The 113,557-nt window shown below is 39.7% G+C and overlaps 8 protein-coding genes, 2 non-coding genes and 1 pseudogene across 13 annotated transcripts; 8 read left to right on the forward strand and 3 right to left on the reverse strand.

Annotated features, from left to right (window-relative positions):
* Positions 1-23,906: 23,906 nt before the first annotated feature.
* Positions 23,907-25,684, forward strand: LOC148869142 (uncharacterized). Its single transcript, XM_088973755.1, has 3 exons — positions 23,907-25,096; positions 25,260-25,337; positions 25,489-25,684. Exons 1-3 carry the CDS (start codon positions 24,365-24,367, stop codon positions 25,492-25,494), a joined length of 816 nt encoding a protein of 271 aa, XP_088829881.1. The 5' UTR covers positions 23,907-24,364; the 3' UTR covers positions 25,495-25,684.
* A 1,583-nt stretch (positions 25,685-27,267) lies between these two features.
* Positions 27,268-34,506, forward strand: LOC148869143 (protein CONTINUOUS VASCULAR RING 1-like). Its single transcript, XM_088973757.1, has 7 exons — positions 27,268-28,426; positions 29,740-29,792; positions 31,410-31,519; positions 31,998-32,165; positions 32,249-32,346; positions 33,318-33,444; positions 34,080-34,506. The coding sequence occupies exons 1-7, from the start codon at positions 28,274-28,276 to the stop codon at positions 34,172-34,174; spliced, it is 804 nt and encodes a 267-aa protein (XP_088829883.1). The 5' UTR covers positions 27,268-28,273; the 3' UTR covers positions 34,175-34,506.
* Positions 34,507-34,928: 422 nt separating this feature from the next.
* LOC148869144 (syntaxin-related protein KNOLLE pseudogene) lies at positions 34,929-38,145 on the forward strand (annotated as a pseudogene).
* A 178-nt stretch (positions 38,146-38,323) lies between these two features.
* LOC148869145 (NDR1/HIN1-like protein 10) lies at positions 38,324-42,095 on the forward strand. The gene is made up of 3 exons (XM_088973756.1): positions 38,324-39,755; positions 40,775-40,960; positions 41,527-42,095. Exons 1-3 carry the CDS (start codon positions 39,291-39,293, stop codon positions 41,803-41,805), a joined length of 930 nt encoding a protein of 309 aa, XP_088829882.1. The 5' UTR covers positions 38,324-39,290; the 3' UTR covers positions 41,806-42,095.
* A 17,658-nt stretch (positions 42,096-59,753) lies between these two features.
* LOC148869146 (uncharacterized) lies at positions 59,754-61,398 on the forward strand. The gene has a single exon (XM_088973758.1). It carries the CDS (start codon positions 59,923-59,925, stop codon positions 60,559-60,561), a length of 639 nt encoding a protein of 212 aa, XP_088829884.1. The 5' UTR covers positions 59,754-59,922; the 3' UTR covers positions 60,562-61,398.
* On the forward strand, positions 60,721-60,804 carry LOC148869147 (small nucleolar RNA Z43). Its single transcript, XR_016108385.1, has one exon. It is a non-coding gene; the product is annotated as a small nucleolar RNA Z43 (small nucleolar RNA).
* LOC148869148 (small nucleolar RNA snR60/Z15/Z230/Z193/J17) lies at positions 61,334-61,425 on the forward strand. Its single transcript, XR_016108388.1, has one exon. It is a non-coding gene; the product is annotated as a small nucleolar RNA snR60/Z15/Z230/Z193/J17 (small nucleolar RNA).
* Positions 61,426-65,902: 4,477 nt separating this feature from the next.
* LOC148869149 (protein disulfide isomerase-like 1-6) lies at positions 65,903-71,761 on the forward strand. Its single transcript, XM_088973759.1, has 12 exons — positions 65,903-66,771; positions 66,868-66,997; positions 67,123-67,288; positions 67,709-67,827; positions 68,798-68,878; positions 68,972-69,061; positions 69,174-69,245; positions 69,323-69,391; positions 69,926-70,006; positions 70,100-70,234; positions 71,298-71,351; positions 71,427-71,761. The coding sequence occupies exons 1-12, from the start codon at positions 66,263-66,265 to the stop codon at positions 71,544-71,546; spliced, it is 1,626 nt and encodes a 541-aa protein (XP_088829885.1). The 5' UTR covers positions 65,903-66,262; the 3' UTR covers positions 71,547-71,761.
* Positions 71,762-72,287: 526 nt separating this feature from the next.
* On the reverse strand, positions 72,288-76,341 carry LOC148869150 (chloroplast processing peptidase-like). 3 transcript variants are annotated; one of them, XM_088973760.1, is made up of 6 exons: positions 75,710-76,341; positions 74,457-74,525; positions 74,308-74,376; positions 73,036-73,122; positions 72,784-72,851; positions 72,288-72,677 (listed from the first exon to the last, which is right to left on the reverse strand). In XM_088973760.1, the coding sequence occupies exons 1-6, from the start codon at positions 76,238-76,240 to the stop codon at positions 72,536-72,538; spliced, it is 966 nt and encodes a 321-aa protein (XP_088829886.1). In that variant the 5' UTR covers positions 76,241-76,341; the 3' UTR covers positions 72,288-72,535. The 3 variants fall into 3 exon arrangements, with proteins under 3 accessions (XP_088829886.1, XP_088829887.1, XP_088829888.1); XM_088973761.1 differs by lacking the exon at positions 74,308-74,376 and having other exon boundaries at positions 75,710-76,331; XM_088973762.1 differs by lacking the exons at positions 74,308-74,376; positions 74,457-74,525 and having other exon boundaries at positions 75,710-76,332.
* A 3,066-nt stretch (positions 76,342-79,407) lies between these two features.
* LOC148869151 (sulfite exporter TauE/SafE family protein 3-like) lies at positions 79,408-88,632 on the reverse strand. Its single transcript, XM_088973763.1, has 9 exons — positions 88,462-88,632; positions 88,295-88,359; positions 88,139-88,166; positions 87,929-88,056; positions 87,764-87,850; positions 87,576-87,626; positions 86,353-86,560; positions 79,980-80,120; positions 79,408-79,565 (listed from the first exon to the last, which is right to left on the reverse strand). The coding sequence occupies exons 1-9, from the start codon at positions 88,592-88,594 to the stop codon at positions 79,489-79,491; spliced, it is 918 nt and encodes a 305-aa protein (XP_088829889.1). The 5' UTR covers positions 88,595-88,632; the 3' UTR covers positions 79,408-79,488.
* Positions 88,633-103,066: 14,434 nt separating this feature from the next.
* Positions 103,067-107,967, reverse strand: LOC148869152 (sulfite exporter TauE/SafE family protein 3-like). 2 transcript variants are annotated; one of them, XR_016108176.1, is made up of 13 exons: positions 106,962-107,920; positions 106,626-106,785; positions 106,052-106,252; positions 105,880-105,944; positions 105,743-105,770; positions 105,561-105,652; positions 105,404-105,490; positions 105,247-105,297; positions 104,826-105,047; positions 104,582-104,661; positions 104,254-104,347; positions 103,935-104,075; positions 103,067-103,334 (listed from the first exon to the last, which is right to left on the reverse strand). XR_016108176.1 is itself a non-coding variant. In XM_088973765.1 (12 exons), exons 1-12 carry the CDS (start codon positions 107,178-107,180, stop codon positions 103,249-103,251), a joined length of 1,446 nt encoding a protein of 481 aa, XP_088829891.1. In that variant the 5' UTR covers positions 107,181-107,967; the 3' UTR covers positions 103,067-103,248. The 2 variants fall into 2 exon arrangements, 1 of the variants encoding a protein (XP_088829891.1); XM_088973765.1 differs by lacking the exon at positions 104,582-104,661 and having other exon boundaries at positions 106,962-107,967.
* Between the last annotated feature and the right edge of the window lie 5,590 nt (positions 107,968-113,557).

The raw sequence follows: 113,557 nt of genomic DNA on the forward strand, positions 1-113,557 counted from the left end.
TTCTTTCTCCTTTGGGAATGAAAGCTCATTCCCGTTTATTTCAATTTCGATTCTAATTCTTGTTTGAACCAAATATACTATGGGTATAGATCATTCAGATTCTGATTCTAAGGCTGTGTTTGGTTCAATTGCATTGATGCAAAACTATGGCAGTACAAATGATTTGAGTGTAAATTCTGACCTATTTTTGTTTCAAATTGTAGCTTAGTTTGTTTGACTGCATTACAAATGAAGTAAATTAAGGCATGAAACAAAATAAAGTAAAATCCAAAACAGAATTAAACAAGAATTTGCACTCCCATGCATTTATACTAATACAAATAAATTTGCACTGCAACCAAACACAGCCTAAGGAATTTTGATTTGAATTTCAAATTGCAAACCAAATGGACCCTAAGGCCTCATTTGGGATGGCTACTTGTTTTGGACAAGCTGCTTTAGCCGATCCACTTTGGTTGAGTATTTGCGATTGATGAACTATTCTGAGTAGCTTTTAGGTCACCATTCTGATATTTCATGTTGGTTTTCTAGATTTTTACCAAATGCAACTTCAGGGGTTAACATCATAGTCAAATTAAAAAACAATCAATTGGTAATAGAAGTAGAAACAATCAATTGAAAGTTGAAACTCATAAATTCATGAGTTTCCACTTATTAGATTGTGGGGCTTGTGAACTGGTTTGGACACCACTTTAACCCAAGCTTGAGGTATTAAATTGAGACTCATACACAAAATAAGGCAGAAGTTTAAGGTATTTGATTGTGGGTTAATCCTTATATATCATTCCCTTACATTTCTTCTTTCTTTCCAATTATGGGACTTGTATATTTGTACGACATATTTGAATATGAGGTTGGCAAAAATGAAATAAATAAATAACTGTTAAAAATTAAAACCATATCCACTCTGTCTGGTGTCATTATTGTGTTCGGTTCAAAGTCCATTCGAACAGCTATTATAGCCTTGTATTGAAAATATCTTTTCATGAAATAAAGCATAAAAGTATGAAGATGTTCCCAATGCAAGGATATGATGGCTATTCCAATAATGTTCCAATGGGCTTTGAACTGACTGAAGCCGATCTCCTTTTTGAAGGCTGAAAACATGCCCCAAGGAACCAATTATGCAACATGTAATGTAGATAACTATGCCATGAGCATATGCCCTAATTAGACAATCATGGAACAAGCAATTAACTGAAAAATGAGAGAAATGATTTACTGCCTAAAATGGTTTCTAGTTTCTGTGCTCCTGATGCAAAGTTAGATTGGTATAGTCCTTCATGTATGCAAATGTGATCATTGAAAATGGCAACAAATTTCCATTACAATGTTAGAAATGTGGTTCCTAAAACAAGTTTTGATTTCAATTTGTGGAGACCTACGGCTAGGAGGGAATGTTACATGTTTTCAAAATATATTAGGACAGGGCATTGCCTACACTATTAAGGTTTCATTCACTTTTCGGTAAATTATTTCTCCAGGTGGATGCACTTACCTCGTTCTTTTATATTTCACGTAAATAAGGCAATGACCATTTTATTCATAAAAATCTATTATTAAGAGGGACATTTTTGTCCCACTCAAATGTTGATAAATTTTCCCCCGGGTGGAAAAGTTATTTACCTACTTAGGAAATGAGTATCACTTATCGGGGTAATTGATACCTCAAAAATTAAACTTTTCCTGATCCCCACAAAAATCTTTAAAAATAAAGAACATTGATTTCTTGATCAATAAAAATCAAAATTTCATTGACCAATTTTCTCCCTTTCAAAATTAAAAAAAAAAACTCCCTAAATCTTTATATTTCTTTTAACAAAAAATATGTTTATATTTCGGACTTTAAGGCAGACATTACCGAATCCCAGCAACGATGCCAGTCTTAGAAGTGTCGACCTTTTGTCTATTTGACTACCTTCTCCGCATTCAATTTAATTATGAGATCAATCACTACAAAAACATATTTAATTAGGTGGGGTCCATTTTCGTGGGAAAAACCCACCTTAAGAAAACAACCGCATTAGAAAGCAGGCACCATGTACCACCTCATCCATGGGTAGGGGTGAGCACTATTTGGTTAATTTTGGTTTAGTTTTTTCATCGGTTTTCAGAATTTGAAATTTAGTTAATCGAATTAATCAAACTTTCTATTATATATAATAAAATTAAATTTGATTTCATAATATATAATATATATTATATTGTAATATATAATAGAGTATATATTATTAAACTTCGGTTTTAACCATAATAAGTTAAATAACCGAAAACCGAATTGAAAATTTTGATTTTGATTATTTTGGTTTTTCTATAATTCAGTTTTGGTTTGTTTTTTATTTTTTTAATTTTAATTTATTCAATTCAAATTTTAACTGAATAAATTGAATGTTCACACCCCTATCCATGGGTGGGAAACTGGGGATTTGTAACCAACAAAACAAAATGCTTTGAACAAAATCAACACTGTCCCAATTAGGCCTTTGTAGCTGCACATGAGAATATCTCTCTCGTCATTCTTAGGGAGATGTTGCTATTGTAAATTCAGATTGGTGACTCATAGAGTGGCTCCATATGCATATATCAGGGTGCATTGAAAATATCTCATACTTGTCATGAAATGATGTTCTTAATACATGGTTGGAATGTATCATGGAGTGCATTCTATGGGGCATTCATACAAATTCTCCTATTGTAAATTGTAACAATGTTTTTAAATCCATTGTTGACCCAACTGGTTGAACCGTTTGAACTGTCACTCGATTAAGATTTTGGGTCCGGTTTTAGTAAAACCCGAAAGATGGTCAAAAATCGGTCGAGCCAAATGATTGGACTATTGATATATGACTTGGTGATCATGTCACGGTTTGCACAGTAAATGTATATGCAAACTTTGGGAGGCCATAACTTTGCACTCCGAAGTCTAATTGAGGTGATTTGTTCTTTGCATTAGAAAGCAGGCACCATGTACCACCTCATCCATGGGTAGGGGTGAGCACTATTTGGTTAATTTTGGTTTAGTTTTTTCATCGGTTTTCAGAATTTGAAATTTAGTTAATCGAATTAATCAAACTTTCTATTATATATAATAAAATTAAATTTGATTTCATAATATATAATATATATTATATTGTAATATATAATAGAGTATATATTATTAAACTTCGGTTTTAACCATAATAAGTTAAATAACCGAAAACCGAATCGAAAATTTTGATTTTGATTATTTTGGTTTTTCTATAATTCAGTTTTGGTTTGTTTTTTATTTTTTTAATTTTAATTTATTCAATTCAAATTTTAACTGAATAAATTGAATGTTCACACCCCTATCCATGGGTGGGAAACTGGGGATTTGTAACCAACAAAACAAAATGCTTTGAACAAAATCAACACTGTCCCAATTAGGCCTTTGTAGCTGCACATGAGAATATCTCTCTCGTCATTCTTAGGGAGATGTTGCTATTGTAAATTCAGATTGGTGACTCATAGAGTGGCTCCATATGCATATATCAGGGTGCATTGAAAATACATGAAATGATGTTCTTAATACATGGTTGGAATGTATCATGGAGTGCATTCTATGGGGCATTCATACAAATTCTCCTATTGTAAATTGTAACAATGTTTTTAAATCCATTGTTGACCCAACTGGTTGAACCGTTTGAACTGTCACTCGATTAAGATTTTGGGTCCGGTTTTAGTAAAACCCGAAAGATGGTCAAAAATCGGTCGAGCCAAATGATTGGACTATTGATATATGACTTGGTGATCATGTCACGGTTTGCACAGTAAATGTATATGCAAACTTTGGGAGGCCATAACTTTGCACTCCGAAGTCTAATTGAGGTGATTTGTTCTTTGCTTTTGGGTAACTTTTCAAGATTTATGCATCCTAAGGTGCCATGCTCCGCTATTTTCGCCAAAAAAAAACTTTTTTAGCCTCAAATTACAATTTTTTAATATTTTTTACAAATAAAAAATTTAAAATAGCATTAAAAACATAAATTAAATATAAAATAATATGTTTATTACATGTAGAACATAATTATACATTACTTAATGATAAAATACATGTTTACACACACATATGTATGTATGTATGTTCGTAATGGCTTGTTGTGAAAGAGTTGGGAGTGTTTGTTGAAGGTAGATCTGAACAATCCATCAGTCAGTTTTGATCCACAACTTCGAGACATTGGGATGGCACTCCAATTCATATAGGCATATTATTATTATTGTTATTATTATTATTATTATTATTATTATTATTTTGCATTTATATTTTTTAGGGGAAATTACATATAGGCATCATGTACTTTTGGGGTAGTGACACTTAAAAGGGCATCATCTTTTAAGTTAGACAATTAAGTGAGTCCAGATATGCTCCTCACAACATGTCTCTGTTGTACATCGGGAACATCTCCCATAGTTGTATTTTCATGGGGAGATGTAGCTATGAAGTTGGTGTGAGGAGCATTCTATGAGGAGCAGATCCCAATTCCAAAAATCAACATTTAAGTTTAATTGTTGGCATTCCATTAGTTTTTTGCATCATGTGATGTCACATGTGCCTTGAAACATTTCAAAATCTCAAAACTACCCTTCACATAATTTATTAGATTGTTTCATGAGGATCTCTCTCAACTTCTACCAAAGTGACCTTGCATCAACATATAGCCATTCTTTAAAACTTGCTCAACAAATTCATTATCAGAAACACATAAAAGGAATTTAAAATGGGCAGCTTGATAATTTTATCACTCACTGTAATGTCAATTTATAGTTGTATACTAAATTGTTGATATTTGAAAGTTCAGGATGTTTAGTTGTTGCACTTAAAAGTTGAGGCCCTTAAGTGTCCTTACTCACAAAGTACAAGGTACCTATTTGTAATTTTTCTTTTTTTTAAGCTGCATTCATTACTTAAAATCAAGGTTTTAAAAATTGACCCGGAAATGGAACCGTTCTGGCCACCAATTTCTGGGTCAGAAGTTCGACCGTCCAAGTCAAACGGTTTGGACGGTTTGAGTATTTTATCAATGATATGTCATCTTACCCATTAGATTGGAATATTAGGGTAAGATGCATATAAATATAAAGAGAAAATATAGATGGAATGAGAGGCATTTGAGAAGTTTTGGCTGAAGAAGAAGAAGAAAAAGAAGAAGGAAGAAGAGGGCTTGAAGGTTGTAGTGGTGATAGCAACGGCAACAGCGACGACAATGGTGAAAAATGGGAGTAGATCAGAGATTTCTCAATCATATCTCTCTCTCTCTCTCTCTCTCTCTCTCTCTCTCTCTCATAGACGGCAGATCTGTCATCTAGAGTCTAAAGTCTAAACTTCTCTCTCAAATCTCTAAATGTGAGATCTCTCTCACTCTCTCACACTTCTCTCTGAGAGTCTCAGTATATCTCAGATCTCATATTTGAGAGGTCTCAGATCTCATATCTCAAATATCGAATCTGAGCTTTCCTTTTGACAAGTTAATAAACCACAAACCGTTCTCCAAGTCAAACAGTTCAACAGTTAAATCGTTCGGATCAATGGATCGTTGACTAATTCAACGATTTTTTACTAGAGACAGGATTTGGGGTAAAACGGAACCGATCGCCTGAATGGTTTCTAGTCCGAACAATCCACCGTTTGGGTCAATGATGGTTCGAAAACATTGCTTAAAATAGATTGTGTTTGTAAACTAATGGAGGACCATGGTTAATGAACTACATCCACCTAGTACTATATCATCCATAGGAAGGGTAGGCATTTTGCTAATTTTGATTTATTTATTTATTCAATGTGTGTACATGCATTTGTGTGTGATGTGGTTTTGGTCCCCATAGGGGTGGGGTGTATACTAACTAGGGCCTCGTTTGGCAAGTCTTTTTGAGAAGATCTTCTTGTAGCTCTAACAGTCAATAGATGCATTGAGCTTTTGACATAAGATCTGGGCAGCCCGAAGACCGTTTGGCAAACACGCATCTTTCTGTGCATCATTTCGGGTCTTTCTGTGCAAGATTAAAACGCGGAAGACGCGGGAAGCTTCATTTGGAGCTTCCCGAAATCAGCCCAAAATGGGCTTTCCGTGTATTTTTGGCACCCCGTCTTTTAGCGGCAAGATCTTTCATGTGCCAAACGGGAATAGACTGATTTTTTATCTTCTCAGCTTGTAAGTAGCCGAAAGACCGCATGGAAAGATGTGCCAAATGGGGCCTAGATCAAGGGGGTGTTATCTACCATGGACACAATAAGTGGAGACCGGATCTGCTCCTCATAGAGGGTGCCTCACACGCACATCCAACCATGCATTGGAAACATCTCCCATACTTTTAAGTTATTATTCACAGGAGACGTTCCCAATGCATGGTGGATGTGCATGTGAGGCGCCCAAGTGTGAGGAGCATATCCCGTCTCCAACAAGTGTAGTATGCTCTAAGCTATAGGTTTTGGAATTCACCACACCTTTGGTAATAGAGCCTTCATCTTCTCCAAGAAAATCTTTTGCACACATAACATCCAACTATACATTGAGAATATCTCTTATACATGCATATTAAATTCATAGGGGATGTTCCCAATGTGTGGTGCCGTGTTTTTCAGAGTGTGTGTAGAGTTTTTGACTGCAAAAGATCCTATTGATTTGTAGTGTTCTATACTGTGGTGGTATAGTGTGTTCTAAAGCAAATTCCTTCTCCATCCAAATCTGATTTAATTATTGAAAACTGAAATATAAATCTGATCCAAATTCCAATAGGATCTAGCAAGGTTCAAAATATCAATACATCGGTATGGGTGTATCGGGCGAATTGATACAGCTTTTTATTGTTTTTTTTTTTCGCAACTGGTTCATGGGAGCCAGTTTAGGCCTCCTCCACACCTTGAACTGATTAGACCCCCGATACACCCATTGTAGGGGCGTATCGGAGGGGTCCCGGATCAACCGATATGTGTTGATACTTTCAACCTTGGGATGTAGGGATCTTGTATTGGTCAAACTCCTATTAGATTCAGATCAGATTCACATTTAATCCAAGCCCACTTTTTTTTTACAAAAACATAATAAAGCTAAAAATTGAAAAAAGATAATTACTTTTTAACCTGTATATTTTTTAGCCTATATATGAATATCAAAATTAAATTAAATAATTATACCTTGTAAAACTTAATTAGACTCAGATCTTAATCAAATGAAATATGAGATTAGGTTTCAAACTTTGAGAATCCATTGACAACCCCTTAAAAAGTAATCAGTAGTATTAGGAAAGTTATTCAGTTCAACAACTTCAGCCCTTCGCGTTAGAGTGAAGATTCAATGAACTCACTTTCTTTCTTTCTTTCTTTCTTTCTTTTTTTTTTTTTTTTGCTTCAAAACATAACTTGTAAGTTAGACAATGTGACCTAACTGCCACTTAAACATCATTTGATGAGATGGGAGATGTATTAAAATTGACCTTAGCTAAGAATTTAATGTTAGATAGAGGGGTCATTTACTAGAATACTCTAATAGTTTCACAAATTTACTTAAACCTATACTATAGTTTACATTTTACTAATACACCCTTTATAGTTTGTAACCTATTTACTTAATCCACCTTTCATTGAGAACTATTTTCTTTGCACTCTGAAAATAGTAACATGATCAACTAAACTAAGTGGAAAATGTTCAAGGGCATGGACCCGTGGTTGTTTCTTCCAAAAATACCCCTAAACAGAGTGGAAAATGTTCAAGGGTATGGATCCATAGTTGTTTATTCCAAAAGTACCCTTAACACTTTTTTGCATAAAGAACAAAATTGACCAAATAGAGAAAAATAGAGTGGTTGTCTATGTTTTAATAGGGGCAAAAATGGCCTTTTTGTTTTTAGTTTATTTTGATTAAATTTATTTCAATGGATGTTAGGGTTAAAACTGTTATTTTCCACTTTCATCAAATAAAAGGTTGATTAAGTAAATTCATTGTAAATTATAGGAGACGTTTTAGATATTTTTAGTAAATTAATGAGACAATAGGGGTGGGTGTTTTAGTAAATGACCCTAGATACAAACCAGAAAGACTGTTTTTAAGTCTCTTAATAAAGGATATTTATCTCAGAGGAGCTTACCCCTCAACGTCCAGATTAGGACCAAGTATGATTACTGGTTATCACAGATAATCCCTCGCCTTACCCTTTGGTGAATGATCAATCTTAGTGCAAAGAATATGTGGGCAATAACGCAAATGGATGATATATGGAAATTCAGTGGTGGATCTAAGACCTTTGATCAGTAGGGGCAAGGCATCTAATGGGGAGGATAGGTACCCAAGGGGGACAAGGAAGATTGTTATCTCTAGGTTTGAGGAGATAAAGTAGAAAGATGAGATTGAACTGTTGAGTGGTGTGAAATGAAAAGAAACAGAAGAACAGAAGTGAAAACCCTAAATCCCATGCCTCATAACTTGGTCAATATGGAATAGGATGGAATAGGGACATGTGTCATTTTATTATATTTTTCTTTATTTTTATGTGCTCATCTCTAAAACATGACCCCATTTAATAAGTCAAATTTTATTTGACCCATTACTCTTTTTATTTGAGTGGGGGCAATTATTAAAATAAATAAATTTCTTTAGAATTTTCATAACTATATAAAACTTTTTTCAAATGTCAATGGAGCAATTGCCCACACCGACTTCTACATAGATCCGCAACCCCATGGGATCCACACTTATTGTGTTGAAAATACTAGTATATTCATTTTTAGTAAGACGTGGTAGCGTGGATGACTTTGGTTGTATTTGATATAGTGGTGTTATATAGATATTGTGTTGACAAAAGCATATGAAATCATGGTTTTTTAATTGTCATTGACCCAGACGGTCAGACCTTGGTGTTTTACCCCAAATTCAGTCCCTGGCCAAAAACCATTGAATCGGTCAATGATCCGTTGACTTGAGCGGTCGAATCATCGATACATCAACACATTTAACAGTTTTTGACTATTTTTATTTTTAATTATTTTTTTAATTTTTATTATCAGAATGAGTCATCCATTCGAACCAGATGGTTAAACCGTTGATCCGAAAACAGGTGACTAAAACGATTCCATTTCTGAATCATTTTTTAAAACTTTGTACGAAATTACAAAGAGAATGAATTAGGTACAAAAGTGCGAAATAAAATTTGTTTATTGACGTTTACTAAAGGCAAGAGCCACACCACCCCATGATGAAAATCTAAAATGGTGCTTCCTCTAAAAAGTGACTTTCACTTTCACATATTGTACTTAATGTGCCCAACCCAATAGGATTATGTTTTGGTGAACTCTAATCACCTATGTGGCTGATGTAACAAAAAAAAAAAAGGTCATGTAGCACAACGAAATCAAATACACCCTTTGTTCGAAGACCATTTGTCCTTGGCAAGAGACCCCTACATTATATAATAGAAAAGAAGGAAGGCATTTCCTTTCCAAGTTTAAATAAATGCATTTCAAACATTTGCTGCATATTATATAAAAAGTTTAATCAATAATATCAATGATGTTATATGATTTATTTACTTTTCATTGGTTCACATGATTTATTTTCATTAAAGACACTATATATTTTGACTTTTTAAAAAAGAATAGCAACTTTTATACTTTATGTTTAGGGATGCAAATTGATCGGATTGGATTTGAATCAGGGTATATCTAAATCTGATTCGATATTGTTTATATTGGATCTGATCTGATCTGAAGATATGATCGGATTTGATAGGCCTCGATTTGAATTTGAATCCTATCAGTAAGACGGATCTTCGGATTTAATCCGATTTGACTTGTTTTCTTTAAAAGTTAATAAATCATTAAAAGAAAAATAAAATATACCAATTTAAATAAAGAAAAAAAAAAACAAAAAATGCAAGTATTTTTAATTATTTTTTTCATATATATGCATGTTCTTATAAAAATAAATAAATAATATAACAAATTTATAAAAATAATATATAAATAATATATTTATAAATAAATAAATAACATATATATATATATATATTTATTTTTATAAATATATAAGATATATCAAATCGAATTTTCTCAGATCAGATAGGGTGATCCAAATCCAATATAATCCAAAGATCCGAATAGAGGTGGTTTAAATTCGATCAAATAAATTGGATTCGGATTGGATCCGATCCATTTGCACCCCTCTATAATGAGGTAAACACAACATAACACACAACATAAACAATTTTTTTTAATTTGGTTTTGTCGTCCAGCCAAATAGAACCTCTAGTTACAACATTGAATTTTTTTTTTTAATTACATGTAAGCCACGAGTGCACCTTTGGTAAATGAAAAGCTTATGTGGGGGGAACCTCAAAAAGTAATTATGTAACACCATTCAAATCCATAAAGCAAAAAAAAACAAAAAGGAAAAAAGGAAAAGTACGGATAGACCTAATGCAGATTTCTGAATTCTCTTATAAATCTATAAACATTCAAAATGTCAAAAACCCACACTTTATGCACCTTCACCTCCGTAAATCGCCATCAATTCCGAGTTGGCACCTACTCCAATTGTACTTTGGGCTTATGAATTATGACCCTGGGTTGAACAGTCATTCTCCCAAAAAATTAATAGATTTATGACAAAGAATGATTAATTACCAAATTCCATTTGTCCGCATCTTCTTCTATTCATTTGGACGGTGGGGAATAAAACCTATTAATTATAATTATAAAAAAACTCAGGGTAAAATACAAAAATCTCTCCTGAAGTTTCTAACAATCATAAAAGCTTCCTCTATAGTTTCATTTTAACAAATATCTCCCTTGAACTTTTAAGAAACTCAGTAAAACCCTCCCTTTCGTCATTGTCCCATATGGAAAATGTTAGATTGATGCACCTATTTTTTCTAAATATCCATTCTACCCTTTTATAAATTATCTTACATACAAAATTACTGAAATAATCCCATTTTAACTCAACAAAAAAACATATTTCAATAATTTTGTATGTAAAGTTACTGAAATGATCATTAAAAGAGGTTTTTGTTGAGTTAAAATGGGGTCATTTCAGTAATTTTATATATAAAATAATTTATAAAAAGGTAGAATGGTATTTAGAAAAAAATCGGTGTATCAATTTAACGTTTTCTGTTTGAGACGGTATCTAATGAAGGAAGATTTGGCCCGACCTCGTAACCACTCAACACGTGGCAGAGGCAACAGCTCGGCACGACAGTACACCAAAGGCGTGAGCTCCGAAAGGAGGAACCAGTGGTCTGAGCTCCCCATAAGGAGCCCGAACTCTCCCTTTGACCTCGAGCCTTACGAGGAGCACAAAGGGCAACAACCCGAACTGGCCTGCCCCAGGGCAGTTCGAGCCACACCTCTATCTGAACTCAAGACTTCACCTCGCACACCACTCCAGCACTTTGCCTCCAGGACACCGAACTAAACAACCGCACCTAACCTGACACCAAAGGAGTCAGTATCCAGAGGCAGCGCACCTAACTGACTTAGGATCTGACACTTAACAGCCGCACTTCAACAACCACCTGCCACCGCCACCTCCAGTCACAGAGACGGCTCCGACAAAGAGAGCAGTGGCGGTTGTCTGCCCCAGTAGAGGTGATGACACCCGAACTGGCAGAAGTGCAAAGGTAATGATACCCAACCTGACAGGAGCTTGGGAGTGAGTGCGCGAAGTGGTTATAAAAGGCTCCCTTCCCCCCCAAGAAGGAGGTATGTGATAACTTTGCGCCATCTGGTTTTTTATCTTGCCTTAGGGGAAATACTAACTTGAGCTTCGGAGCACTCTCACCGGGTTCTTCCCCGGAGATTACTCGCTTTCTCCTCCGTTTCAGGCACCTTTTGCTCCATCTCGAGCCAAGATCGTTGACAGCTAGGACCGGCCGGACTGCCCACCATCAATCCTCCCTCTAAAACTCTTATAACCCCTTTTTTCCAAGAAACCCCAACACTCATGGCTTCTTCCAACAATGCCAGACGTGGCATGGAGATGAACACCACTAGGGAACAACTTCAAGTCCCCGTGGTGTGCATCGGACAATTCACCATCTCCCTTCCGGTGGATGGGATCCCCAGCCTAAGTATGCCATGAACATTGGCGCCCGTGAACCTTCCCGTCATGAACGTCCCCCTTCCTCCTCTACCTGTCGAGACAACCTTTACCGAACCAACTATTGTTCCCCTGGCGACTAGCCAGAACCAGTTTGATGACTTGATGCAGTGCATGCGGGCAATGCAAGCCCAAATACAGCAGTTCCAGCAGCATCGCTCCAGCAGCACCAAGTACTGCACCACATCTCTCAGTATCACTATCAGCAGCAGTTCCCCTAACTGCCTCTAAACCAACCACAGCTTCCACCTCGGCACCCTGCTCCAAAGACGGTTAAGCCCTCCCCTTAGGGCGGACGCCAACACCGAGGAGAAGCCTCCCAACTTCAGAAACTCCCCAAGATTCAGGCCTCATCCCCAGGCTGGGGGGAAAGAAAAATCACCCCCGCCTCGCAGCTCGCCGGCGGGTTGGGAACCTCGCTCGCCAATTCAGCACCTCGGCACTCCAAGTCTGAGCTCCCGCCCACAGAGAACCGATTCAGCGTCCTAGTGGCAGACTACTAACAGTCCGGGCCCATCGAGCTCGGCAACACAGAGAACAGCAGCGCCAGTACCAGGCCCACTCAGCAACGAAGACGTCGGCGAAGTCGCCGAACTGCCACCCGTGTCCTGCCCGAGCTCCAAGGTAAAGAAGAGACAAGCTCGAACGAGGTAAAAGCTGCCCCTATTCTCTCAGTTCCTTCCCCCTTTCATCAGAACTCCTTGCAATCCCCATGCCTAGAGATTTCAAACTCCCCCCTTTAGACAAGTATGATGGGTCCTTCGACCCCAACAACCACGTCGATGCCTTCCAGTCCCAAATGCACCTAGCAAGGGCCAGTGAATCATGCATGTGTGTGGCCTTCACCACCACCTTCAGGGGGGTGGCTCGCACTTGGTATAGGAACCTGGCCCCCGGGTTAATAAGAAGCTGGACCCAGTTCGTGCAGGTCTTCACCACACACTTCATTACCAGCAAACGGTGCCCCAGAACCGAGGAAAACATCTTCGGAGTAGTCCAGAGGGAAGGAGAGTCCATCCAGGGCTACATCAAGTGGTTCAATGATGCGTGCTTGCAGATACCGCGACTGGACCCCGCGGTGCAGCTCGCGGGGGCCAAGAGAGGAGTGACACACAAGGAGTTCAAATGGCACATGGTAGCTAGCTAGCCCGTGACCGTAGCCGAATTCCTCAAGCTCGCGGATAAGTTCATGAGAACAAAGGAGGAGATCAACCAAAGGATCGAAAGCGGGATCGAGAAAAGGAAGAGGGAAGGCGAGCCCTCCAACCTAGATGATAGAAGGATAAACCCAGCTCGGGAGACGAAGCCGAGCCAGCTGTTCCGAGCTCCCTTAGCAGCTCGGACGGACTATACACCCTTAAACATGATGCGGGCCGAGATCTTGATGACGATCAAAGATGCCCCGTACGTAAAATGGCCACCTCGCTTAAAAGGGAACCCAAACGAGAGAAATAAAAACTTGTATTGCAATTTCCATAGAGATCACGGTCATAGTACCGAATATTGTAATAATCTCAGGGACGAGATAGAGGGACTCATCCGTCGTGGGTACTTGAGAAAATTTGTACAGCATAATAATAATAACAATAATAATAAGACAGGTTGGCAAGGGGAGCACGGTAGGGATGCCCCTGAATCCAGCAGCAAGCCAGCCGAACCATCGCAAAGACAGCCTCCAGAAGAGAGGCCAGTTCGGGGAACCATCCACGTGATAGTGGGAGGTTCGGTGGTAGCAGATTGTACTTCGGCAGCGGCCTGGGCGTCAGTTCGTGAAGCTGCCTGAGAAGAACAGAACCCTCCAAAGAGGTCGAAGACGGAGGAACCGATTTTCTTCATAGAAGATGATGCGCGAGGGGTCCAGTACCCCCATGATGATGCGCTTGTCATAAAACTAAGGATCAGCGACTTCGAAGTCAGGCGCGTACTTGTTGATTCAAGCAGCTCAGCGGACATTCTCTTCAAGTCGGCGTTTGACCAGCTTCAGTTGCAAAGAAGCGAGTTGAAGCCCGCAAACACTCCTCGGGTGGGAATCAGCGGAGAGGATGTCAGGCCCCTCGGGAAAATAACAATACCTGTGGAATTCGGCACATGGCCCTATGCGGTCAGACTCAACCACGATTTCCTGGTGGTCGCGACCCCCTCCCCATACAATGCCATAATAGGGTGGCCAATTACTCATGTCCTACGGGCAATGGTCTCCACCTACTACTTGGCAATGAAGTTTCCTATAGACTTCGGTGTGGGGGTAGCGCGGGGCGACCAGCTTGAGTCCCGCAAGTGCTATGTTGCCGCCCCAAAGGGAAAAACCAAGGTGACCGACAACCTCGAACTGGAGCGGCCTATGGAGCAAGGCGAGGAACGAGCTTCGCCCATAGAGGAAATGGTCACAATCCCAACTCCAGCTGCTGACCCGGCTCGGACGCTACAGATCGGTGCTTCCATCTAGGAACCTCTACGAACCGAACTGGTGAGTTTCTTACTTCAAAACTTAGATATTTTTGCATGGTCCATGGCTGATATGCCCGGTATTGACCCCAACCTTATAACTCACAAACTTAATACTCACCCTGTAGTTAGACCCATTGGACAGAAGAAACGCAACTTAGCCCTAGAGCGCTGGAGGGTGGTCGACAAGGAGGTCAAAAAGCTCCTCGTAGCAGACTTCACAAGGGAAGTTCATTACCCGAGCAGGGAGGCCGACCCAGTGCTAGTAAAAAGGCAAACGACAAGTGGCGCGTGTGCGTCGACTACACCGACCTGAACTGAGCTTGCCCGAAAGATTGCTTCCCCCTCCACAGAATTGACCGCCTAGTGGACGCGACCACGGGACATGAGTTGCTAAGCTTCTTGGATGCCTACTCAGGCTACAACTAAATCAGGATGGACCAGTCTGATGAGGAAAAAACCACCTTCATAACTGAGTTTGGCCTGTACTGCTACAAGGTCATGCCCTTCGGACTGAAGAATGCTGGAGCGACCTTCCAAAGACTTGTGAATAAACTGTTTCAACCCTTAATTGGCACGAAGATAGAATGTTATGTAGACGACATGGTCGTCAAGACATAGTTCTCGCATGAATTAATACAATACTTAGATTTTGTCTTCCAAATTTTGCGTCAATTTAGCATGAAACTGAACCCAAACAAGTGTGTCTTCGGTGTCACCTCGAGTAAGTTCCTAGGGTACATCGTCAACCAGCACGGTATTGAGGCCAACCCGGGCAAGATAAAGGCCATCCCAAATATGAGACCACCCCAAAAAGTAAAAGAGGTTCAGAGGCTAAATGGTCGCATAGCCGCTCTGAGCCGCTTCATGTCCAAGTCGGCAGACCGCTACCTGCCTTTCTTTAAAGCAATCAAAGGCAAAGGGTTCGAATGGACCCGAGACCGCTAGCTCGTGTTCAACGAGCTAAAAAACTATCTCGCTAGTGTGTTGATCTTAACCAGGCCCGAGGAGGGTGAGGTCTTAGAACTGTACCTCTCGGCAAGCGACAAGGTGGTCAATTCGGTACTAATAAAAGAAGTAGATCGGGTCCAATAACCCATCTATTATGTTAGTAAAATTCTGTAGGGAGCTGAGATGAGATACCCATAGATAGAAAAACTGGCATGCGCACTGATAATTGCAGCTCGGAAACTCCGCCCATATTTCCAGGCTCACACTGTCATCGTCTTGATTGACAAACCTCTGAGGCAAGTCTTACTCAAGCCCGAGGTTTCCGGTTGGCTGACGAAGTGGGCCATCGAGCTCAGCGAGTACGACCTCTAATATAAGCCACGAACTGCTATTAAGGCCCAAGCCTTAGCAGATTTTATTGTCGAGTGCACGTTCAGCCTCAAAATCCCTAGGCCATTTGAGCCCGAGATCCCCAGTTCGGGTGAGCCTGGAGCTCCCAAGCCAATAGAGTCCGAACCCCGTGAAGTACCAGCCAGGGTGGCATCTCTCCTAGTTAGGCCAAATGTGAATTGGGATGAGGAGCCCTGGATCCTTCACGTAGATGGCTCCTCAAACCAACAGGGCAGCGGGGCTGGAATAGTCCTACGCGGCCCGGGTGGCACGAAATTAGAATATACGCTATGCTTTGAGTTCGCGACATCCAACAATGAGGCGGAGTATGAAGCATTGATAGTCGGGCTGAACCTAGCGTAAAAGGTAAGAGCAAAACACATAGTTATCTATAGCGATTCCCAGCTTGTGGTCAACCAGGTTACGGGCGAAGATGAAGCACGCGATCTAACTATGATCGCCTACTTGGCAAAGGTAAAGGAGGCTCTGCTCTACTTCCAGTCACACTTCATCAAGCAAATCCCGAGGTCAGAGAACACTGAGGCCGACGCCCTGTCCCAGTTAGCCAGCATCAGTCACAATGCCATGAGAACCGTGTACATAAAGGACTTGCCTTGGCCTAGCATTCTCGGTGGGGCAGAGGAGGTCGCTCCCGTCCTTGAAGCAGAGCCGAGCTGGATCGACCCACTCGCGAGCTTCTTGCTAGATGGGACCCTCCCTGTAGACCGCAATGCATCCAGAAGGGTGCAACGCTAGGCAGCCAAATATGTCATAATAGACGAACGGCTGTACCGACGGTCCTATATGCTCCTCTACCTGCGTTGCTTGTGACCTGCCAAAGCCGAGCTCGTACTCCACGACACTCATGAAGGTCTGTGCGGCGGACACTTGGGGGGAAGAGCCCTCACCCAAAAGGCTCTTCGACAAGGGTACTACTGACCAACGATGAAGGCAAAGGCCATTGAGCTCGTCAAAAAATGCGACAAATGTCAGAAGCATGCCAATATCCACCATCAGCCTTCCGCCGACCTCAAGTATCTCACCAGCCCATGGCCCTTTGCACAATGGGGCATCAACCTCCTGGGGCCATTCCCGCCAACAACAGGTGGGAGGAAGTTCCTAGTGGTGGCGGTAGATTACTTCACAAAGTGGATAGAAGTTGAACCTCTTGCAACAGTTACAGCTCAAAACGTACAAAACTTCTTTTGGAAGAACATAGTATGTCGCTTCGGGTTACCTCGAGTACTGATCTCCGACAATGGCAAGTAGTTCGAGGACATCAAGTTTCAGGAATGGTGCCAAGATATGGGGATTTGGCAGAACTTCACATCGGCCGCGGACCCGCAGGCAAACGGTCAAACAGAAGTAATGAACAGAGTTATCCTCCGTAGACTGAAAGCACGACTAGACCGAGCTAAAGGGTTGTGGGCGGACGAGCTACCAAGTGTTCTATGGGCTCACTGAACTACGAAAAAAACTACCACGGGAGAGACCCCCTTTAACCTCACCTACAGCACTGAAGCAGTAATCCCGGCGGAGATCGAAATACCTACACTGCAACTAGAAGCATATGATGATCAGACAAACGGAGACGAGTTAGTACCAACCTCGACCTACTGAACGAGGTAAGAGACCTTGCGTACATCCGGACTACAGCTTACCAACAAAGAGTAGCTCGGTACTACAATGCCAGAGTAAAAAAGTGGAACTTCCGCATCGACGACCTGGTTCTTTGTAAGATCATGGCACCCGAGCCCGGCATGGGCAAACATGGACCGAATTGGGAAGGGCCTTACCGAGTAAAGAGAGCGCTCGGGGGAGCATATGAGCTCGAAACTTTAGAGGGCAAACAAGTACCCCAAGCATGGAACATCGTTAACTTGAGATGATACTACCTATGGATCACCAAGCGAAGTGGACTAAGTCGCTACCAGAGCCTAAGGGATAGAATGCCGAGCTAACAAGGACCTCGGCATGGGCAAGCAAAGGCAAAAAAATGCCAACCAAAAGCTCAGGCATAATGCTAACAACGAATTAATAGGGTCATCGACAATACGGTCAGTTCGGAAGAAAGAGTGACCAACACTTAACCAAAAGAAAATCATTCCATTGCAAAATACTTTCTTTACATTTCCAAAAAAAAACAACAACAACAAAAGCGATCTCACAGGCCCGAAGGTACTTCTTCACCATCAGAAGGCACTTCAACGATACCCGAAGGTCCTGCCTCATCCTCAGAATCTGACTCACCGTCAGCAGCGTTGGCCATCTCCTGAGTAATGCGTGAAGTGGTTATGGTGCTAATATCGAGTTCGGGGTACGTATTCCGGATCATCCACCGGCTCAGTTTAAAGCCCCTTCTGTATGAGCCCACCATCAGGTCTTCAAAGCGTGACGAGGCGATATAGTCATCGACGCCCTCTTCTTGGCATCCTCGATACCCTGAGAAAAGATCTTTGTCCTCTCCCTAATATCCTCTCGAAGGTATTCGACCTGATGCTGCAAGTCAAGCCTCAAGTCCGCCATATGCATCACTACCGCTCCCATGGCCTCGGTGTCTCTCTGAGACCTCGCTAGCCTGGCCTGTGCAGCGCGAGAAGCCGTTTCAGCAGGCCAAGAAGCCGCCTCGGCAGCGCAGGAAGCCTCTTCGGCAGCTCGTGCCCGCCTCGAGCTCCTTTCCACTTGGGCCGCTAAGGCATGGATGGAGGAGTTCACCTACCAAAAGGAAAAATAACAAGTATTCAAAAGAGCAATAGCAAGAAAGGTAATGACAAGAAGTCCGACAAGAAAGTCGCTAACTTACAACCATGACATGAGAGGCAACACGCCCGACTACATGGTTCAAAGGAAGTTTGGTCCACGCCGCGACCTCCTCAAGGTAAATAGCCTCCCTACTTTTTTGAAGAGCGTAGTTCGGCGACAACACACTCTGAAAGGATGAGAGATCCATCACAAGGACGCCCAAAGATTGCGGAATAATGGGCGAATTTCAAAAATTTTTCCTCTCCCTTCAACTGGGAATCACATTCCCTATTTAGAAAATCATATTTTCAAGGATAAAACTTGAACATTAAACTGAACCAGATCTGAACCAAAAGGAATGGGAGAGAATAATACCTGATACGGAGAAGTAATATCTCCCAACGAAGGTGTTCACGCCCAAGGAATGATCCAAAGACTACTCCCACTGAAAATGGCGCAGTGCAGGATGGAGCAGAATCAGCAATGTTCTTCCCCAAGAACTCTGTCCTTCGCAAGAATCAGTAGAATGGTACGTGAACACAGCTTCCTTTTCAATCCTGTCTCAAAGAACTAATGTCAAGATCCAATCTTGACTTCTCCCACAACTGGAGATCGAACTGGCAAACAGGGAGACAAGAGCAGGGAGGCTGCAAGAGAGTATTCGCAGGCTGCAGAATTCTCTCTTCTTGATTTCAGCACTAAAGAGGATCTGATGTGTTTCTTGTTAGTCTCTCTCAAAGCTGCCGCCCCCTCCTTCTTTTTGCTAACTTGAAAGATCAGCTCCTAAGCCCATTAGGAGGTGCTTATCCAAATCATATTTAGATCAGCCTTCTCTTCTAGTGATAAGGATAAACCCTTATCTTATCTGCATATTAGATTAGCTTTATCCTAATCCCATTAGGAGGTTTCTAGATCTGAATCACATTCAGATCTGGACTCTCTGAGTGGATAGGATTAAGACCCTATCCTATCTGCTAATCCATCTCAGAATTCGCCCCTTTAATTAACTAAATAAATAGCCCAGTTCGAAATGGGCTTTAGGCCCATCAAGCTTATGTGCTCACTTAACCTTCCTATCTGCTGCCCAGTTGGGCTTCCTTGTATGGCGTGGGACCCAAGCATTGATCTACACATCAGTCACATGGGTTCGGCCCAGCCTTTGTTACAAGGCCTGGTCGAATACACTGTTAAAGACAGTGAACCCCCTGAAACCCATCGAATGGGCTCTATGGGCCCAACACTTACCCTAAGTGGTCCCTGGGCCAAGCCACCTTGTAACACCCAGGGACTGTGGGCAGATGCAAGATTAGCCCATCAGGTATTATCCTCAATGGTCTTACACTTAACCTCTCAGCCCTTAATGATCATACACTGCCCGACAAGAGAGGACCTCTCCCTCGGCTACAAGGAACAGTGTTGCACTCTCCACTTATATGGATCCCGGGAATTGAAACCTTTTGCAAACATTTTAGAAACCATAATATATATACTTTTATATCTCATATAAAATATACTTTGCAAAACAAATCTCAACGGTTGAAATCGACTATCGGCAGTCTTGGTTTCCAACAGTGAGAGCGCATCCCCGATCATTACCTTTGTCCGACAAAGGGGCTGATCCTGTCACTATGATCACCCACTCAGATGAATTCTCGGATTGTCCCAACATACCCAGGTTTTGACCCTCGCTAAGGATCTCACTGATTGGTACATCAAAGACACCCCGATCCGACACCTAGTGCAGTATCATAATCGAGTCTAGGGATCGGGTGTAACTTTCCAGTTTTTGCCCATCAATCTCCAAGGTCCAGGGCAATACTGGAAATCTGGTCCAGTTCAAAGATTCAATTAATCCCACACTGTATGTGCCTAGGGTCTCACCCCGGTAGCTGAGACAAACCACCTCAACCGACTTGATGGCACCACAGTGTCAGCCTTGTCAGGATAGGTCTCCCCAGACCGACCCATTGGCTGTGAACATTCTAAACTAACACAAGTCTCAATAAGTGTCCAGTTTAAGGGTATTACACAGAAACATACCAAGGGAACATGAATCAAATATGCACTTTTATTCATTTACAATAAACTCATAAAGTACATCAATTTTGATTGAAGCTAAGGGCATACAAAACCGTCTAACACACTCATGAACTCGCCTTGGCCTCCCAAGCCTGAAGGCCCAGCTCGCATATAAGCAGACTCAATGTAAGCAGGAGCCCCCATATAAGCAGCCTCGACGTAAGGGGCCCCTGTCGCTTCTTGTACCGGAGGGGCCATCTTGGGCTCCCTGGGCTGGTCCACTGACGGGTAGCCTGGTACTTTGGGCTCTGCATCCCGGGGCAGTTCGGCACGAGTCCGTTTGGCGACTCGCTTCCTCCTCTTCCTGACATGAAATAGGTTCCCACCGTGAGTCTTCTCTGCGTCCATCGCACCTGCAAAAAGAGCTCGGCGTCAGGAAAACAACAGAACGGAAAGCAAAACAAAAGGCAAGCCTCTGAGCAAGGAACCTACCCGAACTCGGACCGACCTCGATGAGCTTGGCCTCCGTCAGATAATGGTGGCATTTTAGCCCAAGTCGTGCCCGTTCCCGGAGGCCTTTCGCTGTCTCCCTATCAAGCGTAACACCGGCATCGGGGGCAGCTGTCCCCCACCCGATTTGGAACGGCCACCCCATTGCACTTCGCACCCCAAAGTAGTCCCATTTCCACGCCGGGACCTTGTTGGGTAGATCGTGTAAAAGCTTAAACCCCGGGTGAGGAGACAGGTAGTACGCCCGCCTATGCCCGGGAAGGGACCCGCTTGCTTCTTAAGCATTAGAATGGAAGAAAAGATCTCCAGGTCTAAAGGCAAGATCTGTTCGCAAAAGAGGGAGATAGTCCCCACCATGTTACGAATAGAATTTGGCTGAAGCTGGCCGACGGTAACGCCGAAGTGGTTCATAACCTCTACGATAAGGGGGTGGAAAGGTAGGCGCAATCCAGCGGCAAGCTGCTCCTGGAATATCACGATCTCATCGGGACCGTGTTCCCAAGGGAAGTCGCCCGAGGGTATAAAGTAAGTGTACTCCCTAGGCAAGTTGAGCTGGGTGATAAGGGAGTAAAGCCCCTCAAGTGTCATGGTCGAGGGCCCAAACTTGTCTAACGTCCGGCCTCGACAGGAGGAGGACGCTAAACTACCCGAGGCGATTCGGCCTACGGGTTCAAACTCTTCCTCGAGCTCGAGCTCTACCTCGGGTTCACTAAGGTTGTCGGGGGATCCAGCTCGGTTCGTAGAACCTGCATCAGACCCCCTCGAAGAACTGTCTGAGCTATTCAAGCTAGACATCGGGAGGAAAAGGATACCAGGAAGAAAGTAGACTCACCCGGAAAAAAGGCACGGACTACGGAAACTTGGACACGAGCTAAAAACTTGGATGCGAGCTCAAGAAGCAAAACGCAGGAGAATGGCAATGAAAAGCGACTGGGGTCCCCCACTATTTATACCCACAAGTGACCAAAAACCGACGGTTCTGATCGAGGCGAATCCAACGGCCCACGATCGCACTGACCGCACGTCTCCTAAGATCGAGACGTGACTGGCCACACGTCTTTTGAAACTGAGGCAGCGCCGGTGCACGCCTCCCAGTGGCGCATTTTTTAAATTTTGAAATAAATGCGTGCTGTCACATCTTCCAGCATTGATAAACGGATTGGCGTGCATCCTGGCTTTTTGGCGCTCGAAAAACCCAGAAATCTCCTGACAAGCACACACTTCGCGCTATCAGTCAAACCAATCCGAAGTACGGGTCAAATCCACCCGCCACCTCGTGAACTCCCTACTCCAGGGCAAGCCCCTTAGCGCGAGGAGTGGGGGGCAATTGATGAAGGAAGATTCGGCCCGACCTCGTAACCACTCAACACGTGGTAGAGGCAACAGCTTGGCACGACAGTACGCCAAAGGCGCGAGCTCCGAAAGGAGGAACCAGCGGTCTGAGCTCCCCACAAGGAGCCCGAACTCTCCCTTTGACCCCGAGCCTTACGAGGAGCACAAAGGGCAACAACCCGAATTGGCCCGCCCCAGGGCAGTTCGGGCCACACCTCTATCCGAACTCAAGACTTCACCTCGCACACCACTCTAGCACTTCGCTTCTAGGACACCGATCTGAACAACCGCACCTGACTAACTTAGGATTTGATACTTAACAGCCACACTTCAACGACCACCTGCCACCGCCACCTCCAGTCACAGAGACGGCTCCGACAAAGAGAGCAGTGGCAGTTGTCTACCCCAGCAGAGGTGATGACACCCGAACTGGCAAAAGTGCAGAGGTAATGATACCCAACCTGACAAGAGCTTGGGAGTGAGTGCGCGAAGTGGTTATAAAAGGCTCCCTTCCCCCCCAAGAAGGAGGTATGTGATAACTTTGCGCCATTTGGTTTTTTATCTTTCCTTTGTGGAAATACTAACTTGAGTTTCAGAGCATTCTCATCGGGTTCTTCCCCGGAGATTACTTGCTTTCTCCTCCGTTTCAGGCACCTTTTGCTCTAACCTGAGGCAAGATCATTAACAGCTAGGACCGGCCGGATTATGCACCATCAATATCGGAAGGAAGATTTTTGTTGAATTTCACAAAAATTTAAGAGATTTTTTAAAATGAAACAATAGGGGAGATTACCCAAAAGCTCAGCAAATGATGCACAAATCAGACGGTTAATAGTTGACCTGATCATGCTCGGGCAAATTTTTTAAACCGAACCTCTATCACCCGTTTTTGCAAATTTGCCAATCAATTAATCGATTGATCGATTTTTCCATTTTCTTGATTTTTACGTGTTTTGTCTTTGATTCTGTGGACACTCATGTACCCAAGGAGTTCGGTTCTGCTGATGACACCACCGAGATTCTCAAACTGCGGTTGGATGAGCGTGGCCAGCAGATTCGGACCCGGGGAATCTCTTACTAGCCGTACAAGGGCATCAGGCACCACAAATATGGAACAATGTCTCAGTCGAAGTGGGTCCTGGGCCTGGTTCCAGCTAGGTGATGACTGATGAGTGCAAATGGAACCATTGATATTCTGCTTTGTGTGGTCAAACATCTACAGAAACTCCCAATCGGTTCGGTTGATATTCGGTATTCCTTTTGAAGCTTTTGACAAGTCTCCTATCCATGTTATATGCTCCGGATTTGTTCATAGGAATCAGCACTTCAGATCATCTAGATACTTCGTATCCAACGGACACACTTGGTTCATTTACCCGATATAAATCTCTCTTTTTGTAGCTTTTATGCACGGTAATACTTCCCGTCTAGTCCTCGACGACACCAGTGGCCAGAACTCAGAAGGAAGGGCCCAAGCCCAGTTAGGCGGGCGCATCTCGCTCTGCTGCGTATTTTAGGAAAAGGCTTTCCTCTGAACTTCGTAAAAAGAACAGCCAAAATTAAAACACGAGCTCAATTGCCGAACGTTAAATTCGCTCTCCTCTCTCTCTCTCTCGCTCGCTCGCTCAGGAGACGAGGAAATGTTCTTCCTTTCTCGGCTCTGAACTCTGAAGACTCTCTCAAACCCCAATATCTTCGTCTTTGGAATCTACAAGAGAAGTCGGAGATCACTGTAATTGTCAACCGGAAAATTGACAACAAGGGGGAAACAGGGAAGCTTCGATCAGAGCTCGCTCTCTCTCTCTCTCTCTCTCTGTAGATTAGTGGTGTTTGTGGGAGTTGCAGAAGGAGAAAGACTATATAAATTTATGGCCATGGGTCCTGAGAGGTCAAAGCCTCTGCACAATTTTTCGATGCCTCGCTTGAAATGGGGGAATCAGAGGCTTCTCAGATGCATGAAGGTGGATTCAAATGGAGAAATTACCTCCTTCCAACGGAGGTTTTCGGCTTCTGGTGGCCAATCCGAAGGTTCGGTCACCCAACGCAGGGAATTCGCGTCATTGAAGCGAAGATATCCGAACGGCTTGGAAAGCCTCAAGAAGTCACAGCTGCCGCCGATTGGAGCTTCTGCTGGGAAATCCAAGACTGACAAGGATGTAGACGATGGGCTAGAAGAAATTAGGGCAAAGCTCGAGCTTCATCTCCGAACCGCCGCTGATAAGCTAAATGCCGCGATGCAAGAGGTGGGTGAACAAAATGAAGCACCGGCCGCGGCGGCGAGGCCCTGGAATCTCAGAACGAGAAGAGCGGCTTGTAAAGCTCCCGTTGAGACTACTGCTTCAGGAGGGGGAAGAGGTTCGAGAAATGAAGAGCGTCAGCAGAATTCTTCTCCTCTTCGGACTGGTAATTCGATCATGAAACCGAATCGGATGCAAGGTGTAGCTGCGGCGCAGGGTGTCGAGAAGGAAAAGAAGGAGCGCCCAAAGTTCTCAATCTCTCTTTCTCGAGAGGAGATAGAAGAGGATTTTTTTACCATGACAAGGACGAGGCCGCCTCGAAGGCCAAAGAAACGGCCTAAGATCATACAGAACCAGCTGGACGTAAGAAAATCTGAAAATATTCTCTACTTAAATTCTTCTCGCACTTTCTAAAATTACTTCTTTTTCTTCGCCATGAATACTGACAGTCTGACAAGCTTTTGAGAATTACGAATATTTGTTTTCCCTGGATGAAATCCTAAAGCGGCCATGGTGGGTTTTGCAGGCAAATTTCCCCGGTTTGTGGTTGACAGAAGTAACACCGGATTCGTACAAAGTTCCTGATCTTCCTGAACCTGGAAAGGTAACATCTTTGTTTTACTCCGACTTCTTTTCCGATCATTTAGAAACTTGTTTACTAGATTATTTTCTCCCCTCCTTTCTTTCCCCTTACTTCCAGCTAGTTCTGATCTGATAAAACTAATATCTTGATCATGGTTTCTGGCTTTCTGCAGAGGTAGAGATGAATCCAGAAATGGTATCTGGAAATTTAAGAATTTCTGCTTGCTGACCATGGAAACGTTGTAACCTCAACTAGTGGTATATCAAACAATCCATCTGTAAATAATAAAATGTTCAGATTTCTTGTTTACATGATTTGCAACTTCGATTCAAATTTTAATTTCATTTACTAAATCCATTTCAATTTCATTTATCCGTCTTTCTACTAACAACAATAAAAGAATATTTTCTTTGGGCTTGATTTGATGAATATCTGCTAACATGTATTCATGGTAATAAACATTGATACCAGTTTTGTATCTTGCCCACTAAACTAGTTTCTTTGCCTTTTGAATATGAGAACAGCATTAAAGCTGGGCAAGTTCATCTCTTTCTTTCTTTCTTTTTAACTGGATTGTTTATTTAACCATAAATATAAATGATCCAGATCAGAAATGCAAAGTAGCTTGTCATACAAATATTCACATGTCCATAGAGTAAACGTGTAAGGCTTGATCATTGAAATACTTGAGCAAAAATTCAATGGCCATTACTAGAGCAGTTGCATCATGAAGCTGGGGACAATATTGTATGGATGAGATAGGCAAATCCATACAAAGTTTCTAACTTTTTTGGTAGGACTGATCAGAACTCAGAAGGCACGACTGGATTCCAAGGGGCCAAAACTGTGTCTGCCATTTACACACATTCATGCATCTAAGCAGACCGCATTCTCATATGGGATCCTCTATGAGTATTAACAGAAGCTTTAAAATTAATTGAATATCAAACTAATATTGGGTTCAGTTGAGACTGTAATCTGATGGCTATTTATAGTATACAGGTAATTGGATTTAGCTACTAGAATCTGTTTGAGCTCAATTCTTCCATCAAATTTTAGAGAGCAAGATTGTTTTGCATGCTTAGGATAGTTTCGACTTCAAGTATGTTGAGTATTCCCATGTGTAGAGTAGGATAACAAAGAAGAAACAGTGTCTTTATCCATGTACCATGAACTGGACGAACTGAATGAGTTATTGTCTTTCAGTGAATATGGGCTCTGTACAGTCTCTGTTTTAAACTTTATGCAATGAACTTTTGCATCATAAAAAAAGCTTCAACTTAATGCTGTAATGCAGAATCATAATCTCTCCGTCAATGTGGTTTAAGGGTTCCACTGCAATTGTACTTCAGAAACCTTACCTTACCACCGGTGGGTTGCCAACGTTGATGGTGCAGGCCCCTGCTTTCTCCAAGATCAGCACCAGAGCGTGCAATGATCCAAACCGTATACTAATGCCCAATTGGATGGCGTTCATATTTTTGGTTGGGCATGGTTAAAATTGTCTGATCCCATTCCCATCATGAGATTGGCTCTATACAATTGATGAGCACATATACATGCTCCGGCATTTACATGAGCCTCCAGGTCTTCTGTTCTCTGGACTGCATTTAGCTTGTTACGACTCCAGAATCCAGATTGAAATGCCTATGTGTTGGAAAGAGATTGCAATTGCAACAGTGAATTGGCCGAGATTCCCTATCCGAAATTGTTGCAGGAATCCGAATCAGAAATGAGGTTAATTAATTGTGCTTGGGGTTGGTTAATACTTAATATTTAATAGCGGTCGTTGGTTTGGAATCTTATTACGTTGACCCCACCCACCCCACACACATTCTTTCTTGACGCCGCATATCTTCTTTCCTTTTCTTTCTCCCCACACAAAGAAAACCTGGTGCACGCAAGCGTCCCATATTGTTTAGTACTAAACACCAAAGAGAGAGAAGGCCACATTAGAAAGAGAAGGAAACAACAAACAACTAACTTCTCCTTCTCCTACCTCCAATTCACGGCCACCAATGGTTCATCAGTCATCACAACGTTTTAACTTTTAAATACAAGGAACATAAAGCAGCTCCTTCAAATTGGTCTCGAGTAAAATCTCAATTTAATTCCAAGGTCTGCAAATTGAACCAAAATCTGGGTCACTGGAATTTTGTTTCCTGCAGCTGAAGCAACGTTCCCTGCAGCCAGAACCCAGAAGTCGATATAATCCGCCATGGAATGTAAAGAATGCCCCCGAGACATAGAGACCTGAGTAAGTAACAAGAGAATGTTGCTCTGAGCAATGATGCTTATGTTAGTATAATTTAATCCTAGAATTCAGTTAGCTGTCCAAATGAGAATTGACCAGCCCACCCACCCCCCCTCTGACAGGAATTAGTTTTCCCAATTTTTTAACTGTTACGGCTCAACACAACCTGGCCAAGTTGTAGTTCTGGCTGTACTTCCTCTCATGGGCGTGGCGTGGTGCGGCAGAGAGCAGAGTGGCTCCGACGCTCAGCCTAATCCGCACGGCACACCCTTATCGCGTACCGTATAACAATTGACCATCGTAGTTTTTTTTTTTTTTGTTTTTTGTAAAGAAAGCTTCAAGCTTTCAACAATTCAAGTTAATGATGTGGGTCCCAAGTTTAACATAGGTAAGGGCAATTGAGATTTGAGACTTTTGAGGTTATATTTGCTGATTGTTTCATCTGTTCCTTCCTGGTTTAGTTATAAAAAGATTTCCCTAGGCTAGTGATTATAGTCCGTTAAAGAAGTGGTGGAAAGACAGATTGTCTTCTCTATTTTCTAAACAAATCAACAGTCTTTATGTCTTCACATGTACTTGTGTTCCCATACTGTAAGACCCGTATAAAACACGATAATAGAAAGGAAGAAAGGCGGCGAGGTTCAGCTCCTCTTGATTTCCCCAAGAGGTGCCGTCGGAGCTGTTGCTGCTTGCTGTGTTGTTGATGGGCGATGACAAATTATCGATTGTAATGGCGAGCAGAGACAGAGAGAGATCTCGAGAGCCTCTCATACCAGTCGCTGGAGCTCCCGACGATGACGCTTCCTCAAAACCTTCTTCCTCATCTGCTCCATCGTCTCATCATTCCGGTCGAGAGGTCAGCTCTCTATCTCCCCCTCCCTCTTTTTCTGGTGCAGTTACTCCTTCGTTATTGGGTTTCTTTTACTGGTTTAGCGGTGACCAATATTTTTCTTTCATTTTCTTTATATTTGTTTTTTTTTTCTTTGTGAGGGTCAAATTACTCGATTTTGGGGAAACCCATCTGCATCTTTTTTGTTTATATCTTGTTTTTATGTGGCGTTTTTTTTTTCCTTCATTAGGTTTTAGTAGAAACATCTATTTTAGTTCCAGAGTTACATCAATAATTTCTTTTAATTCAACCACAATTAAATTTTTGGTCATCTTCTAAAGTGTTTTGCGGTTGCTTTCAGTATTCAAATTAGTACTGTTTGGTGTAGTGAGCTTTTCTGGAATTCGTTTCTCTCGGTTGTGTTTTTTGTGATCTGCTGTTATTCTTTGTCTTTGTTTTGCTTTCAGAATTTTGTTCACATCTTGTTCTTTTCTCCATACTGCCTATAATGGGCATTCACAAAGGACTGAGTTAATTCGGTTCACTTGACGATATCTCCGTAGAACCATATTTCCTCCCTCTTTAACTTAGTTCACTTAAAAAAGTTAATTCGGTTCACTTGACGGAATTTCAGCAGAACCATATTTTCTCCCTCGTTAACTCCGTTCACTTAATAGTTCCCCCCCCCCCCCTTTTTTTTTTGAAGCCTACGCTTGATAGTTTAGCTTTGATGGCTAGATGTTTGTTGATTTTTAATTCTTCTTCATAGCATAAGAGTTGGAAGGCCTCATATATTATGAAAATTTCTATCAATGAAATGCTTTCTATGTTTTTACCGATAAAAAGAAAATGAAAACGAACACTCTCTTTTGTCCCTCGTAAACTTGTTTCTGTGGGTGTAAGAACACCCGTTACCTTCATCTTCACTGTTTTGTGAAAACCTTAATAACTGCAAATTTCAGTTCTGATTGTAGTCTTTCTCCAGTACATGTTTTGATACCAATCAACTACTACAGAATCAATTTTTCCATATCATTTTTTTTATTCACTCTGATGGGCTTATTTACAAATTATATCCTTTTGTTGTTTCTTTTTTGCATTATTCTCCTGAAATATCAGAAATGTTGTATTTTCCATTCACTGATCCAAACTGTATTTCCATAATTCTTATAGTGGATGCTCTTCTGCTTACTGGTAGAACACCAAACATTATTATTTTGACATTTACATGCTACTGACTTGAACTATTCATGCTTATTATTGTAGTTATACAAATTCTGTGTAAACTTCATGGAAGAAAGAGGTATTAAGTTAAATTGCATACTGTCATTGCCCTGCAGGCTTTTTACAAAGTTGTTCGAAGTTGGGCTTCAAAAAAGTTCATAACTGGATGGTAAGGATATACATATTATAATTGAATCCTTGTGATAGGCACTCCTTTTTTTGTAGTTGTTCCTATATGTTGGATATCAGAGTGTGCATTATTTATTTTTGTTAAATTCCTAATTGCTTATTATCTTGATTTTAGAATTCAAGGTTTTTGTGGTCAAATATTTATAGCTATTATATAGTTTTGCACTGGAAACTTATGTACAGGTTTTCATGTATTGTACAATCACAAAATCTGTTGGGCATAGTGAAAATGAACATATCCTTCATCATTACTTGCATTTGGGGGATAATTCCCAAATTATTTGATGATCATGGATTCATGATTATACTAAAAGGACGTGATAAAACTAAAATGCCTGATAAGTGTTCTATAGATACAAGAGTTAGGAGTAGCTAACTTTATCAAGTGGAAGGTATTATATACATGATTGTATTTCACTTAAAAGATTCAGTTAATTGTATTTAATAATCCAAATGGAATTAAGTGGCATGGCCACCAAAGTTCTATATTATCCTAAAATTTCAAGAAACAGCAGTTCCCCTCTTCCTCCCCCCATGGGTCAATAGATTCATGGATTCTGTTTGAGGATGCCAAATATATTGAGCTAACTGTTCGTTTGGAGGGCACCCTTCATCATGAGCATTGTCATTGTCTTCTTTTCTTCTTCTTCTTCTGAAGAAGATGAAACTCCCCTTACTCATCCTTTTCCTTTTGGTATATAAGCATTACTTAAGTTGATTTATGCTAAATCATGTGGGGGAATTGGGATGTCATGGAAAATGGGAGCTGTAAGTATGTATGAATATATGGAGTCATAATCATACATTATGGGCCATGTAATCAAGGCAGGGGTGCAAATTGGGTGGTCTGGACCAGGTTTAAGCTCAATCCAGGCCCAACCCTATGAATTAGGCTTAAGGCCTGAGCCTGAGGTCAAGCCTGATTATCCAACCTGAGCCCAGCCCACACTAAAATTTGATGCACTCAAGTTGGGCTCAGGCCCGGGCTGGGAGTGGGTTAGTCAATCAGCCTATGCTAAAATTTAACATAAATGTATGTGTTTATGCATACATGCATGTATGTATCGGATTTCATTCCCGAGGGAGGGGGAGGGAATGACCATTCCCTCAAATGGGGAAATGCCATTCCACCAGGAATGGGAATGGTTTTCCTATTCCACTCAACCAAACAGTTGGATTTGGAATGGCCCATTCCGATTCCAATCCCAGACCCCTTATTCCCATGAACCAAAAGGGCCCTAGTCTCTTCCAGGAATTTAGCAGTTCCCATCCCTTGGACTGCATAAAATCTACATTAGTAACAGAAAAATGCTGAATTCTATTTATTTATCTAGAATCTACAAGGTTCTTTTTATAAACACACGTAGCAACTAGTGTAAATTAATGAACCTTGTGATGATTTTGGCAGGTGTATAGGGCCTATAGGCTTTTATTTCTCTAAATCTTATAAAGCCATCATTGAATATGTGGTTGCATGAGGAGAACCTTATTATTTTCACACTTTATTGATTTTATTAACATTACTTGTCATGCTCTGTATTTTTTGGTAAGAATTTTCTGTAATCAAAGGTGTTGGTTGTTGTTTTTTACTCTGCAGTGTCATTCTACTTCCGATAGCAATTACATTCTATATCACATGGTGGTTTATACATTTTGTGGATGGATTTTTCTCTCCAATCTATGCCCAACTTGGAATCAACATCTTTGGTATGTGATCATTTTCCTGCTTTACCTCTATATTTTGTTTATTTTGGTGAATGCAAGGGGCTGGGTGTTTTTTGTGGTTTTCGTTTCTTGGGTTGAGAAATTTCCTACTTTGCATGCGAGTTACATCAATGTTTTGATAATTTAGAATAGGTGGAGATCTCTAACTATGGATCATCTGCATACCATAGTTTGAACTTTAATCTTGAAGTTAGAAATCTATTTCATTGCAGATGATGTGTAGCTTCTTCACAACCATATATTCTATATTTATTATGGTTGTACCTTTTCTTTTCACTACTGATTTATGATGGATGTACTTATATCCATGACTATCTAGCACAAAAATTCTGTAAATTATTGAATGTCCTAGTTATAGAGGTTTATTTTTCTTGAATTTTTTGGCTGTCCCTGATCCCCTTTCTGGTAATAATATCCTGTCTTTCTTGGGTAATTATACTCACTTGTCCCTCACAATTAGGTCTTGGGTTTGTGACTTCAATAACTTTCATTTTCCTGGTCGGCGTTTTCATGTCATCGTGGCTGGGAGCATCTGTTCTAAGCCTTGGAGAGTGGTTTATCAAAAGGATGCCATTTATTCGTCATATCTACAATGCTTCCAAACAGATTAGCACTGCCATATCACCAGGTAATCCCAGTAATTCTGTTTCATTTGTTTTCCAAATGAATCTGGGTAGGCATTGAGTAAGTCCTCTTTATATATTAATACAGATCAGAACACACAAGCCTTCAAGGAAGTGGCCATCATAAGGCATCCACGTGTTGGAGAATATGCTTTTGGGTTCATCACTTCTACTGTCACCCTTCAGGTCTTAATTTATTTTTTCTGCAGTTGTGTTGAATATGTGCTCTTCTAAATCATGGTGTTTAAGTTTTTTTTTTTTTTTTGGTCATATTAAATGAATTTTACAAATAATTGCACCCCTACTGAATATCATCCTAGATTGGTCGTTTTAATAATTTTCCTGCAAGGTTATAAACTTGTGATATTGTAGAAGAATATCAAGTGAAAACATCTTCTATCTTCCATTCTTTTTTATCTTCTAGTGACAAGCATAATTTGACCTTGTCAAGTAGGGCATTGCATGTTCACAACTTTTCTCATGCTCCTTCTTGACATTCGATTATACTGTTGTTTTTCAATTCAAATCTAAGGTTATCAATTTGATATTGTGGCAAACTTTGGTCCAACAGAATTAGAAATTTCATAAGAGAAAACTAGTACTATTTAAGGAGTCGTAAGAGAAACATAGAGTTTTTAGCTTACAACTTTAGGAGTCGTTAGAAGACATGATTAGCTTACTGGAAAAAAAAAAACCATGTGTAAAAGAATATGATAAATTCATGGAGGGGGAAAATGTTGCATGTTAAGTGTGGGTATTCAAAACTACATCTATTAATGAGTTCTAGTTGTCAGACTTCTACGGTCATACAAAGTTACAAACATGACATCCAACTGATAAGTTGGATCATGGCGCTTGTTGGGGTGAGGAGATTGTCGTCCAAGAGAAGAGTTCTTGTTCCAAGCTATAGAACTGGTCCCCTTGAATCTTGAGCAGGTCTCTCTCACATTAGTTGGAAGGATATGAGCAGATGATCAGAGATATTTGCTTTGCTATTATCACAGTGTTACACTTGTTGGCTGTGTTCTTGATAATTTTTGTGCACTAATCTTGGATTTTTGTGTGGAGGCCTGCTTGTATTTAATATTGGAAGTTATTGCAATTTCTATTTTGTGACTAACATTGTCAAATTTCAAATGTTTGATTCATTCATATAGAATTATTCTGGGGAAGAGGAATTATGCTGTGTGTACATTCCTACAAACCATCTTTACATTGGTGATATATTCCTCATCAACTCCAAAGATGTCATTAGACCCAACTTGTCAGTGCGTGAAGGAATTGGTAAGTACTGTGTGTCACATTGCTACTTTATTAGCATGTGTCTGTATGGACAATAGGAAGATGATCGATATAAAGTCTTCTACCTGTTTCTGCTATTGTCATGTTTTATATATAGGAAGTCCAGTGTATGGACTAACTCATCCCACAGAGTAGTACTATGCATTTCTGAACTATCTTTTTTTTTTTTTTTTGATTGTTACACCTTTGGAATCAATTCTAACTCCTTATCACTTAACTCATGTTTGGTGAGAAATGGAAGCTCTAAACCGTTTGTTATCTGTAGTAGACAACTTTATTTCATTAAAAAAAAAGGTCCATGTAGTACAACAGTTCCAACTGGTTGACTTACTGTTTGACTTGAGGGCCTTTATCACTGAGCATTTGTTATACTGAAGAATGTAAGAATGTGGGAGATAAATAGATGGTCTTTTGGAGTTAGCTACATCTAGCCCCTTCAACTTGTAACAAAACAGAATGGCAATGTTACCCATTTATATCGCACTGTCAAGAAAGATAACTACTGGTTCATTATTTTGTGTTTCTGCTCCATTACTATTTTTTGTATGTTTTCTGTCTTATCACTCCATCATCTTTGGCTGGGAATTTGACTTGTACTGAATGTGCCATGATTGCAGAGATTGTTGTCTCTGGGGGCATGTCAATGCCTCAAATCCTGTCAACAGTGGACTCCCAGATGATCCAGATGGACAGAAGATCTGGTAGAAGCTGAGGACAAAGAGCCGATATGACAGAGATCCATGTATGATGTATTCCGGTTTGAGATGTGCTATCAGACTGACCATTTATCAACTTCTGTGGAGATTCAGGTGGATCCAATGTGGATGTTTGTTTACCGGCTGTAATTGAATTCTGATAGCATGTGTAACATTCCTTTTACTGGGGTTTCAAAGCAGACCCCATGTACATTATAGATGAAGTGACAGAGAAGATAGAGGTTGATAATACAAGCTGTGGATCATCTGGCTTTAGACCCTTACATTTTTCCTAGAAGAAGAGCTCCTTTAGAGCTCCAATCAATTCAACCTTCAGCTTCAAATTTCAGACTACTCTGTGCCATGGATGGTTTTGACTGCATCTTTTTCTTAAATCTCCATTTCTTCTGTCAATTGGGAAAAGAAAATGAAACGACCTTGTATGTACTTGCACATCTGCTAGAAATCATTTGATCTCACTCAGAATCCACCTAACACCTTTACACGATCTTTTGGTATAAAAAAGTGAACAGAATTTCAAGAATCCCATTTTGATAAACGCAGATATAATTCAATCTGTCAGGTGGAACTCACTTGAAATTATGTGATGTAACCCAAAACTACCAAACAGTTATCAAATGTATAATATGAGTCTATGACAAACTTGAATCCTAACCCACGAGTACTAAAGGTGTGCTGTGGCAGTATGATACTGAGATGTGGACGACTTTTTTCATTGGAATGTGTTTCTTGATAGCATGCTATGTTAAAATGAGAAGCAGCGATTCCTCTAAATGGTTCTCAAAGTTTTTTGTTTCAGAGAGGGTCTCGGCCTTCGTAATCAGAATCCAAGAACAGAGAACCTGGTCAGACACAGACTACAAATTTTGGCATGGAGTTTGGGTATTCCTCTACAATGTCTCCTACTACACCTGTCTGTGTGGGCGCTTCACTGTAGAGAGCTCTGAGTCTGGAGAGAGGAAGACCCATATGGCCTTCTTCGTGGCTTTGTTGGTCCTGAGGATGGAGTCCTACGCTTGGGCTTGAATGTCCTTTTGCTGGTTCACAGACTTGATTTTTAATGCCCTAAACAATGCTGCCAGGAATATGTTGATCAACTTTGTTTTTTGCTAGCTCATCTCATCAACAAGTCATCATCTGATCCGACTTTGCCTATCCATTGCATCTCTGCCTGATTCTTTGATTATTTCCATTCAATGCTATAAATATGTAAAGAGAAAACTCAATCTAATGTTGGAAACCAAGGGGATGATTGGAACCGTGGCCATTTAAAAAAAAAAATGGTTATACGTCAGATCCACATAGGTGTTTCAACAAATGCTCATGTATCTCATTGTTTGGTTCAGTCGATTATTAAAAAATCGGGTATGACTCGAAAATTGGGACCCCACCAATGCATGAAACGCCAAATTGGTGAACTGTTGCACCCAACGGTTGACTGATGTGTATCCTATGTGGTGCCTACCTGTCAGCACATACATGAAAAACGGTGATGAAAATCACCTTACCAAACAGCATAGTGTTGCTCACTGCCTACGTGGCAGAAATGTTTTTTTTGTGAAAAACGGGTCTTGGAAGCATGGGCAATTTTTCTTAAAAATCAGTGCCAAAAAGCGCCTATGCTTCCAAACACCGTGCAAGTTATGAGGTTGGAAAAACTTCTGTTTGGGTTCTTGTTTTCTCATTACAGTTTTTGAAGCAATGATATAGAAACCTCAGTTTGAGTTCAAAACATCGTCACGTATTGGAGCCTTTTTAATACACCCCTATAGGGAGTGTTTCGAGTTGGCGAGTGGTTCAAGGGTAGACTGGCCCCTCTGAACCAGATTAAAAAAATATATATATACCGATACAGGCCATCGTACCAGTGTATCGCCATGGGAGCACCCACTTACCACTTATGAGATGTTTCTTGAAAAATTAGGTTGCTAAGTGTTTGGAGGAAAAGTTCTCTATTATGACCACATTCCTTTAATATATTATATATGTCTCTTCTGTTTATTATCTGACCCGAATGGATCTATGCAAAACTACATAAAAACTGAATTGTTCCCTTATTTGTGTGTACCTTTTTTTCAATGCAGTAGCAGAAAATCTTTCTTTGTTTTGATAAGTAACCGAATTGTAATAGATTAGATTATATAAAAAAAGAACCAAACCCCAAAACAAAATCCTGTTTTAGATTATACAAGTAACACGAAACTTTGTAAATTGTAATCATGTGAATTAAAAGTTAAAACAATAAGGGTCGTTTTGGTTCTTGGGAATAGAGATCTGGTGTTTCAGAGTGATCCATTTTAATTCCAACCGATTGGTTTCCAGCCGGAGAAGCACTCGGTCATTGATCGTTTTTCAAGAAGTGGGGGGAGTAGAGTAAATTGGTGGGTTTCATGGAAAAGAAATAAACCTATATTGGTATTTTAGTATTAGTGGGTCTTGCGGAAAAAAAAAAATGATTAAAGAGTAATTTATTTATCTGCGCAAGTAATATTTGGATAAATTACTTATTCACCAATGTCGAAAATTACATGAGACAATATTATTATTTTTTCTTATAAAACAGTTGTTCCAAAATTTTATGATTTTATCTAAGGAATAAAAGAATACTGATAAATATTTTATCGAATAAATGTTTTCCAAAAATTACTTGTGAATAAATGCATTTAATTATGTAAATAACTTAACAAAATGTGAATGAGGACTTAGTTATACCAATTGAATGAAGCATTTAACCCATCTAACAAGCGGAAACAATTTTTTTTTTTTTGTTAAATAGAAAACAAAGCAAAAGTAACAAAGAGAATATAATATTCTTTTGGCAAAAAGGACAAATAATAATGAGTGAAGTAATGTATGATGTCAAAAATAAATAAATAAATAATTAATTAATTAAATAGTTAAAATACCCCTATGGTTTAAACATGTATTTACATAATTATTTAAAATGCCCCTATAGTTTTCGACAATGGACAAAATCTTCCCCTATGTTAGCACATCGTTAAAATGCGGATGTCACATAATTTATATAATTTTTTTAATTTCAAATTTACTTTTTTTGTGGTCGACTTTACCCTTCATTGTTCTTTAAATTTTCAAAATAAAACGAAGGGAGAAGAGGTGAATTCTTAAACGTTCCTCACGGAAGATCGAGTCAGATCGATTGGGAAAAAGAAATCGAGCTGATGATTATCACCACTACCACTGTCTCTCAGTTTTCTCCCTGCCAATAGGAGGCTCTCTGGCTTTAGAGAAGGGACGTCGGTAGACCGCACAAGAACTTCGGTCGGGTCACCGACGGGCTGCGGAAGAAGTTGAAGGATTTGATATGGACTTCCAGGAGCTGAGGCAGCAGACGATGGCAGATTATAAAGAGATGGTGAGCTGCCAATACTTCACGGTAACAAGGGAGTAACCGGAGGAAGAGGTGATAGAGAAAATTATATCGAGTGGGGGAGGAACGAGAGGGGAGGAGCTGCTGCAAAGGGCGGTGCAGGAGAACATGAGGGGGAAGGTTCTTGACATGGTGTTAGAGATACAAACAGGCACAACGCGGAGATTGAGAAGAGCCTTCTTAAGCTGCACCAGGTGTTCCTGGACATTGTGGTGATGGTGGAACCTCGGGGGAGCAGTTGGACAACATCCAACACTATGTCATGAATGGTACCGAGTATGTGAAGGACGGGATGTGCGACCTCAGAACTGCTAAGAACTATCAGAAGAGCAGTAGGAAGTGGATGTGTGTGGGGTTGATTCTAGTCCTAATTCTCATCGTATTTTGGTGGTCATTCCCATCGCCACCGGTTTCAGTCATTCCTAATATGTTAAACTCTTGATTTTAAGGCTGTTGTTTCTTTTGATTTATTGACTTGTAGTTCTTTTTCAGGTGGGGAATGGGGGAGGAAGGCTCTAGTAAAGAACAGTTGCCGGAAAAATAGAAGGAATATTCTGAAAAAATGGGAATAGCGTCGCTGCGACAACAAATGTGAATAAGATGCACGATTGAGGGCAAATAAAGTATTTTACAAATTCATCGAATGACGTTTCAAAGGTAATTTCGTAAATGCTGACTTTTTCCGTGTGGGTCGTTGACGGAAGGGAGGTTTTATCGATTTATTTTTAAATAGAAGGGATCCTTTTGCTAGAATGAAACTACATGGGAGATTTTTTATGATTGTCAGAAAATGTAGAGGATTTTTTTGTATTTTACCCGCATAACAGCAAATTAGTATCAGCTGCCGACACTTGTTCCCGATATCTCCTGCTTCCAGTCAGTGGCCTCATCCTGTCATCCACCTCCACCTCTTGCTTTCTGTTCCCATGCACAGTAGGGAGAGAGAGAGAGACAGAGAGGGAGCTTCAGATTTGGACGATTTCTACATATTCCGGCACATGGCGGACTTAATTGGACTTTCGAATTGCCGTTTCTGGTGAAGATTTGGAGAATCAATTCCAGCTTCCCCTCTTTCCTGGGTTTCAGTTGTCTACAGTGATTGGAACCGTAATCTTTTTTCTTTTGTGCTCTGCAATCCGCGCTCTGGCTGAAATTTCTACTGCAATTAATCTGTTTAAACCATGAGGTGTTTCTCCGGTAAATTCGCCAATCTTCGTGAAAGCAATCTCCCTTTTGCTTTTCTCTTGGTGAGAAGTTACCGAAATTGATCTCTTTCTCAACCTTTTGAATATAGTATCTCGTTTTCCGACTTTCTGTTACTCTACTTGTGGATGTTGGCTTTGAATTAGGAGCCTGAAAACGTTCCTTGAAAGCGCTTCGAGTCTGTTATTCGGTTTGAATTTGCAGGAATTTCAGTTATTGAAGTAATTCTTTCGTGTTTGTCTCTCACGTTAATTTCCTTTCTCCTGGACAGCCGTTTCCAGTTTGTTGAAACTCATCAGCCTCTCTGTTTTGTCCATTTCTGCGGTAGTCTAGAAATTTGCTTCTCTTGTTGCATCCTTTGTAATTTGAAATTAATTGAATGAATAATCATTGATTTGCTGCTTATTATGAGGAGAGAAACAGAGCGGAATTTGATTCTGCGTTAATGAGTTGAGCATTTCAATTCTTCGAAATAAAACCAGTCTCCTTTTGTGGAAATTAATAATCAAACTTCAAAGATGATGCACGCGAAATCCGACTCCGATGTTACGAGTTTAGCCCCTTCGTCGCCATCAAGGTCTCCGAAGAGGCCTGTTTACTATGTACAGAGCCCTTCGCGGGACTCTCACGATGGAGACAAGTCCTCTTCCATGCAAGCGACTCCCATTTACAACAGTCCAATGGAATCTCCCTCGCACCCGTCCTTCGGACGGCACTCGAGGGCTTCTTCTTCGAGTCGGTTCTCGGGGATGTTTAGATCTTCTTCTGGGCGGAAGGCAAACCGGAAAAGGAACGATAAGGGTTGGCCGGAGTGCAACGTGATCCAAGAAGAAGGATCTTACGATGATATTGATGGTGAAAAGGGTCTTTCTCGTCGTTGCCAAGTCTTGATAGCTCTCTTGGTCTTCGTTCTGTTGTTCACTGTGTTTTCTCTTATTATCTGGGGTGCCAGTCGGCCTTACAGAGCAAAGATTGTTGTGAAGGTATGACAAATTACTTAATTATTTATATGCCTTCATCTTTACTCGTTCAACTTAATCTTAATTATTTAATATTTATTATGTTAAGTTGTCATCATCTGCATTAGTGCCTCAAATAAGCTTATCTAACTATGTTCTACTTCCAGTGTTTTAATTTTACTGGAGTTCAGAAAAATAAACAAATGCTTAGCAAGCAAAACAAGAAAACTTTGGTGAAAACAGAAAATTGTGGTTTCTTTTCAATCATGTTGCCAACTTTTCATCACCTTGCTTAGCATTCTCTTTTAAGAATTGATGATTGATCTCTTTCTTTAAGAAATCAACAAGAGAAAGAACCTAATATGATGGATGCTGGGCTTGTTTGGGTAGAATATTTTCTACTACAAATCTATATGAACTTTGGTCTTATACTGTGCTTTTTCATTAGCTTCTCGTTGTAAATTTGGCTTTCCTCTTTTTTGCTTAACCTCTGTTCATTATAACAATAGTAGGGAGTTGCCTTGAACAGTTGGGAATTAAGCCTTTTTTTTATATTTTTATATGTAAATTTGTCTGGTTGGCTTGGCAATTTCCCAATATTATTTGGTCTTTTTCTTTTCTATAAACCCATGATTGATGTCAGAACAGTTGACTTAGTCCTGTTTGAATACATGGATGTGTATCCGAAATTGGCCTTTGGTCTCTGTGACGTCATGTAACCCTTTTATAGTAGTCTGGCTCCTTATGCAGTAGAATGCTTGTGGAGTTGGAACCAGTAGACTGGCCAAGTGCCTAAGCCAACTCAAGGTTTTGGCAATAGGATTTCCAGCTTTACATTTGGCGTTTATTAGGTGCCTTGAGTTATAAAACACTTTGCTTCTTTCTCTGATTCTGCATTGATTTCCACAGGTTTGTAAAGTTGAGTACATTTCTTTGACTTCAATATTGCATCCTTTTTATCCCTTTGTCCTCTATAATAGAATTCTTTGTACACAGATTACATCTTTCTATGTTTATTGCATTAACAAGATTTATCATCACAGAGCATGGCTGTAAACAATTTCTATTCTGGTGAGGGATCAGACTCCACAGGTGTCCCGACCAAGTTGTTGACAATGAACTGTTCCTTGAAACTAAGCATATATAACCCTGCTACAATGTTTGGCATTCATGTTAGCTCTACACCCGTCAACCTCATCTTTTCAGAAATTACAGTTGCAACTGGCCAGGTAAGAACATTGTTCAACTTAATTAGTAACTAATAGATGTAAAGTTGTCAAAATGATAGGCCTCTTTTCTTTATTGGGTCAGATGTTGTAGGTTTATGCAGTATTTGGAAACTAGAAGATTTTAAGCACACAAAGTCGATATTTGTGTGTGTTTCCAAATTCCTTGGGATGGGGGTAGAAATGGAATTGAATTCTAATTCTGCCTATTTGAAACTGAAAAAGATGAAAAAGAAGGTCAATACCCAGTACAGGTCCTGGATATCAGGGCTCTTGGGACAAGATGAGTGAACACAGACCTTATTACCAGATGAAAAAGAAGGTCAATACCCAGTACAGGTCCTGGATCTCAGGTAATGGGTTGAAATCGCAATGGCTTCAATACGTTAAGGGAGTACTTATAAAAATGTCTGGGAGCTTGATTTGGTTCTTTGTAACTATAGAAGAAGCTTATTCTATTCTTTATCTCAATTAAGTTCTTGTGATGCTATTGAAGGATTACCCATAATCTATTAGGACAAATTTGATTACAGTTTAATAATATCTGCATTTTCAAATTGTCATTGCAGTTGAAGAAATACTATCAGCCTAGAAAAAGTCATCGTATTGTATCTGTGACACTGGAAGGAAATAAGGTTCCTCTCTATGGGGCTGGAGCAAGCTTGGCAATCTCTGATAACAGCGGTGCAGTTCCGTTGACGTTGGAGTTGGAAATCCGAACACGGGGAGATGTGGTGGGGAAGCTGGTGAAGACAAAACACAGGAGGCATATCTCTTGCCCTGCAGTCATCGATCCTAGTAGCACCAAACCCATCAAGTTCAAAGAGTATTCATGTACATACGATTGAACTCAACTTCATCCCAGGGTTGAGCTCATGACTTGATTGGGATGGCATTGGCTTGAACCTTAAAATTGTTGATTATAGGCAGTGACAGCGGTCCTGCTTCCCAAGGGGCGAAATTCTTCTACTCTAGGACGTTTCAGTTGTTTGACTGAGATGATGGTTGTAAGAGCTTCATGTATTAATGCCTTTATTGGAAGGTTTGTTCAATACATATGTCTGATATGCATTTGTTCTGTACCTGGTGCTTCTATCCTGGAAATGATAATAATGCAGTAAATTCTTCTTCTTCTTCCCTTTTCTGTATTTCTCTCCCTGAACAAACGAAATATAATAATCACAGAATTTGGTATCTATTTGCCCATAAATTAACAACGGATACAGCATTAAATAGAATGGAATGGTGAAACAGCTAGCATTCATATGGTCGACTCCATGTAGTTAAGTTGGAAAAAGCTTTGACGATGATTGTGATGATAATGAGAATTTTGGTAGCTCTTGTTTAAAATCTCTCACTTTTGATTTCTGTTGAGTTGTGATGACATCCCACGCCACCCATGATAAAATACATGGTCTATGGTGGGTGGGAGGTTGAATGGTTGTGGGTTCCACGTATTAAAAAAGACTGGTGTGTGGATCATTATCGTTGATCCCACGGTCCGCGGAACAGAACAGCTATTGTGTTCAGTTATTCCTATTTACTACCACACACCTGGTTTAGTGCATCCGGTTTGGCGGTTTGGTCAAGTCTGAATTCTAATCATCATTCCTGGAAAAATCACACATAGCCTATCGTCATTCCACGAAAACACGCATATGGCTGACAACTGACTACTCGTGATGGCTTGATATAATTATATAGGGTAAATTGCATATTAATACTGTACTTTAGGGTTAGTTTCACTTTAGTATAAGAATAATGTGCCATTACAATACCTGACTATTAACCGTGGGTATTAAATTGGAATTTTAAGGAGTTCAGGTATTGAATGTAAGTAGGTTTTGAAGTTTGAGTACTAAAGTGAGATTAACTCTAAGTATAGAATACCAAATCTTTAATTTATACTAATTATTAAAAGGTCTTATAAACATTTTATTAAAAAAATATAAATAGTTTTTTGTATAATTATAAAAGGCTTCTATTATCACCATTAAAAGAGAATATAGGTGGGGCTGGAAAATTTGACCCCAACCCACCCATACTCACCCAATTCGACACTGGGTCAAGATGGATCGAATGACCCATTCTTTAGGTAGGGGTGTAAGTCGGGCAGGCTCAGTCCGAGCCTGAACTGGCCCAATTTGAAATTTTACATAGATTGGGCTTGGATTTTTGATCTTCAAACTGGGTTCGGCCCTAGCCCTTAGGTAGTTTGAACTTAATTCGAGCATGACCCATATATATATATATATATTTGCATAAATACATTTATACAATTTTAGAGTGGATTCATTGACCAACCTAAGCCTAATCTGGGCCCGAGCAGCCGAGCCCAACCCGAATGCATCAAATTACAGGACAGGCTAGGGTCGGGTTGGGAAAATTGGGCTTGACCTCGGGCTCGGACCTTAAATCCAAATTTTAGGGAAGGGCCTGAGTTGACTAAAAACACAGCCCAATCTTTAGGGAAGTTAGGTTATTCTCCCGACGTTCTCTCTCTCTCTCTCTCATTCCTCCTATCAACCATCACTGTCTTTCACTCAAACCTTCTGGTTGTTGTAGTCTCTTCTTTCAGAAGCCTCACATATACTCACATATACAGAAGTAAACACCAGACCGACTCACTCTCTCTCTCTCGCTTTGCTTAGATCTACCGTAGGTGGATGCTACACCGCGCCTTTCTCGCTCAGATTGCCACATCACCACCACTCTCCCTCTCTCTCACTTCATTTTCAAATCTTGGGTAGGTGGATGCTGAACCACACCTCTGTCGTGCTCAGATCTTGAAGCTCGCCACCACACCACCACCCTCTCTCTCTGCCGCTTAGATCTACCTTTGAAGGTTGTCATCGCACCATTGCTCTCCCTCTCTCCCTGACTCAGATCTCTCGTTTGAAGATTTGAAAGAATGAAGAGTTGAAGACTATGATAAGAAATTTTAGCATTTTTTTTTGTGTTTTGAAATGTAAATTCTTATAACTTGAAATGTAAATCCCATCAAGGGTGCTACAAATTTATGCGAAATTATTTTTGTAAATTTTTATCTCTGAAATATTTTTTGAAAATTTGCTTCAATATTTGGTGGGTGCAATGTCCATTTTTATTTTATTTTTTTGAAAAAATTTATCATTTTATTAGTTTGTCTGCATTTTTTTACTTTTTTTTGCTATAATATATAATTTTTGAATTTTATCATTTTATGTATTTTTGCAATTTCTACTTTTATCCCATCTTTATATTTATTTGATTTTTTGTCTTTTTCAATTTTCTTGTATTTTTTCTTTTTTAGTGTTTTGCTATAATTTCCAATGTTTTTTATAATTTTTTTTTTCATTTTCTATTTTCTACAATCTATATATTTTCTGTGTTTTTTTGTTATTTATTTGCAATTTCTTTTTTTTTATAACTTTTGGTGGTTTCTACAAATTTTATTTTCTGTTTTTTTATTTTATGCAATTTCTATAGTTTATACAATTTAGGGGTTTTTTTTGTTTTTGAAATTTTTATTATGTTTGCAACTCTATACTTTTCGGTATTTTTTGCCATTTCTTTGTTTTTATGTATTTTATATTTGAAAATATTTTTTGAACTTGTTTTCCTTTTTCTTGTTTTTTAGTTAAAACATATATGTGTATATTTTACATTTTTCTGTAATTCTCTTCACATTTTTGCATTTTCTCAATTTTCTTACAACTTTCTTATATTTTTCTGCAATTTTCAGTGTTTTTTACATGAACTTTTATATTTTGTGTATTTTTATAATTTTTATTTATATAAAAAAATTGAAACCTTCTATTTTTTAATTGAAGTATATAGTTCTATATGTTTATGTAATAAAACATAGAAAAACTAAAAGGTTATGGTTTTGCTTTGAATTAGAGGATCAAATGGATGTGTTAGGATGGGTAAGGGTGAGAGTGGCTCATTAGCCACCCCTAAATATAGGAGTAGAGGAGTCTATGTTTAACATTCGAAGAGCAGCTTGGCCAAACAAACGCCCAAGGAGTTCCAAATTCTATGAACATGAAAGAAATGAAAATTCTCTAAAGTGTAAACTGGTCTATATAACTTGTAAAGTTGGGTTAGTTTTGCACTAACAAATTTACCTTCTTACCAAAATAACTTTTAGTTGTAATGTATTTAAACAGGAACTCCAATAAAGCATATGCCTTTTTTATAAAGTATATGTTTGGCATTGGTGCGGCTGATGTATGGGATGGAAGCACCATTTTACGAGAAAATGATGCCTTTTTTCTGTTTGGAAACATTGTTGACAGGTAGGACATTTCCTAGAACAATAGTAACACCTGTTTGGTACCAGTGCTCCATGTTTGTTTTCAGCATTGGTACCCATTATAGGAAGTCCATGTCACTGCCACATCACACACTCATTGGCAGCAATGAGCTGCAATTTGATAAAGGGCCAAAATTGGCGTTGCTCCAAACCATGCCTTCTCGATTTCCAAGGCATGGCTTGGAGCACTGTTTTTTATGGAAAAAATGGTTCCAAACAAACAGGCGTTTCTTGGAGCACCGTTTTTTCCAACGTGACACTGATGTATCACTGTTTTCTGGAGCAACAACATTGATGCCAAATAGACACCAAAAGTCCACTTGGATGCAAATTTATTTCTTTTTTATTGATGTACTTTTACAACTTATTATCAATGTAAATATGCACTAAAAAATATTTTTCTATCATTTATCGATCCATAAATGTAATATTGCCAAATACAGGCAAAAGTGAAAACAGAGTACAAATTTACCCTAAACTGGGCATTTGCATCGTTTCCAGATTACATCAAACGGGGAAAAAGAAGCCAATGCATAAGAGGTAAAGGAAGCATGAAGCTCAGAAACTGTCACCTTCGAGCAAAGCCAAAGCTTTCGCCATTTTTACTAATGAGGGCAGATTTGGCCCTCTAGTGAAATTGCGACACGTGGCACCTCGTGACAACTAGGCAAACACCCAAGCAACAACTTACCAAGTTGGTGTCCCACCAAGGCACCGGCCTGGTCGGCCTGGAGCGGCCTGGAGAAACCTGCACGCGGCCTACGGGCAGCCTGCACGTTGCTTGGCGCGGCCTGCACGCGGCCTGCATGGCCTGGAGCGACCAGTGCGCGGCCTACGGGACCTGCGTGCGGCCTGGCACGCAGCCTGCGCGATCTGGTCGACCTGGATCAGCCTGGCACATGATCTGACCTGGCCGACCTAGCCGCCCATAAGATGCCCACCGATAAACTCGGCCTGCATAACCCGCGAGCTCGATAGCTCACCAAGGAGCTCGGTATCTCACCAAACAGCTTCCCAAGGAGCCAGGCAGCTCGGCAGAGCTCGCCACAAGCAGCTCGGCATAGCTCCCTCGGGAAGTTCACCACTTGTAGGGTATCTTGGTACAGGAGTAGTTTGGCGTATCGCAGGAAGATCTCCTGCCTGATAACCTGGCCTAGACATCGACCTGCCAATTGACACAGGCGCCAACCTGACAAAGAGGAGAGTTCTCGCCAGGAAAATACCCCTGGGTCCTCTGATTCAGTTCTCGTAGGTCCCTCAGCTCCCGCCGCCTACAAAGAGGAGGAAAAGGTGGAGTTCTCGCAAATCCCTCAGCTCCCGCCGCCTACAAAGAAGAGGAAAAGATGGAGTTCTCGCAGGTCCCTCAGCTTCCACTACCTACAAAGGAAAAAAGATCACCTCATGCAGAGGGCAGTCGGGTTGCGTTGCACCAGGGAGCTCCACCATTCACTGAGTCATAGCCCGCCTAGTAGGGAGCTCACCACCAGGTAGCTCTCCACCAAGGAGTTCGCCACCAGATAGTACACCAGGGATCTTGCCACCAGGCAGTTCTCCACCAGAGAGTTCGCCACCAAGTAGTTCTCCACCAGGGAGCTCGCTACCAGGCAGTTCGCCACCAGGCAATTCTCCACCAGGGAGTTCGCCACCAAATAGTTTTCCACCAGGCAGTTCGCCACCAAGCAGTTTGCCAACAGGGAGCTCGCTACCACGCAGTTTGCCACCAGGCAGTTCTCCACCAAGGAGTTCGCCACCAAGTAGCTCATCACCAAGGCACGTCACCATCGGGTCAAATAACGAGGTAGTTAGCCAAAAAAATTATACATTACAAAAAATGGTACATGACCAGAAATGGTTACATTAATTGGCATCGTCTGTGGGAACACGCTACAAAAAGCTAAGTTCTCATCTTACCAAAGCTAAGTCCTCACCTTTTACAAAATTGAAGCTATCGCTTTATGGTTTACATTTTTTATGAACTCGAAGACTATGCAGGGAAATAACAGACTAAATAACTCTACCAACCTTACTTTCAATTCAGATAAAGCCTCATCAGTCCTCTCCGCAAAGTCCCCCTACAAAGATGAGCTCTTTGTGGCTTCCGCGGGAGTTGGCGGCCAACAGACTACATAGGCGCCCTTACCGGTCGAGCCTTCCAAGGCTCCCATGTGAGCTGGAGACCTAAAGTTAGTAGTGTTGCCCCCGAAGGTCGAGCTCCTAATGGCTTCTTGTAGGAGTGGGTGACTGGCATTTCAAAGTTGATGCAGCGCAATCACAACTCGTCACCTCACTAGTAGTATGGGACCTGGTCAACTCGGCACTTGGTCAGCTCGGCACCTAGCAAGCAGCTTGGCACCTCACAGGTAGCTCAGCACCTGGTCAGCTTGGCACCTCACAGGCAAAGCCTACGGGCCACATTACTACTTAAGACCCAATTGCCTCTTCGACACGGGAAAAGTCAAAGAAGAGTGGACTACGAGTCGCTCCCAAAGCCTACAGGCCACATTACTGCTTAAGACCCAGTTGCCTCTTTGGCATGGGCAAAGTCAAGAAGAGTGGACTACGAGTCGCTCCCAAAGCCTGTGGGCCACACTATTGCTAAATACCCAGTCGCTTCCTCAGCATGAGCAAAATCAGCAAAAGTGAACTATAAGTTGCCCCCAGAGCCTAAGGGCTACATTGCTGAACTGGCGGAGACCTCCTCAATTTACTTGCAGCTCGCCACCTACAGGCAGCTCCCAAAGCCTAAGGAATTGGATCAGCACTTACTAGCTCGTCGACTTAGGGGCCAAAATAAGAAATTTACTCCCTTCGCTCAGTTACTCTCAGCTCGGGAGTGGGGGGGCAAATGATGAGGGAAGATTTGGCCCTCCAATGAAATTGTGACACGTGGCACCTCGTGTCCCACCCAAGCACCGGTCTGGCCGACCTGGAGCATCCTGGCGTGACGTGCACACGGCCTACGGGCGGCCTGCACACAGCCTATGCGCTGCCTGGCGCGGCCTGCCGTGTCCTACGCGGCCTGGAGCAACCTGCGCGCGGCCTAGCGTAGCCAACACGGCCTGGCACGGCCTGCACGACCTGGCCGACCTGGATCAGCCTGGCACATGATCCGACCTAGCCGACCTAGCCGCCCATAAGACGTCCATTGATAAACTCGACATGCATAACCCGCGAGCTCGGTAGCTCACCAAGGAGCTCGGTAGCTCACCAAAGAGCTTGCCAAGGAGCCAGGCAGCTCGGCAGAGGTCGCCACAAGCAGCTCGGCATAGCTCCCCCGGGCAACTCACCTCTTGTAGGATAGCTCAGTACAAGAGTTATTTGGCGTATCGTAGGAAGATCTCATGCCTAACAACCTGGCCTAGACACCGACCCACCGACTGACACAGGCGCTGACCTGACAACCAGGCCCAGACACCGACACGCCAACTGACGCAGGCGCTGACCTGGCTCAGGTGACCACCGTACCCCGGTTCTGACGGGATGTGACGAGTCTTACCATTTGGAGGCTTTTCACCCACTTAACCCGTGAGGACTCCGGTATATAAAGACCTCAACCCCCAAAAGGGGGGGAGGATGGAAAAAATGGAGGTAATCCCTGCTCTCTAGTTCTCCCGTTTCTCCAATATCATCTTCAAAGCTCTCTACAATCAGAGTGCTAACTTAAGCGTCGGAGAGTCCCCGCCAGGAAAATACCCCTGAGTCCTCTGATTCAGTTCTCGCAAGTCCCTCAACTCCCGCCACCTACAAAGAGGAGGAAAAGGTGGGGTTCTCGCAAGTCCCTCAGCTACCGCCGCCTACAAAGAGGAAGAAAGTGTGGTGTTCTCGCAGGTCCCTCAGCTCCCATCGCCTACAAAGAGGAAGAAACGATGGAGTTCTCATAGGTCCCTTAGCTCCCACTGCCTACAAAGGAAGGAATATCACCTCATGCAGAGGGCAATCGGGCTGCGCTGCACCAAGGAGCTCTACCATTCTCTGAGTCACAGGCCGCCTAGTAGGGAGCTCGCCACCAGGTAGCTCTCCACCAGGGAGTTCGTCACCAGACAGTTCTCCACCAGGGATCTTGCCACCAGACAGTTCTCCACCAGGGAGTTTGCCACCAAGTAGTTCTCCACCAGGGAGCTCGATACCAGGCAGTTCGCCACCAAGCAGTTCTCTAGTAGGGAGTTCGCCACCAAGTAGTTCTCCACCAGGCAGTTCACCACCAGGCAGTTCACCACCAGGCAATTCGCCACCAGGGAGCTCGTCACCAGGCAGTTCGCCACCAGACAGTTCACCACCAGGCAGTTCGCCACCAGGCAATTTGCCACCAGGTAGTTCACCACCAGGCAGTTCGCTACCAGGTAGCTCGCCACCAGGCAGTTCTCCACCAGGGAGTTCGCCACTAAGTAGCTGATCACCAAGGCACATCACCACCGGGTCAAATAACGAGGTAGTTAGCCAAAAAAATTTATACAATACAAAAAATGGTACGTGACCAGAAACGGTTACATTAATTGGCGCCGTCTATGGGAACACGCTACAAAAACTAAGTTCACATTTGACCAAAGCTAAGTCCTCACTTTTTAGAAATTGAAGCTATCGCTTTATAGTTTACATTTTTTATAAACTCGAAGATTATGCAGGGAGCTAACAGACTAAGTAGCTCTACCAACCTTACTTTCAATTCAGATAAAGCTCATCAGTCCTCTCCGCAAGGTCCCCCCTACAAAGATGAGCTCTTTGTGGCTTTCGCGGGAGTTGGCGACCAACAGACTACATAGGCGCCCTTACCGGTCGAGCCTTCCAAGGCTCCCGTGTGAGCTGGCGACCTAAAGTTAGTAGTGCTGCCCCCGAAGGTCGAGATCCTAGTAGCTTCTTGTAGGGGTGGGTGCTGGCAATTCGAAATTGATGCAGCACAATCACAGCTCGGCACCTCACTGATAGTTCGGGACCTGGTCAGCTCGGCACCTTGCAGGTAGCTCGGCACCTCACTAATAGCTCGACACCTAGTAGGCTGCTCGGCACCACACATGTAGCTCAACACCTGGTCAGCCAGACACCTCACAGGTAGCTCAGCACCTGGTCAGCTTGGCACCTCACAAGCAAAGCCTACGGGCCATATTACTACTTAAGACCCAATCGCCTCTTCGGCATGGGCAAAGTCAAAGAAGAGTGGACTACGAGTCACTCCCAAAGCCTACGGACCACATTACCGCTTAAGACCCAGTCGCCTTTTTGGCATGAGCAAAGTCAAGAAGAGTGGTCTACGAATCGCTCCCAAAGCCTACGGGCCACACTATTGCTAAATACCCAGTCGCCTCTTCAGCATGAGCAAAATCAGGAAAAGTGAATTATAAGTTGCCCCCAGAGCCTAAGGGCTACACTACTGAACTGGCGGAGACCTCCTCACCTTAGTGGCAGCTCGCCACATACAGCCAGCTCCCAAAGCCTAAGGAATTGGATCAGCACTTACTAGCTCGTCGACTTACGGGCCAAAAGAAGAAATCTACTCCCTTCGTTGAATTACTCTCAGCTCGGGAGTGAGGGGCAAATGATGAGGGCATATATTGTCCCTCCAGTGAAATTGTGACATGTGGCACCTCGTGACAAGTAGACAAACACCCAGGCAACAACTTACCAAGTTGGTGTCCCACCCGGGCACCGGTCTGGCCGGCCTGGAGCAGCTTGGCGCGACCTGCAAGCGACCTACGGGCGGCGGCCTGGCGCGGCCTGGAGTGACCTGCGCGGCTTGGCGCGACCTGGCCGACCTAGATCAGCCTGACTCATGATCCGACCTGGCTGACCTTGCCGCCCATAAGACGCCCACCCATAAACACGGCATGCATACCCCGCAAGCTCGGTAGCTCACCAAAGAGCTCGCCAAGGAGTCAGGCAGCTCGGTAGAGGTCGCCACAAGCAGCTCGGCATAGCTCCCCCGGGCAGCTCGCCACGTGTAGGGTAGCTCGGTACAGAAGTAGTTTGGCGTATCGCAGGAAGATCTCATGCCTGACAACCTAGCCTAGACACCGACCCGCCGACTGACACAAGCGCCGACCTGACAACCTGGCCCAGACACCAACCCGCCAACTAACGCAGGCGCCGCCCTGACAACCTGGCCCAGGCACCGACCTGGTCGCCTGAGACAAGCGCCAGCCTGACGACCTCGAGGATTCACCATCGTACCCCGGTTCTGACGGCATGTGGTGAGTCTTACCGTTTGGAGGCTTTTCACCCACCTAACCCGCAAGGACTCCGGTATATAAAGACCTCACCCCCCAAAGGGGGGGAGGATGGAAAAAATGGAGGTAATCCCTGCTCTCTAGCTCTCTCGTTTCTCCAATATCATCTTCAAAGCTCTCTACAATCAGAGTGCTAACTTAAGCATCGGAGAGTTCCCACTGAGAAAATACCCCTGAGTCCTCTAATTCAGTTATCGCATGTCCTTCAGCTCCCGCTGCCTACAAAGAGGAGGAAAAGGTGGAATTCTCGCAGGCCCCTCAGCTCCCGCCGGATACAAAGAGGAGGAAAAGGTGGTGTTCTCGCAGGTCCCTCAGCTCCCGCCGCCTACAAAGAGGAGGAAACGATGGAGTTCTTGCAGGTCCCTCAACTCCCACTGCCTACAAAGGAAAGAAGATCACCTCATGCAGAGAGCAGTTAGGTTGTACTGCACCAGGAAGCTACACCATTCTCTGAGTCATATGCCGCCTAGTAGGGTGCTTGCCACCAGGTAGCTCTCCACCAGGGAGTTCGCCACCAAGTAGTTCTCCACCAGGGAGCTCACTACCAGGCAGTTCGCCACCAAGCAATTCGCCACCAGGCAGTTCACCACCAGGGAGTTCGCCACCAAGTAGCTCATCACCAAGGCACGTCACCACCGAGTCAAATAATGAGGTAGTTTGCCAAAAAAAATTATACATTACAAAAAATGGTACGTGACCAGAAACGGTTACATTAATTGGCGCCGTCTATGGGAACACGCTACAAAAAGCTAAGTTCTCATCTTACCAAAGCTAAGTCCTCACTTTTTAGAAATTGAAACTATCGCTTTATAGTTTACATTTTTTATGAACTTGAAGATTATGCAAAGAGCTAACAGACTAAGTAGCTCTACCAACCTTACTTTCAATTCAGATAAAGCCTCATCAGTCCTCTCCGCAAGGTCCCCCCTACAAAGATGGGCTCTTCGTGGCTTTCGCGGGAGTTGGCGGCCAACAGACTACATAGGCGCCCTTACTGGTCGAGCCTTCCAAGGCTCCTGTGTGAGCTGGCGACCTAAAGTTAGTAGTGTTGCCCCTGAAGGTTGAGCTCCTAGTAGCTTCTTGTAGGGGTGGGTGATTGGCATTTCGAAGTTGATGCAACGCAATCACATCTCGGCACTTGAATGGTAGTTTGGGACCTGGTCAGCTCGGCACCTCACTGGTAGCTCGGCACCTGGTCAGCTCGGCACCTCACTGGTAGCTCAGCACCATGTCAGCCCGACACCTCACAGGTAGCTCAGCACCTGGTCAGCTCAGCACCTCGCAGGTAAAGCCTACAAGCCACATTACTACTTAAGACCCAATCGCCTCTTTGGCACGGGCAAAGTCAAAGAAGAACGGACTACGAGTCGCTCCCAAAGCCTTCGGGCCAAATTACTACTTAAGACCCAGTTGCCTCTTCGGCATGGACAAAGTCAAGAAGAGTGGACTGCGAGTCACTCCCAAAGCCTATGGGCCACACTATTGCTAAATACCCAATCACTTCCTCAGCATGAGCAAAATCAACAAAAGTGAACTATAAGTTGCCCCCATAGCCTAAGGGCTACACTACTGAACTGGCGGAGACCATCTCACCTTACTGGTAGTTCGCCACGTATAGGCAGCTCGCAAAGCCTAAGGAAGTAGATCAGCACTTACTAGTTCGTCGACTTACAGGCCGAAAGAAGAAATCTATTCCCTTAGCTGAGTTACTCTCAGCTCAGGAGTGGGAGGCAAATGATGAGGGCAGATTTGGCCCTCTAGTGAAATTGCGACATGTGGCACCTCGTGACAACTTACCAAGTTGGTGTCCCACCCGGGCACCGGTCTGGCCGGCCTAGAGCGGCCTGGCGCAACCTGCACGTGGCCTACGGGCGGCCTGCGCGCTGCCTGCGCGGCCGGGAGCGACCTGCGAGCGGCCTGCGCGACCTGCGCCACCTACGCGGCTTGGCGCGGCCCGACGCGCGACCTGCACGGCCTGGCTCGGCCTACGCGACCTAGCCGACCTAGATCAGCCGGGCATATGATCCGACCTGGCCGACCTAGCCGCCCATAAGACGCCCACCGATAAACTCGGCATGCATACCCCGCGAGCTCGGTAGCTCACCAAAGAGCTCGCCAAGGAGCCAAGCAGCTCGGTAGAGCTCGCCACATGCAACTCAGCATAGCTCCCCCGGGCAGCTCACCCCTTATAGGGTAGTTCGGTACAGGAGTAGTTTGGCGTATCGCAAGAAGATCTCCTGCCTGACAACCTGGCCTAGACATCGACCCGTCGACTGACTCAGGTGCCGACTTGACAACCTGGCTCAAACACCGACCCGCTGACTGACACAGTTGCCGCCTTGACAACCTGGCCCAGGCGCCGACCTGGCCGCCTGACACAAGCGCCAGCTTGACGACCTCGAGGAATTCACCACCGTACCTCGGTTCTGACGAGATGTGATGAGTCTTACCATTTGGAGGCTTTTCAGCCACCTAACCAGTGAGGATTCTAGTATATAAAGACCTCACCCCCAAAGGGGGGGAGGATGGAAAAAATGAAGGTAATCCCTGCTCTCTAGCACTCTAGTTTCTCCAATATCTTCTTCAAAGCTCTCTACCATCAGAGTGCTAACTTAAGCGTCAGAGAGTCCCCGCCAGGAAAATACCCCCGAGTCCTCTGATTCAGTTCTCGTAGGTCCCTCAGCTCCCATCGCCTACAAGGAGGAGGAAAAGGTGGTGTTCTTGCAGGTCCCTTAGCTCCCGCTGCCTACAAAGAGGAGGAAAATGTGGTGTTCTCGCAGGTCCCTCAACTCCCGCCGCCTGCAAAGAGGAGGAAACGATGGAGTTCTCGTAGGTCCCTCAGCTCCCACTGCCTCCAAAGGAAAAAAGATCACCTCATGCAGAGGGCAGTCGGGTTGCGCTGCACCAGGGAGTTCCATCATTATCTGAGTCACAGGCCGCCTAGTAGGGAGCTCGCCACCAGGTAGCTCTCCACCAGTGACTTCACCACCAAACAGTTCTCCACTAGGGATCTTGCCACTAGGCAGTTCTCCACCAGGGAGTTCGCCACCAAGTTGTTCTCCACCAGGGAGCTCGCTACTTGGCAGTTTTCCACCAAGCAGTTCTCCACTAGGGAGCTCGCCACCAAGGAGTTCTCCACCAGGCAGTTCGCCACCAGGGAGCTCGCCACCAGGCAGTTCGCCCCCAGGGAGCTCGCTACCATGCAGTTCGCCACCAAGCAGTTCACCACCAGAGAGCTCGCCACCAGGCAGTTCTCCACCAGGTAGTTCGCCACCAATTAGCTCATCACCAAGGCACGTCACCACCGGGTCAAATAACGAGGTAGTTAGCCACAAAAATTTATAAATTACAAAAAATGGTATGTGACCAGAAACAGTTACATCAATTGGCACCGTCTGTGGGAACACGCTGCAAAAAGCTAAGTTCTCATCTTACCAAAGCTAAGTCCTCACTTTTTAGAAATTGAAGCTATTGCTTTATAGTTTACATTTTTTTTATGAACTCAAAGACTATGCAGGGAGCTAACAGAGTAAGTAGCTCTACCAACCTTACTTTCAATTCAGATAAAGCCTCATCAGTCCTCTCCACAAGGTCCTCCCTACAAAGATGAGCTCTTTGTGGCTTCCGCGGGAGTTGAAGGCCAACAGACTACATAGGTGCCCTTACTAGTCAAGCCTTCCAAGGCTCCCGTGTGAGCTGGCGACCTAAAGTTAGTAGTGTTGCCCCCGAAGGTCGAGCTCCTAGTAGCTTCTTGTAGGGGTGGGTGACTGGCATTTCGAAGTTGATGTAGCGCAATCACAGCTTGGCACCTCACTGGTATTTCGGGACTTGATCATCTCGGCACCTTGCAGGTAGCTCGGCACCTCACTGGTAGCTTGACACCTGGTCAGCTCGACACCTCACTGTTAGCTCGACACCTGGTCAGCTCGGCACCTAGAAGGCTGCTCGGCACCTCACAGGTAGCTCAGCACCAGGTCAGCCTGACACCTCACAGGTAGCTCAGCACCTCATAGGCAAAGCCTACGGGCCACGTTACTACTTAAGACCCAATCGCCTCTTCAGCACGGGCAAAGTCAAAGAAGAGTGGACTACGAGTCGCTCCCAAAGCCTACGGGCCACATTACTACTTAAGACCTAGTCGCCTCTTCGGCATGGGCAAAGTCAAGAAGAGTGGACTACGAGCCGCTCCTAAAGCCAATGGGCCATACTATTGCCAAATACCCAGTCGCTTCCTCCGCATGAGCAAAATCAACAATAGTGAACTATAAGTTGCCCCCAGATCCTAAGGGCTACACTACTGAATTGGCGAAGACCTCCTCACCTTACTGGCGGCTCGCCACGTACAGGTAGCTCCCAAAGCCTAAGGAATTGGATAAGCACTTACTAGCTCGTCGACTTATGGGCCAAAAGAAGAAATCTACTCCCTTTGCTGAGTTACTCTCAGCTCAGGAGTGGGGTGCATATGATGAAGGCAGATTTGGCCCTCCAATGAAATTGTGACACATGGCACCTCGTGACAAGTAGGCAAACACCCAGGCAACAACTTACCAAGTTGGTGTCCCACCCGGGCACTGGTCTGGCTGGCCTGGAGTGGCCTGGCGCGACCTGCACATGGCCTGCGCGCTGCCTGCTGCGGCCTGGAGCGACCTGCACGCGGTCTGGCGCGGCCTGCACACGGCCTGGCGTGGCCTGTGTGACTTGGCCAACCTGGATCAGCCTGGCACATGATCCGACCTAGCCGACCTAGCTGCCCATGACGGCCACTAATAAACTCGGCATGCATACCCCGCGAGCTCAAAAGCTCACCCAGGAGCTCGCCAAGGAGCTCGGTAGCTCACCAAAGAGCTCGCCAAGGAGCCAGGCAGCTCGGAAGAGCACACCATAAGTAGCTCAGCATAGCTCCCCCGGGCAGCTCTCCACTTGTAGGGTAGCTCGGTACAGGAGTAGTTTGGTGTATCGCAGGAAGATCTCCTGCCTGACAACCTGGCCTAGACACCGACCCGCTGACTGACGTAGGAGTCACCTTGACAACCTGGCTGCCTGACACAAGCACCAGCCTGACGACCTCGAGGAGTTCACCATCGTACCCCGGTTCTGATGGGATGTGACGAGTCTTATCGTTTGGAGGCTTTTCACCCACCTAACCTATGAGGTATCCTGTATATAAAGACCTCACCCCCCAAAGGGAGGGAGGATGGAAAAAATGGAGGTAATCCCCGCTCTCTAGCTCTCTCGTTTCTCTAGTATCATCTTCAAAGCTCTCTACAATCAGAGTGCTAACTTAAGCGTCGGAGAGTCCCCGCCGGGAAAATACCCCCGGGTCCTCTGATTCAGTTCTCGCAGGTCCCTCAGCTCCCGCCGCCTACAAAGAGGAGGAAAAGGTGGAGTTCTCGCAGGTCCCTCAGCTCCTACCGCCTGCAAAGAGGTGGAAAAGGTGGAGTTCTCGCAGGTCCCTCAACTCCCACTGCCTACAAAGGAAAGAAGATCACCTCATGCAGAGGGCAGTCGGGTTGCGCTGCACTAGGGAGCTCCACCGTTCTCTGAGTCACAGGCCGCCTAGTAGGGAGCTCGCCACCAGGTAGCTCTCCACCAGGGAGTTCGCCACTAGACAGTTCTCCACTAGGGATCTTGCCACCAGGCAGTTCTCCACCAGGGATTTCGCCACCAAGTAGTTCTCCACCTGGGATCTCGCTACTAGGCAGTTCGCCACCAAGTTGTTCTCCACTAGGCTGTTCGCTACTAGGCAGTTCGCCACCAGGCAGCTCGCTACCAAGTAGTTTGCCACCAGACAGTTCGCCACCAGGCAGTTCTCCACCAGGGAGCTCGCCACCAGGCAGTTCTCCACTAGGGAGTTCGCCACCAAGTAGCTCATCACCAAGGCACATTACCACCGGGGCAAATAACTAGTTAGTTAGCCAAACAAATTTATACATTACAAAAAATGGTACATGACCAGAAACGGTTACATCATTCATCGAAGCACAAAGGCATTTTGACACCTTCCATGATCGTGGGTCAGGAAGTCATGCACTATCTCTCCTGTTCTAATTGCCAAATTATTAGCAAGATAAGTAGCTCTAGCAAAACTGCACTTGGGCAACACATGAATTACGTACTGATTCTTCCTCCTCACCACATCTAGGACACAAAGCCGGAATCCTAAGCCCATTCTGAGCCCAAAAGATGATGAAGTGCAAGAGCGTTGGAGATAGCTCACTAGAGGAAATTTTTAAGCTTTGGGGGAGTTTGAATAAACCAAACTTTCTTCTAGCCTCGAGGCGGTATTTGAGGATAATTGTTACGCCTCAATGAGGGTTCAACACGAGAATTCACTTGATTTAAATTAGGGGTTTTTATAGTTCAGTCCACCCCTAGGGTGTAACTAAGATTTGTAGGGGTGGACCGAATTCTGACCGTGGATTGATGCCAAATCTACGAACATAATGCAGTTTATAGGGAGGGTCTACTAATAGACTAGGAGGGGGCTGTAATTTCGATTAATTAATTATTTTAGATAATTAATAAATATATAAAATAAATATTTTATTGATATAAAATATATAAATATATAAATTATTTATATAACTTAATTATTATATACAATTTATATAAAATATTTATATATTATATAGGAATTAAATAATCAATCAAATTTAAATATTTATCGAATCGAATTAGGTTATATCCGAATTCGAATCCGATTAACCATTCAGTATGAGTAGGATATCTGAATTCGATTCAATTATATCGAATATCGAATTTGAAATCAGATTTTTGAATACCGTTTACACCCCTAGTCTCGTCTGCACCCCAATTTCTCATCCACGACAAAAACTCGTGGTTAGGGCCCGTCCATAGTCTATTTTTGATCCCCTACTTTACACTCTCCTTGAAAGGCTGAAACCCTATTGTTTGTTTCACATTTTAATATTTTTTTCAATAAAATAGTAATTATTTTACTTAGTTTTTTTTTTTAATTTTAATGTTTTTATCAACAAAATAATATTTTTAAATATTTAAAATATATTTTTTAAAATTTAAATTTTTACTATTTTTTTATAAAATATAATATTTATTGATTAATATTAATTCATTGATGCATTTTTTAATATATTTATCGTATAAAATGCAATAATTAGATATTTATGATTAACTATATAAGTCATTCATAAAATGTATATGAGATACATGGAATCAAAAAGTGTGGTGTGGATTGGTACACACCATTCCTATAGAATGCCACTAGTTGAAAAATCGGATTAAGGTGTGGTGTGGACTGGTTCACACCCACCAATTTGTCATCCAGACTACAAAATACCCTTAAATTATTTGGCAATGAAATGCCCACTCTTGCTTGAGTGAGAGTAGTACTAACTTTCCAACCTTGCACCTTACCCTATATTTTGTTCACCATATCCACAAAAAATTTTGATTTCTTTATTCCAATAGAGTTTCAAAGTCCTAGATATTAGGTATCTTGGATGCCCCTCGCTCTCCTTGATACCCAACCTCCTAGAAACTCACATCAGACTTATGCAAATTAATTAATTGCCTTAGAGTAATTTTGTAGATCTTTTTAATATGGAGGGTGTTTCGAATATTAGCTCTCAGGAAAAGAAGACAATCATCCGCATAGAAAATAATCTAGGGGGGTTGAAGATCCAATACACGACTATCTTTTCTATTTGAGACCCTTTCTCTCAGATTTTCGCTCTCCCACTTTGATAAGGAGGGTAAAGGGATGAAATTTGAATCAAATAAGGTAATATGAATTCGATTAAAAATTTTAACATTTAACTTGATTCAAATTTAAATGATCAATTATTTTAGGTAATTTAATTATTATATATAATATTTATAAAAATAAATAATTGATGATTATATCCGAAGTTGATTTGATTATTTTAAATATTAAATTCAAAATCGAATTTTTGGGTATGAACACTTCAATTAAACCCTCTTGATTTCCTTTCTAACTTTACAAGATTCGACCGTCTCATCCTTTCACATAACATCCATCAATCTCTCCAATAACTTATCTAAGAAATTTTGGAGTATAGTCCTAATGGACTAGAAACTTGCGCACACATACACAGCACACGCTATGCATGGATTTGCTATCAAATCGGCTTGAACCGCCTGATCCGGACATCGGTGAAACCGGACCGGCCTAAATAGGTCCATAGTAGGAGAACCGGGTTGCACCGACTCTAATGCCAAGTGAAACCCTAAACCCTAGAAGAGATCTATAAATACCAGTCTATGATAGAACACACATAACTCGTCCTCTTTGCTATGTTCCTCTTGAGCCATAGCCGTCTGGTTCTTCCGCAGTAGCACAGGATTTCTCTCCGCACCAACGGGAGGTCGTCGTTCTTCCGAGTTGCAGCTTTAGAGGAGGTCGCTTCGCCGATTCTCATTGGAAACCTTGGAGTTGTTGAGAATTTACCATGCAATCCAGCGAAACCTCTTCCATGGAAGTCGAGAAACTCCCACCCAAACCAAAGTTCGAACCATTGAAGGCTCATGAGATATCAGATGGACGAGTTCAATTTCGAAAGGTTTCTGTTCCCCCGCATCGGTTCACACCGCTCAAGAAGGCATGGATGGAAATCTACACTCCAATCTATGAGCAGATGAAAATTGACATCCGCATGAATCTCAAGGCTCGAAAGGTTGAGTTGAAGACAAGATCAGACACGCCCGATATAAGCAACCTACAGAAATGTGCCGATTTCGTTCATGCCTTCATGCTCGGTTTTGAAGTCAATGATGCGCTTGCGTTGCTGCGTGTGGACGAGCTCTATGTCGATTCTTTTGAGATCAAGGATGTCAAGACACTGCGTGGCGAACACTTGTCTCGTGCAATCGGTAGGTTATCTGGTAAAGGGGGTAAGACGAAGTTCACAATCGAGAATGCTACAACCACACGGATTGTGATTGCTGATACCAAGATTCACATACTGGGATCTTTCTCCAATATAAAGGTTGCCAGGGATTCTCTTTGTAGTCTTATTTTAGGGTCTCCAGCAGGTAAGGTCTATTCAAAACTTAGGGCAGTTTCTGCTCGACTGGCAGAGAGGTTTTGATGCTTCAATTCTAAATTTTGTTCTCATTTTTGGCTTCTGTAATATTATTATATGAAAATTATTTGAGGTTTTTTCTCAATTCAAAATTTTGTTCTCGTTTGCTCGATTCCTCACATTAGGTTTGATGATGTAGACTTGATTTGTTAGTAGTAAAACATGGGGCGATGACGATAGTTTCAGTGAAAGGTCTCGTTCGTCGTAAGGGCGAATTCGCCTTGCCGACCATCCTGATATTCTGAGCCCCTCATCCGAAATATAATATATTTTCCCTCTATTTTCTTTTTGTCTATCTATTCATGCTTGTTTAAGTTTTTTCATGAAAACCGGTCGGCCGATGATTAAAAGATAATTGAAAGACAAGCATATGTCTGAAATAATGGGTGTTGACAGAAGTAATCTTTGTCTATGAGGCCACGGTACCATCTCTTGTTTTCTGAGGTTTTTGTTTGATTATTGAAGTCTACGAAAGTATGAATCGTTGTTGTTTGTATTAAGTCCTAGCTGGAAGGTTCGATGATGATAAGTGTAATTTCTGAAATTACATATCAGCGAGTACAGCGATTACGTAACTACAGCCTTCCTTCACAAACTGATGATGGTTTCTTAGTTGGATTTCTGATTCGTTGTAGCAGAGGACTGGTATTAAATATCGCTGCCACCAGGGGGTTAAGTTCAAGGGGATGAGGTCAAAGAAAAGCTTTCACTTCTGAAATCTTTTCTTTAAAATTTTTTCTTGTTTTTCTATTTGCATCGAATGGAGACAAACGATAGAGAGAGTTGTGTGATGATGTCAAAATGCATGGTTCAGATGATAAAACATTGATTAACATTTGAAAAGTCTTTCGCTCCTACCCGATGACTCTCTCTCTCACTCCTCTGTCCATAAAACCCATTACTGCTGCTAAGCCTTCTAAGTTCTAACCAGTTGCCAGTCTGTAGAGAAAAGTATGAAATTTGTCAATCTCTCTTTCCCTTTACCTCTAGAATGTAAAGACTTATTCCATATCTAGACGGATTAGCATTAACTAAAGAACTATCCGAGTTGGTACTTGATTCTACTGAACAAGAGAGATACGTATTTTGCTGGTTGAGTTTGAGGGGTTGTTTGGAACCGGTGCACTTTCTTCAATGCCACGGTACTGTAAATGTATGTCTGATTTTTTGTTTGTAAAGATTGTTGCCACATAGGCGTTTCAATACCACATAAGCATAATGTTGCTAGTACAAAAACAAGAAAATGTTAAACCACTGTTAGGAACTGATACAATTTTCTTGAAAAAATGGTGCTACATCAGTTCTGTCTGAAGTCTGATTTTTTTTAACCTTTTTGGTTAAACGTTACCACAATTTGGAAGCTGAGAGTCATGAGACAGGTGTTGTTATGACAAAATGTTCCTTTGGGTGTTTTCTTGGTGCTATCAATAATTCGTCTTGCAGGCTTGCAGCAACTAGCAATGGCTCTACACAAATGCATCACTGCAGTCTAAAAAACATCTCAATAAATGGTTTTACCAATGCATTAGTACCATTTTTCTCATAAAAACACCTTTCCAGACATTGGTAATGGTTTTACCAATGCCTAAAATAGCTGTTCTCGTCGACCTTTACATTTCGACTTTCGAGATTGGGTTTGAGTAAATATTTTTAGGAAAAAAATGCCCAACCATTCAGAAAGCAGACTTTAAATTTGGTGCGTATGTGATGTTATATTTTTGAATAAAATGGCATTGGTTTCCAACACCTAGTGAGCAAAGTGATTGGTCGAAGTAGCATAGAGAGGTGCTCGGGATAAACTCTCTATTCTCCATGGTCTTATTATGATTTTTTTTCTCTTCACAGAGAAGGCTGCTTCCTAGCAATGAGAAAAGGAAATTTTCATTAGAGTGCTGCCTGGTGCTAATACTGTGATTTGAGATTTACACGCTAAATAAGCCAAAATGTGAGCTGCCTGATTCTTGTCCCTTCAGACTCTTGATTGAATATCCTTGTTAGCTTGATTATCTTTTCTGCAAAAAGATTTGAATCACTGAGCATGCTACTAGCTCGTCTGTGTTTATGCTGAAGTTGCTTCCAAACCAACAACCAATGCTCTCTTAATCCTGCATCGTATGGATAGATGGTCCAGCAACGATTTTCAAAGAGGTGTAAAACCGTACCAAGTGCTTCCTTGTCGTGTTGCCCACTCTGGGATAACTTGGTGGTTTTTAACTATGGTTTACAGTCCACGCCTGTGTGAACCAGTGCTGTGTTGTGTTATGTGTTGGGTTGGTCTGTGGGTCAAGTCTTGGATTAGACTGTGCTGCGAATTGGGTGAAAGTAATTTATTTAAAAATATTTGAAAATTTAATTTTATATGAATTTTGATGTATACAATTGCTTATATATATTAATTAAATAAATTAGTATAATAAAATTGAATACAATTTTTTTTATTAACATATATATATATGGACTGTGTTGGATTGGGTTGTGGGCTGGGCCGTGCCTTGCTTGGGTAACTGTGCTGGGTTGGCCTGTGGACCTAAAATGGCTCAAGATTGTTCTGGGCTTGGCATGGCCCATGGACCATGGACCATTGTGTTGGGCTGTGTTGGTCTATTTGCGGCATAGTCCTAGTTACACCCACGTTTTCTTTTGCAAATAATATAGTGACCGGTTCGTTAGTGGCATTTGAAATTTCGGAAGGGGTACTGTGAATTCAGTTCTCCAATTCCTAATATGTAGGTCAAGGGCTGTTCGTAAGAAGAACCAACCTGACCAAACCAACCAACTTGAGTCGGTTGGGTTTTCTTCAGCACCGGTTGGTTTTGTGTTGTAAAAAATCATAAATCGATGGTTTGAGTCAAACCAATCTAACTTAATATAGTCTTTTATTTAGGAATGACAAGTAAAAGAATCAAAGGATTCTAGTTTCTATGGCCTTTTACACCAAATAGATAACCAATTACAATTAGAAGTAGGTGTCCCTTTTAATTAGATTAAAAGGTTTCATGAAATATATAAATTTCAGTCTGTTTTCTCTAATACAGTTTGACTTTCTATTTTTTTTGATAACTTCTATTCTAACTTGGACTGCCCCTTTTACTCCCTCAACTCAAGCACAATTTTTAATACAATTTGACTTTCAAGAATCAAAATTTTGAAATTTCAATTTATTGCCATGGTTTTATTTAGAGTTGAAACCGACCCAAATTGATTCAACCTGACTCAAATTTATCATGTCGGTTTTACTTAATACATGGTTGGTTTCGGTTTCAATTTTAGATAACTCGATTAGGTCGGGTTGGTTGGAAAAATCTCAGTAAGCCGATTCAGCCCGACCCATGAATAGCCCTACTAATGTGTTTGTACAACTCGGGTCATGGGGAAAGATTACCTTATTCAAAGGGGGATTGATCGCTAAGGTCTTATTTGAAAGCAAATGTATTCTAACTAGTTGGAGTTCAGATTTGCCTTTTACGGAGCGTGCTTCACACCACCTTTATAGGATGTTTCAGCTGTGCATCTGGAACATCTCTTTAATTATAATTTTTTATTCATTGGATATCTCAAGCTCTTCTCTTGTGAGGGAATTTCAAGCTCTCTATGGATTCAAGTTGGCCATGTCGCTTGGTCTCCAAAAAATCATCTTATAAGGAAATTCTATGAATCCATCTAGTGTCTGTTAGAGGAATCTTCCCTCTCACCATGACACATTATGGACTGCCGGCAGTTTCTCCTCTGCTTTGATTGAGTCTTGGTTTATCATGTCAAGAGAAACTTTAACCATGTTGCTCATAAATTCACTAAAATTGGTGTCAATGGACATTACTTTTGAGTGGTTGACACTCCCTCTTGAACCCTATTCATTTGTTTTAAAAATTAAGAAGCTTACCATCCATCCACCATATGTAAGTACATTAAAAGTTGTAAAATATATTATATATAGTATTTACATGATTCATAGTATATATATTTTTATGCTACATCATCATGGTTTGACCCTGGTTGAATCTCTGACCCATGAACCTGTATCCCTTCTTCGGTTCTATGCCTGGTCTGATTCTCAGAACATTGATGTTAACACGTTATAAATCATACCTACTGACAAATGGAGATATCAATAAGATGAGAATAGATGAGTACGGATAAGTTAACCTTGATTTGCCAATCTTAATCTAATAAGTGAGTGTTTTTCAGTATAATGTGGTACTTACCTTGGCTTCGTGTCTAGGCTACCAAGGTTTCTTCTTTTTTTCTTTTTTTCTTTCTTTTTTTAAGTAAAAAAAAGTTAAATAAATTGATTCCTGCGTCCAATCCAACCCTATAATCCAAATGTTATTGGATTATTGGATTAATGTTAATAATGGAGTTCAACCTCTGTCCTTATCTAGGATTTACAAAGAGTAGGAAGTGTTGTCAATTTCTTGTGTTTTATGTCTAAAAGGTTAAGTTTCATAACATAAATAAGACAATTTTGGTTAAAATCACGTATTTTATCAACATATAAACAATTTACTATTTTACTGCTATTTTTATTAAGTTTATATTATAAAAAAATGAAGTACAAAATTATTATTATCATCAATAATTTTATATATTAGGTATAATCAGGCGTAATTGGGGTAGAACTGATTAATAATTCTTGAGACTGGTAGACCTTGTCTCCGACCAAATCCAACCCATTGATAGATCTATCTAAAGATGTCAATGGGTCAAGTTTTGTATGAATTTGCTTCAGACCTAATCCGATCGTCCAACGTTTCCAACCGAATTGACCCAACATCATGGAAATCCCAAGCCCACCTCTGTTCTATAGGGTTCAACCCAACTCCAACTCAACCTTATCCACACCCGTTTTAAGTACTTTTTATAACACATTTTAAAAACCTAAAAGCCATTCTTGGAAGTTTGAATTTGGGTTAAAGGTTCCAACGTATCACTTGTACAAAGAAAAGAAAAGAAAAAAACCAGAATCAACGTGAAAAGAAATCATAAACCATTATGTAGTTAGAAGTCATAGAAAATTACTTGTATAGATACAGGGCAGGTCAGCCAAAACCCTAGCTTGACCCTATAGGGTCGGGTCAAACCGGATTTACTGTTCAACCCGACCCAGTGGCATGAAAATTGAGTCCGAATCATCTACGGTTCTATTCGTAATACTGGGCCAATCAGGATTTACAACGTCAGTATTCTACACGTGGCAAGTGGCAATTTGGAGGACTTATTTGGACTAGTTAGCTGCCACGTACATCGTATGAGCACAGACTTCCTTTGGAATGGTTTTAACTGCCACGAATTGTTAAGCATGGAAACGTGACTTCAAATAGTCAAAATTTCCATGGAGACAAAAAATCTCATAATTATCAATCTATGGAATGGCGGAACATGCCCGGCCAATCCGTGCAAAAGGGACCACCTTTCTCTTTTCTGCGTTTAATTTTGACTCTGTCGGAGCTCATTTGTACTTGGATGATGTTGGCTCCTGCTTCAGTTTCTGCTTGATCTTCTCAGCAGACCACTCCTCTCCTTTTCTCATCTCACCATAGCCACCTTTTTTAATGTCTTAATCGGATCTTATTCAATTCCTGAAGTTCCGAATAAGAAGTTCGACAATCCTTCTAACCCATTACGCCTTTAGTCCAAAACGAAACTCGATTGGTTGAGCTTCTTCCAGACCCAGAGACCTCGTTAGCATTTTGGGGTGCTTATTGCCTCAATGTTTAGAGCAAAACCCTTTTCCAGATTCATCTGCTGTTCTGTTACTCTTTTGCTTTTATTACGTTGCTTCGTCTCTGCCGCGGCTTCTGATACTATTGTGGATGATGAAGATGATTTGAAAGGTTATGAAGAGCTATTAGCGTTGGATGAAGAAGAAGAACGGGAAGGTCCTCAAGTGAGATCATCTGAGGCTGGGGCTGAGGTTCTTAGCAAGGCTCAGAGAATTGTTCTTGAGCTCAACAATGATAACACTAAGCGTGTTATCGATGATAACGAGTTTGTTCTGCTTCTGGGTTATGCTCCTTGGTGCCCTAGAAGTGCGGAGCTGATGCCCCAATTCGCAGAGGCGGCAACGACTCTCAAGGAGATGGGTAGTCCTCTATTGTTGGCGAAGCTTGATGCGGAACGCTACCCAAGAGCGGCATCCCTTCTTGGGATCAGGGGCTTTCCCACCCTGCTTCTCTTTGTCAATGGGTCCTCACAGGTGTACACTGGTGGATTTTCTGCGTAAGATTCCTTCTTTGTCAAATTATGCTTTTGTTCTAATTGCAGCAGTAGATTGTAACTGAGTTTTGTTCGTTTTTTGTGCCAATTTTTAACCAGGGAGGATATAGTGATCTGGGCAAAGAAAAAAACAGGGGCGCCTGTTATTAGACTTTCTTCAGTGACTGAAGCAGAGAAATTCCTTGAGAATAACACCATGTTTGTTATTGGTCTGTTTGAAAGATTTGAGGTATGTGAAATGTGGGCCTCTTGCTGAAGTACACAAACACATTCGAACACATATATACGTACAGAAGAGCCTGTATTTTTAGTTGAGAAATCAGTTAGGTAACCAGCAATTTAGATTATTTTCAGGGACATGATTATGAAGAATTCGTGAAAGCAGCAAATGCTGACAATGAAACCCAGTTTTCTGAAGCTTGCAGTATTGAGGTTGCTAAGGTTCTTTTTCCAGACATTAAGCCTAAAAATCTTTTCCTTGGTCTGGTCAAAAGTGAGCCTGAGAAATATACTACATTTGGTATGTTAGTGATTTTATAACAGTAGCTCCAACATTGTTCATCTTATTTTCCAGATTTTGCAAGTAAACTAGGGAGTTTTAGATGTTATTTGCTAGTTTGATAAGGTGACAGTAGGCACAAATTTGTTTTCTTTGACTGTCTCTAAAATCAAATCTTGTATTCAACTTGTTCACTGGACAACAATTTCAAGTTATTTAAGGTTTTCATATTTGGTTCATCTTATTATCAAGTTGTATGAATATCATTTTTTTTTTATTATAAACGGTAGGGGCTACACAAGTAAACACGTTATTTGTATGAAACTATGAATATCTTTTTTCAATCATAATTATAACCACTTAAGAATAGTTGTTTTTGTAAATGTAGAGTTAGCAACACTTCAGGATTCCTAATGTTTAACCATGTCTTTGGCTGTGCAGAAGACACTTTTGTAAAGGAGAAAATATTGCAATTTTTGGAAAATAACAAATTTCCATTGGTTACTATGCTGACTGAACTTAATTCTGTGAAAGTCTACTCCAGCTCTATCAAACTCCAGGTTCCTCTTACTCTTAATCTTGCTTTTGGCTTTATACCTTATCTTGGTTCCTTAGACTAGTCTAATGTTAGGTTTCATGCTTATTGAACAGTAGAGATCCTTTTGCTTTTTATTATTGTATGGGACATTTTTTTTTCTGTTTTTATGATTCCTTTTTTCCTCTTCTGATTATGTAACGTGAGTTGTTTAAAAATTAGACAAGTTGCAGTTATCATTCTGAGCAGAGAGTTAGCAATGTTGTCGCGACCGTGAACATAGTTTCAGCCCATAGTAAATCATGTTATTCATTTATATGATTTATGTGCCAGTTGCCCTTCAGTGTCTCGAGGCCCAAAGTGAGCTAGGATTGTTGTGGACTTCTAGAAATCAGATTGCTTGGATCTAGAAGTTACAAGTAAACCCATGTTTGATGTGGAACAACAAACTTAGTTGTCTGACTGAACTTTTGGATAAACTTGTAACATGAGAGAGGCCTTAAAGCAGAAATCTTCTAGAAGTAAATGAACTTTGAAGTATAAAATGGGGGTCTTGAATGGATTTAGAAATTGAGAAGTTTGAAGGAGAAATGGTTTAAGGCTAAGGTAGTCATGTTGGCTAAGAAAAGCGGAAATAACAAAGCAAAAGTAGAAGATTTCAGATTCTAATGAAATGACAAAATTACTATACCACTAGTATATTCAACTAAGGAATCAGTTCTCTTAGATGAGATTATTGTACTATATATCCAAACAAATTTTTATCCCCAATGAAATCACTTGCAGAATTCCTTGGACTTTCCATATTCATCAACAAAAAAAAAAAACAGAAAAGAAAAGAAAAGAATAAGTTATAAGACTTTTTTTGTGACATTTTGCAGGTCTGTTATTCCTTTCACTGGCTAAGCCACTTTTACTAAATTACAAATTATAGATGTTGAAATTGAAATATTGGTATGAGATAAATCTTGTAATGCCCTTCCGATATTTTCTAGGTATACATCTTTGCTGGGGCTAATGACTTGAAGAACTTCCTTCTGCTTCTTCAAGATGTTGCGAGAAAGTTCAAATCAAAGGTGCTCATCTTGACAGAAATCAGAAAGCATTTTATTTGTTCCTCACCATGTGGTAGCCTTTACTGAAATTGTTAAATTTTCTTTTGGCTGCAGATAATGTTTGTATGTGTAGACATTGCAGAGGGTAACCTTGCAAAACCCTTTTTAACACTATTTGGGCTTGAAGAATTGGAACAAACTGTTGTAAGTCTTCCTGACAAGCATCTTAATTCTTTTATATGCAAGTTTCAGTTGTTAATAACTACCATTGAAGCAACTAACTGATGTGAATTATTTCTTACTTGTGGCTGAATAGGTGACTGCTTTTGATTACAGAATTAACTCAAAGTACCTTTTAGAGTCAGATTTGACACCAAGCAATTTGGAGGTAAATTTCTTGTGCCATATATGAATATGAAATGTTGTTCAAGGAAACTAAACTGGTTTTTGGATTGGCTGTTGCAGGAGTTCTGTTCAGGGCTTCTAAGTGGTACTCTATCACCTTACTTCAAATCACAGCCCATGCCAAATAATGTAAGTAACTGGTTTATTTATTTTGTCTAGTTTTGGTAACATGAGTGCCTGAAAGGCTGTCTTAGGGAATCCCACAACTTCGCTCTGATATCCTTGTTATGTGCGATAAATTCATGTTTAAAAAGAATACAACTCATATGTGAGGCTCAGTTGGGTTAATAATCTTGGGTTGGATCCAGTTGTTAAAACATAGTTATTATTAATGTCTTATGCTTGATGAGATGTTGAAAGTATCTTGTTAAATCCTTCTTGGTAGCTACGTGAAATTAACCTTGATATAATGGGGGAAGGGAAACCATACAACAGCCTTTTTTTTGTCTCGTCTCTCTCTCTCTCTCTCTGATGAATTTTCATTTCTGCTTTTGCTTAAAATTGCAACTGGCTTTGCCTGCTTTTCCCCTTAACACCCCTCTACACCTCACCCCAGTGTGACCAAATCATTAGAGTTGACAATCTGTTTTCTGACTGAGACATCAATTTTCAAATGTATTTGTGATGTTGAAAATGAAAGTTGTGGTTTTTGTGCAATTGCAGAAAGGGGAAACTATCCAAACCATTGTAGGGAGGACTTTTGATGACCTAGTTTTGAGCAGTCTCCAGTATGTTCTTCTTGAGGTTAGTACTTAGTATATTATACCGAAAGATCTGTTCATGAACTTTCTTATTGATTGTTTAAAATATTATTTAACTATTTTTGTCACATTGAAGGTTCATACACCATGGTGCATCAAATGTGAGACCACAAGCAAGCAAATTGAGAAGCTGGCTAAGCATTTCAGGAGATTCGATAATCTAATTTTTGGAAGGATAGATGCTTCTTCAAATGAACATCCAAAATTACAGGTATGCATTCCAGTTGTTTAGGTAAACATATAGACTGATATATCAGAAAACAGTGTTGCATGGGCACAGACACGAATCAGAATCTGATGCATGTCCAAGAGTTTGACATGGCAAGACAAGAAAACATGGACTTGCAGACACGTCCAGATATACTCTCACTTTGTACATTAAAAGGAATTATTATGTGGAAATGTCTCTCAAGAATCTGTGGAGTGTTGGAATCTGACATAGCATGCAATACTGTCAGAAAGGCAAAAAAGTTAAAACTTTATAATGATTGCAATATTGATGTTCATGTCAACATGCCAAGACTTAAGTATCCAAAAACTGAACAAGAAATCTTTTGGCAGTTCAGTCAGCATGAGGATAAATTTCTAATGCTGGGTTTAAAAGTTGAAAATAAAACAAACTTTGGGAGTGATGCTTATGCTTCCAAGTGGGTACAGGGTGCCTGTCATACACAACAAACTTCCAGAATCTAGAAATAGGAACATTTGCATAAATATGCATATTCATACACAATAATGGTGGGTTGCAAAAGTAAATTGGACAAGGCATGTCTTTATGTATAGCATTAAGGAGGTGGGAAGGATTATCCCAAAGTTTAAACTTATTTCTGTGTATCCATGCATATCTGGGTGCACTGTATTGATATTTTGATCCTTGGCTTCAAGTGGCATCTTGGAATCAAGGTTCAAAATAATGATATGCCCGATACACCAGCGTATCGGGCGACATCGATACTGTTTTTTAAACTTTTTTAAAATTTTTTTTTGAAACCGGTTCAGGGGGGCCGGTTTAAGGCTCCTCCACCCACTGTAGGGGCGTATCGGGGAGGTCCCGGAATGATACGTATTGGCCGATATGGGCTGATACGTGTTGATACTTTGAACCTTGCTTGGAATACACAAATGTGCTTTTAAGTGTTAGGGAATGATGATCATTTCTCAGGAACTGCTGATGAGGAAAATGACTGACATTGTTTTAATACAGAGACAAGGGTAACTGTAATACCCATAATAATCATTTTGATGATTGGATCGTGTTTTTGTTGGTTTTGCAGATAACCGATTACCCAACTCTACTGTTTTACCCATCTGGGGACAAGTTAAATCCGGTAATTATGTCGTGACAGCCATATCTTCCTTTCTTTTTAATCTGCATAAGCGTCTAAGGTGCCTTCGTTTTGCAGATCAAACTGGCGACCAAGTCAAGCTTAAAGGAACTGGCTGCATTCATCAACAAAAATGTAAAAGGAACTGAGGATAGACGACAACTATCTGAAGAGGAGGCAACCAAAGACGAATTATAGGAATAGGATAATACAATGTGAGAACACTCCACCTCTAAAACATCTAAAAAGCCATATAGGAATGGGTTTTAGTTGAGAGAAGCTCAGAAAAAAATGTCATTATTTTTCAAGTGTTAATATTTTATGACCTCTTACCCATTTCATTCTTACAGAGACATGGTTGAGAGGGACAAGCAATATTTTCTCCAATAAGAGCAATATTTATTATAGTTTCACATATTTTTCTTGGGTAGATAAAGAACAAAGCTATAAAATTTGGAGTCAATGATACCATTAAGTGAACTGGTTAAATATGGCTCGATGGTCATTGATAGACATATATGCATCATTTGATAGTTTGGGACTACGGACATCAATATAGGTAGATTATCAGTGCAATCACAAGTCATAACCCTATCAAACCATGTATGTCTGGCCTGGACTAAGATTTGATGGGGAACTTCCTAAGAAAATTCTGTTCAATGGCCATGTGCACAAGTAACTTGGGCTGGTTGAGCCACGATTAGGGCAAATGTGGACTGAGTCAAGCAACCAAATAAGCTCGATTTGGATAACTTCAATCTCAACAGGGTTTCTCTTGAGCATTCCTCAAAAAACAAGATACTTCAGGTTGAGTGGGATGCAACAGTTACTTGCAAAGTTGCAATTTGCCTGTGGTCATGTGCACAGTCAAAAAGATGTTTACTATTGTACATATACATGTGAGTGAGAGAATCAGTAACAATACAAGGAGAGTCGATGTCTAGAAATAAATAGAAGCCTTTGCTTAAACAATGACATACATCAATGAAGATACAAGGATTGTCCAAATCATGATAACAGGAAGGTCTTGGAAGAAGTCTGTTTCAAAAAGATGGCTTCTTTGCTTCAACTTTCACCTTCCCAATTTATAACATAGCTATACAAGGCAAAAAAATAGTAGTCCCTACCTCCAAACTGATGAACACAGCACCAATTGTCTAGAAAATCCACTGCTGCACTGTATGTATCTAAGGTGAGTCCTGATTTAGTGCAGGACCAGTTTCCTGCTTGTCAGCGCACCCTCGCTCAAGAACTGTGCTTCCAATCCTTGTCAACGGCCAATATCTAAATACTGATCTTCCTATAATGTTTTTGGTGGGAAGAGGTCCCCTAAATAAAGGATGGTTCAATTAAATGAAGGGAAAATGCATACAAAAGAAATTTCGGGATCAAGAAAGCTTGCAAGTTTGAAATTAAGATAGCCAGAATTTATTACCATATATGTGAATCATAGCTATTATTGCGGTTGTCACCCACTACAAAGACAAAATTTTCAGGTATCCGCTGCAGCATAACAAAAACATGGCAATTGTAAATCAGTAATGTTTTTGCAGAACTTTAGACCTTGTTGTACCTATTTTATTTTGTAGAGGAACATAAAGATCTGGAAGAAGTTCAACATGATAAAGAATTTGAAAGGCAATTTGCAGACTAGATACACGAAATAAATGCAGTATAAGAGTCGCACAATTGGAGTCATCTCATATGAAGGTGGCTCAAGAATAAACTCTTCGTTCCTCATGACCCCATTTACTAATAATTTTCCATCACGAACCTGCAAGAGAAAAATTAGATCTGATTAGTTTGCAACTTGATCTTCTTACCAAAGATAAAATGCCTTTGCTAAGTGGAGAATCCTTGTTCCATAAATTCACAAGTATTGAAATCGTGTGCCATGCTGGGCAATCATAGACAAAGTGAAAAGAAGGCACATCATTTCCTCAGTGAATTATTGGATATAACATCTAGGCTTTGTTCCATTGGACAACAAAGTTGGGTTAGAAAAATAAATATTAGAAATTTAGAATATGGTAAAAGGAAAATAAAATGCTGTGGGGCTCACAAGACTTGAAAGAAGATTAATCCTATCTATTAGAAAATCTAATTTCCTAGGGGTGCAACTTGGGCAGGCTTGGGTTGGGATTTTGTCAAGTTAAAAATCCAATGAGCCTGGCCTGAAAGTCCAGGCCTGATGCACTGTAAAATCTTCAAGTCGGGTACCCAACTTGCATCCTTATAATTTCCTGAGTAAATTAGCGAGACACACAAATCATGGCATTGCAAATTGACAAGCTAGAAAACTTTGGTTCATCAGGAAATTCTATTTCTAGAACAAAGAATTTCTATGCATCCAAATTCCTGAAAAGACGAATGCGACCTTTTGCTAACAAAACAATTCTTATTATAGGTAACAAAAAGAGTTGAACATAATAACACAAATACCATGTAAGAAATCATATATACATGGCCACAAAGCACTGATATAAGAAGGTTGTAAGTAAGTAACTGCTGCTAGGACTATAAAGGTTGTAAGTAAATAACTTTTACTGCTTCATCAGACTGCAAATAGAGGTAAACAAACCAAATAACAAAATTGATATTAGAAAATTAATTATGTGATCAGAAAACCAAGAGGAAAGAAAAGCAACTTAAAACTAGGTGTTTTATAGCTTCTTTTTTTTTTTTTTGATAAATGGGGTGTTTTATAGCTATTATCTGCATAATTTATTTCCTTATTACACAAAACTTGAAAATGGAACACAGTAAAATACAGAACCGTTTGATTCTGGGGGAAATACCACAATGAATGTAATTCTTTTACTTATACATTATGAATTGAATTCCCTTAAGCCAGCTACAAATTTTATTCAGGCCATATTGCAAATATATGTCGAAAGGAAAAGCTGATGAAGGTTACTGTCTACTTGTTCATATAAATGCTTTTATCTGGTAAATTCACCTCCACAACATCACCTTCCTCGGCAACAACTCGTTTAATAAAAACATCCTGATCTGTGTAACCAACTTCCTGTGGAACAAAAAAATTACTGATAATATATTGGATTTACACCAAAGAGTTCTTGATCACTTTTAAATCACTGTGCTTACCTGTAATACTGGTGGGCTTTTGAAAATTACTACATCATTTGCACAAGGCTTTCTGAAATAGTAGGATACCTAACAATGTCCAAATAAAATACTAGTTAAGGATGACTTATTCAATTTTCACAACCTATAAGATGTAAGAGTAGATACCAATTTATCTTCCTTTGTATTAGTTATACTATGGTCTATACAAACTAATGCTATACCTCTGGCATAAAGAAGGCAGAACCCATGTGCTAGATGCATTGTTAACTTTGTCTCTGTCTTTTCTTGTATAATCCTCCTATTGCGTATTGAATTCTTTTCATAACTAATGAAAAGAAAGTTATGGGGCTGATGTTAAATACTGTCTTCACTTACATACTCATACTAGATTCAAATGAAGGAATAAAATGGGGCACAGAGATGTCTTTTTGTGCAAGCAAGGTGGTATTTTTTTCTTGCTTACTAGCAACCAAAATTTTAAAAGAAACTGCTGCTAAAGAAAAATATCACTAGAAAGTTAATTTGGAGAGGTAATCAGCCATTCTGAATTGCAAATGCACCTTAGTTATACTTGGAATTAAGATTACCTTCACTTGGAATCTTTTATCCCCAGCCTAAGCTCACCTTTTTTAACCTTGCCTTATCCTTTTGGAGCAATAAAAGGATAAGGCAAGGTTAAAAAAGGTGAGCTTAGGCTGGGGATATTTTGAGAAAAAAATATCCTTTTGGAGTATTCAATTTCTTTGAATCAGCCTTTCTCATTAGCATCATGATTGCTCGTCATTACACAAATGAAAAACATTTCAATAAACTTTCTCTTATGCAAAAAAACCAACAGGGTTACCGGTAAGTTCACCCTCACAAGGCCCCTCAGATGAAAATTTTACTAATTTTTTCCTTCCAAATCTTTCTTACCCATCCACTTCAAAATGCTAATCTAGCCATGCTATTTTACCGACTGCATCCTGTTCTGTAAATCATGCTTGTATTGTATCTCTTATTTTTTTTTTCTCTTAACCTCATTGGTCTGCACAAATCACCCAGCATTCCAGAAGCAGGTCTCCTATCAGCAAATAACACATTATTCCAAGTGTCAAGTGTTACATCTACACATCCATTTTTGCATTTCCCAATAAATGTTACTTTATACTTTAAAGAAAGAAATCGAGACTCCAGTTCCATATTCACCACAACCAGGCGGAGAAGAAGCGAAAGAACTCAAGCTTATCACCAGAGAAAACAATCAATTAATCAAAAGGAAACGCAGTTACCTTTTCGGCAACAATTCGGTCTCCGACGTTGAACGTCGGGTACATGGACAAGGACGGAATGTATCGAGGCTCGGCAATGAAAGACCGGAAAGCAAGGGAGACAGCAAATGCTGCAATAACAGTTTTTGCATCGTCTGATGTCAAATTCAGCCATTCGGGTAACAACCCACTCTTACTTTCAGCCTGACTATCATCGTCGCCACCTTCTCCATCCCCGCTCCCATCGCCGCCGCCGCCACCGCCGCTCTCCAAGTCCAAAACTGGTTTTGTGGCCTCGTCACTAGACTCTTTAAATCCATTGCATCTGAGACTCTTCGAGCGGGTTTCTGGATAAAAGCGCTTAAACCCTATAGAAATAGAGGTTTTCAAGAAAGAATCAAGTTGGGTCTGCTTAAGATATCGATTTCTTGTTACAGGAGCGAATCCGGCGAAAGCGAAGTTAGGGGTTTTAGAGGAAGGGAGGAATTGAGTGGAATTGAGGTAAGGGTTTATGAGAGAAGAAGTAGGAGGGAAGAACTGCAGGGATGTCATATCTTCTTCTCCGCCTTCCCTCCAAATATCATTATTATATGTACTGTGCAGAGATAAAAGCTGTTATATGAAATTGCGGGAAAAGCTATGATGCCGGAAAGGTATGATAACCGTAAGAAACCAGTAATTAAGTAGCTATGTTTGGTTTGAAAGAAAAGGTAGGAAAATAAAGAAAAATACAAAAAAAATTAATACAAAATTTGTAAAAGTTTACTTACTTTTCCTTCCTCTCCCTACATTTTCCTTCAAATGAAAGATAGCCTTAAAATATGCAGGTTGGAAATTAGGTCCAGCCCACTTTGAAAGGGCCTTCATTCTGGGGCTTTGGACATGCGCAATGCAGTTTTCCTGGCCCATATTGGGAAGTGCTTACAAAAAAAAGTGTTTATTGGGTAACTGCTTATTTGACTCTTTCACTCTTTGGTGAGAAGTGCTTTTTTTTCCCAGATTGGGTAGTAGCATAAAGTGCTTAAAAATAACCACTTTCTTAAGTATTTATTCAAAATGGACTTATTTTCATGAATAAGCACTTATTGGGGCTGACTAAGTGTTTATTGTTGTCGACTCGGCCTCAAATAAGTGCTTAGATGTCCAAGCTTTTTGAGCTATTGGCTCACAGCCATTTATGTCACTCTCTGTTTGGCTGTCTGGGCTTTTTGGGAATGCTGAGCTGATCATTCAGCTGCTTTGAGATTCTGCAGATAAACTATCTAAAACGGCTGAGCCAACAACCCAAAAAATGAATATTGGAGTTTCGACCTCTCCAGTCCTTTCACCAAAACACAGCTTAAAGGATGTCCATGTCCATGTAGGGCGGATCTCAGAAGGCGAGAAGCTGTTGCGTTTCAGCCCTCCCACACAGACAGCTTATAAGCTACGTTTGCTGAAAAATTCAAAGAGCCTTGGCTGTTAATCAATCATTGGAACTTGGAATAGCTGTCTGCTTCAGCATCTTAGAATAGCTTATTTGGAGCGCTACTTCACAAATCAGCTGAATCAATTTAGCTGAATCCTTCACTCTCCAATTTGTATGTTAAGACAAGTCAAGATGATTCAAAATTCATTAAGGCTCCATTTGAAAAAAATACAAATATAAGTATATAGAGTGCAAAATCTTATATTCTGTATGATTTTTTATGTATTTGGACTGTACATATATATTTGCATTTGTAAGTACCACCCGCGTATGAGATTTACAGACACAGATCATGTTTGGAACGTAGGGTTGCGACCCAAACTTTAGACACAGATCATGTTTGGAACGTAGGGTTGCGACCCAAACTTGTGATCAAACAAAAAAATAGGTTAATACCAACAAATTGTCCCAACAATCTTCCAACATGATTTATATCTGCAAATCTCACTATAAGACTGGAACTCACCATATATGATATGTATAGACATGGATCATGTTGAAATGTTTTTTTGTTGGGTGTAAATCCAAACTCATGAAGAGCCCCGATCACCTACCCATGATGATTCTACCCACGCCTACCCACATGGGATCGCGGTCACACACTCATGCTCTTATATGTTATTATGCATGGGGAGATGTTCGCAATCCACAGATGTAATGTTTTGTGGGTAGGGATTCTGTGGATAGGAGATCTGGATGGTACAGATACACATCCATCTGGCTGGTTTAATAAGAGACACAGACCAGCCAATTAGGCTCTATTTGGATAAATTTATGCTTTTGAACTTTGAACCGTGAGAAACAAAAATGAGCCAAATTTGATTTTGAGTGTTGGATAAGAATTGTTTTTAAAAACACAATAATCTAAAGTCAAAATGCTTTTAAAGCTCCAAAGAATGCAAAACATTAGGGTTTTGACAAAAAAGAAAATAATAATACTATTTTATACTCTAAAGTATAAAGCAAAATATTAAGGTATTGACCATGGTTCAAAGTATCGATACATCTCTGTGTATTGGTACTTTGACCGGCACACGTTGTATCTCTTTTATTTTTTGTTTTCAAATTTTATTTATATATAATTTTATATTAAAAGGGTTTTGTAAAATCACTTTTGAATAGATGTATTGGGGCTCAAAGATATGATACGATAGGGCATGTCACATTGATCCTTTGAACTTTGGTTTTGATGAATAAGAAATTATTAATACCATTTTATACGATCTGTTGCAGCCCTGCAAATGGAAAATATAACTTGAGAAAAACCAAATAGTAATTTAAAGGTTATTGAATTTGGAAGCCAAAAAAGAAAAGAAGAAAAAGAAGAGGACTACTTTCAACATTGGAGTAAAGCAAACTTAAAACCATTTTGGGAACCTAAATTGAGTAAAAGGCAATTTCTTGAATAGGAATGGCAACGAAACAGGGACCAGACTCATCCTCGACCCCAATCCCAGCTAGAGATAAAAACAACCCTCCATTCGAGGAATCCATTTGGGGATTCGAATCCCTAATATTTTTAAATTAAAATTATTTTTAGAAAATAAATTTACAATTTTTTTAAAATATAAAAATATTTTAATTTATATAATATAAATAATACAAATAATCTAATATAATCAAGGCTAGGATGGGGTAGAGAATTCACTCTTGTCCCAATAAGACAATCTAGGGTTGGGAAAGCTGCATGGATATCCAACGGAAACGAGAAAAATTGCCATCCATGCCAGTATTTTTAAATGGACCCAACAAAATCCGAGAATGTGGGACTGTAAGTCCGATCCAGAGGTGCAAATCTCCCTGAGATCAGGCCAGGATTTTGGTTATCTGGAATCACGTACCATTTGGATCTCCACTGGATTTGGCTGCGTCAATTCCAGATCCGACCTGTTTGATGCCCCATTATCTTACTTAATACTTGCATCGATCTCACATCAGCCATAAAGTGTAATGGCTCATGACCATTTAATCTCTCACTCACTTGCATCTTGCATTTATGATTGATTTTGAACAAAATGATTGATCCCAAAGCTCAAGTAATCAAACCACCAATCCGTTTGACCTGTACAACGGTTTTTTATTAATTTTTATTCTGTTCGAACCAAATGATTGAATCAATTACTAAAAAACCAGTGAACAAAGCAGTTTCGATTTCGGGTTGATCCTTAAAGCATTGATCGAAGATATTCTATATTAAATTAATTAAGGACAATCTGTCTTGTATACAAATTATTCATTCATCACTTGATGATCTCAAGTTCTGAACACACTTGATTCTCCAACCCTTAAGTATATAATCAAAGGCGCCAAACATGTATATATATGTTAAGCTTTAAACACAGATTCTCTCGAACCCCATATACTCGTGTCGCTTCATCTTTCCAACCATGCGTTCTAAACCAACTCCACCTGTTGGGTTTAATAAACAGTCGTCAGTCCCATAAAGAAACCCATTAATTTATCAAATTGAAGCAAAAATATAATAGCCTAAATTTGGTAAAAAATAAAAAATAAAGCAAAGTACCCAAGTAGAGGGGCTGTTTGGCATCATTACCGTTTTTTGGAGTAACGGTATCACATCAGCATTGCAACAGAAGAAACGGTACTTCAGGAAACGAGTATTTATTTTAAATCGTTTTTCCATAATTAAAAATAGTGTTCTAAGCCACGCCTCAATGTTTGTTACGTAAAGAAATGAAATTTTAGAAAAAAAAGCTACAATATGTTTTTTTTTCTAAATTAAGAGTTCTGTAACAAATAAATAGAGTAAAAGCAAAGAGAAATTACAGTAAAGATGTTCCCAGAAACGATAGTGATGCTCACCTAGTGAAACCGCACTAACAAAGATGGTAGACGAGAGAATGAAGACGATAATGGACGCCCTTCCAAACAAATCGATCGCCTTTCTCACCACATGTTGCCCTACAATGGCAGCAATTGCTGCCACTGCCGTCAAGTAAAGAGCTGCATGCCGGCCGGAAAATTGAAGTAAGTAATCAGGTGTTCATTCAGAAAACTATATATAATCAACAGATAGCTGAAATATTGAAATGCATGGTTCAACTAAACTTTCTAAAAAACAGTGGGATGGGAGGATGGGGTCACTGTAATTTAGGAGGAGAAGCTTTGAAGCGTGTCTGAAGACATTGTCTTTAGAACGTTATTTGCCCCCACTCAGTTTTACTGAGTTTGCTGTTGGGTTACAGGCAAATTCGTTCCCAGGATACAACAGAGCCTTGGTCGAGAATCTGCAACCAGCAAAGTTGAAGAATCTCCAAAGAAACCTTCTGTGAGACTGTAGCAGACCGGACTGAGAGAGAGCGATAGTGAATTTCGAAATTGTGTTTTTGGAGTCTGATTCATGCTCCTTAAATAACTTGTGAAGAGGTATGAGGAAGAGGTAGATGCTGGTTTAGAGAAGGCACATTGAACAATCACAATTTCAACAATTGTGATTGTTTAAAAAGTTGTTAACAGTTGGTGACTGTTAACTTTGATTTGTGCCTCTTGATCACACCCGATCGAATCGTGACCGTTGATCTCATCAACGGTCATCAACGTACCAAAACCAGAGCCGCCCATTGCGCCACACACACCCGATCGAAGTGCGAGCAAAGTGCGCCTCTAAAGCGCCTCATTGCGCCACACGCACGTGCGCACACGCGTGCATGCGCGTTGCACGGTATCGAATCCCCATACTCTCCTCTACTAATTCTAAGGAGTGTAAATCAGTTCCTATTGAAATATTGAAAACAAAACTTATAATTTTCCAATGTGGCTGAAGTTCAAAACTAAGTTTTTGTAAGAGAAAAACTGATTTTTTCAAACAAGTGTACAGGTGCAATTTCTCATGTAATTGACCAATCAAACCCATTGGATTTAATCTCTTATGAGATTAAAATCCAACAATCCCCCGCATTGATTGGTCAATTACATAGTTCTCTCTCAATCCAAACTAGTATGATACAGTTATGCATACAAAAGGTGTTTATCAACTTAAACCTCTTGTTAGTATAGTTATCTCAGAGCCTTGTCAAAGTTATTGGTGGTAAGACCTTAAACCAACTACTCTCAAGACAGACCGGAGACACCTATACACATAAAAATGTTTAGTCTCTGCAAGAGTTTCAAATTTTGCTTAGCACTGTTATGGCCATGTGCTTCTTTCCTAGTTTCATGAACAATCCCGAGAGCAAACCCAAACCCTAATGAGAAGCGGCACCACTTCTATGTTCACATAGGTGAAGTTCCACTATGTCCTCCGTTATTTAACACATTTCAGAACTTCATTAAGAGTTTATCTCAACCTCTCATCATAACGGACAACACTGTTTATGCTGTGATGGGAAATTTCTCAATGTCAGTGCTAACAGTCACATTGCTGTAACTTGTTGTTACCCATTAAACCCAACACTGATGGCTTTTCAGTTCAGGTTGTGTTACCATTACAGGTGACTAAGTAAATGGTTTTAATCCCATCTCTTTGGTTGTCATTCTTATCAATTCTCTGGCTAAACCCTTGGTAAGAGGATCAACCAAGTTTTTACTTGACCTCACATAGGTTATAGTGATGACTCCATATTGAATCAGTTGCCTAGCAAATTCATGTCTCAGACTTATATGTCTGGACTTACCATTGTAGGTACCACTGTAGGCCATTGACAGAGTTGCCTCACTATCACAGTAAATGGAAATTTGAGGCATAGGACTAGGCCAAAGTTTTATATCCAATAATAAATTCATAATCCATTCAGCTTCTTTTCCAGCAGCCGCTAAGGCTATGAATTCGGATTCCATGGTCGAGTGAGATATACAAGTTTGTCTCTTGGATTACTTGTAAACCGACTGAGTTTACTTACTGCAAATGCAATATCAGGTTTGGTACAAAGCATAGCATACATCAAGCTTCCTACTACACTAGCATACTCAAGTTATGCAATTGCTCTACCAGTATTTTCTACTAGTTTTATACTTGAATCATATGGCGTGCTATATTCTTTAAACCCTAAATGCTTAAATTTTTCAAGTACTTTCTCAATATAATGTGATTGGCTTAGTGCATAGCCCCTACTATGCTTTTTAATTTTTATTCCCAATATGGTATCTACTTCTCCTAAATCTTTCATCTTGAAAACAGGGGATAAGTAGTTTTTAGTTTCATTTATGCCAACCATATTTGTACCCACAATAAGCATATCATCCACATAAAGACACACAATTACTCCATAATTTTCAGTGAATTTTGAGTAGATGCATCTATCAGCACTATTATGTTTAAAACCAAAAGCTAGAATGCAAGAATCAAATTTCTCATGCCACTGTTTAGGTGTTTGTTTTAATCCATATAGTGATTTAACCAGTTTACAGATTTTCTTCTCATTTCCATGAAGAACAAATCATTCTAGTTGTTCCATGTAAACCTCTTCATTTAAATCACCATTTAAGAAAGTAGTTTTAACATCCATTTGGTGAACTGATAAGTGATAAATGGATGCTAATGCTATAAGTGTTCTAATAGAAGTTGTTCTAGTCACTGGTGTATAGGTGTCAAAGTAATCAATCCCTTCCTTTTGACTAAATCCATTGGCTACCAATCTAGCCTTAAAAGTTTGCACAATTCCATCAGTGTTGTATTTTCTTCTAAACACCCATTTACATTTTATTGGTTTTGATCCTGGAGGCAGATCTACTAGTACTCATGTGTTATTTGACATTATTGAATCAATTTCATCATTTATAGCTTCCTTCGAAAGGGCAACAACTCTAGAGGTCATGGCCTCACTATAGGTTTTTGGATCATTTTCAATGTTTAGGACAATGGGTATTTTATTTAAAATCTTATCTCTATCAGCCTCAACCAAAAATACAATTGACTGAGTAGAGATAAAATCTGAACCTAATTGTTTCTTTATTCTTTGTCTTTGACTTCTTCTAAGTCCTATTGTAGATGTTATAGTTGTGTCATTTCTTCTTTCAGTCTCATTATTATCAACATGTATTGAGATCTGAGTTTCTCTGTCATTTTCCGTGGATTCATTTTCTACAGGTTCAGAACACAGTTTATTTTCAAAGAATTCAACATCTCTAGTTTCAATTATTATGTTGGACTCTAAGTCTAGAAGCCTATAGGCCTTGCCATGTTCTGCATATCCAACAAACATACTTTTCTTAGCTCTGAGTCCTAATTTGGTTCTTTTAAGATCTGGAACTCTATAATATGCTAAGCACCCCCACACTTTTAGATATGCTAAATTAGGTTTTCTTCCTGTTCATAATTCATATGGGCATTTGTTATTAACTCTAGAAACAATTCTGTTATGTAAATGGCAGGCTGTTAGGAGTGCTTCCCCCCACAGGTTTAAGGGTGCATTAGCTTTTAACAACATGCAGTTTATCATTTCTGTAAGTGTTCTATTTTTCCTTTCAGCCAGGCCATTCTACTGAGGGGTATAGGGAGCAGAACATTGGTGTATTATTCCAAATTCTTCACAGAAAGAATTAAACTCATTTTTAAAGTATTCAACACCCCTATTACTTCTAAGGATTTCAATTTTCTTTTCTAGTTGATTTTCAACTTCAGTCTTATATAGTTTAAACATGTCAAAGGCTTCATCCTTAGTTCTCATAAGGTAGACATAGGTGTACCTAGTAAAGTCATCTATAAATGTTATGAAGTATCTCTTGCCTCCTCTATTTAATACACCATTGAGTTCACAGATGTCAGAATGGATTAGTTCTAGAAGTTGAGAATTTCTCTCAACACTAGGGAAATGTTTCTTAGCCATTTTAGATTTTACACATATTTCACATTTTCCAGTTGATTCATTACTGTAAGCAATTATACCTAGTTTGCTCATGTTCTTTATGGATTTAAAATTCAAGTGTGATAATCTATAATGCCATAAAGAGAAAGAATCAACAATATAAGCAGAAATTTTTCCTTCATTAATACTTAATTTGAACATACCATTACAATCATATTCCTTTTCCAACAAACATTCAATTCTTGGATATGATTAGTTTGTCGGATTCAAAGACAACTTTGAATCCCCTCTTACAAACAAGATTTACTGAGACCAAGTTCTTTCTAATGTTAGGAACATGGAGAATATTCAGGAGAGTCGGTGTCTTTCCGGAGGTGAAGTTCAACTCTACGTTGCCTCTTCCAGCAACTTTGGCACATGTTTGGTTTCCCATCTGTACCTCCTGGCCATCAGTCACTTCTTCATATGTCTTGAACAAAGACTTGTCCTTACAAACATGGATTGTGGCGCCTGAATCAAACCACCATCCAGAAGACGATTCTGCCATGTTGACTTCAGTAATCATGGCCACGAGATTGTCTTCTACCATGTTTGCAGACTTGGTTCCGCCTTTCCGATGTCGGCAGACTCGGGTATAATGCCCCTTCTTTCCACAAACATAGCTGGATTCTTTCTTATTGTTGCTCTTTTTGAAGTTCTCATCATTCTTCTTTACTTGTAATGCAGGGTTAGTCTTTTTCGATCCGTTTTCCACAAAATTTATCTTAGAGTTCAGCATACCGGTCAGGGTCTTATCCCTACTGTCTCTAATTCGAGACTCTTCTTCAATACGAAGGTGTTGCTGTATTTGCTCCAAGGTAAGTTCTTCAGCCTTGTGCAGAAGCTTCTTCTTGTAATCCTTCCAAGAGGGTGGAAGTTTGGCAATGATTTCTCCCACTTTGGAAAGATTCAGGAAGGATGATGTTAAGGGATCGAATTTTATTGACTATCACCTGTAGTTCATGAACTTGCTCCAGTATGGGTTTATGGTCGTTCATGGTGAAGTCAAAGTATTCTGCAATAAGATACTTATTCGTACCTGCTTCTTGCACCTTGTATTTGAATTCCAGGGCCTTCCAGATTTCTTTTGGAGATGCAAGTTCCTTGTAGAAGTTGTAGAGCCGGTCTGATAAGGCATTCAATATGTGTCATCGGCACAGAAGTGAGTCCTCTTCCCGTTTTGCTCTTTCCTTCTTTAGTTTCTCAGAGTCTTTGTCAGTGGGTTCAGGAAGTGATTGCAGATTCAGGTCCAACAGATAGTATAGCTTCAGTGTGGTTAGAAAGAAGATCATCTTGTCTTGCCATCGGCTGAAATTTGCTCCATCAAACTGGTCCAATCGAACAAGATCTTGGTTCATCATTTTGATCGAAGTCATGCTTGCTTCCGCCTCTATTGCAGAATAACGTTCTAAAATTGTTGGGGAAGATGGGGTCACTGTAACTTAGGAGGAGAAGCTCTGAAGCGCGTCTAAAGACACTGTCTTTAGAACGTTATTTGCCCCCACTCAGTTTTACTGAGTTTGCTGTTGGGTTACAGGCAAATTCGTTCCCAGGATACAACAGAGCCTTGGGCGAGAATCTGCAACCAGCAAAGTTGAAGAGTCTCCAAAGAAACCTTCTGTGAGGCTGTAGCAGACCGGACAGAGAGAGAGAGATAGTGAATTTCGAAATTGTGTTTTTGGAGTCTGATTCATGCTCCTTAAATAACTTGTGAAGATGTATGAGGAAAATGTAGGTGCTGGTTTAGAGAAGGCACATTGAACAGTCACAATTTCAACCATTGTGACTGTTTAAAAAGTTGTTAACAGTTGGTGACTGTTAACTTTGATTTGTGCCTCTTGATCACACCCGATCGAATCGTGGCCGTTGATCTCATCAATGGTCATCAACGGTCATCAACGTACCAAAACCAGAGCCGCCCATTGCACCACACACCCGATCGAAGTGCGAGCAAAGTGCGCCTCTAAAGCGCTTCATTGCGCCACACACACGCGTGCGTGCATGTTGTATGGTATCGAATCCCCATACTCTCCTCTACTAATTCTAAGGAGTGTAAATCAGCTCCTATTAAAATATTGAAAACAAAACATATAATTTTCCAATGTGGGACAAGTTCAAAACTGGGTTTTTGTAAGAGAAAAACTGATTTTTCAAACAAGTGTACAGGTGCAATTTCTCATGTAATTGATCAATCAAACCCATTGGATTTAATCTCTTATGAGATTAAAATCCAACAGAGAATACCATGGCGAAGGTGGCCGTGGCACTTGAAACCTACACATCCGAACAACTTCTCCGGCATCAAGTTCAGATTCAGTCGGAAGAATCAAACCATGCAAAGTTTATTAATTGGGTGGTTGCAAGAATTTGGGGCGGGCGAGAGATCATCATACCTGGGGAGGGACGCCCATTTCCAAGAAGAGAGGACCGAGAATAAAGCCTCCGCCTAGGCCGAGAAGGCCACCGACTATGCCAGCCAGCACACCGCAGCAGCAGTAGAGAATCAGCTTGTGCACCTTCCAGCCTTTTGTCCCTCTGTCTCTCTTGGATGAGATCATTCTCCGTCCTTTGTATAGGCTTATTGCCTCGTACAAACTTACACTAACAGCAACCAGAATATGCAGAGATACGGGATTGATAGAAAGTTAAATTTCAAGTTTCTCAATTGCTTCAGGGTTCTTTTCTTTTCTTTTCCTTTTTTGATTTTTGGAATTCTTAACTTGAGGATCATTTTGATTAAGGTTTTGCAAAAGCCTATTAGATTATTGGCTTAACTGGACAATTCACAAATTAAATCTGTTACTAATATTAATGGCTGAGTAGAAAGTAGTAAGAACTACCGGGAATCATATACAATTGTATATAGAGATTTTGCTTGAACTAACTAAAATCTTTCACCTTCCTAAATTTCTAAATTTTGACCAAGGGGACCTAGATATTGAGTAATCACATCACATAGATGATAGAATAGGCCAAACATCATAGTCCAGCGCTCAATACTAGCTAGATCGTTTAATTAATTTCCTCTCTGGAAAACAAAAGGTCAATAGCTTCATCTTTCTCCCATTGTTAATGCGATCTCTCCAAAATCATGGGTTCAGCACTGAATTATTGGATATGCACAACATTTTTTATAATAGATAAAATAAAGGGAAAATATATGAAATTTTACTAATGAAAAAGAAAAAAGAGATTATAATTAGGACAAAAAAAAAGAACAAATTAAAGAAAAAACAAAGAAAAGATCTGGCTGAATCAATTAATACAAGGAAAACCACAAAATTTTATTATTTAGGATTGTTTTTATTTCATACAAATACACATTTGTAGAGTGCAAATACATACAAAATAATACCGCTCTACATATTTAATTGTATTTGTACTCCTTCCAAACACAGCCTAAATCTAATATCAGTGGTGTAATTTTTAATTAATTCTTAGTGTTGGGTTTGAATAGTTTCACTAATTGGCTGAATCAATTTAAACTTAAGGTGGCAATTCGACTACTGTTTGATTCCATATCTTGTCTTTCTGTTGATCCCCCAAAGAAGAAATTCTGGATAATCCTCCCCATTGTTTCTGCCGGTAAAACCAAAAGCAATAGAAGGGTACGTACCTGTAAAGAGTTCAGAACCCAATATAACGCTGAGCAGGTTGCCGTATAGTTCTGTTAATTTCCAAAATGAACACTTGCTGCTGTTAGTTTATACGTTCACAGCAGTTGGAGAATATTACAGAGGTAATTGGAACAAGGCACGAGCAAACAGAAAGAGACAACAGTAGATATAGATTATATTGGTGAACCTTGGCAATTTGCAGAACAAGAAATGCTATCCAGACAGAGACCAGAAGGCCAAGCTCCCTCCAGTAGATATTCTCAAGAAGAGGAACCTGGTATTGATATAGAGAAATCAAATCTCTTGAGATCTGTTCTTAAAGGTAGACATATGGATTAATTATAAGAGCAACCTCAGGTCCAGAGTGGCATGCACAAATATATAACATTCTAACATTTGCTTCTCTAGACTCTTTGGTCTCCCTTTGAGGATCATTGCTTGGTTCACTACTGGGTGGATCCACTTGTTCACTGTAAGTACCTGATCAAAAAGGGAGAGATGATTTTGATTAATTCTAATAAGAAAAAAAGATAACAAATTTGGAGGGAACAGACTAACTCACCATTTGACTCCAGGCTTTGAGCAGCCTCCTGAAATGAAAAGCAAGGATATATAATTTCATGAGTTTGGGTAAATTTATATCAAGTTGACTTAGGCTGATTTTGATATAACAACCTCCAATCCATATATACAGACTGTTATTTTATCTATGGACTACCTTCTTTGTTATGGTTTCTCTTTTCCACATTTCAACACCCTTGAAGAATGCCTTAGTTGATAACCCTGCAGCCCACAATAATCAAGAATAGATGATACCATAATAATCAAACAGAATACTTCAATTAAAAAGTGGATTGAATATATATGTGTTCAGTCATTAATTACCTGTGAAGAGGATGATCAGCTGTACTGTGAGCATCCAGTTAGCAAAGATCATATTGAAAGCCACTCCAATACTGATCCCCAGCATAAGCATAGGCTGGAAGAGCAGAGCCAGGTCGTAGTCAATAATGGGCATATCAAGAGTTGGATGCCTTAGCCTGATATTGCAGTAAACAGTTGAGGCTGCTGCACCCATGATCATACCTGGCAAACAAACGTAACACAATTGCTCAGAGGTGGGTTAGAAAAAAAAGGGTGAAATTCCCTTTAAGCAAGGTTGATCTGGTGAACATTTTTCTGGTTAATTAGTTTGTATTCTCCAAGTTAAGCAAAAAACAAGAAAAATTAGGAGCTCAGTTTTGCTTCTCCCATGGAATGACAGTTCAGGCCTGGTTATATATATATACTCTTGCCATGGAAGGAGTGAAAGTAAACTTGAAACCATGAAAAGGACTCCGACCAGCATATATATTATATACTCTTGCCAAAATGAACTCTCATTCATTGAGTACTGCAACTAAACGCAGCCCACTGGACCAATCTATTTTCTGGTTAGAATGTTCATAAGCAGGTTTAATTTCTGCAACTGTATAGATGCATTTAGTATGTTGGATGTCTTACATTTTGATATTGGTGTTGATGATTTGGGATCAAACCCAATAATCAAAGTGAGCATCGGAACGAAAATCCCACCACCTCCGACGCCTCCAACACTACCAAATGCTGCTCCAAAGAATGCAACTATGGCGCCCACGATAATTCTCCATCCGAATTTCATAGCCTGTAATGTAAAGGAAGAGTGGAAGACACACATCAAAAGCTAGCCAAACTAAATGCTTTAACAGTAACAGAGGAGATCGAAAGAACTAACATATTTGAAACATTGAATCTCATGGTAACCTATATCTTCAGGAATTTAATGAAACTGGATGAACTGACTTACAGGCCAAACGTGTTGGTAACCTGATTTCTCTGGGTGCCGTGTAGTGATGGCTGTAGTTCCATTATTGTTTCTTGAAGCCTCGTGTTTCAGACTCCCTTCTGCCGAAGCGAAGATACAAGGCAGAAGAAAGCTGATCATAACCATTACTACAGGCCGCAGAGTCTGCCATTTTACTCTGGATCCAGCCATTATAACTACAAAATTATTGATGTGTATTTCTGCACTTCTGCTCTGAGTTACGCTCCAACTCTAGAGTAGACCACACCAAGCTGCTTCCTGATATAACTTTGTTTTCCCAATAAGGGCGGCACTTTTCTCAATTGGCGACTCAACTATCACCACTCTTTTTTCAAGTTTGCTTAATAATTTCGAGACTTAGACTTCTTTAATGGGTCGAATTTTCATTGAGAGGACAGAAGCATTGTAACAATGAAAGTCAGAACGTGGGGAGTGTTTGTTTTTTCCTCAAGAAGGATGTGGCCCCTTTACCAAAAATTGGGGTGTATAACGTATATACGTACTATCTTATCTTGGTTTGAACTATCTTCTATGGGTCCTAATATGTTTCTTAATTTTAGCACACGGGACGAGTTCATGTCGGTACTTGGTCACGTCCATAAAAAATAAAATTTGATAAAATGAACAATACATGAAAATTTGGTTTATTCAAAAAATAAAAAACATCACCACAAAGCAATGAGAATTATAAAGAAATAAAATGGGATAAAATGAGTAATACATGAAAATTTGATTTATTCAATGAATATATAAAAACATCACCACAAAGCAATGAGAAATAAAAAATAAATAAAATATGATAAAATGAGCAATACATGAAAATTCAATTTATTCAAAAAAATCACCAAAATAGAAATGAGAATTAAAAAAATAAAATATGATAAAATGGGCAATACATGAAAATTTGGTTTATTAAAAAAATAAAAAAACATCACCGCAAAGCAATGAGAATTAAAAAAATGGGATGAAATGAGCAATACGTGAAAATTTGGTTTATTAAAAAAATAAAAAAAATCACCACAAAGCAATGAGAATTAAAAAATAATAATGGGATAAAATGAGCAATACATGAAAATTCAGTTTATTCAAGAAAAAATAATAAAAACATCACCACAAAGCAATGAGAATTGAAAATAAAATAAAATAGGATAAAATGAGCAATACATGAAAATTCATTTTATTCAAAAAAATATAAAAAAAATCACCAAAATAGCAATGAGAGTTAAAACAAATAAAATATTAATACAAGCATCACAATCACATACATCACCAAAATTCAGTTTATTCCCAATAAAAGCATCACCATTTATTAAACAAACAAAAAAAATGCAATATGAATTTAACAAATATTAATACAATATAATCAATAAACACGAAACTCCATAAAATATTAATACAATATAATAAAACACAAAATTCCATCAACCATTATTCGGATTATGCAAATTAATCAACATAAAATAATTAACACAACCAAAGAATCACACCATTATCATTTTTATCTCTGAAATTCAAAAAAAAAAAAAACAGGTTTGAGCAAAATATTGCAAGATAATCAACATAAAATAATTAACACAACCACATACACTTCAAGAAATGACAACATTATCGTTTTTATCTCTGAAAAAAAAATCGGTTTTGAGCAAAATATTACAAAATAATCAACACAAAATAATTAACACAACCACATACACTTCAAAAAATCACAACATTGTCGTTTTTATCTTTGAAAACAAAAAGAAAATTCGATTTTAAGCAAAATATTACACTAAAAATAATCATAAAGCAAAGACAAGGATGGGGGATGAATGACCTGAGTGTTGTCGGCGATTGTATAGTGAGAATTCATGAAATCCTCCTAAAAAACCAGATCTAGTAATGAACAATACGAAGAGAGTTTCAGGTGTTTAAAACCTCAAAAAACCAAAAATAATCATGAAAATATGTGCAACATCGGTCCAAATGTGAAACCAACCTGGTTGCTGGTGATTTTCTAGATCATTTGACGGTTGTTGGTTGCTCCCAAAACAGGTCCCACCACTGGTATGCTCGACCCTGTTCGAATAAGGAAGAGGGTTTAAGGAGATGCGGGGTATTTTGGTCATTTAAAAAATTAAATAGGGACAAAATCGTCCCAAAATTTTTGAATGTCCACTTATTTAACAGGTCCCGCCACTCTCAAGTTACTTTTTTAATAAGCACTTCTTTACCAAATAAATATTTTTTCAATACTTTTTTTACCAAACACCCAGAAGTGCTTATTTTTTACTTAATGTGTGGTCCCATCACTTTTATTAAACACCCACAAGTACTTATTACAAGTAAAATCAAATAGGACCTCAATTGATTTCAATTCTGATTCGGATTCCCATTTGAATCAAATAAGTGGGAGGAATAGGCCACTCCAATTTCAATTCCTATTGATTTTGATTCCGATTCTAACTGCAAACCAACGGGACCCTTATTTTTATTTTTATTTTTTGATATATGCAGAAGCTTGTCTTTCTTGACTCATATTTCTCAAATACCTAGGTTCCAAGTGAAATATCATGAAAATTAGTAATATGATGTATTTAATTTTCCTATACAGAGTATCATTTTTCCAGGGATATCATGTGTAATCAGACACAACCCTTGTTTGCATTATCAAAACCAGCGGAAGTCCATTTTGAGAGCATCCGATCCAAGTTGTGATGTAGATTATCATCTATATTTTTGTTATCAAAACCAGACAGCATTACAAATATGTCTCCTTAGGCTATGTTTGGTTTGAAGAAAAAAGTACCGAAAGGTAGAGAAACCTTTACAAATCATGCATAATTTTTCCTACCTTTTCTTTCCTTTCCCTACTTTTTCCTTCAAACCAGACACAGCTTTTAAGGTTTAACTCAGGTCTCATGAATCTCTCTTAGTCTTTTCTCTACTAAAATCTATCATTACTCTTTCTTAACAAAAAAATAATAATAATTCTCAAATCTCTCTCTCCCCATTTATTAACCCCCCATTAAATCAACACTTTGGCATGTATGAAACCAAAACTGACGTCAAAACCCAAAATTTTCAATCCAAACCTAACCAAATTTCTATTCAACCCCACATTCTGCATGATCTATTTGCTATAAGGGGGTCAAAAGTATAAGAGGGAATTAATGAGATAGAAAGTACAACTCTAGAACCTATGAAAAAGTCAATTTATCTTCATATTCATATAGAAAATGATGTCTGTTGCGTGGTGGCTAAGAAAGTGGTGAAAATGAGAGAAAACGTGTCCATGAGCATGAAATAGTAGAATGATATTCCAAAGTTGGCCTAGGGTTGTGTTTGGCATGTTTTCATACAATTAATTTTGCTAAATTTTGTGATTCTAAGAATCATATTTTAAGTTTGGATGGGTAAAAATTGTTGGAATTATTATTTTTAGTAAATTAGTATTATTTGAGGGAGGCTCAGCTGTAAACTAATTCTTTAGAGCTACAAAAGTTTAACTAAAAAATAATTTTTTGGCTCCAAACTCATTCTTCAAATAGATATTCTTTGAAGAAGAATTTTAACCAAATATAGCCCTAACTAGCCTCTAATTTTTCCAACTTTGTCCAGATCCTGTAGTTGGGCACAATTCTTTATAGATGGTAAATAAAAAAAAAGTAGTACCCTCTTTTTAATTTTTTCTGTAATATCATAATTAGCTTAACTCAGGTCTGCTAATATGGAAGTTCTCTCACATCTACATACTAACCCAACCATCTGGTTTAAACAATCTGGATTTCCTATTCGCACCCACCTCATAGTAATTATATGAAAAATTATATTATAATTATAAAAAATATATATATCTCATGAATGAAAAATTATAAATACAGGAAATGTTTTTGATGTGCGACTGCAGTACAAATGTAGTGTGAGGTGGGTGTGTGGAGGATTCTGTGAGGAAATCTTGGGTGGTAATGGTTCAAAAAATCGATATGTTTTGGTATAGTGCAGAATTTCAAAAATATTTTAATTTTCAGCATATACATCATGAGATTTGTCCAGTGGACCAAAGACAGAATTAATTAATTAAAGCTAGATAGATGAATAACCACGGCGGCGCAGCTTTTTCCACACTCGTATTGATGACATTGCCAAACATACAAGCATGTGTCGGAACATTGAGCCAGGATGGATATTCTTATGCGTCTGAAATCTGAATCAGTCTTTTCATCTTTTTGTTTTCTTTTGGGTTCAAATCAGCACATTAAGTAATAATCACCCTTAGACGAAACTAATGATTTGATTAACAAAAGAGTATGTGGTACTTTATTACATTTATGGGAAAATTGAATGAATTTATCAATTCCACATCATACATAATTTCATTTTTAAAAAAATATATATATATTTATTTGGATAATTTCATTTACTTAAGTAAGTATTATTTAAGTACTCCTATAAGTGAATTTATTTGTGTTATTTTATTCTCAGGTAAATTATATAATGATTCTTTTATTCATAAAATTTTATTATTAGAATGATCAAAATGGTCCCAATATGTTTTGTCAACTTGTCTTTTATGTGAGAAAGTTGCCTATCTACCTAAGGTAATGGTATCATTTAATCTGGTAAGTGATATATAGGGAAAGTGATTTTTTCATAAGTCCTACATGAATATGAAAAAAGATGCCAACCATTCTCACAATCCTATTGACCAACTTGTTCCGAAAAATAAAAAATTGTGTCCGAAACTTTGATACACCCCAATACAGCTGAATAGGGCTAGGGGTGGTCACAAGCCAAGCTCTTCATTAGCAACTCAAGCTCGGGTCATGAAAAGCTCGACTCATTTTCAACCGAGCTTTGAGTCGAGTTTGAGCCCAATTTATAGGCTTGTTTATTAATTGAGCCGAATTTGAGCCTAATAAAACTTGACTCGTGAGCGCAGGAGCCGAGCTCAAATAGTTACATACAAACATACATACATACATACAATAATAATAATAATAATAATAATAATAATAAATTTATAAAAAATAATGTATATAATAAAAATATTATAGATATGATATTTTTATTTATATATATAATAATAAATTATTATAATTCTTAATTTTTTAAATATCAAATAAAACTATTTTTTATATATAATTTTTTATTTTTATAAAATATTTTTCTCAAATCGAGTTCAAGCCGAGCCAAGCTTGAGCTCAAGGTTCAAACTCGAACCGAGATCGAGCCTCATACTACCTTGGTGACCTGAGCTCAGCTCGGCTCGAATCCACCCCTAAATAGGCCTATCAACGGATTGAGTCTGGGTAGAACTAAAACCAACCTGACAAAAAATATTAAGAATCTAGAACCAAACCAGACCTTACAGGATTTATAATTTTAGACCCAAAACCGAATCGATCAATTCTCGAAACAATCAGGTCTAACCCAATATATCACGAACCAAACAAACTCATCAATAATAATCGGGTCTGAACCAATATATTGCATAGAACCAATTTTGAAGCAATAATAATTAGGACAATAGATCAGGAACTAGAACCAACACGTTGATACTTGATATTGAAACCACAACCAGCCCAACCGATTTGAGTCCGTCGGGTCAGACCTCCTGACCCACAACCCTAGGGCTGAAGATGTGTATTGATACCTTAAACCTCATTTTTATAATATCCTTTTTTAGTTTTGTTTTCGAAATTTCAGAGATGAGGGGCATTTCATGTTATTTAAGTATTAAAAACAAAGGTTTCTTAAAATGCCTTAAAAAAAGTGTATCGGTCGGGTCCAGAAGATGTGGGGCTATCGAAATTTTGAAGCTAATCAGTGGGCTCTCATCTAAAGTCTGCAGTCAATGTGGAGTTTATTCATTCGAGTTTACATCTGGGCCTCACAACGTCTCACAATATATCCTTGCCGGGTATTGGGAATATCTCAGATAATGTATCAGAAATGATGATGTTATCATGGGAAAATATTTTCAAAACATGGTGGGAATGTGCTGTATAACGTTGTGGGGCGTAGATCTGAACTCTATTCATCCGTGGTAGCAGTCTGGGACTGAAACAGTACTAGCTGTTGTAGCAAAAAAAAATGAAGTCAACAAAAAGAAAAGAAAAAGCTAAACAAGCCCACGGGCATGCCCGAGAGTCCGACTGACCAAGATTTCAATTAATCCGGATCATTCAAGCAATTCTTGAAATTTCCTAAAGTTGTGTTTGGGTGCAATGCAATTTTATTTGTATTAGTACAAAGGCATGGGAGTGTAAATGAAAAAAAATAAAAATTCTCGTTTTATTTTATTTTGTGTTTTACTTTATTCTGCTTCATTTTTTAATTTACTTAATTTTTTTAATACAATCAAATAAAATAAGTTAAAATTTAAAACAAAAATAGGTCAGAATTTACATTTAAATCATTTATACTGCCATAGTTTTGCATCAATGCAAATTTATTTGCATTGCAATCAAACACAGCCTAAGATACTAAAAAACCACCTAAAATCTAGGCCATCAAAATAGCATCTCAAGATCATTCGACCAATTTCAATCATCCACAGGATGCCTCAAGAGTTAATCTAATCCGATCCATTCAAATAAGTCCAATCAATCCAAATATATTGGCCATCAAGATCATCTTTAAATTAATCTCAACCATCCAAGTAATATACCAAAAGTTTCAATTAATCTCCATCTGATTCAGCCCATCCAAATAATATAATCCCACTCTATTTACAGCGCAGGTTTGGACCCTTTGATTCGGGTTGACGGTTGAGCCCAACTCTTTGGCATCCCCAAGTGGAAGAGCCAACTTAAGCTCGGCCCATACTCTACGGCAAAGTGCATTATCGACTGACCGTCGAGGCTTTTCTGGACAGCCGATGCAAAAGTTGGAAAGCAGCCCATTGCTTTGTAGTAGTCAATGAGAAAGCATAGCTGGTCACCTGAGTGAAGCTTTAATTGAGTTGCTTTCACTGAAATTCCTTGGAGAAGTCTCTATAACGAGTTTCAATTAAAAGTCTTTTTTTTTTTTTTTTCTGGCTGAAGGACAGTAAATTTGGGCTTTATGGAGTCTACCAAACATTGTTTATAGGCTGTCTGGTGATATCAACTTCACAAGCCAAATGCAATTACAGAGAAGCCCTCCCAAATGGGCACAAAGTCAAAACGGACCTGGTCATGGGCTTGATTCGACCTTGGCTTTGGCCTGAAGCCCAAGCCCAAAGCCCTACCTGTGAATATGTCTGCGATGCATGAGCTTAATGGCTGGAGCAGTAGGCTGATTCCAGTTCACATCCGCGAACCACAGCACATCTCCACCTTGTATTGGAAACATTCTGATGATGTCTCATCATCTCCCACACTTATTATTGAGAGATGTTCCCAATACAAGGTGGGGTCTCTGGGGCGCAGATGTGAAGCCATGCTGTGAGACTCTTTAGATGTAAAACACCGTTATTTTATGGCTCATGATTCATTTTTTGAACCACGATATGTGATCATTGATTGTATGATTCATGTATGTATGTACTCTAACTATCTACTTTTGATTGTACCATCATCACGATCAAATAGAGTGATTGGAGCCATGTTGGTGTGTCAAACACACCATGTTTTCTGGTTAAGATAGGCACAAAAATTCGTGTTAAAAAAGGGTTATTTTATTGGTTCCAAAACCAAGAATAACATATAAATAGATAGGAATGGCAATGGGCGGGGGATCATATTCCCCGTCCCACCCCCGACTCTGAAATTAACTTCATCCCCGTCCTCGATCCCCATTGGAGATAAAATTTATCCTCCATCAGATGGGTTTCCCATGGGGACTTGAATCCTCAATTTTTTTTAGATAATAATATTTTATTTTGAAAAATAAATTTGTTTAAATGAATAAAAATTTTAAATTATAAATAAATTTTAAATATATTTTGTTATATATATAATATAAATATATACATTTAATATAAATAACATAATATATATATATATAATTGGGGTCGGGTCGGGTCGGGTCGGGGCGGGGCGGGTTGGGGACCTCAATTCCCATCCCCAACCCCGACCCCATTAGGTCAGGGAAGTCGGGTCCTCGTCAGGGGATGGGGAAAATTGTCATCCCTATAAATAGAATACAGAACACTAATTGTGGGGGTCAGGGAAGTCGAGTCCCCATCAGGGATGGGGAAACCTATAAATAGAATACAGAACACTAGTTGTGAGGCTCGGAGAAGTCATATCCCTGCCGGGATGGGGAAAATTGCCATCCCTATAAATAGAATACAGAACACTAGATGTGTTCATGAATCAGATAAAACACAAAAACAACCACGAACCAAAATACCCCCTAAATTATTCAGCCTCTCTTTCCATGTGCAATTGTTCATTGTGGATTTTTTGGGTGCCCAATTGATGAATGGGTTGCGTTATTCAAATGCATGAGGAAGCTGCTCCAATAATTGCAGATCCAATTGTCTCTAATCGCGGAGGAAATATTAGAAGAACAGGAGCTGAAAAATCCATCCTTGGAAAGAAACAATGCTACTCAGAAAGAAACATTGGTGGTGGAAGACAATGACGCAGTTGCTCCGGTTGAATGAACAAATCATACCACTATTATTGTTGAAACATGTGATTCTTTTGAGAATGAGAATACCACAATCTTGTTCAGAATCAATAAAGAAAAACACAAAAGGGCATCAAAGCCGATAAGCAACCAAAATCTAAAACTTGTGTGACCCATCGTTTCTTGTTGGGATGACTTGATGAATGGTGTTGGAAAAAAAGGTGCAAGAGAAAATTAGTAGTTCTCGTTATTACAAAGTACAAAATGAATTTAAAGTGATACACACAATTGATACTGGTTTTGTAGCTACCTCTGTGAGGGTAGGCACTCTTAATGGTGAGAACCCAATTGGAAGTGGTACATTAAAACAAAACAATGACCTAAATCAGGGTTGGGTGCCAATAGAGAATTAGAAGAAAAAGAATTTTCAGTCTAAGGAGGTCCAAAAGTCATCCCAATCAGAAGTTCAAAGATTGTCAAGAAGAAACAAAGAAGTCTAAGGAGTCTGACTATGATACCAACAAGGTGTGAGACCTAAAAAACTGATAACCAATCAACTGGTATTCATCAGAATTCATAGTTCTCATATCAACATCATAGAAATTGCCATATATGCATCAACAATTTAAAGTAAAGGCAAAAACATTACAGTATAAAACAAATATAGTACTCTTAAAGCTCCATAGCTTTGCTCTTGTATAGAATTGCTTAAATGAATTAAGCTTAATAAGCTGATTTCAGGTCCAATAACTTTTTAGCAAGAAGAAGCAAGCAAATCAGGCATATAGGGTTGGGGTTCAACAACTTGGGTTGAGTTAAGGTATTGACCTCTCCACCCAACCCACCCAACTTTGGCTTACCCTTCACCTCTGCACCAGACCTCTAACCTGATCTTAATTGCACCCCAACTCTGAGAAACCTGATTTGATCTGCATTTTCTTGTAGCTTTCTTGTTTTTAGCATAAAAAATGACTTCTAGTCACTGCTTTGTGGGGCTTGCTCACAATTAGGGCATATAATATACAAGTCAGTCTTACTCTTATCTAATCTGTGGCAGTGCATATTTTTGGAGTCTTTTCTTGTCCTTGAAATTGAATCCTGACATAACTGAATAAGCATATATCTTCAAGCTTAATCCTGAGGTGGGGCTGTGAGAGCTGAGTGTGGTATCCATTTGTTCAATGCCAGAGTCTCAGTCGTCTGAATATGGTCAGTCTGACAAGTGATGCTGGACTCATACTTATCCTTCTACTATCATAACTTCATACATCAATGATTGGGTCCTGGACTCTTGGATCCAATTTCACAGGAAATCAGCAAGCCCACATGGAACAGTCTCTAGACTTGCTAGTGGCTGGCATTAACAGCCAAAGGATTTGGTGCATGACTGTTCCATTTAGATATCAGTCATTTCTTCTCTCCACCTATCTCGTCTTTCGTCCAACGATCGAGATGACCCCACACTGGGGATTCATTTCATCTCAATCGACTGGTTAGAATAACCTGAACTTCTGGCCCATGTTTCAATATCTTCTAAAACCTCATCCAAAACCAAGAAAAGCGATCACTATCTTCTGTGACTAAAGAAGAATTAGCAAGTAAACCATGGGGTTGAAGAGAAATTTTAGGAATTGACATCAGTTTGGTTTCATTCTTAGGGTTAGCCTTGGGTTGTCCCTTAACCTAACCTAGGGTTAACAGGGTTTAAGAGAAATTTAAGAAAAAAAATGAGGGAAGAAGAGATGTTATTAACATTGACCAACTATTGGAAAGAGAGATTTAAAAATAATTTATTAAAGAGTAATGATGGATTTATTAGAGATAATTAAGATATAAGAGAGTGGCTTATTATATTTTTAATATTTAAAAATAATTAAATAACCACATGAGCATTGGGGCAAGAGGTCCCTTTGATCTTAAAGATAAAGATTAAGTTATTTCTCCTTTCAGCAATGGTAGAGGAGACGAGTAAGCATCAAGTCAGCTGACACAGTCACCAGCAACCTTTAATATAGAGAATGTGTATCTAGTAAGGCTATCATACATTGGATGGGACTTGGATATATAATTAATAAATCAATTATTTTATATTTATATAATTAGGTCTGTTTGATTCATAGTCGGAGTGAAATCAAATAGTTTATTTGATTCAAACAAGAATTAGAATGGAAATTTGAATCAATTGAGGAAATGGCCTTTCCCTCAAATGAGGGCATGCCATTCCACTAGAAATGGGACTGGGATTCCAATTCCGTCCAACCACAGTTGAAATCAGAATGGGCCATTCCAATTCTGATTCCAGACCTTTGTTCCTACAAATCAAATGAGTCCTTATTCATCTTTTTGAAATTTCTGGCTTAGACAAGTGAAACGTATTCAACTTATACTGAGGTTTTGGTACCGTGGTTGTCTTGAGTAGAAATAATGGTGCTATGTTAATGTCACATATATGTAAAGAGTTTCACATGCTTTTTTAAGCAAAGACATTGTCTTAATCCAAAACACTTCAGGATGAAACACCAAGAGTACCAAACACAACCTAAATCCAAAAAATCTAATGAGATTCAAATCTTAGGGTCCGTTCTTTTTGTGGATTTTGAGAGGGGGAAAATTGGTCAATGGGATTTTGGTTCCCATTGACCAAGAATCACATGTTCTTTTTTCAGATTAATGTGGAGACCAAAGAAAGTTTATTTTCTTGGGTATCATTTACCTTGGTGGGTAAATAACTTTCTCACTTGGGGAGAAAGTTGTCAACACTTGAATGAGACAAAATGCCCCTTTAAATAATAGATTTTTATGACTAAAATGGTCATTGCCTTATTTACTTGGGAAATAAAAGAACATGGATAAATACACGTACCCAGATAAATGTCCCGAGAAACACTTACCCAGGTAATTGCATTTACCCGGATAAGTAACTTACTGAAAAGCGAACAGGCCTTTAGAGATATAATTGGATTTTAGATTAAATATTGATTTGGGTTTTTGATAATTGGATAGAACTCAGATGTGGTTGTATCCAATCTAAACCTGATCCATTTACAGCCCTAGTGGTGGGTGCTACTAGTGGTTAAAGGAAACAACCATGGCTGTGGGTGCTACTAGTGGTTAAAGGAAACAACCATGGCGGCATGTTGCTTTGGGAAGAGTGTAAATACAAATATGTATAATGTAAATATAAAGTTTAGAATTACCATATACAAGGTTTTGCAATGAACATATTTGTATTTACACTCTTCCAAAACTGACTAGGTGACTATAAATACAAATATGAAGAATGTAAAACCTTGTATTTTGTATTATTTGGTATGTATTTGTATTGTACGTTCGTTTTAAATTGAATCTAATACTCATTTTGGAAAAAAATATAAGTGTAAATATATACAGTAAAAATACATACAAAATAATACAAAATACAAGATTTTACACTCTACATATTTGTATTTACACTCTTTTCAAACTGAATTTAAGGAAAAAATGCTTCCATTTGCACCCTTTGCTCATAATAGTGGAGAAACATACAAATAATAAACTGTAGCTCACCCATTGGCCATTGTGATTAGAAGGCCCTAGCGATTAGCTTATAAAAAGGTCATTGTTGTAGCAGTTTGAGTAATGGGTGAGCGAGAGATGGACGGAATTATATTTATTCAATAAAGAATGAAGAGAAACCAAATAACCACGCAGTTGACTCCAAGCACAGTAATTGGCTTATTTAATGGTTTGGTTATGGTTATGTGTGTAATTAAACAATATAAGAATGATTCCAAACAATATTAAAACCAAGAAAATGAGTTGAAGAAGCAAGAAATTCTCTGGAAAAGAAAACATAATCCTTGATAGAATGAAACAACAGAATGAATGATCTGGAAGGAGTATAAATACAAATATGTATGATACAAATACATATAAAATAATACAAAATACAAAATTTTGCACCCTACATATTTGTATTTGTATTCCTTCCAAATTGAGCCTGAAAGGAAATGGCGAAACAAGATTCATGGAGCTGAACAAGGCTAAGATGATGATAAGGGGAAATAAGAGAGAGAGAGAGAGAGAGAGAGAGAGAGTATAGATACCTTTAGACGCTCAATATTGAAATCATACTTTGAACTATGATTTGAACTAGGAGTGTCAATGGACTGGTTTTGGGTTAGACCCCTTCCAAACCAAAATCAATTTGGATGGATTGGACGACCACTGCACCAATCCAAACTTATGGTCCAAAGTATTTATTGGACTGAACTGGACCTGGTCCATCCATAATGAGTTTTTATCGAATTATAATGGGTTTATATAGGATTGGGTCAGATTGAACCAAATATCCAGTCCATTGATAGAAGATAAGAATAAAAGTGTCAATGGAACATGTTTGAATTGGAACAAATCTAGCTTAAAACCAGTTTGAAAAGATTGGACAGTCCAGAAATTGAATTGGACCAGTCCAAAAAGGTCCAAATTATTCATCGGATTGGATTGGACCTAATACATTTGTAATGGACTCATATTGTACCGGATCATATTGGACCAAATCCCGTCCATTTCTTTGCTCAAACAGAAGCTGATTTTGTATAGTTTATGTGCATGTGCATCTCTGAGATTGAAAGTGTGTTTGGTTGCTTCTTTTATAAGAGGAGACAACAAATGATACTAAGTGTGATCGAATAAATCCATTATGTGAGCTGCTTGACTCCTTCGAGTCAATGGACCATTTATGGCTCAAGCTGAGTGCAACAAGCTTAGGCTAGGCATGTTCCCATTTGACTTTCTCTGCCCCCTTCCCCGCAAAGCTCTGTTAAAAAACTTCCCAGTTGCTACAGAAAAAATAAATAAATATTTTGCAGGTTTGAAACAGTAAAAGCAGATCCATTCAAGCAATCCCAAAATAGTAAACTTGTTTCCCCATCTGCAACACAATTAAATTCAACATTCCATCCAATTATATATTTTATGTCTAAAGCTGAAGTCGATGAAAATTTTACTGTTAATGATGATGTGCCAGAACCTAGAAACAGTTCATATATGGGAGTTCCAGAATTCAGAATTCCAGCCAGTAATGCAAGATTAAATTAAATAACGAGAAAGGTTTTTTGAGCTTAAATATACTAACTATAGAATCATCAAAAAATATATTTATGAATTGGAAAAAGAAAGGGAAAAAAAAGGCAATAGTTGTTTTCATCCTAGCAATTGAAAAATTGATACAAAAGCTTGAGGCTCAACTTGTGCCTGATGAGCATAACTTAGAACAAGATAAAGAGGTGAAAAGAAAAAAAAAAATCAGACTAAGCTTCATACTTGCAGAGGTTCTCAAAACCCATGTACTCATGCTTCTCGATCTTGTAAATCATATTTGATATGCCGACTCCACCTGTTACATAGAATAAAGAGCCTTCAGTATTAAAGAAGCTCAATTTTTTGAGGGCGAATGTAGCAAAATATTTTGTTTGGTCTTTCAGTTAAGCTGGGTTTGCATTAGAGCAGAAGAAGAAATATGTGGTTGAAAACATGGTTTTTAAAAACAAACCGGTCAAGGGTCTGGTTACCGGTTCAAACGGTTAACCGGCCGGTTAAGTGGTTTGCTGACCAAAATCAATGGTTTTGGGGGAAAAAGCGGTTTTGGAGGAAAACAGAACAGGTCAGATGACCGGTTCCCAGTTTTTCCGGTCCGGTCCGGTTTTGAAAACAGTGGTTGAAAATGAGTTGAAAGATCTCCCTCACCACTCAGCTCTGAAAAAATAATTAAGTGAATCATAGAGAATAGCAGATTATTACTATTAGTCATGTTTTTATCTATCATTATAATGGATGGTATAATAACTTGGGGTGGGGTGTAGTCATTCCCATTTTCCACTGAATTGCAGTACACAAGCTGTTTGTCCACTTCTGCCCCACAATCCAAAGATAGCCTTATTGCATATAAATGAAGCTGCTAAAACCTAAAATCACTTTTTTCGCAAATGATACTCACCTAGTGAGATTGCACTGACAAAGATTGTGAAGGACAGGATGAAGATGATGAGAGATGCCCTCCCTAATACAATGATAAGCCTCCTCACTACATGTTGCCCTATAAAGGCAGCAATGGTTGCCACGGCAACAAAATAGAGAGCTGCCCAATAAAATTAAAAGAACAGAGGATAAATAGTTAAGCTAAATACTTCATCATCTGTACATCCAAATACACCTTTTTCACTCTTTACTCTTGGGGTCAAGAACTGTGCTCAACCTTCCAAAAGGAGCAGAACAGAATCAAGAATGATAGTAGCGACTACAGTGGTTTTACTTACCATATGGAACTGGGAAACGCTTCAGAAGGTAATATTCTACAACAGACATAGATGAAGAGAATGTCATAGCAAAGGTGGCTGTGGCACTTGACACCTGCACAAAAACTCACTCCTGAGTTCAAGTCATAATATTTGAAAATTGAAACTTCCAGAGAAGAATAGGCTCATGTTTGATGACTGAAAAAGAAAAGAATGCACTACTTCTAATGATAAAACTAATACACAGAAGTATCTTTATCATTTAAAACAAGTACTATTTGACTACTATATTAGCTAATTGCCCAGTCTATCAAATATAGAATATACTGAAAATAAAAAGGGCCATTACCAAAAAATGGTCCTGCCTATTCAGGATCTTGGGAGGGGTAGACTGGATACAGACAGACCTAACCTTTGGCATTTTTTTTTCTGCACAAAGTGACTGTTCTCAGTACCCTATATACCCAACCATACACTGTACACCAATACAGTAAGTTCGGAACTAAATGAAACTAATGTGAACGTCTAAGGCATGAAATGAACTCCAATACTAGATAGAGTAACATCTTGCAGGAACAGGGCATGCAACAAACCTGGGGAGGAATGCCCAGCTCCAAGAAAAGAGGGCCCAAAATAAAGCCTCCTCCTAGACCAAGCAGACCACCAACCATACCAGCCAATATACCACAACAGCAATAGAGGATCAGCTGATGCACTTTCCAGTTTGTGCCTGCATCTCCGTTGGATGCAATAACTCTTCTTCCATTATATAAGCTAACCGCCTCATATAAAGACACACCACAAGAAACAGGGATCTGCAAAACATGGGAAGGAAATCCTTTTTTAAAATATTATACCAAAAAGCAAGATTTGGGGTAGCTTTTGGCTTAAGCCAAGCTCATTAATACAGTTCAGTGTTCCATACTTCGTGGCCATTGGTTTAACAATAGCTTATCCAGACAAACAAGTTAAAAGAAGAGACCATAGACATCTGATGAAAGCTACTGAAGATACCTGTAACAAGTTTAAGATCCAATATGATATTGAACAAGTTGTCGTATGGTTCTGCATCCGATGCATGTTTCAATTAGTTAGCACACAACTCAGAGAAGCATGGGGAGAGGCTAATTCACATGCTTTCAAAAAAGGGAATGTATCAGAAATAGCGTACCTTGACAATTTGCAGAACAAGAAATGCAACCCAGACAAAAACAAGAAGACCAAGTTCCTTCCAGTAGACATTCTTAAGAATAGGAGCCTGGCATGTGCATAGAAGTTAGTCCAGGGAGCTTTCAAGACAGAAATTCAGCTCATGGTACAACACTCACCTCTGGTTCCTTATATTCTTTGGTTGCCTTTTCAGGTCCATTGCCTGGGCCACTGGATAGAGGCTTATATTCCACTTCTTCATTGCCACTACCTGATTAAAGGAGAAAACGAAGTCCCTTAGTTCCAAGAAAATTAATGAAACATCACATATCTGAAATTTAAGGGGAAGAGACCAACTAACCATTTGACTCCAAGCGTCTAGCAGCCTCCTGATATCATAAACAAGATGTAAGAGGAGGGAAGAACAGATGATTAATATCAAATTGAATTAGCTGGTATAAAAACACTGCCATAGAAGAATGATGATTTCTGGATTACCTTTTTTAGTATGGTTTCCTTTTTCCATGTGTCAACACCTCTGAAAAATGCCTTAGTTGAAGTGCCTGCAGCCCACAATGACAAATAAAGAATCACGCCACCATGATCAATCAAGAATGAATTCGAACCCAAATATGTAGAATTGGAGAAATGCCACTGGAACAACCATTACCTATGAAGAGGACAATGAGCAGGACTGTAACCATCCAGTCAGCAAAAATCACATTGAAAGCAACTCCAATGCTGATCCCCAGCATAAGCATAGGCTGGAAAAGTAGGGCCAAGTCGTAGTCAATGATGGGCATATCAAGAGTTGGATGTCTTAGCTTAAGATTGTAGTAAACAGTTGAGCCTGCTGCACCCATGATCATACCTGTACAAGCAAGACTATAACTTCAGTATCTGCTCTGTCATGGATTACTAAAATGAACAAGCTCAGATGATCAGATTCTCAGTTTCTCACAATCAATCATGATCCAGTTTTCAACTTTCAAAAGCTCAATAGAACTAGTTTCACTCCCTACTATGGGACTAAAAACTTCATTCACCCGAGGCCCAGCCTATTCTCTAGTTTTAGTTTTCAAGTTATGGAACTTCAAGCCTTCTAAGAACCTAGAGAAAAAGGAACAGAAACCCTGCAGGAATTGGAAACTCTGCATCAATTTGCAGAGCTCCTTCCAAACCGGGCAGGTCTGTGACACTGCTAAAGAAAGCTCAGGAGGAAGCTGTTACAGCATATTTCTTACATTTTGATATTGCAGTTGATGATTTCGCATCAAATCCAATAATCAGGGTAAGCATGGGAACGAAGATCCCACCGCCACCAACACCTCCTACACTCCCAAAAGCTGCTCCAAAGAAGCCAATAATCGTACCCAAGACAATTTGCCAGCCGAACTTCATATCCTGTAAAAAAGATACAGATCACAATCAGATCCTCAACAGTTGGAGCAGAAAGAAAAACGGAGATTCGAAGACCGAAACATTTTCCTTGTATTCCTTCTTCTGATTCATATTTACAAAACAACTGAATAAGCGAAATATCAGACCCAGCCGAGAGAAATGAGAAGTTACTAACTTACAGGCCAAACATGCTGGTAACCTGACACATCCGATTGCCACAAGAAATCTGCAACTTTGTGTAGATAATTCGATAGACTAACTTCAGTGTCATTGCTGCTTGAAGCCTCGTCTTTCAAACTCCGTTCAGCCGAGACGAACACAGAAGCTAGAAGAAAGCCGAGCGATATCATGGTTGCCATTCTCAGAGGAGCCTGCCATCTTGCTCCAGTTCCAGCCATCGTGATCACACCAAAATGCTTGAATTTCCTTGACTTCTTTTCGTTCAAATCAGAAAGCAGAAAGAATAACTCAATTCCAGTGCATAAATTAGCTCCCTGCTATATCTTTTCTTCAACTCCAACTACCCCACCAAACCGAATCAAAGTTCTTAAGTGGAGCAAATTGCCAAACGCGGAAGCCAAAAAAAAAAAAAGGAGAGAAAAAGGAAGTCGAAGATTTCAACAAAAAAAAAGTCAAACTTTCTGTTCAATTTTTTAAATTTTCGACGCTTCGCTTCACGGACTCTGTAAGAGCACCCCTCTCTCCACGGCGAGATTAGACCGACTACGTCCCGACCCAAAACGGGATTTCGCTGGAATCCCGTATTCAAGATCAAGATGAGACAAGATCCTCGACCAGATATCGAAACCCCGCCAGAACCCAGAAGCCTTCTTCTTTCTTTTTCCGTTTCTCCGACCGGATTCTATGGACTCAGGCGATTAGATGAGAGGTTTGGTGCTTGTCAGCTTCTGTAACATCGGAACCGGTAGTCAGTGCCGGGACGGGAAGGTGGTTTAGAACACATTAACAGTTGAAGAACAAAAATGAGAAAAACGAGGAAAAACGGAAGTTATCTCCGCTAGATCCTCTTCTTCGGGGGAAGAAAGAAATAAATTAGAACATCAAACCAGTTGCCGCACGATCCGAAATGCAGCCTCTCCGAATTTGGAGATTGCAGGGTGAGCGCTAGCGTTTATATATAGAGTATAGACTAATAGAAGTTTTTATTAACAACTTCCATTTCTTATCCTTGTTTTTTTTGATCAATTACAAATTAGTATTTTGGATGTGCTAGCAATTACCCCTGAACTTTCGTTTGATACAAAAAGAAGACCCCTAAATTTTCAGGTCTAGACAAAAACCCCTTCATATATTCTTATGTGACTGTTTAAATATTCTTAAATTCCTAAATTACCCTTCTTCCAATGATATCATAGAACAAATATTAGGGTTTAGTTATATGTTTCTTTTCCTTCAATTTCCATTGATTATGGGCTATGTTTGATGCAATTTGTACATGGAATTAACAAAATTTCCATTTAGCAATTTTTTGAAAGAAAAATAGTGGTTTATCTAGATATCTCTCGAGTCATTTTTCAAATTATGCCCTCTTGTTTCTAAAGTGGGTACTTTGGTAAATTAGCCTGTTCCATCACTGAATGGTTCAAATTATGTACAACCACTCGAAGGGGTCTTTATTGGAACATGAAAGTTCAAGTGGTTCTTTATTGTAAATGAAATTTAAGGAGGGTAATTGCCACTACACCAAAGTGAAAGGTAGTAAAATGGAATTCATCTTTTTCAATATATTTTTTATTTATTAGTTTTTACTTCATGTTAATTAATAAAAAAAAAATTCTATTGCTACTAACCCGAATGATAACTGATAAGTACGACGTACATGATTTATATGGATAAGAACAAAGAGTTGAGTGATAAATGGAAAGAAAATCAAGTGATTTTCAACAGCACCTATATACACATACGCATACGTTCGTTCGTGCACGTTAGATTGTCTCCCGAGTTGAGCACTTGATGAGTTCACACGTGAATTAAAGGTCTGACCAAATTTTGTTTTCCGAGTAACTCTCTGTCTCTTGTCCTGATTCCACGAAAGAAATGTCAGGTTCAGTCCCTTGCAATTTACCACGTGTATGGTTCTGATGACAAGGTACTGTCAGCTCATATTCCCAACCTAAAGCTGTAAACTGTAAAGGCTGTTGGAACGGGCTTTGTAGTTTGCACTGACCGAAGCCGGACAATTGCCAATGCCAACAGCCCAACATTTTCATCGATAAGATGCAGCCCTTCATCACTGCCTGGTGCGTAGTACGTGATCGAGATCAAACGTTTGGCATTCATGCCAGGAATGGAGCCAGCGGGCCCTTTGGGTTTTGAAAATATACGCTTGGCATTCATCATTCCACGAAAGAAATGTCAGGTTCAGTCCCTTGCAATTTACCACGTGTATGGTTCTGATGACAAGGTACTGTCAGCTCATATTCCCAACCTAAAGCTGTAAACTGTAAAAGCTGTTGGAACGGGCTTTGCAGTTTGCACTGACCGAAGCCGGACAATTGGCAATGCCAACACCCAACATTTTCATCGATAAGATGCAGCCCTTCATCACTGCCAAACGCTTGGCATTCATGCCAGGAATGGAGCCAGCGGGCCCCTTGGGTTTTGAAAATATACGAGGGGGAGATGGGGCCCATCCTAATAGGGGAGGGAGATGGAAAGATAAATCATAAATGAATTAGGGTTGCATTAAGACAAGGGCACAAGGCAATTATTATAATAAAGATGGGGTGAAAAAGTTTCATAAAAGCCTGGATTCCAACTTTCCAGTTTCCATAGATCGGTTTATTGTACATGGTATATAGTACCCCTTCTCAACTACTTTTGACTTTTGAGATGGTTCTAGTAGTTTTTTTCCCTTTGTTATTTTGTTGCAGTTCAAGGGAACCTTAACAAAGGTAAAAGTAATTTTTTATTTTGTTTTTCTATTTTTAGCTTTTTACATTATTATAATATTTTGTTCATTTTTATATTTATTATTTTTAGTTTTATTGTACTTAATTAATCATTATTCCATTTGAGTTTTGGGGAAGATGATTCCAAAAGCTAGCCTTTGTCGAGAGAGATAGGATATAGTCTTGGGAACATCTCGCCAAGAAGAACAAGGGAGTTTGTTTTCAATGCATGGCTGCTAAGGCTGTTGGGAGCTGATCCAACCTCTTATCAAGGAGGAAGTATAAGTAAACTTTTTCTTATATTTGTATTTAAACATAAATTATTGAAATAATATGAGATGGGGTTTATGTTAGATTTAAGATTTAATTAGCATAGCTTTATAAATAAGGAGACTAAGAATCCTGTATATATATATATATATAATTTATTTATTATTTTTTCACTGTTTCACATTTTATAAGAATATTTTTTAATTACATTAAGGCTTCATTTACTTTTTGAAAAATTATTTATTCAAATCATTATTAAAAAGGACAATTTTGCATCACTTACCCATACTCAGGACGGGCAAATGATACCTAAAGAAAATATTTTTTTTTTGTGGAAATCATGAATAAGTGATACGCAGAGAAAATAAATCTGAAAAAAAAAGAGAGCCTCACTTTATCATTGGTTCACTCTATGATGCAACTATTAAATTGTAGATTTTGTTGAAAATCAAACTGGATTTGATTATCAAAATCAAACTGGTGGTGGGCAATTAAATCAAAATCAAACTGGCAATAATAAAAAGCTCAAATCGATTCTACATAAATAAAATTTAATTATGAAGAATTGGGATGGGACGTGGGATAGATAAAAGCAAATGGGTGTCTGAGTTTCAAGTCCAAGAAGTTTGTAGGGCTGCAAATGGATTGATATTTGATACGAATTCGATTTGGATCGCCTAAAAAAAAGAATTCGAATTGGTCTAGCAAGATTGCATTCCCCGTTCTCGTCTTTGTCCTTGTCCTCGTCCTCGTCCCATCCCCGTTCGGGGTGGGGATTGCATTCCCCGTCCTTATCCCCATCCTCGATCGGAGATTTAAGATCCCCAATCTCGACACTGCCAAGATACTCCCCATCCCCGACCCAATGGGGTCGAAGAACCTTAATACCCATCGGGAACAGGAAAAATTGCCACCCCTGGATCTTTTGGCTATACACCGTGTTCAGCACGACTGGATGAGCTAAAAACAAAATCATGTACAATAGGCTAGACAAATTATACGAATGAACATGTCAATATTCTGTACCCAACCCGTGCCGTGTGTGATTTTATCGCACCAAATCCCGACCCGTATTTAGTTGTCAATGGCCCAATAATTGAGATGATGAATTGGCATTCTTCCAGAATGGGAGGCAAGGTCAAACCCACGAGACAACAGGCTCACTGTAATATGGCCCATTTGCATCCTATTCTGTCCCCATATCCCAGATTTCACTGTAATTTGTACAATGTAATACCAAAAACTTACTAAGAGAAGCTTCTCTACTGCTACTTTCTTATTGGCACTATAATACTATAAACTACAAAAATATAGATTAGTTGTAAATGCATTCGAGCTATCCTAAATAGTAAATATGTGGAAGCTATGTGTTAGTTAATTTGTTGGTAAAGTCTCTAATTGGTTGCAGTCGAAATTTGGGATCGGATCTTACCTTCACCAGGGTTGAGAGAATGTTACCGGTTAGTCCATTTAATTTATCTTTTTGGCTCGGTTTGGAAAGTATAAATATATACAAAATAATATAAAATACAAGGTTTTGCACTCTACATATTTATATTTGTATTATTTTCAAATCAAACTTTCATTTTTCTAATACAAAAGAAATTATATATTGAATGAAGATTATGCTATTATTACTAGTACAAGTGCACCAGTTATACATGTGTGCAACCAAAAACAAAATGATAAAGATATAAGGCACTGTTTCGTTAGTGGGAATTGGGTTTGGAATCGGATCCAATTTCAACTATTTGGTTGGGTGGAATCGGATCCCATTTCCATTCCTGTTGAATGGCATTTTCCCATTTAATCCCTGCCCCTTCCTTGGAAATGAAATCCCATTCCCTGTCCTTCCCTTGGGAATGAAATCTCATTCTTACTGATTCTAATTTCTATTCCGACTCCAATTCCAATTCTGATAAAAAAACAAACAGACCCTAAATATTAAATTTATATAATATGATCCTTTAATTTAACTTTTATAACTTGCACCAAAACCGAACAAATCTAACATCTTTTTGTATAAAGTATAGATATATATATGTACTGTCTATTATATTTGCGTGGAAATGAAGAGGAATTAGGAAACTAGGTCTAAGGAGAGGATTTTAATTTCGAATCCCAACTTTTTAAATTATATAATTAATCCAATGAAACAAGTGGTTGAATATTATTCCACGAAGCCATCAAGTTGGTCTACTAAGATTACAGGAAACGTACACAAAGGCTCGAAACATCTAAACAAACCCAACACAAAGAAAAGAAAGCAGCAAATTAACAAGAAACAATACTTGACTAAACAATAAAATAAGTAGACCAAGTTGGTGACAGAGAAGAAAGAGCAATCAATCAAATAATCACACGTTGGTGATAAGATTAGATTATTGTTGCACTCAGTACGTTAACCAGAGATTAGGGTCAATTGATTTAAGTGGCTGTCTGGTTTGTCTTCACATCAATCCCACCATATTCTAGCTGCAAGAAAATGGCCAAAGACAGACAGAAGCTTAAGTTGCAATTCTCGTATTCTCCGGTTGAATGATGGATTATAGCCACATAAATTCTACACTCTTTTTCATATCCCAACTGATTGCTTGGTTAGCAAAAAACCAATAAAATAATAATAATAATAATAATAATAATAATAATAATAATAATATTCAGGGTCAGAGTCTCCTTCAACGATCTCCAGAGTTGAGGGTTTGCTTTTCCAACCAAGTTTGTGTTCTTTAATTACCAAGTTTAGTAAGAAAAGAGTAACCAATGCTTTTTAGTTGCTTTCCACATGGTTTTAAGACTAATGAACGAAGGAATTAAGTATTCAAGAGGGTCAAATCAAGCAGTATTTATTTAGGGTTTTTTCAATTTTTTTATAACTCGGATTAGCTGAATGTGACGACTGTTTAATCAATGATAACGCCCTATGTCAGACACAAATGATGTTTACATCTGCCCACTGAATGCGTAGGGGTGGATTCGAGTTGAGCCTAACCCATTGAAATTATGTTAGTTTTAAGCTCATTCGAGCTTGAGATTTAAGCTCGAGCTCGGCTCGGTGCAAAGTTTGTCAAGTTTGTGATCGATTATAAGCTAAGTTTTTTCTAAAAATTAAATATATAAAAATATTTTTTATTTTATATATAAAAATTTAAGAATTACAAAAATTATTTACTATAAACATAAAAAAACAAAAAATATTATATATAAAATATTATGATATATAATAAAAATTATTTATTATATATTTATATGTATATGTATATGTATGTATGTATATATGTAATAATAAATTATTTGTTTATTATATTAGGCTCACGAGTCAAGCTTCATCGCGCTCCGGCTCGGCTTGATTAGCAAATGAGCCTATGTATCAGGCTCAAACTTGGCTCAAAGCTTGGTTTAAACCAAGCTGAGCCAAGCTCAAATGGCTCGTGACCACCCCTGGGAATGTGCCCCAAAAATGCCCCACATGCATATCTCAATGTGCATTGAGAACATCTCCCATACTTGTCATTGGGAGATGTTCCCGACACACGTTTGGGATGTGTTGTGGGACATTTTTGGGGGACATTCTGTGAGGGAAAGATTTGAAC

This window comes from Nelumbo lutea, chromosome 2 (genome assembly GCF_056320005.1).
Source record: "Nelumbo lutea isolate HS-2025 chromosome 2, American lotus-T2T, whole genome shotgun sequence".
In the NCBI taxonomy this organism is placed as follows: domain Eukaryota; kingdom Viridiplantae; phylum Streptophyta; class Magnoliopsida; order Proteales; family Nelumbonaceae; genus Nelumbo; species Nelumbo lutea.

Bases quoted from the DNA above. Each gene is read 5' to 3' on its own strand.
- LOC148869142 (XM_088973755.1), top strand. From the start codon at position 24,365: ATGGCCATGGGTCCTGAGAGGTCAAAGCCTCTGCACAATTTTTCGATG. The intron at 25,097-25,259 runs GTAAGAAAATCT...TGGGTTTTGCAG, and splicing joins TCATACAGAACCAGCTGGAC to GCAAATTTCCCCGGTTTGTG.
- LOC148869143 (XM_088973757.1), top strand. From the start codon at position 28,274: ATGGGCGATGACAAATTATCGATTGTAATGGCGAGCAGAGACAGAGAG. The intron at 31,520-31,997 runs GTATGTGATCAT...CCTCACAATTAG, and splicing joins ACTTGGAATCAACATCTTTG to GTCTTGGGTTTGTGACTTCA. The intron at 32,347-33,317 runs GTCTTAATTTAT...TCATTCATATAG, and splicing joins CTTCTACTGTCACCCTTCAG to AATTATTCTGGGGAAGAGGA.
- LOC148869145 (XM_088973756.1), top strand. From the start codon at position 39,291: ATGATGCACGCGAAATCCGACTCCGATGTTACGAGTTTAGCCCCTTCG. The intron at 39,756-40,774 runs GTATGACAAATT...TTATCATCACAG, and splicing joins GAGCAAAGATTGTTGTGAAG to AGCATGGCTGTAAACAATTT. The intron at 40,961-41,526 runs GTAAGAACATTG...TTGTCATTGCAG, and splicing joins TTACAGTTGCAACTGGCCAG to TTGAAGAAATACTATCAGCC.
- LOC148869146 (XM_088973758.1), top strand. From the start codon at position 59,923: ATGCAATCCAGCGAAACCTCTTCCATGGAAGTCGAGAAACTCCCACCC.
- LOC148869151 (XM_088973763.1), bottom strand. From the start codon at position 88,594: ATGCCCATTATTGACTACGACCTGGCTCTGCTCTTCCAGCCTATGCTT. The intron at 88,360-88,461 runs GTAATTAATGAC...TGTGGGCTGCAG, and splicing joins GCTGATCATCCTCTTCACAG to GGTTATCAACTAAGGCATTC. The intron at 87,627-87,763 runs GTTCACCAATAT...GGAAATTAACAG, and splicing joins TTGTTCTGCAAATTGCCAAG to AACTATACGGCAACCTGCTC.
- LOC148869149 (XM_088973759.1), top strand. From the start codon at position 66,263: ATGTTTAGAGCAAAACCCTTTTCCAGATTCATCTGCTGTTCTGTTACT. The intron at 70,235-71,297 runs GTATGCATTCCA...TTGGTTTTGCAG, and splicing joins ATGAACATCCAAAATTACAG to ATAACCGATTACCCAACTCT. The intron at 71,352-71,426 runs GTAATTATGTCG...TTCGTTTTGCAG, and splicing joins CTGGGGACAAGTTAAATCCG to ATCAAACTGGCGACCAAGTC.
- LOC148869150 (XM_088973760.1), bottom strand. From the start codon at position 76,240: ATGACATCCCTGCAGTTCTTCCCTCCTACTTCTTCTCTCATAAACCCT. The intron at 74,526-75,709 runs GTAACTGCGTTT...GGACATTGTTAG, and splicing joins ACCGAATTGTTGCCGAAAAG to GTATCCTACTATTTCAGAAA. The intron at 74,377-74,456 runs GTAAGCACAGTG...TTTGTTCCACAG, and splicing joins AAAGCCCACCAGTATTACAG to GAAGTTGGTTACACAGATCA.
- LOC148869152 (XM_088973765.1), bottom strand. From the start codon at position 107,180: ATGGCTGGAACTGGAGCAAGATGGCAGGCTCCTCTGAGAATGGCAACC. The intron at 105,298-105,403 runs GTACGCTATTTC...CATCGGATGCAG, and splicing joins TTGTTCTGCAAATTGTCAAG to AACCATACGACAACTTGTTC. The intron at 103,335-103,934 runs GTGAGTATCATT...TCTATGTAACAG, and splicing joins TGTCAGTGCAATCTCACTAG to GTGGAGTCGGCATATCAAAT.